The sequence below is a fragment of the Quercus robur genome, chromosome 1 (assembly GCF_932294415.1).
Source record: "Quercus robur chromosome 1, dhQueRobu3.1, whole genome shotgun sequence".
NCBI lineage: Eukaryota > Viridiplantae > Streptophyta > Magnoliopsida > Fagales > Fagaceae > Quercus > Quercus robur.
In genome coordinates this window covers 22,496,348-22,640,526 of record NC_065534.1, presented here as the reverse complement: position 1 = coordinate 22,640,526, position 144,179 = coordinate 22,496,348, and the positions used below count along the sequence as shown (strand labels likewise).

Below are 144,179 nucleotides of genomic sequence, written 5' to 3'. Positions count from 1 at the left end.
AAAGCAGAACCATAGCCCTTTAAGATATGGTGAACAGTGACAAGCTCACAGGCACTAGGTGAACAGTTGACACACTTCAAATGCCTTCCGAAAGCAAGCTAGATGCTTACAAGTTTGATGAATTGCAAAATCAACTATAGTTTTGGGGATTGGAGGAGTTACCTGCATATTACCGATGAGTAATCCAAAAAGAACCAGCCCAAGAGTCGCAACAATTATGGCAAAAACTATTTCTCCAACATAAGTGCTTGTGGAAAGATTTTGTCCCAAGGAACTGCATACATCAATTTGCTCACATCAACTAAAAAAGCACTGGGATTAAATTATAAATAGGTGAATGTTAGTAGTTGACGTGGCATATATGAATGTGTGGAGTAGGCATGAAACAGCTTGGTTGGTTGATGCGAGTGTGGTTGAAAAGGTTTCCTTCCTTTTCACCAACTAAGCTCTGGACTAAAAAACAGAGTGCTCTGTTCAATTGCCAGGAAAATGAAGACAATTAGGAGTGGAACTTTGCAACTATCTGGTGGTCTGGATGCTGCTTACATGCTTCATGATGGAATATCTTAAAAATATAATGACTTAATGAATTCTAATCCTAGAGTTGATTCTACAAGTGTGACAGATAAAATTTGCTTCAGGTGCTATGAAGAAAGGCTGGTGGTAAACTTTATATTCATATAGTATGTAAAAGTTCCCATAGTAAGAAGGAGTTGTTGAGATAAACATACCTCAAATTCTTTAGGCCCCACCAAAGACAATAGAAGTATTTGTTGACAAAAGGTGAGTTTGTAACACCAAATAACAATGCATCACCATATATACCGAACTGATAGAAACCATAATTTGGATTGCATAAATTTGATACATTGCTTGACTTGAACCAGGAGTTCCTATGAGGATCTGCAACCCTGTGGCAGTTGAAAAATCCATATTGACAATATGGCTTCTCAACATTGCAGACACTTCTCCAGCATGCTTCTTGTCGCTCAATTGATAGAAGGTACCAGCAAGCTCCTAATACCTTTTTGAAAGAAGATAAATTAACAGGTTAAATGTCACAGCTTGACTTACATGTTTGAACAAAAAACAGAGAAATTGGCCATCCACAAATATGATGTATGCACGTTTAACCTCTATTAGGCTTTAGTAGGATGTAAAAAATGAGAAAATGAATTTGCAAAAACACCTTTCTAAGTCTCTTTGTCCATCTTCTTGGCAAAAAGTCGAGCACTAAGCTAAATTTTCAGTGAAAATGCCCTTGGACTCTGGCTTAGGTGGCTAAGAGTGGGTACATTTGGAATGAATTTCAGGATAAATATCATTGAATGTTGAACATTCCACCCACTTCACTTCAAAGCCCCAATTTCTTATCCACTAATGGTTCAACATAGTATTAAAAAAAAAAAAAAAAAAAAAAAAAAAGACACTCACCTAGATAGTCAATTTCTTATAGCAAAGGCACTTCCATGATAGTCAATTTAGTAATTCTCCATCTATTACAAAGGCCTTTATAGCCGGCCAAGCAGAGATACTAATTTATAATTGACCAAACAAACGCATGAATTCAATGAAAGGAGGGGAATAAACAAACAACATAATGAAAAAGCAAAGTTCTGGAATTGTAAAGTAAACAAGAAAGAAATGATAATTCAAACTTGCAACAAGATATATGTACTCGTGAAATTTCTAATGTCTAAGGATACAATGAATATGCTTACTTGATACAAGAGAAGAGTAACAGTATGCAAGCATAAGAATGACCATTCCTATGTGTATAACTATGACATTGATAAAGAGAAAAGCCTATCTATTGTATATGCAACTGTGCTCCAAAAATCTTTATAAAATGGGCTTCTCTTTATACTTACATGGCTTGCCAGCACGTAAAGCATTAGGTTGTATGCAGCACCTGCCCATGGTGTTTCTGTCATAAGACCATTGGCCTTGACAATTTGTGTTGTGAGTGGAAATATAAGGAATAGTCTAGGGAGGTACTGAAATATTATAAAGAACCTAAGGACATTTTTGGTGTTTCTCGTTGTTGAACCCCTAAGATTGGGGATAATAATCCAAATTAACACCTGAAACAAAGAGGAAAAAAATCACATTGTTATATACAGAACCATCATTATGTCATGGAAAGGCCCTTTATAAGCATAAGTTAGTGACTTACTTGAGGAAGGGGCAGGGCAGCTATTAGGTCAATAAAAAAACCCTTGCATAGGTACCTTTTTGCAATCTTGGAAGAGTCTATGACAAGTTCTCCTCTCCCAAAAACACGAGAAGAAGGTGCAACAAAAGCTGTATGAAATCTAATGTAAATTTGAATCATGTAAAAAACATCAGCCAGTGATCTAATGAATGTAAGAACTAATTCAAGGGATACTGCTATAGCAATGCACACTTCATCCTGAGCAACCGGCAAGTAAAAGAACAAAGGATCAAGAGACAATGAAACTAAACAAGCTACTAAGAATATCTTGTTCCATCGGCGAATGATAGGTCCTCGAGGATCTAATATGTTCTTCCCCACTTTCTCATAGTCCTCAGAAAAGACTCTTGATAGTACTTTAGCTTTCAAGGATTTTGCAGTCTTCCTAGGCACCTCCTCTTCATACTTCATCGTGTCTGGGTCCAGTATCCACGTTCCATCAGCCTTGTCTTTAACACTATTTGCATGAAGCTTTGTTGATTCAGAATCATCTTGAAATCTGAAAATAAAAATATGAATTCTTTAGAAGTGAAAATCCTAGTAAAACATGATTTGTTTAGCAGTAGTACATATTGAGCATAAACCTGAAACCAACACTTGCAAAAAATAATTTAGAAGGTGATCAAAATTGAAATTCTATAGGAAATAACTATAGAAATTCAACTATTTAAGGAGGAGACAAACCTTATAGATTTTGAACTTTCATAGCCCATTGCAATTTTCCAAGAGTGTGGCATTAGTTAACTGAATTGTTCTGCAATACAAGAAGACTTGAGGTGTATAAATATTAAGGCCACGAATCAACCATTTGTAAACATCAAGCATTGAATCACTGAAATTGACCTGCCATGAGTTAGAAGCCACAAGGGGGAAAAAAGAAAAAGGCTCACGAAGGCTTGTCTCATCAGGAATCATGTGAATGAGTGAGACAGAAATAAAGCAACTTGGAGATGAAGCTATAATGGCTTTCCAGTTTCCACCGTCTTAGTCCAGTAGGGCAAGTGGAATATATGTGATCAATTTCTTTTACTATTACAAACAAGTTTGCTCCTTTAGAGATTTTTTTTCCATAAATAGATTATCAGTTGAACTTGAAAAAGAAACTAGTTAAACCATAAATTGGTTTTATAATGTTAAATGTACAGAAAATGAGCCCAGAATGTGTAATTATTTATGGTACCTTCATAATTTAAGGCCAACAGGTGCATGAATGAAACGAACTAGTTATACAACTTATACTACACAAAACTTTAGTTAAAAATTCTGCAGAGAAAAGAATAAAACCAAATTAACAATAAGTGACATTAAAAAAGAAACCAAAAAAGATATGTTTAGATGGGAAAGAATGAAACAATGATAATTAAGGGGTTCTAACTTCTAACATTGATATGATTCAAACAAGCAAGTGTGATTTCTTAAAAAGTGGTTCTGACATACAAGGGAAATTAAGAGCATTATGAGAGGTGTGAGAGATTAACTTACAAGCATTTTCCTCAGTCACACAAAAGCTAAGCCAAGACCCCAAACAGTTGTACTATGTTTCTCTTGGCTACCTATCGTGACTCTTACTTATTCTCAGCAACATATTTTAGGAGGGAAAATATAATGAGAAAGAAGCTGAAAGTGGAAAGGGCAGTGATACGAGAGTTGAGAAACACTTTTCAATATTATTATTCTTAAGTCTTAAGTAAACGTTGTACTCAAAAAAAAAAAAAAAAAGTCCTAAGTAAACGACAGAGTATATGCTCAATAAAGAAAGCAAATATTGGATCAAAAAAAAGAAGAAAAAGAAAGCAAATATAGTTATATATTAATTACATGATACTTACGGATCAGATTAGTATGTGTTAACATAAATTTAGTAGAGAAGTGAGAGACCAAAGAGCTAAAACAAAAAGAAAATTCAGCCAAAAAAAAAAAAAAAAGCTAAAAAAAGAAAAGAAAAAAGAATGGAGCTAAAGAAGGTTTTGATTTCGAGAAGAATATGATTCGTTTGCTTATTTTATTTATTTATTTATTAATTGTTACTAGCTATTTGTAAAGATTCGAGGAGGAGTTGACTACTTTAGAGTTTAGAGTTTAGATTACGCATGCCTATGGAATCTTGACACGGTTTTATCTGTTATATACGTTTTTATTTTTTTTAATTTTTTTAAATGGGTTTAAATAGAAGTTAAAATGAAAAATTTCAAAATTATTACAAGTTTTATAAAAGTTTTAATGTGACAATAAATGTAATTTGTGGATTTCTTTTTTTTGGATTTTCCATGTTTTGTGTGTGTGTATATTCACACGATCATGCATTAGATTAGGGAATGGATATTCAACTTCTGTTATACTTTTGATTATGTACATGCTTATTGCTCATCATAACATATTGAGTTAATCTGGTGTATAACAAGTTTGTTGTCATCAATTTTTCAAGATCGAGCGACGAATTGGACAAAATGGGTATCTAACACATTCCTATTTCTGTAACTTATAATATTCCTATCTCTTGAGTATGTAATGTTACTGAAAACATTTTTCGCTCTATCAGAATTGTTTTCCATTGTTTATGAAAAAAAATTTACTGTAATTTGTGTTTTTCCAGAATCTCAAATATAGAAAAAGGAAAAGTTAACAGATGCTATAATGGCATTAATTAGGACAAAATTGCCTTACGCCATTTTCACCCAAATTATATAGCCTTATGCCCCCCTTCCCAAACTAATTAGGAAAATGCACCTTTTTTGAACTCGACTTTCTCAAAATTGAGTTAAACCCTATAGTGACGTTTTTAAGGATCTATAGTGGTGTTTTGTAACTCGAGCTCCATGAAATCGAGTTACAAAATGTCACTATAGGTCCTTAAAACGTCACTATAAGTCCTTAAAAACGTCATTATAGGACTTCAGAATTTTATTTTATTTTTTTTAACTCCTTAAAAACGTCACTATAGGGTTCCAGAATTTTATTTTATTTTTTTTAACTCAATTTTGAGAAAATCGAGTGTTGAGGTCTAAAAAGATCACAGTGCCCAAGCCCAAAGAAGTGAGCCAAGCCCAAAAGAAAATAAGCCAAGCCCAAGGAAGCAGGTGCAAGGGGACCACGAAAGAGAAGAAGTGGTAGGCCCAAGAGGCTTGAAGCCTAAAAGAAGCATTAAGAAGGAAGAGAAGCCCACATCAAGAGATTGAAGAAGAAATAGCTAGGATCCTCAACGACCACCAAGAGGCGCGGATCCTCCTAGGCGCATAAGTAAAGTCAAAGAAAGATTAAGACAGTTCGAAAGAAAATGACAAAAAGAAAAATAAGAAACAGAGTAAAAGCCACAAGCGCCAAGCGACCCAGCAAGAAAAGAAGAAAGAATCAGCGACCTCTCATGGTGCAAGTGGGAAGCACCTCGGGGAACTAGAATAGAGAAATACGAAAAAGGGAATGGCAACAAATGACTTTCAAACTGGCAGAATGGGATTCCACCTGGCTGGGAAAAAAGGCAAAAAGGAAGAACTGCCAAACGGAGGGATTGAGAAAGGTGTGACCTTAGCACATCCTGAAATAGGTAACTAGCCATGGACTTTCAAAGAAGTCGAAGCTGAAAAGAAGGGAAGGATGAAAACAAGGTATAGAACTTGCTGAGTGATGGGCACTGTACATGCCCTGTTAACCAGAGGACAAAACACTCCAAAATATCACTATAAAAGGGAGGGAAAGGTTACGAAGAAGGCAGAGATTTTAGAGGTGAAAGAGCTATTGATAAAATTCTGAGAAAGGAGAGAAAGCTCAGGAAAAGTTAATAACATTACTTCCCGATATCCTATAAAAGTCACTATTGCACATACTCGGATTCAAAAAGAATCAAACTTTGTAAGTCTTGAAGGTTAGAATAGTCATTCAAGACTGTAATTTTTGAGCTTGCTTGAATCTTGTATCATGTCTTGGTGAGCGTACTGTGACCATAACAAAGAAAGTTTCAATGAAATATTTCTCACTGATTTAAGGATCCTTATAACGTTATTTTGTGCCTTTGTTATTCTGATTTTTGCATTTACTTTGCTGTTTTGATTTGTCTTTCGATACAAATATCCTTGCTTGTCAGTTTACATGTACTGTAGGAAGCATGCCCTGTGCAATACTTGATTCTTAAACAGCCTGTTAGCTGTGGTGAATCAAAACCCGGTCCATCAAACAACAAACTACTCGGCCCGGGATCCTTGGGCCCGAGTGTCACAAAAAAGGCACTTTCATATCGAGTTACAAAAGAGAAGCATTTCCCTAATTAGTTTGGGAAGGGAGGCATAAGGCTATATAATTTGGGTGAAAAGGGCATAAGACATTTTTGTCTGCATTCATTAGGAATATTTTTAGAAATTTTTTATAGGAAGATAAAAAGTCACCAACCTCACACTTTTGGTGCGATGATAGTCACTTCACAAGTATAAGTACTTGTGGGGTGTGAGAGGTAAGGATCGGGCTGGGTTCAAGTTTTCAGAGGGAACTTCACACAAATATACACTTAGATTATGTTAGAGTAAAATTTCTATATTGTAAAAAAAAAAAAAAAAAAAAAAAAAAAAAAAAGTAACTAACTTTTTTGATAGCTTTTTATATTTTTCATAAAAGTGGTATTAAAACTTTTTTAAATAATTCATTAACAAATGCTTTAAGGACACATATGAGCAAAATTCATATAAAAAAAATACAAACAAATATTTTTCCCTAAAAAAAAAAAAAAAAAAAAAAAAAAAAAAAGCAAAAAAAACAGAGTGTGTCCGATGGAGATTGGAAACCAACCCTTGCACATAGTTCACACAATTAATACCTCTTGTACCATTCATTAATTGCATTACATAACCACGTGCTTGTACTTGGCGGGGACAAGTTCACATCCAACGTACGTACCCTCTATCTTGTGGGATTGAGAATGAAGTTCATAAAGGAAAAGGGTCTCCATACCATTTTGATCATGTAGTAGTAGTCAATCTCAATCACACTATAGAATAGAAGAAGATAGATTGCGATGTAAGGAGTTGGTCTCCAACGTGACATTGTCGTCTTGTCCCATGGTTTTTTACATGACGTTGATTCATTTCTTTTATAAGCTGGAAAATGCCAAATGAAAACTAATAAGTATCACTATTTATTTATTTATTTTTTAACAAACAAGTCTCCCATCCTACACATACTGAATTATTATAGGGAGGAATTGCGTAAAAGTGGCCCCCAAGATATTGGTATGTGATTTTAAATTCATGATCTTATTAATATCATGAGAACTTAATAACTACTAAGCGAGCCAACCCCTTGGGGTTGTGTCATTGTTTTATTAGTAATGTTGTATAGTGTATACATAATATTTTTGGAACAAATTTGTAGCGATAACTTGTTATTGATGATTAAAAAAATGATATTAGTGATGAGCACTAAGTAATAAATTGTCACTTACGCTCTGTTTGTTTTTATGGAAAATATTGTGTAAAGATAGTTTTCCATATTTTCTAATATTTGGTACTATTAGAATAAATGAGTCAAATGAAAATTATATTTAGTCAACATAAAAAATATGACTTATTTTAAGAGATTGTTTTCCACTATTATTATTATTATTATTATTTTTTTTTTTTTTGTGAAAAACAACTTTATCCCACAATAAGCTAAATAAGAGAACTTATGAGATTATTTTTCAACTCATTTAAGGTTGCTATCAAACATAAAAATATAAGATAGTTTTATGGAAAATATTTTCTGGAAAATAACTGATTTTCTAGAAAACATCGTTGCCAAAACAAACAAAGCATTAGAATTTATTATAAAATTATTATGAAAATGTTGTGAGCTTATCTTAGTATACTCTTATATTTTATAATAAGAAAACAATAAAATTACTATAAGTATTACTACATAAAGCTTACATGTGGTGTTTCTCCGAAAGAAAATAAAAGCATACATGTGGTAATAAATGTTGACCACCTCGTAACTGTGTTTCTAAAAGAAAAAAAAAAGTCATAATTGGATATTTACCTCTTTATGATTAGTGACATATTAATTTGTAAGCTTAATATAGTAAAATTTAATTATAGTCCCTACTCTTTATAATAAGAGAAATGATATGTCCATACCATATTCATAACAAATCTTAAGTGACAATTTGTTTTTGATTGTTACTGAGTATGCACCAAAGTAATTTAATAATTATGATTGATTGTAAAAGTATTATAAAAATGTTATAATCATCACATTTCTTTTATAATATTCACTGGCGTTAACAAGAAAAATTGGACTTAATAAAAGCTAATCCGACAAGTCGACGAGACCTCGCCGTACTAACTTGTTTCAAAATGATAAGTTGCAGCCTTGCACCTCACCACCGAACATGGACATGTTAGATGAGATCTAACAACTTTGGGTTATATGACTCATATTCATTATATTATATTCCTTTTTTCTAAAAAATAATTAAAGCTAAATTTTACTTTATTCCTATCACACTTTTTTTTTTTTTTTTTTTTTTTTTTTTTTTTATTATAAATTTTATTGCTGAGATTATTCCTATCACACTTTATCACTATAAGCCATTTAGTTTATCTCAAATACCCCCCCCCCCCCCCCCCCCTTTTTTTTTTTTTTGTGAAGAAATAATTTATTTCAAAAGCACTAAAAGAAAGACAGTACAAAGTTAACCTCCTTCAACAGCACCTGACCCAAAAAAATGGAGGAGCCAACGAAGTTGTTAATTTTGTTCATTCCAAACTAAAAATTTTGTAGCAATAAGTCAATTGGTACAAAATCGAACCCTATTTCATCTCAACCTAAATTCTAACCAAGGGATTTTTTTTTTTTTTTTAAATTAAATTTATTTTAATATGCTTTTGTCTTTTAATATGCCATTTTATGTGTCCTTAGTATTACTCTTTGTTTGAAGACCCATCGCCACCATGAGGAAGAGCTCTAACCTCTGCCTTTCACCACTATAAAGGCAAAGAGCTTTAGTTTCAAGAGTATACCACTTAGTTTCTTGTGATTGTTTAGGTAACTTTCATTTTCTTATTTCTAATGAGATTTTGAGTGTGTTGATTAATGGTTGGGTTTATGTTTTGAGTATGATTCAACTATGAACAAAATGTCTTGTTTAGTACTTTTAGAGTGTCTAACTGCTATCAAGATTGCTGCTCGAGGCTGGAATTCACTGTGCAAAACTTTGTTGCTCGATGCCTACTTGATCAATTAAGAAGTAATAATGACAAATCAAAACTTAGGATTACAAATTTATTGATTTAGTGTTAGCTCATTAAGTGATTAGGATTTCGTGTTAACAAGTCAAATGTATCAAAGTAAACCCTAATACACGTCCAAAAAGATTTTTTGAGCTACTCTCATATAGTTCTAAAAATTTTGTGCCTTTTTCTTTCAAAAGCTTGTACTAGAGATCATTCTAAACGCAATTTAAACCAGTGGTGTTGAAATTGCTGCAAACTAGTCATCATAAGTACTAGATCTGAATCTTCAAGAGGACTCTTGAACTCGTGGACTAGAGGTTTATGTTGCTACATCTCTATAACTGAGGAAGCTCGTGGACTTAGAGCTGCATTTGGTAACATTAGTAAGTTTAACTAGGAGTAGGGTTATTTAGTTATTGTAAAACTTCTAATAAGGTAGTGAATTTGTTCACTTTGGGATTGATAAGGTCAAGTGCCTCTAGGGTTTTTACTGTGGAATTTCTATTCTATTGGTTTTTCCTGGGTTAACATATTCATTTGTATATTTAAATTTCATTGTGTTTTGATATTGGTGAGTGTTTCATTAACTAGAGACAATTCATAATTGATCGAATTAATAACTGTTTTGACAAGACCTTAAAAGCTAACTAATGTTTAAAGGATTAGTTAATATTGTCAATCAAAGAGATCTAAAATTTTCACAATTTTAATTAAAATCTTTTGAAATTTAAGGTTTGATTTGGAACTATTACAAATTATAAGGAAATGATCAAATTTAATAAAAATTTTAAATGAATGTTAGCTATGTAACATAGAGATAGTATACTAATTTAGTAGAACTTTACTCAAATTTTATTATATAGTATATAATATGATGTTTTCACTTTTAAAAAAGAAAAAGAAAAAAGAGAAAAAAGAAAAATAATATCTTTAAATTTGAAACTAAAAGAGAAATAAAAGGTAATCGAAGTAAAGTCAAAAGTGTGATATCATTAGGAACGAAGTTAATATTAGAGGTAAAAGCTCGGATTTGTGTAAATACACAAGAACTTGTTTAGATCTCCAAATTAAAATTACGAGTAGATAGCTTTTACTCTAACTTATACTAAGTGCGGAACAAGAGTAAAGAAGCGCAAACAATCGTTATTACTACCCTAAGCCATATTCATCCATTACCAACAATAAAAGAAAAGTTTAAGAGTAGGGAAGAGAGATGCAAACACAAGATAACACTGAGACGTGTTATCAAAGAGGAAATCGAATAACTCGGGAAAAAACCTCTCCATGACCCCCCCAAGTCGAAATCGATCCACTAGAGAATAAAGTTAGAGTACATGAATAACAAAAGACCCTCCAAGCCTAGTCCACCCCATGTACTTGAACCCTCCAAGCTTTTGCTACCAACTGACTTCTCGGAGCCTTGTCTTCTCTAGCTTTCCGGATCCCGTAATTTAGCCCGATTGCATCTGCTAATGAATGGCTCCTTCCAATGCTTCTGAACAGCACCAAAATCTCACTTTATAGTTAGAATGTGTGTGGTAAGTGTTTGGGCTATCAACCTCTCAAGGATGTAAAGTTGGAGAGGTAGAAGTTGAGGAAACCTTGTGTAGATGATTATGGGTATAACAATCTCTAACTCTCAAGTGTATTTTTTAGGGTTTTTGATAGGCCAAGAATATATTGACCCCTTATGGTAAATTAACCAAATCAATTAGCCAAGTTAATTAATTAAGTCAATTAACGTGCAATACGCGTGGTAGTACAAACAAATCATCAACTAAGTAAAATATAGCAGAAAATAAAGTTGACACAGTGGTTTGTTTACGAATGGGGAAAACCTCAAAGGCAAAAACCCCACCGGGTGAATTTAAGGTCACCACTCCCGAGAATCCACTATATCAAAACAAGCGGTTACAAGTAAAGGAATCCCAATACCTTATACCAACCTACAATTGAACCCTTACCCCCAATACACAATTGGACTTGTAATGTAGTGACAATCTCTTCTTTTGATGCACGACTCCAAGTATGTGACTAACCAATCGATGCATGGATCCAAGTACGTGACTAACACACCAGCTTGAGAAGGATGTTGGCTGCAAAGTTATTTAGTTCATCGACACGATGAAGATAAAGAAGCTCCTTGGTCACAAAACCTTACGGAATACAATGCAGCAGCTTCTTTAAGAGAAAGATGAACTAGGGCAAATTGTCTTCGGTCATAATATGCTTGCAACAACAAGTGCAACAACCTTTGCATCTAGTGAGACGACCCTTAAAATAATCCTTATATATGTTTAGGGTTATAAGAAAAGAAAACCTAAACACATAGCTTGGATATGCGTGAAAATCAGATTTGAAAAACTAATTTTTGTAATTCTCGATAGATACAGCTGTCGAGCTTATCTGTCGAGCTTCACATTTTAAATCTCGATAGATACATCTGTCGAGCTATCTGTCGAGTTTTAAAGAACAACACTTCTTTACTTGATTCTTGGACAGATTCGCATGGCTTCAATACTTGGACTTGAACTCTTGTTCCTTAAAGTATTAAACACATCCTAGATCTACCCAATTACAAGTAAAGTGCATTTTGTCAAAAGATTAGCCAATTTTTATATGACATATGTTCTTAATATGATCCACATATGTCCTAATAATCTCCCCCTTTGACAATCCATGACAAAACCACAACAAACAAATGAAATATGAGAGAAGTCATAAAACACTCAACTCATACTCACTTGTTGAATACAATAAAATCTACCCTAACACAAGCTCTTGAAAAATTTTGCAAGAAGAGAGTTCATGGCATGGAAGATTTAGACAAGCTGTATTTCAGAAACACTTTAAACAAAACTCATCGAGGCATCTTAGTGTGAAACAGAAACAAAAGATTGCATACAATAAGATAAGAAGCATGTGTATAAAGAGAGAAAAGAAACAACACATGGAGAGATAGATGAAAAAGTAATAACAACCTTATCAAATATATATATATATATATATATATAGATCAAATGAATACAAGGTTTGCTATCACTAGGTGGTCACAAGACCAATATACAAGAACAAGGAATCTAAAAGATAAAGAAAAGAAAAAGATACAAAAGTCCTCACTACATCCCTAAAAAAGATAACCACTCCCCCTAACAAAACTCTCCTATACTAACTCTCCCCCTAAGTACTTGACTACTCTTATACCCAAAACTACTCCCTATTTTTGTCACGAATGACAAAGGGCAAGTCACTCAAGCAATCATCTCCTCATCACTGGAAGAGCTAGCATCCTCATCCTTATCATCATCATCACCAGCGAAGTCACCATCATCGTCCTTGTCCTTAGATGCCTCTAGAGAAGGAGAGGGAGACGCTACGAAGCCACCAAGGCAAGCCTGTCGTCATTCAATACGACTGACACAGGTGTTCACCTGAGACAAATGTCACCACCATATTCAAGAACCTCGAACCTTTTGCAAAGCCCGAGCAATGGGAGTTTTGACATTCACCCCAAGATGAAGGTGTCTCATAGAAAAGAGACATGAGTTTGTCTTTAGACACAGTCTTAAGATGAGGACAATTGGGGTAATCAGGATGCGATACCCTCGGGATGTGTAGCACCTCGGAGATAAGCTCCGAAGTGACTACTATACGGATACCTTGAACAAAAGTGAGAAAGCGAGGTATGGAGTAACCAAATCCGTGCATATTGGAGTAAAACTCTTGTATGATCACAAAGGGACAGCTGACCGGGATATCACAAAGGGATTCCCAACCCTTACTATTAATGACAGTGGGTAAGTTAGTATTGGAGAAATCCGAAAGGACGACTTGGCGTTTCGAATGAATGCCACGTCTAGGAAAGTTCTTCGAAAAGTCCTAATGGGCTTTATCATCATGGAACCTGACATGAGAAGGAGTAGGATCAAAAGAAGAAGATGCCCCGAAACGAAGAGAGTTTCGGGACGGAGCAGACTTGTGCTTGGGTGCCACGCGCAGACTATCTGATAGAAAGAGAGAGAGAGAGAGAGAGAGAAACGCAGAAGAGTACCAATCAACAACAATATCAAAGAGAAAGAAAAGAACGGTACTTATGCATGAAAAACGCATGAACATATGACATGCAACAATAAAAATATCATGGGCTTAGCCCAATCCAAACCTATCAGCACACAAGACTTCAACATATAAAACACACATCCAAATGCATGAAACATTGTGAAAATGCAAATATGATGCAATGCATGAGCAAAAAGGATCATTTAAACATAACCTAACCCAAAAATTTCACAAATAACTCAACAATTTTGAAAAACCCCAAAATTTTTCAAAACCCAAAAACTTAGGTCAAAAAGTATGAAATGCATTATAAAAGAGAGAAAATAGATCATACCAGAGGTAGAAACCAAGGATTAGACTAAAAATCAAATGGGGGAAGGTGAAGAGGTTGAGGGAAAAGTGTTTGGGGAGGTGAAGAGACAGTTTCTATTGAGAGAGATCGGAGAGAAATGAAAGAAAAATCGTGTTGAAGCTATATATAAAAAAACGCAGCTCGATGGATCAAGAGCTATTGAGAATCTGTTGAGCACTAATTCTCGACAGATAAAATCTGTGGAGGTGCTATCAAGAATTTGTCGACGGCCAAGAACCTCAATGGACCGAACAGCTATCGAGAAGCTATCAAGCAGACAGAAACTTTCTCGATGGATCGAGAAGCTATCAAGACAAATTCCAGAAAGCTTCAATGGATTGAAAATGCGATAAGTTCTGTCAAGAATAACAGTCCAAGGGTCTCAATAGATAGCTATCTGTCGAGAGCTATCGAGAAGCTGTCGAGATGGGCAAAAACAGTTTTTCAAAGAATAGAAAAACACAAACATGAATGCAATTAAGCATGCTACCCAACCAAAGATTCAAAAAACATTTTAAGCTTTAAAAATCATCTCTCAACAAAAAAAAAAGTCAAGCATTTAGATCCAAAACACACACACACACTCACACACACTAAACAAGTCTAACCAATTTTATATTTTAAAAACTAGTTAAGACAGTTTAGAGAGTATACATTAACACATGTATTCCTTGTGATGGCTAAATCACATCGTACCTACACATGTATCAAAAGTAACAAAGAATTTTACGTGTTGTGTGTAAAAACATCGCAAGATTGCATGAGTGTCTACATGTTATGAATGAGAAAATCAATTTAACTCACACACAATCATAATTGCTTGATGAGGATTATCACCTTTGAGGTACATCCTAGAACTCCCATATCTCCTAGAAGACACGTTTGCAATCATATATAAAGCATTTTGATTCTTTTTACTTTTATTTTTCTTTACATATTTTTCTTACGTTAAGCATACCATGCATGGGTATATAAGAGAGAGAAAAGAAATACCAAATTATGTTAAGCTTTTGATATTGCATTTTTGCTATGCCGAAGCATATAAATATCATTTCATGATTGGCGAGCAACAAAGGTGAAATGGTTATTTATGCTTTTCTCTTAGGATTTTCTAGTCCTTCTCGTCAAAAAGAGTGATATGAGTATTAAGTACAAGAGATTACCTAATCTTACTCATCACAAACAAGAGTCACAAACCTCACTTGCTTAGTTGTGCATAAAGATGCTCATCTAAGCTAAAAAAAGATACAAAGTTTAGAAAACTTTGTTTCAATGGCCATCCAAGGTATACAAGTACCAATGTACACAAAACACACACTGTTTTTGTATTTTTCTGGTTTTTTTCAATTTTTTGTTTTATTTATTTATTATTTTTATGAAAAACAAAATATAGCAAAACTGAAAACAAACAAACAAAAACATGTTGAACAAAGCATAGCATAAAAACTAGACTGGCTCAAAAACAAGAAAGCAAAACACACAAGTAATGCCAAAAAAAAAAAAAAAAAAAAAAAAGAGGGAGAGAGAAAAAGAGACTAGATTACTTAGAGCCTTTTTCTTTCCACACCTTGGAAGAACCTTTCCGTTTAGCGAACACTTGATCCGGCGGTGAGGGGGAAGAATTGAAACCGTTCAAGTTCAAAAGGAACATGAGGGCTTTGAGAAGATCTCCAAGAGGAGCAAAAGAGGATGAAAACTGATTTTGATTCCCGGATGAGATCATACTGTTGCTCTGTTAAGTGGCTAACCACTTATAGCAATTAGGTCGAGTATGTCCAGTAGCTCCACAGTGATGACAAAGATGTTGCTTCTTCTGTTTAGACTTTTGGTTGTTGCTTTTCTTAGCCCTAGAGTTTTTAGTCTCTTCCTTATCAAGCTTAGGGGGTGCTCCTAAGATAGATTTACTCCTGTTTATGTTCTTGCTAGCTAAAACAGTTTTCACATTATTATTCTCAGATTCAACATTATTAGCAGGTGAAACAAACACAATAGTACTAGAAGAGGCAATATTAGAGGAAGAGAAATCATACCCCAAACTGATTTGATCAGAAGCAGATTTTTGAAAGTTTAGCATCTCATCAAACTTTGCACTTGAAGTCCTCTCCAACTAAGTTTTGACTTGGAACAGCTCCGCTTCAAGCTTCTTTGTTCTCTCAGCCAAGAAATTGTTCTCAAACCGCAATGCTCCAATGGTCTGATTAGCTTCATCAAACTTTGTAGAGATTTCTTCTCATTCAAGTTCCACATCACTGAGCTTCTTGGTTGCCAGCCTATACAATTTCTCATGCTTTTCAAAGACTTTGTATAATTTTACATAGGCTGTATGGATGTCATCCTGTTCATCTATCTTCTCAAACTTAGACTTCACCAAGTCCTCTTCTTCATCCAGTTCTTCAACAATCCCTTCAGTAGGATTCACAGTGGCAATGAAGGCATTTGAGATTCCATCATCATCATTATCCGAATCATCCTCAGGCTCGGTGTTACTCAAGGTAGCAACAAGGGCCTTGCTTTTCCCAATGGTCTTGAGATAAGTTGGACATTCTTGTTTCATGTGTCCAAAATCTTGACATCCGAAGCACTTTGGTCCAAAGGGAATAGTGTACTGACCTCCATCCTTAGCATCCTTCTTCCCTTTATCTTGGCTCTTGAACTGTGAAGAACTGGATTGCTTTCGGTCCTTGTCAAATCCATTAGCATTGGCATTCTTCATGAACTTTTTGAACTACCTGGTGATGTAGGATTTCATTTTAGAATTTTCATCGTTCGAAGGCTCATTTGTGTCACTGCTTTTGGCCTTCAATGCCATGCTCTTACCCTTGCTCGATTTCCCAATCCTAGTTAAACCCAATTCATAGGTCTGCAAATTGCCAACCAACTCTGTCAAAGGAATTTTGTCAATGTCCTTTGATTCCTCAATTATGGTGATCTTGGCATGGAATCTCTCAAGTAGAGATCTGAGCACCTTTCTAACAATTTTAGGTTTGGGAATGGTTTCCCTAATATTAAAGGCAGAGTTCACTATGTCCTTGAGCTTGGCATAGAACTCATTGAATGACTCATCCTTCACCATCTTAATCTCTTCAAAGCTTGTAGTAAGCCTTTGAAGTTTTGATCCTTGACAACCTTGGTTCCTTCAGAAGTTGTCTGGAAGATGGTCCATGCTTCCTTCACAGTTTCAGTAGAGGATGTCTTCTTGAACTCCTCATTCATGACCGCACTGAATAAAGCATTCAATGCCCTGCTGTTGAAGTTGGCCGCCTTGATTTTTGCATCATCCTAATCAGCAGGTGCTTTCTTTGGCTTGATCCAGCCAATCTTCATAGTTTGCCACACTTTTTCATCTAATGACTGCAAGAAAGCTCTCATGCATACTTTCCAGTATGCATAGTTAGTGCCATCAAATAAAGGAGGTATAATTAAAGATTGTCCTCTATCCATGACAATAATGGTCAATGGGTCACACAACAAAGATTAACCCTAATCAGAGTGTGCCTGTTCTGATACCACTTGATAGGCCAAGAATATATTAACCCCTTATGGTAAATTAACCAAATTAATTAGCCAAGTTAATTAATTAAGTCAATTAACATGCAATACGCGTGGTAGCACAAACAAATCACAAACTAAGTAAAATGCAGTGGAAAATGAAGTTGACATGGTGATTTGTTTACGAATGGGGAAAACCTCCAAGGCAAAAACCCTACCAGGTGAATTTAAGGTCACCCCTTCCGAGAATCCACTATTATCAAAACAAGTGGTTATAAGTAAAAGAATCCCAGTACCTTATACCAACTTACAGTTGAACCCTTACCCCAATACACAATTAGACTTGTAATGTAGTAACAATCTCTCCTTTCAATGCACGGCTCCAAGTACGTGACTAACCAATCGATGCACAGATCCAAGTATATGACTAATACACCAACTTGAGAAGGATGTTGACTGTAAAGTTCTTCAGTTCATCCACACAATGAAGATCAAGAAACTCCTTGGTCACAAAACCCTACGGTGTACAAACGCAGCAGCTTCTTCAAGAGAAAGATGAACTAGGGCAAATTGTCTCCAGTCACAATATGCTTGCAACAACAAGTGCAACAACCTTTGTATCCAATGAGACAACCCTTAAAATAATCCTTATATATGTCTAGGGTTGTGAGAAAAGAAAACCTAAACACATAGCTTGGATATGCATGAAAATCATATTTGAAAAACTGATTTCCGTAATTCTCGATAGATACAGCTGTTGAGCTTATCTGCCAAGCTTCACATTTTAAATCTCGATAGATACATCTGTCGAGCTATCTATCGAACTTTAAAGAACAGCACTTCTTTACTTGATTCTTGGACAGATTTGCATGGCTTCAATACTTGGACTTGAACTCTTATTCCTTAAAGTATTAAACACATCCTAGATCTACTCAATTACAAGTAAAGTGCGTTTTGTTAAAGGATTAGCCAATTCTAAATGACATATGTTCTTAACATGATACACTATGTCCTAACAGTTTTCTCTCTAAAAACACTCCTTAAAATTTGTGGGTAATAAGGGTATATATAGTGTGGATAAAGACATGGTAAAACAAAATCTCACTTTTTGCCAAATAGAGAGTTTCGTGAGTCCTTCGTGGGTTGGCCTTACCCGCGAGACACTTGCGAAAATCTCCAGCCTGGTATGACTCTTCATCTTCTAGTCATGTGCTCTACACATGGCTCTTTCGCGGGTAAGCTTCTCGCGAGACACTCGTATAAACCACTTGTTCATTGTTTGAAGCTTGAGTCTTCACACTCTCACACTCATCCCTTACAATTTGAAGCCCATATACATACAGGGAAAAATGATTGAAGAAATTTACAATTAAATTTGGCATGGAATTAAAGCCAACACAAAATAGTTGTAAATCATAACTTTACAATCTCCCCATCTGGCTACTCCATGACAAAACCTTGAAATAGACTCTAGACGTAAATGTGAGTTTAAGAACATAGGCAAAACTCACTCACACCTAATTCTAGAAGCTGTGAAGCACTTGCACCGTACACACCTGTATCTTGAAACACTTGCACATACAACAAACTTTCATTAAGCTCACAACAAGTAGAACACAAGGTACGTATAAGAACAAGTATGTTAGGGACATATTTATGTAATTAGATAATCCTTTGACAAAATGCATTTTACTTGTATTTGGGTAGATATAGGATGAGTTTAGTACTTCAAGAAACAAATGTTCAAGTTAAGTATTGAAGTTATGCAAGTCTAACCAAGAAACAAGTAAATGAAGTGTTGTTCATTAAAACTCGAAAGAAGTCTTGACAGAATCTTTTCTATCGAGAATTACTGTTGAAACTCAACAGAAGCTTGACTCAAGCTGTATCTATCGATAATTACGAAATCAAGTTTTCAGATCTAATTACACGCATATCTATGAGTATTTGTGTAAGGTTTCTTTTCTCACAACCTTAGACATATATAAGGATTATTTTAAGATCCATCATAAGGTGATGCAAGGTGTTGCAATTATTATACATGCATATTGTGATCGGAGGTAGAAATTGCTCTAGTTCATTATTCTCTCTGTAGATTCTTCTATGTCTTTATGCTAAGGGTTTTGTGACCGAGGAGTTTCCTGATCTTTATTGTTGATGAATTGAAGAACTTTGCAGCCAACATCTTCCTCAATAGTGAATTCTCAGGAGTGGTGACCTTAAATTTACCCAATGGGGTTTTGTCTCGGTGGTTTTCCCCATTCTTAGACAAATCACCTGTATCAAATTTAATTTTCACTGCATTTATTTATTTGGTGATTTGTTTGTGCTACCACACTATTGCATATAATTTGACTAATTAATTAACTTGGGTAATTAATTAATTTGCAAAGGGGTTAATTCATTTTAACCCAACAAGTGGTATCAGAGCGGGCAAACTTTAATTAGGTTTAATCTTTGCTATGTGATCCATTGACTCCTGTTTGTCATGGATAGATGATAGTCTCTTATTATACCTCCTTTATTTGATGGCATTAACTATGTATACTGGAAAGTACACATGAGAGCTTTCTTGCAGTCTTTAGGTGAGAAAGTGTGGCAAGCTGTGGATATTGGCTAGACTAAGCCAAAGGAAGTGTCGGCTGATTGGGATGATGCAAAGATCAAAGCGACAAACTTCAACAGTAGAGCATTGAATGCCATATTTAGTGCAATCACAAATGAGGAGTTTAAGAAGATATCCTCAACTGAAACTGCTAAGAAAGCATGGACCATTCTCTAAACAATTTATGAAAGGACTAAGGCTGTCAAGGATTCAAAGCTCCAAAGGCTTACGACTAGCTTTGAAGAGATAAAAATGGAGGAGGATGAGAGGCTTGATGAGTCTATGCCAAGCTGAAGGACATAGTTAACTCAGCATTCAATCTTGGAGAATAGATTCCTGAACCCAAGATTGTGAGAAAGGTGCTCAGATCTCTGCCTGAGAGATTTCATGCCAAGATCACTACCATTGACAAAATTCCTTTGACAAAGCTAGTTGGCAACTTGCAAACCTATGAATTGGGTTTGACTAGAGTTAGGAGAGGAACCAAAAGTAAGAGCATGGCACTGAAGGTCAAAAGTAATGAGACTGATGAGTCTTCAGATGATGAAGATTCTAAGATGAAGTCCTACATCACTAGGCAGTTCAAGAAGTTCATGAAGAATGCCAATGTGAAAGGCTTTGATAAGGACCGTAAGCAATCCAGTTCTTCACAATTCAAAAGTCAAGACAGAGGGAAGAAGGATGCTAAGGATGGCGATCAGTATACTATTCCCTTCGGACCAAAGTGCTTTGGATGTCAAGGTTTTGGACACATGAAACAAGAATGTCCAACATATCTCAAGTCGATTGGGAAAAGTAAGGCTCTTGCTGCTACCTTGAGTGATATCGAGCCTGAGACTGAGTGATATGACAAGGGAATCTTGAATGCTTTCACTGCCACAGTAGATCCTACTGAAGGGATCGTAGAAGTAGTGGATGAAGAAGAGGACTTAGTGGAATCTAAGTTTGAGAAAATGGACGAACATGATGACATCCATATAGCCTATGCTAAGTTGTATAAGGTTTCCGAGAAGCATGAGAAACTCTATAGGTTGGCCACCAAGAAGTTTAGTGATGTGGAGTTAGATCGAGAGGAGCTCTCTACCAAGGTTGTTGACGAAAATTGTTAACCAATGTTTAACAATAATTGTCAATTTATGTTTAATAAACGTTGTCAAATTATGTTTAACAAATATTGTTAAATTATGTTTAACAAACATTGTCAAATTAGTCAAATTCGTCAAACATAATTTCACTCATAGGCCTTTTGGCGTATGAGTTTTATTGATGTGAGTAATGTCCATTCAAGATAATGTATCTCTTAATTACAATCCCTTGTTTCAAGAGAAGACCTTTTGATTCTAACCATGTTGTCTTTGTACATGAGTTTATTTACTTTTATGTTTAAGGGGATATGTGTTTTTATTTATTTATGGCTGCACCTAATGATTTGTTTAGGTTGCCTACGTACCCTTGGCGGGGATCAAGCCACTTCGTAGTTCTTAATTTGAGGTTTTAGATTCAAAATCCTCGAATTGATTTTGCCCAATTTAAATGATGGATATTTAAGTCAAATACTTTGTATTTAATTAAGCATCGACTTAATTTTGCTATTGGGTGAGATAATTGGTTTTAATCTCAAGGATAAGTCAACGACCATGTTTTTATGGAAATTGAAACAAGAATTCTCTTTTTGAGAAGTTAAAGTTCCAAGCAATTTTCCCTTTCTTTCATTTGCTTCTTTGTAGGAATTTTAATGATATTTTGATTGAGGTTTCCAAATTTAATTAAGGGAAAGAAAACTCATTTGAAGCAATTTTTTTTTTAAATTTTTTTTATGAACATTAAGAATTATAAAATTTCCTTAAATCAATTTTTATGATCATTTTATTTTGAGAATAATTAATTCCAATCTTGATTAAGAGATTACGAATTCCAAAGAATTAGTCATATTGGAATTAAAATTCTCATTTTATTCAAGGGAATCAAGGACTCCATTAAAATGGTAGAGTCAAGGACTCCATAAATTTAGTAGAGTTAAGGACTCCATTGATGGGGTAGAGTCAAGGACTCCATTAATGGGATAGAGTCAAAGACTCCATTAATGGGATAGAGTTAAGGACTCCAATTAATTTGGTAGAGTCAAGGACACCATTGATAGGGTAGAGTCAAGGACTCCATTAGTTTAGTAGAATCAAGGATTCCAATTAGGAAGAACATTACACCACAACTTGAGAGAATTTTTCTTTGGTAATGTACAAATAGGAGTTAGAGTCAAGGACTCGTATTTAAAGCTTCATGTATGGAGTTAGGAACTCCCCATGAAACCCGATCCTATTTGCATTACCAAGCAAAAATTCAGATTTGAGAATGAGGGAGAGAGAGATTTTGAGAAGAAAAGGACTGATGAAATCCCATACACAAACTTATGCTGCGTATTCTTCTTCTGCTTGATGTCTCTCTATCTATTCGTGCCTCTTTTTTTTTTTTTTTTTTTTCTCTCTCTCTCTATGCCTTTGCTGTGTATGTGTACTTGCTCTCTTTTTGTGTGTCTACCTTCCCTTTTTTCCCTTGCTGAAGGTCCCTTTAATTTGTAGAGGAACTGGGAAACCGCTTTCCCTTATTTTTTCTGTTAACTGATCGAATCATGGCCAAAACTGCAAGGGAAGTGTAGTACTTTTTTCCGGGCCATTAACTTCTTTCACGTTCATGCCATCACCCACTTTTAGCTTTTAAATTTTTTAATATTTTAATTGCTCCTTCCATGGCCATCTTTTCACTCTTTATCTCCCTTTTTTTTGGACAATGGCAGACTTGCTTTTTGATAATGCTATTCCCCTTTTCTTTAGCCCTTATTTTTCTCACTTTAGTCCTTTCTTAGAGGTAATGGTAGACTAGCTTATAGGTGGTTTGTTTTACTAGTTTTTTTTTTACTCATATGATTATTATTATTTTCTTAATGTGTCAACCCTTATTTTCGGGTGAGGTACATTTGTTTTAATGTGTATTTTTTTTTTTTCAACAAAGGTTGATAAAGCAAATCAAACCATTGGAGCACTATGATTTGAGAACAAATCCTTGGCTGAAAGGACCAAGAAGTTTGAAGCGGAGCTGTTTCAAGTCAGAGCTCAATTGGAGAGGACTTCCAGTGTAAAGCTCGATGAGATGCTAAGGTTTCTGAAAGCTGCTTCTAACAAAACCGGTTTGGGGTATGATTTCTCTTCTCCTAATATTGCATCTTCTAGTACAACTATGTTTGTCTCACCTGCTGATAATGTTAATTCTGAGAACAATAAATCTAAAATTGAAATAGCTAGTGAGAACATAGATAAAGCCAAATCTATTCTAGGAGCAACCCCTAAGGTTGAAAAGAAAGAGACTAGAAACCCTAGGACTAAGAAGGTAAACAACAAAAAGTCTCAACTGAAGAAACCACATTTCTGTCATCACTGTGGAGCTTCAGGGCATACTCGTCCAAATTGCTATAAGTGGTTAGCCACTCAATAAAGCAATAGTATGGCCTAATTTGGAAACCAGAATCAATTTCCATCCTCTCTTGCTCCTCTTAGAGATCTTCTCAAGGCCCTCATGTTCCTTTCGAACTTGAACGGTTTCAATTCTTCCCCCTATCCTCAAGATCAAAGGTTCGCACAAAGGAAAAGTTTTTCCAATGTGTGGAAGAAAAAAGGCTCAAAGTGATTCAGTCACTTTTTTTCTCTCTCTCCCCTTATGGTTATACATTACTTGTTTGTTTTGTTTTCTCGTTTTGGGTCAGTCTAGTTTTATGCTTTATGTGTTTTTCTTTCATGTTTTTGTTTTTGTTTTGGTTGTGTTTAGTTTTACTTTATTTTTCTTTCATAAAAATAATAAAAAAAATACAAAAATAGTGTAGTATGTGTATATTGGTACTTGTGTACTTTGGAAGGCCATTGAAACAAAGTTTTCTAAACTTTGTATCTCTTGTAGCTTAGACGAGCATCTCAATGCACAACTAAGCAAGCGAGCATTGTGGCTCGTGTTTGTGATGAGTACGATTAAGTAATCTTTAATACTTAACACTCATATCACTCTTTTTGATGGGAAGGACTAAAGAATCCTAAGAGAAAGGCATAAATAACCATCTCACCACTAAAGCCCGCCAATCATGAATAACTTCTATATGCTTCGGCATAGCAAAATTGTGATGTTTTGGCTTACATAATTGGGTATTTCATCTCTCTCTTATTTGCCCATGCATGATATGTTCAAAAAGAAAAAACAAATATGCAAAGAAAAACAAAAGCAAAAAGAATCAAAATGCTTTTAAATATGATTGCAAGTGAGTTTCTAGGAGATGTGGGAGTTATAGGATGTACTTCAAAGGTGATAGTCTCCATTAAGTAGTTATGATTGTGTGTGAGTGTATTTGACTCTCTTTAGTCTCAAATCTTCATAATATGAGACACTTATGCACTCTTGCTATGTTTTCACACACAACACGCAAACTCTTTGCTACTTTTGATACATGTGCAGGTACAATGTGATTTAGCCATCACAAGGAATACATGTGTTAACATATGCTCACTAAACTGTCTTAACTTATTTTTGAAATATAAAATTGGTTAGACTTGTTTTGTGTGTGTGTGTGTTTGGATCTATGAATGATTTGCATATATGTTGAGAGATGTTTTAAGAGCTTAAGATTGGATCTTTGTTTGAGTAGCTTGCTTGTTACTTTCATCTCTTTGTGTTTTTCCCTTCTTGAAAAACCTTCTTTCTTTAAGCTCGACAGCTTCTCGACAGATCCTCAATAAATTTTTTTATCGAACCCTTATTTCTCTTTTCTCGATAGATCTTGACAACTTCTTCGATTCATCGAGCTAAATTTCTAAGCGCTTTATCTAGCCGATAGCTTCTTGACAGGTACTCGATCCATTGAAGTGATTTTTTGCCGTCGACAGATCCTCAACAGTACCTCGACAGATTCATTTTTGTCGAGATTTAGTGCTTGACAGATCTCAATAGATACCTCGATCCATCGAGTTGCGTTTTATATTTAAAGTTGAGGTGCGATTCAGACTTCACTTTTCTCCTTTTCTCTCGACAAATCTGATTCTCTCTTGTCCCAAACCTCTATCTCTTACTCAAATCTCCTCACCCACTCATATTTCAACCTAGATCAATCCTTAATCCTCTAGTAAGTGCTCTTAAACCCTCATTTTTCATGCATTCATGCATTTTAGACCTAGGTTTTGGGTTTTTTTTTAAAAAATTTAGGGTTTTTGAGATTTTTTGTGAAATTTTTGGGTTGGGTTGGGTTATGTTGTTTTGATATTATATGCTCATGCATTACATTCTCATTATATTATAACAATATTTCATGCATTTTAAATGTGTGATTGACTATTATTGACTGTGTGCTGGTATGTTTGGATTGGGTTTTTACCTATGATGTTTTTAAATTTTGCACGTCACATGTTCATGCATTTTTCATGCATGCGTATCTTTTCTTTTCTATTCTTTGTTTTTGGTTATGATGTGTTTTGTTCTCTCTCTCTCTCTCTCTCTCTCTCTCTCTCTCTCTCTCTCTCTCTCGGATAGATTGCGCCATGGCACCCAGAGTGCGTAAATCCACTCCGGCTCGGAATCCTTTTTAAGGTTCTTGGTCTTCTTCCTCTGATCCTGTTCCTCCTCTCCATGTTTAGTTCTGTGATGAGAAGGCCCGAAAGGACTTCTTAGAGAACTTCCAAAAATGTGGTGTTCATTCGGAGCGCAAGGTTATCCTGTCAGACTTTGCTGACACTCCTCTCCCTATTGTCATTCAGACTTGGGGCTGGGAATCTCTACTTGAGAGACCCATGTGGTGTCCCATCGTGTTTATACAGGAGTTTTACTCCAATATACACAGTATCGATACCTTTGTACCTTGTTTTGCCACGACATTCCAAGGTACACGTATTGTAGTTACCCCGGATCTTATATCCGAGATACTACACATTCTGAGGGTAGTGCATCCTGACTACCCCGGCTGTGAGTATCTTCGGACTGTGTTTGGAGACGAGCTTCTCTCGCACTTCTGTTAGACTCCTTCCACATGGGGTGGTAAGCTAAACATCCCATGCTCGGGCTTTGCAAAAGGCCCAAGGTTCCTTAACATGGTGATGACATTTACTCTTACTCCTTTATCTCACTATAACTCCATTACTGAGCCTCGTGCTCGCTTTCTTTTGTCTCTTCTAGAGGACCTCTCTATAGACTTCCCTTCTCACTTCATCACATCTATTCTAGATGTGTATTTGGATACGGCTACACGTGATAAGCTCATCTTTCCTTCGGCTATCACACGTATCCTTCGACACTTCTCCATCCCCATTCTTGACTCTCCTTTCTTCACCTCCATAGGTGCCATTAGCACCGATTCTGTTTGGCGGAGCGAGGCCCAGCTTCAATTGAAGAGGCCATGTGTGGAGACGGATGATCTTGCGGCTTCTGCTATTCCTCCCTCTTCTTCGGCTCCTTCCATCTTTGCTCATTCTTCTTCGGTAGCTTGTGTGACCCTAGAGGCCATCATGGCATAGCTTTAGCGAATGGAGGCTGACTTTGGTGGTCATCTTGACTATCTCACTGATGAGATGTGTCAAATAAATACCCGAGTCAATCGCATTGCCTGTCGACAGGCTCGTCTTGGTGGTTTCGCTCCTTCTCCATCTCCTTCTACAGAGGCTTCGACGGATGAGGATGATGATGCTGGTGATGATGATGAGTTAGTATAGGATTTTTTTTGATAGGGGGAGTGTGTATACTTTTTGAGGGATGTAGTGAGGTTTACATGTTCTTTTCTTTTCTTTCTTTACATTAGCTTCTTGTATACTGGTCGTGTGACCATTTATTTATGACATACATGTACTTTACCTTTCATATATATGATGACGTATGTTTTTCTTCACCTTCTTTTACACGTGTTGTTTCTTTTCTCTCTTTATGCACATGTTCCTTTATGTATGCAATCTTTATTCTTGTTTCACACATGATGCCTTTAGTTTTGTTTAAGTGTTTCAGAAAGACAGGTTGTGAAAATCTTCCATGCTATGAACTCTCTTCTTGCAAAGTTTTTCAAGAGTTTATGTTAGGGTTAGATTTATTTTGTAATTCAACAAGTGGTTATGAGTTTAGTGATTTAAGACTTCTCTCATGATTTATTTGTTTGTTATGGTTTTGTCATGGATTGCCAAAGGGGGAGATTGTTAGGGACATATTTATGTAATTGGCTAATCCTTTGACAAAACACACGTTACTTGTAATTGGGTAAATCTAGGATGGGTTTAGTATTTCAAGAAACAAGTGTTCAAGTTGAGTATTGAAGTCATGCAAGTCTGACCAAGAAAAAAGCAAAGGAAGTGTTGTTCATTAAAGCTCGACAGAATCTCGACATAATTCTTTCTATCGAGAATTACTATTGAAGCTCAACACAAGCTTGACATAAGCTGTATCTGTCGAGAACTACAAAATCAGGTTTTCCAGATCTGATTACACGCATATCCTTGAGTAATTGTGTAGGGTTTTTCTCACAATCCTAGACATATATAAGGATTATTTCAAGAGCTATCACAAGGTGATGCAAGGTGTTGCAATTATTATACATGCATATTGTGACCGGAGGCAGAAATTGCTCTAGTTCATTATTCTCTCTATAGAAACTTTTGCATCTTTACGCCAAGAGTTTTGTGACCGAGGAGCTTCCTAATCTTCATTTTTGATGAACTAAAGAACTTTGCAGCCAACATCTTCCTCAAGTTGGTGTGTTAGTCATGTATTGGGATTCGTGCATTGAACGGAGAGATTGCCGCTACAATACAAGTCGAATTAGGTATTGGGGTAAGGGTTCAACTTTAGGTTGATATTGGGTACTAGGATTTCTTATACTTGTAACCGCTTATGATTGATAATAATTGATTCTCGGAAGTGGTGACCCTAAATTCACCCGGTGGGGTTTTACCTCGGTGGTTTTCCCCATTCATAAACAAATCATCTGTGTCAAATTTAATTTCTGCTGCATTTAGTTATTTGGTGATTTGTTTATGCTTCCACGCTATTGCATATAATTTGACTAATTAATTAACTTGGGTAATTAATTAATTTGTAAAGGAGTCAATTCATTTTAACCCAACAAAGTAAAATGCGATCAAGATACCAAAAGAAATGTAAGCTATGAAGTATAACTTGATCAAACATGAACAGTCATTAAGAAATGACTACAATGAACATTTATCTAGTAAATGATCATCCGGACACGTAATGCAATTAAGAGCAACGCTAGAATTAAGTGCATGTCCAACAAGCATGATGCATTAAGGAAACTAAAGCTAAGAGCAATAGAAAGCAATAACTATCAAAATGGTTATAAAAACCAAGATACAAATAAGTACTAAAGAAAACTAAGTTTTAAACTAAAGTACTTAAAAGCTTTAAATGAAAGTATTGTAAATATCCAAAAACTATAAAAACTTAAAGTAAACTAAAAACCACCAAAATAAACCAATGTATTCTAAGATGTGCTAAGCTTTGCTCCCCCTCAAACTACTTCCCCTTTTTGACCGGAATGGCCAAAGAGACTAGAATGCCTTGGACTTCGACTCTGAGTTCTGCTGTTGGTTCCTTATCATGCCATCAATCTGAGACGAGAGGGCAGTGATATAATACCCCACATACTTTTATTTGAGGTTATTATTATTTTTTTCTTTTAAAGATAATTGATGGGCCATAGGTATTCTTTTTATTAGTAATTGCAACCCGCTAACCCACTAAGCCTGCATCTCTAATACAAACTACAGGGTAGAGGAAGAGATAATCAGGGTTTTCATAGGAAGGGTTTTATCAAAGAGGCTAAGAGGTATTTTTTTTCCTTGGAGTTAATTGAAGAGGCAGCTGATTGTTTCAGGTATGATTTTTCATCTATTAGAAACAAAGAATTAAAGGATTAAAATTTTATCTTAGAAACATTGGTGATATGTAGATTTGTTTCTAAGACATATCTTTTCCTAAAAGTTGGTCCTTGAATCCGAGATTGAGCCACAGAATTTCTAGAATCCGTGATTTTGGCTTAAGTCTTCTTCGGTTTTGCACATATAAATTATATATATTATAAGTCAATGATGCTGCCACTGTTCCATTGAGATTATGCTATTAAAACCATTGAGGTTATATATTAAAGTTTGGAATTGGCTTTCGTGGGAGTATGGTTTTCACTTTGTTCTCTGTGGGTCCCTAGAATAGGTATATGTATATTGCCATCAAGTCTTCTATTAGATTTGTGTATATTAGGTCCTATTAGATTTTCCACGTTTTCTTTGGAGTATTGATTTATTTTGGATTAATTATGTTTATGGATTTATATAAGTTTAGCAGGTTAGTCATGCATCTAAATTCATTTTCCATGGATTTGGGTCATGAAAGTGTTGGTATCAAAGCCAGGTTCGGTAACCCCATGTGGGCTCGGAGACACTACTCCACAAAGTGGGTCCTAACGAGGACGTTAGGGATTTAAGTGGGGGAGATTGTGATGCCCCAATTTGATTGATTGTATGATGTGTGTGGGTGTGTGATGAGTCCCACATTGGATATTTACTGGGTTGAACTGGGCTTTATTAACAACTACAAGGAGCTTCAATTGTGACTAGTCCTTTTGAGATATAGCGCAGATGTGGCTAGCGCTTTTCATTGGGTCGTTACATATGGTATTAAAGTCGGCCCGCTAATCCCATGTGGGCTCAGAGACACTACCTCACAAAGTGGGCCCTAACGAGGACGTTAGGGATTTAAGTGGGGGAGATTGTGATGCCCCAATTTGATTGATTGTGTGATGAGTCCCACATTGGGTATTTACTGGGTTGAACTGGGCTTTATTAACAACTACAAGGAGCCTTAATTGTGATTAGTCCTTTTGAGGTATAGCGCAGATGTGGCTAGTGCTTTTCCGGGTCGATCTGAATTTGTATTTCATGGGTCAAAAGAGAGCCTCGTGCCTAATATTATTTCTGCCATTCATGCTAATAAATTACTTAGAAAAGGTTGTAAAGGTTATCTTGCATATGTGGTGAATAACCAGAAGGAAGGGATTAAGATTGATGACATTCCTATTGTGAGGGACTTTGTTGATGTATTTCCTGAGGATCTCCCTGGGTTACCGTCTGATAGGGAGATAGAATTTGCCATTGACTTAGTGCCAGGAACTGCACCTATTTCTATGGCACCATATCGCATGGCACCTGCAGAGTTGAAAGAACTTAAATTGCAATTGCAAGAGCTTCTAGAAAAGGGATTTATTCGACCTAGTGTATCTCCTTGGGGTGCTCCTGTGCTTTTTGTAAAGAAAAAGGATGGGTCTATGAGATTATGCATTGACTATAGGCAGTTGAATAAGGTCACTGTGAGGAACAAATATCCTTTACCTAGAATTGATGATTTGTTTGATCAATTACAAGGTGCTAAAGTCTTTTCGAAGATTGACCTTAGATCAAGTTATCATCAACTTAAGGTTAAGCAAGAGGATATACCTAAGACTGCCTTTCGTACTCGTTACGGACACTATGAGTTTTTGGTGATGCCGTTTGGATTGACTAATGCCCCTATTGCCTTCATGGATTTAATGAACCGTGTGTTCAAGACTTATTTGGATCAGTTTGTTATTGTTTTTATTGATGATATTTTAATATATTCTAAAACTCAGGAGGAGCATGTGGAACATTTTGAGGATGGTGTTGTAGGTCTTGAGGGAGAAAAAATTATATGCCAAGTTTAAGAAGTGTGAGTTTTGGTTGGATGAAGTAATGTTTTTGGGGCATCTAATATCTAAGGATGGCATTTTTGTGGATCCTAAAAAGGTGGAAGCTGTGGTAAGTTGGCCTAGACCAACAAATGTATCTGAAGTTCGTAGTTTCTTGGGTCTTGCAGGTTACTATAGGAGGTTTGTTGAAGGTTTTTCACGTATAGCAGGTCCCTTGACTAGGTTGACCCAAAAGAATGCTAAATTCTTGTGGAAAGATGAATGTGAAAAGAGCTTCCAAGAATTGAAAGACCGGTTGGTTTCTGCTCCAGTTTTGACATTGCCAATAGGTTCAGAAGGGTTTGTAATTTACAGTGATGCTTCACAGAAAGGTCTTGGTTGTGTGCTTATGCAGCATGGAAAGGTGATAGCATATGCTTCTAGGAAACTAAAAAGGTATGAACAAAATTACCCTACCCATGACTTGGAGTTAGCAGCGGTGGTTTTTGCATTGAAGGTATGGAGGCACTACTTATATGGTGAGACGTGTGAGATTTACACTGACCATAAAAGTTTGAAATATTTGTTCTCTCAAAAAGAATTGAATATGTGGCAAAGGAGATGGATTGAGTTGTTGAAAGACTATGATTGTACAATACATTATCGCCCAGGCAAAGCAAATGTGGTGGCTGATGCCTTGAGTAGAAAATCCTTTGGGAGGATGGCAAGTATAATTTTGAGGAAAAGACTTTTTTTTTTTTTGAAGAGTTGAAGGAGATTAATGTGGAGCTCCAATTTAAGGAACCAAGGGTACTTCTTGCTCATTTTCAGGTACAGCCTACCTTAGTTGAAAAGGTGAAGATTGCTCAAGGATCTAATCCTAATTTGGTAAAGATTATGGAAGAGGTAAAGGAAGGTAATCGAGCGGAGTTTGGCATTCATGGTGATGGTGTTTTACGATTTAGAAATCGATTATGTGTTCCTAATAATACTGAATTAAAAAGGGAAATTTTGGAGGAGGCTCATAAATCTGCATACACTGTTCACCCAGGTAGCACCAAAATGTATTGAGATCTCAGAGAAGTATATTGGTGGAATAATATGAAAAGAGAGATTGCAGATTTTGTATCCTGGTGTTTAATTTGTCAGCAAGTTAAAGTTGAACATCAAAGGCTTGCTGGATTACTTCAGCCTTTCAGTATTCCGGAGTGGAAGTGGGAACATATCTCCATGGACTTTGTGACTGGATTGCCTAAGTCAGTTAAGGGTCATGATGCTATATGGGTAATAGTGGATAGATTGACCAAATCTTCCCATTTTCTACCAATCTAGACTACGTTTTCGTTGGATAGATTGGCTCAATTATATGTTATGGAAATAGTGAGATTGCATGGAGTTCCTGTCTCTATAGTCTCTAATAGAGACCCTCGTTTCATCTCTAAGTTTTGGAACAGTTTACACAAGGCTATGGGAACCAAGTTAGATTTTAATACAACTTTTCATCCTCAAACTGATGGCCAGTCAGAAAGAACTATACAGACACTTGAAGACATGCTAAGAGCCTGTGTGTTAGACTTGAAAGGTAGTTGGGAGACTCACTTGCCTTTAATTGAGTTTGCTTATAATAACAGTTACCATTCCAGCATAGAGATGGCTCCTTTTGAGGCATTGTATGGCCGAAAGTGTAGGTCACCTATTTGTTGGAATGAAGTGGGTGAAAAGAATTTGCTTGGTCCAGAACTAGTTCAATTGACTACGGAGAAGATTCAGTTGATTCGTGAAAGACTCTTAGCTGCTCAAAGTAGGCAAAAGAGTTATGCATATAATAGAAGGCGAGACTTAGAGTTTCAAGTTGGGGATCATGTATTCTTAAAGGTGTCTCCATCAAAGGGTGAGATGAGGTTTGGGAAGAAAGGCAAATTGAGTCAAAGGTATATTGGTCCTTTCAAGATCTTGGATAGAGTGGGCAATGTATCTTACAGGTTGGCATTGCCACCAGCTTTGTCACATATTCATAATGTATTCCATGTATCAGTGTTACGAAAGTACATGCCTGATCCATCACATGTTTTGGAATATGAGCCGATCAATGTTAGAGAGGACTTGTCTTATGAGGAGCAACCGGTGCAGATTCTTGATAGGAAGGATCAAGTGCTACGTTCAAGGAATATATCCTTAGTGAAGGTGTTGTGGAGAAATCATACAGTCCAAGAAGCAACATGGGAAAAAGAGGAAGACATGAAAGAAAAATACCCTTATCTATTCTAATTGAGGTACGTTAAGTTTAGAGGACTAAACTTATTTTAAGAGGGGAAGAGTGTAATACCCTGCATATTTTTATTTGAGGTTATTATTATTTTTTTTCTTTTAAAGATAATTGATGGGCCATAGGTATTCTTTTTATTAGTAACTGCAGCCCGCTAACCCACTAAGCCCGCATTCCTAATACAAACTACAGGGTAGAGGAAGAGATAATCAAGGTTTTCATAGGAAGGGTTTTATCAAAGAGGCTAAGAGGTATTTTTTTTTCCTTGGAGTTAATTGAAGAGGCAGTTGATTTGTAACGACCCAAGGAAAAGCACTAGCCACATCTACGCTATACCTCAAAAGGACTAGTCACAATTGAAGCTCCTTGTAGTTGTTAATAAAGCCCAGTTTAGCCTAGTAAATATCCGATGTGGGACTCATCACACACCCACACACATCACACAATCAATCAAATTGGGGCATCACAATCTCCCCCACTTAAATCCCTAACGTTCTCGTTAGGACCCACTTTATGGAGTAGTGTCTCCGAGCCCACATGGGGTTACCGGACCGGCTCTGATACCATATGTAACGACCTAAGGAAAAACGCTAGCCACATCTGTGCTATACCTCAAAAGGACTAGTCACAATTGAAGCTCCTTGTAGTTGTTAATAAAACCCAGATCTACCCAGTAAATACCCGATGTGGGACTCATCACACATCCACACACATCACACAATCAATCAAATTGGGGTATCACAATCTCCCCCACTTAAAACCCTAACGTCCTCGTTAGGGCCCACTTTGTGGGGTAGTGTCTTTGAGCCCACACGGGATTACCGGGTCGGTTTTGATACCATATGTAACGACTCAAGGAAAAGTGCTAGCCACATTTGCACTATACCTCAAAAGGACTAGTCACAATTGAGGCTCCTTGCAGTTGTTAATAAAGTCCAGTTCAACTCAATAAATACCCGATGTGGGACTCATCACACACCCATACACGTTGTTTAATAGTTGAAATTTCTCTTTTAATGATACAAAAATACTTTTGACAAACTTTAGAAAATATAAGTTTGAAATACAAAACTTTTGAAAACTTTTAACTTCTAAGAACCTAACGGACAAAGCTTGTGCATATTATGCATAATTACTTACCTCTCTTGCTAATATATTCGAACACAGCCGAGCACTTTTAGTCTTCCATAAGCTCTAAACAGAAAATTACTTTAATCAATAAGCAAGAAATTTCATGATCATAAACTACTTCCTAAAACACTATAATACTCCACAATTTAATTGATTGTGTGATGTGTGTAGGTGTATGATGAGTCCCACATCGGGTATTTACTGGGTAAATCTGGGCTTTATTAACAACTACAAGGAGCCTCAATTGCAACTAGTCCTTTTGAGGTATAGCGCAGATGTGGCTAGCGCTTTTCCTTGGGTCGTTACATATGGTATCAGAGTCGGTCCGGTAACCCCATGTGGGCTCGGAGAAACTACTCCACAAAGTGGGTCCTAACGAGGACGTTAGAGATTTAAGTGGGAGAGATTGTGATGCCCCAATTTGATTGATTGTGTGATGTGTGTGTGGGTGTGTGATGAGTCCTACATCGGATATTTACTAGGTTGAACTGGGCTTTATTAACAACTACAAGGAGCTTTAATTGTGATTAGTCCTTTTGAGGTATAGCGCAGATGTGGCTAGCGCTTTTCCTTGGGTCGTTACAAGTGATCTAGCCTTTTTGGTTGGTGAATTGAGATGTGGAGTGTCTCATGTGGGAAGAGGGTTGTGCACGTGCTTTCGATTAGATGATCAAGACAATCGGGTGCTCATACACGCACTTAGGAAGAGGGTTGTGTAATGTCCTCCGGAACTGAAGTGAAATGCTCAGTGTCTCCTCCTTCTTCAGCTCTTGGAATTTGAGAGACACCAACAGATGGTCCTAGGATATGAGCTTTACTTCGAGTCATGGTTTGTGCACTTATTGGATCTTCTCTTTTCAACACTTGTAGTCCACTAGGAATCTTCACCCTTGCCCTTATGATAAGAGACATGACAAGGCTTGGCAATGGTAGAGTTAGCCTCGAATTCCTTTTTGTGATGCATTTGGTGAAGAGGTGGTAGATGTGACTGTAGATGTCGATCTCCTTGTGGGTGAAGAGGTCAAATAGGAAGAAGGACCTTGGTGCTGACAAGTTCATCAAGTTCCTCATCGGGTAGAGGTTGAAGATCATGATGTAGGCCAACGTTTGCACCTTCAGGGTGAATGTAATGGTGTGCAAGGCCTTACTATTGATTTGGCCACCAAGGATTTCCACAAGGGGTTCTATTTTCTCCCTTCTCTCATCATATTGTAGGGATGTGTGTGGAGTTGTTGGACGAACCTCTAAGATTTCTTGAATCGATTCCCTTGTGATTAAGAACTCTCTCCCTCGCAGCCAACAATTGATGTGATCCCCTTCCACAAAGTCATTGGCATAGAATTCCCGAATGACATCTTCATAAACATTTCCCATTGGATTCAACAACTTTCTTCATGTCCTTTCATTGAACACTTCCAGAATGAAAGTTCCCTCTAAGGACTCCAAGTCCACAGTCCTTTCCAAGATGATTGGGGCCCTTTTGTAGTGATCATTAAAGGCCATATCAACATCATCGTTTGGAAACAAATCCAAGGAGGTGCGGGGACGCTTTGAGGACTTTTTTTGTAGCCGATTTCTTAAGAGGAGACATCTGCAAAATAGATACAAACACAAAGAAACAAAGACAAATACAAACAAGGAAACAAACTTGATTTGATACAAGTTAGTCCATAAAATAAACAAAAATTCTAAAAAGAACATAAAAATAAATAAATAACTAAAATTACAAGATCATGTTTTAGGTGCGAAACATATAACAAGACTTATCTAGCATGAGTGAAATGCAAAAACATGTCAAGTGATCAAGTGTGTGCATCAAGTGTGCATGTGAGATGCATGACGAAGCACTCATGGGGAAAATTGTGTAAAACACACAACCAATGTTGAAAACATGTTAAGAATGTAAAAGCATACTAAACCCCAAAAATTGGTACTCATCAGAGTTCGAAAAAACGATAAAATCCCATTTGGGCATTTCGTCAAACAATTAGAGTGCTTACAAACTACTAACATGTAAAACAATGCATGAGCATGTTGAAATCTTGCCTAAATACATGTTAAAATGCCACTTGGGGCCAACATAAACACAAACAAATACAATGGGACATAACCCAAACAAGAAAATTTTAAAAAAATTTGCAAGAAAGACAAGTTTTCCTAACCCTTTAAAAAATAACCCAACCCTAGAAATCCTAGAATCTAAGACTTAATCTAAGGAAATAAGAGTGAAAAAGTGTTAAAACATACCTTGGATGAGTCTTAGGAGTGATTGATCTTAAGTTTTGGGTGAGATTTTGAGTGAAAATGTGTTTTGGGTTGAGAGAGGCACGAAGGAGACAAAATGAGTGTGTTTTGAAAAACTGTCACTGTTTGGTTTTAAAAACTACAAAACCGCTCACTTTTGCGGGGAAGCTTCTTGCGAAGTAACTCGCGAAATGGCCACTGAAGCACTTTGACAGATTTCGTAGGTAACTCTTACTCATGAGCCAGTCGTGAAACTCTTTGTCTGAATTTCAAAGTTTTTTGAAATTTGCCTTTCTCATTTTCGCGAGTAGGACTTAGTCGCGACTTACTCGCTAAAATGCCTCTAAAGGAGTTTTTGAACAAAAATAAAATAGACTATTTGGAAAAAACTCTAAATACACAAAATTCATAAAAACACTTTCAAAAACATATAAAATACTCAAAAATCTTTTTAGGTTTGATCAACAAGAAATTGAGTATACACATCACATTTGATCACATACAATCACACAAATGGAATAAGCATTCATTGAATGTTAGACTTGTATGTTGTGTGTGTTAATCAAGTATGAACTAGTCCATAGTCTAGTATGAAACTCCAATGATCAATTCAATTAAGTCATACACAATTAGTACGAAGGCAAGTGACCTATCTTAGTTGTAGAAATGAACATATATGACCCCTCACCAATGTATTTACAATAGATTGAAAGTTTTTCATTTGGCTTCCATTTTTCATACTTTTGATCAAATATAACTCAAATTCTTAAGAAACGATGCCATGAACCTTTTAATGAATAAGCCTTTGGCTTTGACACCATACATTTTAATTCAAATTTGCTCCACATTTTCTTAGTCAAACTAGTTTTCGAAGCAAAGCTTTTTCAACTCTTTCTCTTTTTAGAGATTGACATGTGTAGAGCTCTTTGAAAAAAAAAGTGAGGAAATATATAGGCACAAGTATCAAGATCAAACAAGACTATTGACCAATCATTCATAACAAGCTTGAAGATCTATTTACAACAATCAAACGTAGATTTCTAGATGTCGCTCACACTTAGAAAATGTGTTTACATAACAAGCTAAGCTTATAAATACACTATGCCATTAGTACGGAAGTACTAGGACAAACTCACATGTGATATACACAACACAAGCAATCAAACATTTTGAGATTTTTCACTTTTTATGGGTTTTTGAATTTTTTCAACACACTTAAAAACAGAAAAAATAAAGTAAGATCAACAAAAACAACAAATAAAGACTTGAAAAAGAAACGTTAACATGTGAGACCTATATAACAAAGATGCACCAATAAACGAAAGTAAGTCACAAGAGAGATATGAGTCAAGGAATGATACTGACACCAATGGTCTTACGAAGAGATTCAAACCGTGGACCATCAAGGGATTTAGTAAAAGTGTTTGCCTTTTGATTGTCAGTGTTGATAAATTCCAGCCATACAATTTTCTCCTCCACCAAGTTTTGAATGAAATGATATCGAATTTTGATATGTTTTGACTTTGAATGTTGAATAGGGTTCTTAGATAGATTTATGGTACTAGTGTTGTCACAAAAAATGCACATGGTGTCTTGAGAAATTCCATAATCATGAAGAAGCTTTTTCATCCACAATAGTTGAGCATAACAACTCTCCGCTGCAATGTACTATGCTTTATCCATTGATAGAGACACTGAATTTTGCTTTTTGCTCATCCAAGACACCAAATTATTTTCGAGGTAGAAGCAACCTCTCGAGGTGCTTTTTCTATCATTAACACACCTGACCCAATTAGCATCCGAGTATTCGACTAGGCAGTCATTTGAATCTCTTGAGTACCAAATTCCACAGTCAGATGTTCCATTGACATAGCGGATGATTCTTTTGACCGCTGTCATATGGGACTCTTTGGGTGCTGCTTGAAAATGTGCACATACCCCAACACTAAAGGCTATATCCAGCCTACTTGCAGTGAGGTAAAGGAGACTCCCAATCATGCTCTTGTAAAGTGTTGAATCTACTTCCACACCGGATAGATCGGAGATCAGTTTTACCGAGGAACTCATTGGAGTGGATGCATGTTTCTTGGAGTCTAAACCGAATCTCTTTACGATATTTTCAGCATACTTCTCTTGAGATATGAATATCCCATCTTTCCATTGTTTTACCCAAAGACCTAAGAAGTAGTTTAGCTCCCCCACCATGCTAATTTCAAATTCCTTCTTCATTTCTTCCGAAAACTCTTGAGCAAGGTTGTCAATCGTTGACCCAAATACAATATCATCCACATATACTTGAGCAACAAGAAGAGATTTCTCATCTTGTTTAACAAAGAGTGTTTGATCAGCTTGACCTCTCTTAAAGCCATGATTTAAAAGATATGAGGTGAGACGATCATATCATGCTCTTGGTGCTTGTTTTAGCCCATATAACGCTTTCTTCAATCTTAGTACATGGTTTAGAAAATGCGGATCTTGGAACCCTTTCAGTTGTTCAACAAACACTTCTTTGTGTAAAAGTCCATTCAAAAAGGCACTCTTCACATCCATTTGATATAGCTTGAAATTCATAATACACACTATGGAGAGAAGAATTCGGATTGACTCAAGTCTTGCTACCAGAGCAAATGAATCATCAAAGTCTACACCTTCAACTTGAGTATATCCTTGAGCCACTAGTTTGGACTTGTTTCGAACAACTTCACCATCTTCATCGGTCTTGTTCTTGAAGATCCACTTGGTGCCGATTACATGTGTGCCTTTGGGCCTCAGAACCAACTCCCATACATCATTTCTAACAAATTGACATAACTCTTGGTGCATGGATTCTACCCAATTTTCATCTTTCAAAGCTTCTTCCACCGTCTTCATGCGGTTGTTATACACTCTACATGCTCAGCTATTTATGAAGTATCCTAGGAAAATCCCTTCATCACTCTTGGCATCAAACTTCCCAAGATTCTCCTTGTCATTGAGAATTTATTTTTGATTCCATGCTCATTGCAAATTGCTTCAAATTTGGCATTCTCAAACTCCTTCCTATGATCACTCCTGATTTTGACTATGGGAACTCCCTTTTCATTTTGGAGCTTTTTGCATAGTCTTTCCATCTTGTCGCTCGCCTTTGACTTTTCTCTAAGGAATTACACCCAAGAGTACCTTGAGAAATCATCAACCACAACCATGATGTATCTTTTCCCATCCATGCTTTCCGTTCTCGTTGGACCCATTAGATCCACATGAAGCAACTCCAATGGATGAGATGTAGCAACAACATTTACTTTAGGATGGGTTGATTTAGTTTGTTTTCCCAATTTACATGTGAAAGCTCGGAATTTGTGTTTAAAAACACAAGAGCTGTTTAGACTCCCAATTAAAATTATGGCTAGATTGCTATTACTCTAACTTATCTAAGTGCGGAAACAAGAGTAAATGAAGTGCAATCAACCGATACTACTCTAGTGCATAAACATGAACAACAAACAATAAAAGTAAAGTACAAGAGTAAGGGAAGAGAGATGCAAACACAAGATAACATGGTGATGTGTTATCGAAGAGGAAACCGAAAAATTCGGTGAAAAACCTCTCCGCCGCCCTCCAAGTGGTAAATCGATCCACTAGACAATAAGTTGGGATACACAAATAGCAAGAGACTCTCTAAGTCTAATCTACCCAATGTACCTAAGCCCTCCAAGCTCCTACTCTAACAAGGCTTCTTGGAACCGTGTCTTATCTAGATTTTCGAATCCCACAATACACTCGATTGCATCTGCCAGGCCTCACCGGCTTCTTTTGGCAAATCCCCAAAGCTTCCCAAACTCCAAAACACTCTCTACACTCTGAAAAGGTGTGGGTTGTGTTTGGGTACAAATCTCTTCTCAAGGTATGACAATGGGAGAGGGAAGGAGAAGAGGTTAGAATGATTTATCACTAAGGTTGAGTAACTCTCTCTTTAAAAGATGGGTGTGTGTGTTGTAAAAAACCTATCTAGGGTTTTTCTCTCTGAATGACCTCCTTTACATTTATGGGTAATGAGGGTATATATAGTATGGGTGAAGGGTAAGAAAGTCACACTCAAAAATCCTCCAGGCAGAGAGTCTCGCGGGTATCTCGCGGGAAGGCCTTACCTGCGAAATACTTGCGAAATTGACAGCCTAGCACGACTCTTCAACTTCCAGTCATGTGCTTCTCACATGCCCTTTTCGCGGGAACCCTTCTCGCGAACTTCTCATGAGCTAGTCGCAAAATGCACTGATCTTCAATTAAGCTTGAGTCTTCACTAACTTAATACTAATCTCAATACAATAAAATCCCACAAAATACAAGGAATAAAATTAAAGCAATTACAACAATTTTTGTCATAGAATAAAGCCAACATAAAACATAGTTATAAATCACAACTTTAACCGTATGGCCAGTTGTCCTGTTTTGTCCTGTAGTGCTCCAGCTAGCATGACTGTTCATCTTCCAGCATGCTTGGCACGTGTGCAGCTTCTGGCGACTTGCAGCCGCGAGTCCACCCGCGAGTCCCAGCCGCGACACTCTGTTTTCTTGCACACTCTTGAGCAATCTTCACTCTAACTCACTCACTACCCTTACAACAATCCCACCTAAATACAGGGTTACTAAATGCTGAATTACAAGCAAATTTGGCACGGAATAAAGCCAATTAGATGGTTGAATAAATTCAACCTTACAATCTCCCCCTTTGGCTATTCCGTGACAAAACCCTAAAACAGACTCTAGACTTAACATGTGAGTTGGGAACAGTTGAACAAAACTCACTCACACCTAACTCTAGAAGCTGTGAAGCACTTGAATCATATGAACATAAACTCCTGAAACACAACAATACACCATGATCATTGTAAGCAGAAAATTATAAATGCATATGAAACAGGCAATATGAGATCAAGCAAAGATGGAGTTAATAAACAAACCATGGCTTGATCAACCAAGTGAACACCACAAGGTAGTGATCACAGTGCTCATTCACACTTGGAAAGAACACAAAGACATACAAGTTAACAAGCACAAGGCAAGACACTTGTATGTTCAACACTCAACCAATGCATAGCACACAAGGCATATGCATCTAGGAACAATCCTACAAGGGCACAAGAGCGACAGTACATAAACCAAAATGCAGAACATTTAGATTAAAGTACTGATTTCAACATAGCATAAAGGCTGCACTTAAGCAAGGTACATACCATAAAGCCTACAAACTATGCATAAAACAATAACCCTAAAAGCTTACATAAGCATATGGGTACAAACCAACAAAATACCTGAATAACAGTTTTACAAAACACAATATATCAACTTAAAGAGAAGAAAGAAACAAAAAAAATAAAGACACTCCCCCTTAGATAGTGACACTCCCCCTTAGGGTAATATCCTCCCCCTCTGATTATGCCTATCACTCCCCCTTTTTGTCATGGAATAGGCTAGTCATCCTCTTCTAGCTTCCTCTGAATTTGATCCAATTGAGTTTGAAGAGAAGTAAACTTCATATCCCAGCGGTTGCTTTGATGGTGTAGAGAAGCAGTGAGTCCAGACATCTTGGTATTCAACTCGTAGACAGAGGAGACAATGCGATCAAGTTTCTCATCGAGGGAGAGAGTGCTGAACTGAGGGTCATTGTGAGATGCAGAAGATTCTGGTTTGGCTCTCTTCTGACTATGTCCAACACTTGCATTGTATGTATGCATGTTGATTGGACTTGGTTTGGGAATAGGAGACTCATCAGCCGTTGGATAAATTCCCTTGAGCTTCAAGATCCGTGAAATGAGACTGCAGAAAGGAATGCATATCCAAGACTCACTTCGAAGAACCGTTTTGCGCAGAACATGAAAGATATGAGCACAAATGTCTATTTCTTCATCAAAGATTAGATCATGAAGAAACAAAGCACGTCTGAGATTCATATACCCAGTACTTGATAAAGGGTACAAATTGTGAAACATCACAATTGTAAGCACTCGCAGTTTCGGAGAAAGGGAGGAAACACTGATGGATTTGCCATTTGGTGAGAACTCCAAGTCTTGACCAAGACTTTGTTTGAGAAGCTCCTCATTAGGACATAGATCATCATAGACCGGTGAATGACGAAAAATGGGTCTGTTGATGTGAAGAATTTCCGCTAGGTATGTAGGAGAGACAGAAAAGCTCCTTTGCCGAACCCAGCACTTAAGTTCATCTCCTTCCACAATTGCGTTAGCATAAAATTCTTTAACCAACTCTTCATACATGATATCCGGATCAGAGAGAAGGTAATTCCAATCCTTGTGAGCAAAACATATCGGAATGTCAGTGTTATGAAGTGAGGGCAGATCCACAGCTCTCTCTAGTAATGGTGTGGCATGAAGAAAAAATTCTCATATGACTGATAGGCTGAATATGATCTGAACTTATTGGGATCGAATCGCTGTGATGAAGAGCGAGTCACTTTCAGGAGAGGTGTGTCTTCATCAACATCAATTACGGGTTCCTTCCCTTTGGAAGAACCTCCTTTCACAGCAGCCTTTTTGAATGGAGACATGACCAGTCTGTATTATAAACAAGGGAAATGACAGAACACAATCCAACAGACTATATCAGCAGTGGGTTAGTGAAAATTTAGGAACAATGAAGAAACCCTAACAGCTGGATGAGTATGGTCAGAAAGTAGCAATGAGGGACATCAAAGGCCCAAATTAGAACTACACAGTATAGAGAGATCAAATATAACCACATAATCAGCTGAAAAAGGACCAAAATCAACATCACATCAACAAGATACCACACAGGATCAAAGTGAAACATGATAACAACAGCAGATCAGACAAAAATAGCTAACCCTAGCTAAGCACAGGATAAAGAACACAACCGCCAACATGAATAAGCTCAAACACAGAAACATAAGCACTCAAGCGAAGCTAGAACAAAGAATAATAGTTGAGCTAAAAACCCATCACAAAATCACAAACAAATGTGAAATAGCCAGAGGGAAAACCAAAAGAACAAGTAAAATAGAGTGTAGGATAGAAAACCATACCTGTTAGGCGACGATTTTGAGCTGAAAAGAGACAAGTAAGGGAGATCGAAAATGGAGGCACGGTGATACAGGGTAAGAGCACAAGAGAAAGACAATGAACAGTCACAAAAAGATCGAGGGAAAAATGAAAAGTTAAAAAACTGCCCCTGTTTATCCAAAACACGCGATTTTCGCGACTGGAACGAGTCGCCAAAAAGTCGCCAGAGTAAGCCGCCAAAACACTAAAGAACAAAAAGTTGAAAAATTTTCTAAGTGTTTTTCACGACTGGAAGGTCTACCCGCGAGTGAGTCGCGAGCTGAGCCGCGAAAATCTCTGAGTGAATCTCGCGACTGGACCTTCCACTCGCGAACAAGTCGCCAAAACTGACCAGCGAAGATGCGACTGAGGCTCGCGACTTGACATACCCGCGACTGAGCCGCCAAAACAGGGCAAAAACTGCATTTTTGAAATTTTCAGATTTTTCAACAAAATACTTTCCAAAAACACCTAAAACACTCAAAAATCTTTTTGTGCTTGAATTAACAAAGATTGAGCATGTGAAAACACATTTTATCAAGTACAATCACACAAATGAATATGGCATTTATTGAACATAAACTTGTGTGTTGTGTGTGGATATCAACAATGAGATAGTCCTTTGTCTAATGTGAAGCTTCAATGATCAATTCAACCAAGGCATACACAATTAGCACTAGATCATGTGACCAATCTCAAATATAGAAATGTGAATATATGACCTCCCACACATCTTGATAACATAACTTGGAGCTTTTCATTTGACTCCACTATCAATCATAACATTTGATCTTTTTGATCTATTGAGGCAATCATCTCTCATTGTGAGAGGGATAGATAACATTTTTCTTTGAAGAACAGGCCTTTGGCCTTTTTGAATGAAATTTCACTTTTAATATAAGGCCGCTTACCCTTTTTCCTAGTCAAATACTAGAATGTGCGACAGGCTTTTGCAGCTCAATATCTCTTTTCATTTGGAGATTTACATTTGGTGAGCTCTTTTTAGCAAAACATAAATAAAAAGTGGGAAGATATATAGACACAAGTCTATGCATGTCTCAAGATCAACATAACCATTCACTAATCATTCATGACAAGGTTGAAGATCTATTTACAACAATCACATAGATTTCAAGATTTTTCCCACAGTGATATGAGTGCATGAAAACAAGCAATGCTCGAAAATGCACAAAGCCATTAGCACAAAGGTACAAGACAAAACAAGTTTTGAGACAAAACTCAACAAAGTCAATCAAGCTTTTTGATTTTCAAATTTTTTATGTGATTTTTGGATTTTTGACACAAGAATCAAAAATGATTGAATAAACACAAAAATAACCAGCAGTATACACAAAAGAACAAACAAACAAGAAACATGTTGCAAAAAAATGTGTGCCCCAACACAGACAGATTTATCAAATTATAAAAAAATGAAGCACACAACACACAAGAGAGTCAAGGAATTGTACCGACACCAATGGTCTTACGGAGTGATTCAAACCGTGGACCATCGAGAGGCTTGGTGAAGATATCCGCCTTTTGATTGTCGGTGTGTATGAACTCAAGACATACAACTCTTTCCTCTACCAAATCCCGAATGAAATGGTAACGTATCTCTATGTGTTTGGATTTTGAATGCTGAACAGGATTTTTGGAAAGATTGATGGCACTGGTGTTGTCACAGAAGACACACATCGTTTCTTGAGGAATTCCATAGTCATGAAGTAATTTCTTCATCCAAAGAAGCTGAGTGCAGCAACTTCTAGCAGCGATGTATTCTGCTTCTGCAGTAGATAGAGACACTGAATTCTGCTTCTTGCTCATCCACGAAACAAGATTGTTACCAAGATAAAAACAGCCGTCTGAAGTGCTTTTCCGATCGTCTACACTGCCAGCCCAGTCAACATCCGAATACCCAGCAAGACACGCATTTGAGTCTTTTGAATACCACAGACCATAGTTTGCAGTACCATTCACATATCGAATGATTCGCTTAGCAGCAGTCAGATGAGATTCCTTCGGATTAGCTTGGTACCTGGCACAAACGCCCACACTGAAAGCAATGTCCGGTCTACTTGCTGTAAGGTAGAGCAAACTTCCTATGATGCTCCTATACAATGTAGGACTTACTTCAACTCCTGATGAATCCACATTTAGTTTAGTGGAAGAGCTCATGGGAGTGGAGGCATGTTTTTTGGAGTCTAGGCCAAACTTCTTGACAATATTTCTGGCATACTTCTCTTGAGATACAAATATACCCTCCTTCTGTTGTTTGACTTGAAGACCCAAAAAGAATGTGAGCTCCCCCACCATGCTCATCTCAAACTCCTTCTTCATCTCCTCAGAAAATTCAGTAGCACGATCTTCGATAGTTGCTCCAAACACTATGTCATCAACATAGACTTGTGCCACAAGGAGATAATCTTCATCATTTTTGACAAATAGAGTTCGATCGGCGTACCCTCTCTTGAAACCTCTATCTAGAAGATAATGTGTAAGACGATCGTACCAGGCTCTAGGCGCTTGTTTTAAACCATATAGTGCTTTCTTCAATCTTAATACATGATCTGGAAAATGAGGATCCTCAAATCCTTTTGGTTGCTCAACATAAACCTCTTCATTTAGATATCCATTCATAAAAGCACACTTAACATCCATTTGATAAAGTTTGAACTTCAAAGTGCACGTAATGGACATGAGGATTCGAATGGATTCGAGTCTTGCCACCGGAGCAAATGATTCATCAAAATCCACCCCTTCTACTTGTGTGTATCCTTGAGCCACCAACCGAGACTTGTTTCGAATTATCTCTCCATCTTCATCAGTTTTGTTTTTAAAAATCCACTTTGTGCCTATAACATGAACGTTCTCAGGCCGTGGAGCAAGTTCCCACACGTCATTCCTCACAAACTGATTCAGCTCTTCATGCATTGACTCAACCCAATTCTCATCTTGAAGAGCCTCTTCAACCCTTTTTGGTTCAAACTGTGCAAGATAACAGTGATATGTTACATGATTGGCTAGCAGAATATTTCCTTTCTTGAGGCGAAGACCGTCATCAAGTGATCCTATGATATTACTTTCCGGATGATTCTTGATAATTCTTGAGGATGGCCTTTTTGAAGTGGAAACTTCATCACTACGAGAGATAGGAGGATGAACTTCTGGAGGAGTAAGAGGGCTTGAAGTTCTAGACATCGATCTCGTTTCCCTTCTTGGGTTGATGGGAGTCGATTCTACTTCTGGTATAGGTTCTTCACCTTCTATATCTAAAGCTTCTACCTCAACATCAGGCTCTTCGGTGCTCGGCCCTTCTACATCATCAACCATTTCCACCTTAGGTAAGGCATCATCAATCTTGACATTTATGGATTCCATCACAGTCTTTGTTCTCTTGTTAAACACTTTATATGCTCGACTTGTAGTAGAGTAGCCAAGAAAAATACCCTCATCACTTCTTGCATCAAACTTCCCAAGATTCTCTCGATCATTTAAGATATAACATTTACTTCCAAATACCCGGAAATACTTCACTTTAGGCTTCTTCTCATTCCATATCTCATATGCAGTCTTCTTTGTACCAACTCGAAAGAAAATCCTATTGCCAATGTGACACGAGGTGTTGACAGCTTCTCCCCAAAATTTTTGAGGTATTTGCTTGTTAAGCAACATGACTCTTGCCATCTCCTGAATCACACGATTTTTTCTCTCTACCACTCCATTTTGTTGTGGAGTTTTGGGAGCTGAAAACTCTCTTTTAATACCATTCTTCTCACAGAAGGACTCGAATCTTGCATTTTCAAATTCTCTCGCATGATCACTTCTAACTTTTGCTATTGGAATCCCCTTTTCATTTTGTAATTTCTTGCACAGAATCTCCAGCCTCTCACAAGCTTCTGATTTTTCTCTAAGGAATTCAACCCAAGTGTATCTTGAGTAGTCGTCCACAATGACCATAATATATCTTTTTCCCCCTAGGCTTTCAGTTCTGGTGGGCCCCATCAGATCAACATGAAGTAACTCCAAACAACGAGAGGTGGCTATCACATTTACCTTGTGATGACTTGCCTTAGTTTGCTTCCCCATTTGACATGCACCACAAATGGTCTTCTTTACTTTTCCAAACTTAGGAAGTCCCTCGACTGCTTCAAGTTTGGAGACTTTTGCTACTTGTTTGAAGTTGGCATGCCCAAATCTGTGATGCCACAGCTCCAACATATCCACCCGAGCACTTCTACACGATATTGGTGCAGTGGGAACTATTCCATAACAATTATCCGTAGTCCGATTTCCTTCCAAAACCTGAATCCCCTATTTATTGATGATCAAACATCCTTTCTTGGAGAATTGTACCAGGAAGTCGTCATCACAAATTTGAGTGATGCTCAGCAAATTTGCCTTCAGCCCTTTTATGAACAGCACATCTTTCAACAGAGGCAAACCGGGTATCTCAATGGTTCCTTTGCCTAGGACTTGAGCATGGCTTCCATCCCCAAAGGTCACATAGTCACCCACCTTTTCTTTGAGTGACTTAAACAGTGACTTATCCCCTGTCATATGGCGAGAACACCCACTATCAAGATACCACAAACATGCATTAAACACCTTTAATGAGGTATGCACAAATAGGTTCACATGTGACAGACAATCTTGACCTTTAAACACAAACTCATCATCAGGTTTCATGCTACTTTTAGATTGATTTTTCATTTTCAGATTCTCAATCATCTCACACAACATTCTATTCTTTCTTTTATATTTCTTAATCAATGATTTTGATTCAGATATGCTACTGTGTAAGACAAGATTCTGATTCTCAAGATATTTCAGCATGTGAACAAAAACTCTAGCATGTTTCTTAGTTATTAATAACTCTACAAGATCATCAGTAAGACACCTTTCAGACATATGCATAGAGACATTTTCGCAAACACTTGAGCTACAATTCAGCATGGTATAAACGAAAACAACAACCACAACTCAGGGGTCTAGGATCACACTGAGGTGATAAAACCAACAGCAGTGTACCCGCTCTGATACCAATTGAAAGTTCAAAAACGTGTACAAAAACACTTTTGAACGTTTAGACCCCCAAAAACCAACTTAACCAACACAAGCAATATGTCAAACAACAAGTGTGCGGAAACTTAACATATGCTATAATATGAAATTGGTTAAACAACTATCTAAGCCATAACAAAATAAACCACAGCAGATAATGTAAAGGCAGAGATAGAGAGGAAGGAAGATGCAAACACAAAGATAACACCCGATGTGTTATCGAAGAGGAAACCGAAGACCTCGGCGAAAAACCTCTCCGCCGCCCTCCAAGCGGTAATCAATCCACTAGAAAATACAGTTGGGATACAAGGACAGCAATAGACCCTCCAAGCCTAATCTACCCAGTGCACCTAAGCCCTCCAAGCTTCTTGCTCCAACGAGGTTGCGCCGAACCTTTTTCTTTTCTAGCTTTCCGGATTCCGCTACTAGACCGTAGCATCAACCAATGTAGATTGGCTCCTTCCTAACTGCTTCCCAGAACTCCAAACGACTGTCTCACAGAGATGATAATGGTGAGAACCAGGTTTGGTATAATGCCTCTCAAGGATTTAACAATGGAGAGGAAGAGAGTGAGGGAATTTGATGAGACTCTAAGGTAGGGATTGTGTGTGAAACAATCTTGTTTTTCTTTAGGGTTTCTCTCTCAAAATTCTCTCTGGAAGCTCTCTTTCAATCGTGGGTTAAAAGGGTATTTATACTGGAGTGAAGAGGAATGTGAAACGTCAGGTTTTTCCAAAACAGGGGTGGCTCGCGGCTTGACCTCACGGCTTGACCAAGTCGCGAGTTCCAGTCGCGAGTTAACCGTATGGCCAGTTGTCCTGTTTTGTCCTGTAGTGCTCCAGCTAGCATGACTGTTCATCTTCCAGCATGCTTGGCACGTGTGCAGCTTCTGGCGACTTGCAGCCGCGAGTCCACCCGCGAGTCCCAACCGCGACACTCTGTTTTCTTGCACACTCTTGAGCAATCTTCACTCTAACTCACTCACTACCCTTACAACAATCCCACCTAAATACAGGGTTACTAAATGCTGAATTACAAGCAAATTTGGCACGGAATAAAGCCAATTAGATGGTTGAATAAATTCAACCTTACAAGTCATTATCACAAATACATGAATTACACTTCATGTTGGCCTTTGCCATAGCTATATCCATAGCAAGACAAGGGGCCTAGGATCACACTAGGATAATGAAATCTTGTAAGTGTACCACTGTACCCGCTCTGATACCAATCGAAAGTTCGGATTTGTGTAAATACACAAGAGCTTGTTTAGACCCCCAAATTAAAATTATGGCTAGATAGCTTTTACTCTAATTTATACTAATTGCGGAACAAGAGTAAAGAAGGGCAAACAACCGTTATCACTACCCTAAGCCATATTCATCCATTATCTACAATAAAAGAAAAGCTTAAGAGTAGGGAGCCTTGTCTTCTCTATCTTTCTGGATCCTACAATTCAGCCCGATTGCATCTGCCAATGAATAGCTCCTTTCAATGCTTCCCAACAGCACCAAAATCTCACTTTACACTCAGAATGGGTGTGATAAGTGTTTGGGCTATCAACCTCTCAAGGATGTAGAGTTGGAGAGGTAGGAGTTGAGGAAAACCATAAGGAAATGTGTAGATGATTGTGGATATAACAATCTCTAAATCTCAAGTGTATTTTCTAGGGTTTTCTCTCTGAAAAGCTCTCCTTATAATTTGTGGATAATGAGGGTATATATAGTGTGGGTAAAGACTTGGTAAAGCAAAATCTCACTTTTTTCCAAACAGAGAGTTTCGCGAGTCCTTTGCGGGTTGGCTTTACCCTCGAGACACTCATGAAAATATCCAGCCTGGCATGACTCTTCATCTTCCAGTCATGTGCTCTACACGTGGCTCTTTCGCAGGTAAGCTTCTCATGAGACACTCGTGAAAACCACTTGTTCATCCTTTGAAACTTGAGTCTTCACACTTTCTCACACTCATCCCTTACAATTTGAAACCCACATACATACAGGGAAAAATGATTGAAGAAATTTATAATCAAATTTGGCATGGAATTAAATCTAACACAAAATGGTTGTAAATCACAACTTTACAAGAGGGAAGAAAGATATTATATGTTTGTTTATTATTATTTTTTTACATACTAAGTTTTTTAATACACACACAAGGAGAGGGGGGAAAAGTTTTAAAGAAACTTATAATGGTGTATATCAAAAAAAAATAAACAAACATATTATATGTCTATTTAGAAACAACTTATTTAGCTCTCTATTAAAAATATTTGGCTGAAAGTATGTTAAAGTATATTTATACTTTAATAAAGTGAGAAAAATTAAAATTTTTAAAAAATGTGCATAAAAACAAAAAGTTAAAAATTAGCGAATAAACTTAAGCAAAACAGACACAACGTGAAAAGAGGTAGAAATTGATGGGCATAATCAAGCCAGCTCTATTATCTTCAATACGATTACCATAGCAATTGGACAACCCTTGTGATAGCATTAATAATAATTCAAAGGTCCCAATTAATTAGGAACAAGTGAACAACAGATCGGATTGGTTTGGTCTTCGCCCATCTAGTATGCCTCACAGATCGTATTCAAAAGTCTCTTGCTGGTTTAATAATAGAATATGTATATAAAAGAAAAAAAGTAATAATAACTAGGATATGTATAAAAAAAAATTAATTTTTAGGTTAAAATGTAAAACCAAACCTTCGAGTTTTACTAAAATTCATTAAAATTCTCTAATTTTGTTTTTGTTCATTTAAATTATCTAAGTTTCAAGTTTATTCAATTAAGGTCTCCCCATCAACTTCTGTTAAACTTTTTTTTTTTAATGGAAAATATTTTCTAAAATTAATTGATTTTTTTTTTAATTTATAAAATTTGAAGAAAAAAAAAATCAGACAGTATACCAAAACATTTAACAAAAGTTGATGACAAAACCTTAATTGAATAAATTTGAAACTTAGAAAATCAAAATGAACGAAAATAAAATTAGAGGACTAAAATGAATTTCATAGAGAGTGAGTTTTTCAAGACAGGTGAACAAAATCCATCTCTGCCTCCTCGCCTCTTTAAGTAGCAAAAAAATTCACCTAAGATGAAACAAGGCAAGGTAGGTGAGATGGGATGTTTTTGTCGTGTGTATGATTCATGCAAAAGGATATAAAAGAGAAGAGTTTTCTATTTGATCTTGAGGGGGTAGTTGCACAATTTCAGAAGAGGTATATGGTGTAAATAGGTATATATAACACCCCTCTTATATAGAGTAGTCATGCACTTACGAGATCCAACCCATATAAGAGGGGCGTTACATGCGGTGATTTCAAGATATCATTTTTCCACCATTGTAAATTGCTAAAATTAAAAATGCAAGCAATATCAAGGAATTGAAGAACCATATCTTTCAAACTAGCCTTATTACACGCACGTTGTGCGTGGGATTAGGGTTTTTTTTTTTTTTTTTGGTCTAGTGTCATAATTTTCCTTTAATTTTTTTTTTTTGGATAAGTTTGGTTTGAAGACATGAATTATATATTTTTACCAAGTTGTCCTTAAGTTTTTTCCCTATTAAATCTAAGGTTTAGGAATACTTTTGAACTACATAAAAGTTCAATCCAAAGAAGGAAATCATCTTATAGATATAGTAGATTATAACAATGATCAATCATATTTGAACCATTTTCCGTAAAATTTAAAACCTGTTTAAAATATGCATTCATAGAAGATTGATATACTAGCAATAGGGATGAAGGGCCCAGATATAGATATTGGGCCGTGGGTTGCGGCTGAGGGAGTCAAATAGCCCGAGGACAGATAAGTACTAGTGAAGGTAGATAGATTAATGGGCCACGGAAGAGGTCTAATCACGATGAGTAGGAGACGTTGTCAGAGGAGCAATCCCTACTCAGCTAACAGAGTGGAGGCCTAAAGTACGACCACCCATCAAGAACTGGGCAGTAGGCAATCATGCTTGGAAGGATAAGCATCAGAAAGAGATGAGACAAAAGAGAATTGAGAAATATTTGAGAAGAAAGCTGCTACCACCGCATTGAATGCTCTGCATCTAATCCCCTAGACACATTAATGTGGAAGTGATACCTAAACAGTAACTCTTAGCTTTACAGCTACTCCCAAAAACTTTAGAAAGGTGCTAATGGGACAAGTATCAAGAAGATTAGCAATTTGACCTACACGAGGAATGTTGAGATGAAATAAACAAAGGAAATATAAAAGGGAGGAACTCCCTTACAGAGGGGATAATCAGAAAAACTAGAGAAAAATCACTGTGTAACCAAGAATTGTAATTTTTTTATAAGTCTGTGAGAAATCTATATGAACATACCTTCCTTGGACTTTACCGAGGAGAACTTTTCTTGTTCAAATTGTTTGTTTTGTTCATTTCAATAATAACTAGCCCATTGTGATCAGTATCTGACTAATTCATTGAACGTTCAGTCTTAAGCCCACTCTCTAACAGATTCATTGTTTTTTGGCTCATTGGGCCATTGCCCATGCATAATAGTATGAAACTATTGGTAATATTGGCTACTGTGTCAAAGTGAAAACATTGTGAACTTTATGTGGGACTAGATAATCAAATAGGGTCCAAGTCCGAAATGAACATGGATTCCAAATTTTTAGGAACTAGACCAGCCCAGTGCACTAGGTACTAAAGGTTTGGAATTCTAACCATAACAAGTCTTATTCTAATGCTGGGCTTATATAATAGAGTGAGCTTTAGACCCAGATCAGTTCGACTCAACAAGCAAAGACCAAGTTGTGAAAAGCCTGCCACTTGAAAGTTGAACCCCAATCCCATTCTGGCCAGTGGAGAAGGTTTTAGCTCTAGGAGTCCAGGCCATGTCAATTGGCATTGGTCTCCCCTAAGGCCCAAACCCAGCAAAGCTTGCCGTAATTTGGAACACGCATCGGGTAAATTGAAACTCGTCCTTAGCTCTTAAACAGTATCGTAGAGGATCTCTAGACAACTATGGAAGAACTCTTTAAAATGCACACCACAATTTAAAACGAGTACAAACATCTAACTTGTGAAGAGCTTTATAAGCCATGATTCATGAATTGTGCATAGATCGCGTAGGGTTAATTTTGAGATATTTTTAATCCAATCAACCTTTATTTAGGTTGAGAATCTCCAACCCAACCCAACTCAAGACAATTTTAAAAATCAACCCAACTTCACTCACAAGGATTGGGTTACACTAAGTAACCTCTAGTTTAGGCTCATTAATAGCGTGTATAATCAAACTAGGTTGAACCTAACATGAAAGCCCCTGCACAGTATTCGCTTTCTTGTTTGTTGACAGGAGAAGTCCGACTTTTGGCGCGCTTGTTTGATGAGCTAAGCCTAAGCGTCTTATAAGGCCAGCTCACATAGTGTGATGGGTGGTGCGTACAAGGTCCGGGAATGAATTCACCGTCGTATGGCTGACTGGCGATTATTAGTGATTCTAGCATCATGCAAGCGACACTACAAAAAACGCGGGCTATAGTAGCGTTTTTTTTAGCCGTGTTTACAAAAAACACAGCTATAGCTGATCTATAGCCGCATTTTCTAAAAACGCGGCTATAACTAACCTATAGCTGTGTTTTTAAAACACGGCTATAGGTCTAGTCTAATAATTTTGAATTTGAGGGTGACCTATAGCCTCGTTTTGAAAAAAACGTCACTATAGCTAACTTAAAACGCAGCTAAAGATTTACTATAGCCGTGTTTTTTAAAACACGGCAATAGGTCCAACCGAATAATTTTTTAAGGCGGACTTATAGCCGCGTTTTTCAAAAACGCGACTATAGGTAACCTGTAGCTGCGTTTTTCGTGTTTTAAAATGCAGCTATAGGTCCAGCTGTATATATTACTTTAAAGGTGACCTATAGCAGCGTTTTCAATGCACAAAAACACAGCTACGGGTTACCTATAGCTGCGTTTTTCAAAAACGCGGCTATAGGTCCTATCGTAAAAAATTTTTAAGGGTGACCTATAGCCGCGTTTTTAGTAAACGCGGCTATAGATAACCTGTAGTTGTGTTTTTGCGTATTAAAAACGCGACTATAGGTAACACTCAAAAAAAAAAAAAAAATATCCTGAAGCTTCCCGCGTATGCCCCCTTTCCTACCTACATCCCCACTTTCCTACCTACCCCCACATACTCATCTTTTCTTTCTTTTTCCTTTCTTACTTTTTTCTTTCTTCATTCTTCAAGTTCTTTGTTCTTTTTTTTTTTTTTTTCTTTTTCTTTCTTCCTTCTTCACATCTGGGTAACTCTTTCTTTCTTTTTTTTTTTTTCTTTTTTTTTTTTTTTCCTTAAGTTTGTGTTCTTTTGTGTATCTGAGCTTGTGCTTTTGTTTTCCTGAATGGAATTAGTGTTAGATTTGGGTTGGTTTTGTTGAATGAGAGGAGATTCATGGGTCTGTGTTGTTATATTTTGGAGCACGTTGTGTTTGATTTTGAATTTTTTGGGTGTGGTTGTATTGTGAGTATGTTGTGTTTGATTTTTAATTTTCTGGGTTTGTGTTTGATTTTGAATTTTTTGGGTTTGTTTTTTATTTTTAATTTTCTAGGTGTGTTTGTATTGTGAGTATGTTGTGTTTGATTTAGAATTTTTTGGGTGTGTTTGTACTGTGAGTATGTTGTATTTGATTTTGAATTTTCTGGGTTTATGTTTGATTTTGAATTTTTTGGATTTGTGTTTAATTTTGAATTTTCTGGGGGAAAAAAAAAACCCAGAATTTTTTGTTTTTTTGAAAAACCTATGGCCGCATTTTCAGACACAGCTTAATGCTGGTCTATAGTCGCATTTTTCAAAAACGCGACTATAAGTCTCAGCCTATAGCTGTGGTTACAAAAACGCAGCTATAGGCCTATTGCTGCGCTGTTTAGGCCGCGTTTACAAACGCGGACTTAGGAAACGCGGCTCTACCCTATAGCCGCGTTTTTGGGGTCTATAGCCGTGTTTTTTAAACGCGGCTATAGACCCGTTTTTTTGTAGTGCGGGTTGCAACCTACAATCTGAATTGAGGACGGGTTTTTGGGGCTAGCTCACCCTCACGGGATCGCGACCCTTTGTCTTGGCCATTGTAGCACGTGTTGCCCAGGGCATAAGGGGCATGATGACTTGACGTCATACTCACCTTTCTCTTACTTATCACCGACAGTCTGCTCAGGGTCCTCGATTGTTGAGTCTTCGAGGATTTCTTCCCCAAGCAGCGATACGGTTTTCATTTAAATATTTTAAATTCATTTTTTATGAAAAATTGCAATTTACATAATAGGTCTTAATATTCTAATTTTATCACAAAAAATCTTAAAGTAATAAAATAAATCAAATTAACAAATTTAAACTACGTTTCAAAATGATTTAAGGGATAACGGTCAAATATATGGTAAATGATAGTAACTCCATGTGCCCACTCCCCATGGTAATAGCAGGCTCCAACTATTGTACCAGTCGAGACATATACATTGTTGGAAATATATAGTGCCCGTTTGGATTCAAATTATTGTGGCGTCTGCGTTTTTGTTCTGCAGTTTTCTCTTTTTTTTTTTGTTCAGCCCGCATTTGTTGACTTTTCCACGGTGAACAGTGCATCCGTGCACTGTTCACAGACCCACAAATTCCACTTTTTAACAACTTTTTCATTAAAAATGGGTCTCATGACACTATTCACACATTTAAAAATTATTTTGCTATAGTGTTTTCAGTTTCAGTTTTCAGTTTCAACAAAAATAAGCTCAATCCAAACGGACCCATAATATATAATTAGTGATTAGGATATCTAAGATTTAAGTCAGGGTATACAAAAATGTCCTTTATGTTAAATTAAACTGGCATAATTTTTTTTTCCAAGCCATGGGTTCATTTGAACCTCTTAGAGTACATGTAGCGCCGCCCCTGCCACCCTTAAAGTCCTTCGAAAGCACCATAGAACACAATCTACATGTACAGTTTGTGTAAAATTATTTATCCAAAACAAGTAAAAAGAGGATATACACAAACAACTCTTCACTTAAAGATCAGTTCCATATATAGTTTGGGTTCTATACAGAATCAGGTTCAATCAAAATCTACCTCTACGGGCTTTTGCAGCGGGTTGATAGTGCTGGAAACTGATTCTGCAGATTCAAGGACAAACCTTCTACTTCTAGTCTTCTCAACAAATGCTTCTGCATACTTTGACCAGAAGGTTTCCTTTAGAGACCGTCCACTCTCACTGATTCCATTTTTAGCCATTTCCTTTAGCTTTTTATGCCTACGCCATGCAGCTTGTATAAAACATGCAGCCCATGTTCGCCATTGGTGTGAGTAGTGCCTAAACGTGTGTCTAAGTTGTTTACTATGTAGCCTTCGGAATTGTGACGCAACAAATTTTAAGTCCTCTGCTACTAGAGCAAACCCCTCCACTTCAGTTGTAGCCTTCACTGTGCGTGTGGAAGTTGGGAGTATGACATTTGGGCATGGATCCAAAGCCCATGTCAGTAGCTCCTCACCACAGAAGTCACCTGAGCCAAGTCTTGATGAGTTGAAGAACCCAAAACGCCCACCATCAGTGGTGTAAGAGTCAAGGTGACCTCGTACTATGAACATCATTTGATTGACAGGGTCACCCTCTCGCACAATGAACATGTTGTTGGTGCATAGTGCAGGTCTAAGCCTCTCACATATTGCGTCTAGCAGTGTTTCATCCATTTGATCGAACAATGGGACCTATTCATCGATTAAATCATCGATATAGTACATCAGTTCTGAATCACATCATATATTATAACAAAAATTACATTTCGTCATTAATAACTGATACTAGTTCTCAACGAGAACTTTTAAGATTGTATTTCAATAATCTGACAATGAACCATTTAAAATTTTAAAGAACTTGACAGTATACCTTTAGATTTATAATATTTAATCCGAACTATAAATGTGTTAATGTTATGAATTTACGAGGACATGTAGATTGAGAAACTTACTCGTCGAACTAGAGAAAGGCAAAGATGGCGCTTGATCTCTCTCCGGAGATCCACAGGGAGGCCATCGAGAAGTGTTTCTTCATTGACACCTTTAGTAGCGAACCACTTCGATTGATCATATTGTCGAACAGACTGCTTTAGTTCTGAAGGTAGTTGCCTATGATGCATCCATTGTTCTGTATCAGTTCTCCTAATCCTCCGCTCTTCTAATCGCAGTGTTGCTGATTGAAGGTATCTCTACTTGTTCAAATGGGTGATAATTATTACTATGAAAATCTAAAGAAATTTATTGTAGCAATTGTACATCTATTTGCAAAATCAGGCATATTTCTCTGAGTATTTACATGCGGTTCTGATAATGGTTTATATATAGACATTGTAATGAGGACTTACTTGCATATTTCCAATGAGCAGTGCAAGCAGAAACAGCCCAAGTGTGCCAACGAAGATGATGGTGAAAACAACTTCTCCCATATAAGTGCTTGTAACAAGATTTTGTCCTGTAGAACTGCACAAATCAATGAAAGATAAGAACTACAGTAAATTTGTTCGACTTCCTGTGAATATAGGATAGTGTCTAGTGAATTGACATGACATGATGTTCTTACGTTTTGTTATTAGGTGCTCAATTTAGTTGCTATGAAAATCGAAGGAAATTGTAAGTTTTGAATTTTAAAATGAAGTTTACAAGATAATGGTAATTGAGATCTCAAAATTTTGATATTATAATTTTTATTCTTATTTTTTCTATATAAAAATGAAAGGGCTTATAGGTGTGATAACTGCTTCCCACTTAATTAAACCCGACTTAGGCATGGCATGGGACCATCCGTACAATAATGAGATTTGCCATTATTCAAACTCATAATTCCTAAGCTAGCAAGTGTAATGGGTCCTAAGGGTTTCTTATCACTAAGTTATTTCTGTGAGTGATTTTGATATCTTAATATTGAAGTAACTGAATTAAGTAATTAGGATAACTAGGACAATCTTATACCTTACGTTCCTTAAACCCCACCATAAACAGTAAAAGTACTTGTTGAAGAATGGTGAAGCTATAACATTTGAGTTCAATGCATCTCCAAATATGCCGTATTGGTAAAAGTTAGAAGTTGGAGTGCATAGATTGGTAACATTTGTCGAGCTGAACCAATTGGACCTAGCATCGTCATTAACGGTATGGCAATCAAAGTATTCATTTCGACAAGCCGACTCAAGGTTGCACGCACTTCTCCAACATGCTTCTTGTCGCTCAATACCTAGAAGGTACCACCAAGATCCTGAAAGCTTCATAAGAAGAATAGAAATAATGGGTTTGGAATTAATTTATTCAGCTCACAAAGAATAAAAGTAGGTAAAATTAATCCTTTTTTTTAATAGATGTAGGCGTAATTAATCCATTGAAAGTAAATCAGTAAAACGTAGTATCAATCACCAGTTATATATGGCGGGTAAGCTTTAGTTCTATTGCAGTAGCAGTATTAGAATGTGTGTATTAAGGCCAAAGCTTTGATCTTCTTTTTAAATTTATTTCAAATTTCTTTCTTTGCTTGTTTTGTTTTTTGAATTTCCAGTAATTTTTTGAGCTGAACATAAAAACATACCAACAAAGGGAAAGTTATTGGGTACTCCAAACCCATAACTCATGTAACAAGGGAAAGCATTGCTCCCAGAATACCCAATAAATTTTCCCCGTAAAGAGTTTTGGCCTTGTTTTTGAAAATGACAGAAGTTAGGTATACTTTCTTATGAATTTCACTTTAGATTCCATAATTAAATTTAATACAAAGTTGCAATGAATTTTAAAAAAATAGCATTATTTGCATTGCATTGTTTGACGAACATGTATGAATTTAATAATTTTAATTAAAAATTTTATGCTATAATATTTAAGAAAATGTTACTAAATCTTGTCTAGTTGACAGAAAGACAAAGATAAAAGGTAGCTAGAAAAAAAATCACAATGCATGAATAGAACCGCATGTTTCATTTAAAAAAAAAAAGGGGAGGAGGGGGGGGGGGGGGGGGGGGGGGGTTGGGTACACTATAAGAGAAAGATGACCAAGTGAATATGAAAGTTGTAAACTAATTAACCTAAGCACAATTGAGTAATGTAAGTGACAAAAAAAATTTATAATTATTTTCACAACTTAATATAGCAAGTTGTGATTGAGGAAACATTGTTTCCACATAGATCCACTACTAACATCACTTTTATTATGTACCACAAACAATAAACCATCAATTGTTAATTACTTTCCTTTTTTTTCAATGATGCGGTCAAGGTTTGATGTATAATAGGAGGATTTGTGAGATTTAGGACTTCTATTGTTGGGAAAAGAAAAAAAAGAAAAAGTAAAAAAGGAAAAAGAAAATATTTGTATGTAGGGAAATTGCCCCAAAATCCTATTATGACTTGGAAATCTAGTTGAGTTTCCTTATTGAAGAAGGAAAATTAATTTGGATGGTGTGTAAGAAAAGTCTATTCTTTGACGAAGATGGAAAGGCTTGTTAAATAAGTAATTAGTATTACTTGATAAAAAAGTAATATATTCTTTTTCCATTTAGGAATAGAAATTTAAGTTTTATAAATAGAAAGTGTTGTAAAGGTTTTGATGGCCTTGGACTAGAGGCTCGTCCCTATGCAACAAGAGAAACAATCATAAAATTGAGCATGAAACCGATAGAGAAAAAAGAGGAACTTTCACTTGAGAGGTAATGCAAGAAGAGAGACAAGGTTTGAGTTTTCTCTACAAAACTTTTGGAAAGCAAACAAATCAATGAGAATTCGTGAGGCTTGGATTAATGAAGTGAAGTGACAAAAAGAAGAAACAAAATAGTGCGTGCGTGTGAGAGCAAAGAAAAGTATGACGTTTTTTCTTCAATCACGAGACATTCACAAGGGAAGATAAGTTTGAGGTTTTCTCTGCGAAGAGAAACGATGCTACAACCATGGAGAGTAGTTTTTGTGTTTGGAGTGAATCTCAAGTTAGTCATAAACTTGAGAATATGATGTAATTGATATTATATAGAGGATTTATTTGGACTTTGTCCCATGAAAGAAGGGTTTTCCATGTAAGTATCTCTGTTCTTATATGTAATTGATATATTGGCTTGATAAATTTAGTAATAATATTTTTTGATGACCAATTCAAATTCTTAACTAATTTTCTTTAACACAAGATTAGATTGTGACTTAGAATTGTATTGGGCAGTGTCATCCGTATATCAATTTTTGTTTAGTCAAAGATATTATAATTGCTTAGAAAAGAAATTCAAATGTTAAAAAAGCTAACAAAAGAAAATTGTTTGATATGAATTATGTTAAAATTATGATCAAATAATTAAATTAATAATTTTATAACATTTTAAATTTTTGGGACATTTAATAATTTATCAAAATGGTAAAATGAAACATGCTTAAACTACATAGAGGTTTTGTGTAATTTTTCCTCTCTCTTATTTTTTAATGAAAATTAGAAAGAGATAGAGTTACTAATTTTTGAGCTGTAAATGTACAATAGGAAGCACAAATGAGAAATGAGTTTTGTTTCTACTCACATTGCTAGCCATTAGGTAAAGCATGAGGTTATAACCAGCTCCTGTCCATGCTGTGTCTGCCACAATGCCACTTTCATCAATAATTTTCGATGAGAGAGGATAGGTGAGAATCACTCTTGGGATATATTGGACTATCAAGATAAACCACATGGCATTTTTTCTCACAGTTACTACAGTACCCTCAACATTGGGTATAACTACCCAAAGTAACACCTGAAATAATGTACATTAAAAATAAATAATTAACAACAAAGAAGTCAAAAGTCAAAACTCCATTGATGCCATAGAAACTGGAAATTAAGGCTAGCTAGCTAGCTATGATACACAAGGTTTTAGTGGCATAAAATACCTGAGTAAGTGGCAGGGAAGCCATGAGGTCGATAATGAAACCTTTTCTAAGGTACCTCATTGCAATCTTTGAAGGATCAATCACAAGCTCTCCTCTTCCAACAACACGAGAAGAGGGTGCTACATAAGCTGTATGAAACCGAACAATGATCTGAATCAAATACAACACATCAGTCACTGATCTTAGGATGGTGAGGACAACTTGGGCTGTCATTCCATTAGCGACGCAACCTTGGCCATCGATTACAGGCAACAATAAAAACAATGGATCCAAGAATAAAGCAAATAGGCATGAGAGTGAGAAAATCTTGTTCCAGGTTTTGATGGTTTTTCCTTCAGGATCCATTATCCTTTTCTTCTCCTTCTCATAGTCCTCAGAAAATACTCCTCGCAGGATTTCATCTTTAAAACTTCTTTTCTTAGTAAAAGCAGTGGCTTTCTTGGAGTTTGATTTAGGTGTCATATTCCCATCAATAGAGAAGTTCTCTTTTATATGATTTTCACTGGCTTTAGGGAGATCAGTTACTTCATGATCATCTAGAACTTGAACTCTGAATAACAAGTATGAAATAAATAATCTGATTAAAAAACTGGGACTAAAGTATTCATTACTAACATTGATTTACAAATCAAATTGCATGTAAGAAATTAAGTAGAGGACAGACCTTTTGAGTCTTGAATTACTGTGACCCATTTGTTCAATTGATGAACTCGATCGATCTCTTAATTTATCAGAAAAGCATATAAGTAATTGTGAAGAGAATGCCGTCTCCTTGATTCGATTGCAATGATGTAGACGAAAGATCAAAGATCGATAATGACTTCTTAATTCTAATTTCAACCCTTTGTAAGTGTCTTTTACATAAAGATGTCAACTAGACCGTGAAAGTTTTCAGACAACGCCAATTTATAAAGGCCAAAGGTAAAACATGTAACCAATGTCGTGCACACACGTGTATACACATGTTACATGTGCATGCGCATGAAAATGTCAACTCCAATCCAAAAGGTCCAAAACCATGTTTTTCAGACCAGCCAAAACTTTAAGTTTGGGGATTTATTATCGGTTAAATGAGACGGTTTCAACCCCTTACATAGTTACTATTTAACTGTTTGAGAATTTTGTAAAGAACTATTTTATTAGTAAGAACAAAATAATTTTTGTTTAGAATTTTTTAAAGGACAGAGTTGGTTATTTTGGATAAAATTAATTAATTAAGCTTAATTTTTTTAGTTTTACTATTTGTTATTTTTGTTGTTAAGTTATTTTTTTAGGCTTGTATATTTTGTTTTAGATTTTAGATTTATAAATTTTTTCATAGTCACTAAAATAAGGAAAATGCAAGAGTTTCAAACTTTCTTTTTAATTATAAATTATTGATGAAATAAGTGGTTACTTGTAAATAAAAGAATGATGTAAGTAGTAGGTTCATTTGCGAATTAATAAAAATTTGCTACTAGAACAATTTGTAAAAGAGTTTGTGAGTATAATATTATTTTAAAAAAAATCAATGATATTGTTTATAAAAAAAACAAAATGTAATTATATAGAACAAAGTTGCTAAAATTGATATACATACATATAATAATTTTTTTTTTTTTTTAAACTTGGGGGACCATTACCCGTCCAATGATGCCTCCGTCCATGTTTCAGACCACGTCACCTTTTATTTTTTAAGACCAAATACGTTTGATTATTACTGCACACACGTAAATATATGTTTTTCGTTTTAATTTTATTTTAAAGTAAATGAACATTACTAAGAAGAAACTAGAAAGAGATCCAAAACAAAAGAGTAGCTCGTACGTATATGTGAATAACGTCACAGCTGGTTTGATACAATATTATTAATTTTTTTTTTTGAGAATCATAAAATATTATTATCTAGTATAATAATTACAAGATGATATATATATATATATATATATATATATATATGTATGTATTGATCTGACTTTAACCTAATCTATATATATATATAAAACCGAAGCCTTTGCTGGCACCACAATTTTCCACGTCAGCACAATATTTAAAAAATAAAAAATAAATAAAAATTATAACTCCTCAAAACCCTAGCAACCTTACCCCTCTCTCAAGTTAAGAAATATAAAGCCACGGTTTCTGCAAACTCTCTCTCTTTCTCCAGACGTAGGAAGCCCTAAAGCATTCAAGATCTACAAAACCCTAGCAACCTTACCCCTCTCTCAAGTTAAGAAATATAAAGTCACGGTTTCTGCAAACTCTCTCTCCAGACGTAGGAAGCCCTAAAGCATTCAAGATCTACAACGCACGGTATAAATTTTAATTTATAAAGTTCAGCTTTTGTAAGGTTAGTTTTGTTTATATATTAATTAATACATAGCACTTTGTTCACCATTGAATACTCATATAATCAATTTCCAATTCAGTGTTCAAGAATTAAACCAAAATTCTAACTGCGCTATCATAAAATATTATTATTAGTATGAATTTTATGGAGTTGCGGTGTTTAAGAATTAAACCAAAATTCTTTTAAATTATCTATAATATTTTGTCCTCTGAAAATTTTATCTCTTTGATTTTAGTATATTGTGTTTCTTAAGCTATAGAGAGATTTTCTTTGGTTTCTGCAAACTCTCTCTCTCTCTCCAGATGTAGGAAGCCCTAAACGCACGGTATAGCATTCAAGATCTACAACTCACGGTATAGATTTTAGCTTATAAAGTTCAGCTTTTGTAAGGTTAGTTTGTTTATATATTTAGTCCTTACGTTTAGGTTTAGGTTTAGGTTTTAAGAGATTTATATATTACTACTATGTGGCTGAATTTCCCGTGACATCAGTTTTATGTTTTTAACCAAATACATCAAGAAAGCAAGAGAAGGCGCATAAATATTTAGTCCTTACGTTTAGGTTTAGGTTTAGATTTTAAGAGATTTATATATTACTACTATGTGGCTGAATTTCCCATGACATCAGTTTTATGTTTTTTTTTTTTTTTTTTTTAATTTGTTTTATGTAAGGTTAGTTTGTTTACATCAGTTCTTTATCTCAAAGATAAGACTTTTATTTCTACCGCAATAACTATTTAGGTATGTATCCCTTGCAAGCACACATGAACTTAAATTGTCTTTTAATATATGCATGCTTTATTATTTTCTAATAGTTTTCCCGTGCATCGCACGGGTTAGCGACTAGTTTAATATATTTAGATACCCACTGTTTGCGTATTCTTCTATAATATTTCTATTATATAAACTAGATCCAAATTAATTTAAAACTGTAAAATAGTCAAAGACCTACAAATCCATAACTGCAACTATTACACACACACACACACACATATATATATATATATATATAATGTTAATGTGTGTGTTGAAAGCTTTTCAGGCACTAACTTATCCTTTTAGATGCGTGTAATTTTAATTATAAAAAATTCTTTGGATATAACCACAAAATGCTAGTTAAAAGTTTTGACCAAAATCTTATAGATTTTATTAGATATTTACATAATTTTCTTTCGTTCATCAATGAGAGAGAGAGAGAGAGAGAGAGAGAGCTGAAAACATTACTCCACCATGCATGCTTCTCAATCTCACATTTTGTTTTCTAATTTATTTGTTTCGGATTTTTACATATCTTATCTTTTTATTTTTCATTTCAGTGTCAATTTAGTTCATATATTTCTAAATTGAAAACTTTTTCCTTTGGACATTAACTTTTGAAGAGAAAGAATATTGAGGTGATAGATCAGAGTTCATAGATGACGGGTCCATTTGGATGGGCTTAACAGATCAGGATAAGTGGACCGAAAGTGGATGGATCCGGTATGAATAGACTGGGGTGGATGGACCAAAGGGCCACGTGGCGCTAACTTGGTCATTATGTAGTCTCCAAGGAATCTTAAATGGAAACGACTTGCGTCTCACGATTAAGCCTAGCCTATAGAATCCCAACATGAATAGAATTCTAATACGAAGAAGATTCTGGAAAATATGCCCATTAATGAGGATCTTCCCTATAAGGAAAAGACTTGTTTTGCAAGAATAGGAGTTTGATTCTACACTACTATAAAAACCTAAAGACCCTTAGAAAATAGGTACGCATAATTTACCCACTCTGGCACTCTAGAGTTGTGAGAAATTCTAACTTGAGCTTCGGAGGGTATTTGGCTGACACCACATCGGTGCTCTCTGTTAGGTCTTCCCTGATTATTGTGCAGGTATTGTTTCGAATGTGCGAGGACTGTGTGGCTCATTGGTGATTTTTCGGCATCATCAGTTGACGCCGTCTGTGGGAAAGACTGCAACTTGTAAGCCATACAAACGCTTCCCAGACAAAGAGTTGCATGGTACTTACTCGCTCGATGGCAACCACCAACAACGTTCAGGGATACGAGCCACAACCTACTGCCCTAGAGAGACAGATCCAAACCCTTATAGCAGTAGTGGAACACATCACCAAACAAAACCAAACTCTAGAGGAACAGTTGCGACAGAAGAACGCAGCGATGGGAACCTAAAAGGAAGATCAAGAAGGTACCAATGCTGACCGGAGGAAACAGGAGGGGCCGGAGGGTAGTAACACCCTGAGTAGACCCGATAGACAAGACATGAGTTGTCCATCCATTACTGATGCGGCCCTGCCCTACATCGTCGAGGAAGATGGTGAAAGAACGGATGGAATGCATGATGAACGCGTTTAAGGGAAGAGTTTCAAGTGATCTCGACAATCTGGTCCACCGAATAGATTCACCATTCACCATGTCCGTCAACTCTTTCCCCCTTCCTCCAAAGTTTCGTATGCCGCAAGTGGAAAATTACGACGAAAACAAGGACCTGCTGGATCACTTGGAGTCTTTCAAAACTGATGCACCTTCAAGGGATACCAGACGAGATCATGTGTAGGGCCTTCCCCACCACACTGAGGGCCCCCACAAGGATATGGTTCAGCAGGCTGATGCCCAACTCCATTAATTCATTCAAAGAGTTAAGCGCCCAATTTGCATCGCACTTCATCGGGGGATACAGGTATAAGAAATCTACTGCATGCCTGATGAATATTAAGCAGCAAAAGAGATAAAAGAGAGAGGCAGGAGGAAGCCCGATAGGATAGGGGTAGGAAGATGGCTAGAACAGGAGATAAAAGAGATGATCGACGATCTAGGCCCCCGATGGGGAGGTTTACAAACTTCACCCCCCTAAATACCTCGATTGATCAGGTCTTAATGCAGATTAAAGATGAAGGAGCATTAACTTTCCTTGGCAAATTGAAGGGTGATCCCAGTAAGAGGCCCAGGGATAAATATTGTTGTTTCCACCGAGACCATGACCATGATACGTCTAATTACTATGACTTGAAGCAACAGATAGAAGCCCTCATTCGGCAAGGAAAACTGCAAAAATTCGTTGGCAAGGAAGGAACAGAGCAAAACCAAGGTGCACCAGCCTGAAGAGAAAACGAGCGACCTAGGCCACCCATGGGAGATATAAGGATAATCATAGGGGGCAGTGCTTCCAGTTCCTCTGAGAAGGCACGTAAGACGTATCTACAAATGGTTCAGAATATTCAACTTACAGGGTACGCCCCGAAGATGGCGCGGGTTGACAATCCCGTCATTGGGTTCACAGAGGAAGATGCCCGACATCTCCACCACCCACACGATAATGCACTCGTAGTCAGTATACGGGTAGGTGACTATAATACCTAGAAGGTGCTGGTAGACAATAGAAGCTTCGCTGATATTTTGTACTATTTGGCCTTTTAACAAATGAGAATAGAGAAGGAACGATTGATCCCAACCAACGCCCAGCTCAAAGGTTTTGGAGGAACACGAGTGTACCCACTATGTGCGGTTACCCTACCGGTGACAGTCGGAGATTACCCTCAGCAAATCACGAGGGATGTAACCTTCCTAGTCGTTGATTGCTCGTCCACATACAATGCCATACTGGGCATCCTACTTTGAATTCATGGAAGGCTGTAACATTAACCTATCATCTGATGATTAAGTTCCCCACTGAGAATGGGGTAGGAGAAGTAAGAGGCAATTAGGTAGCAGCGCGTGAATGCTACATTGCGATGTTAGAAATGGATGACCACCAGTAAACCATATGCATAGAAGAACAACGAATGGCAGAGCTTGTGGAAGAACTAGAGGAAGTAACCCTTGACGACTCTAGACCTGAGTGGATGACTAGGGTGGGTACGTTGGCTAGTCAGTTGGTTCGTCACGAGCTCACGACGTTTCTATGAAAGAATCAGGACGTTCGCCTGGAGTCACGAGGACATGCCAGGGATTGACACTTCAGTCATAGTTCATAGATTGAATGTGATGCCCTCATCCTCTCCTGTTCGACAGAAAAAGCAAGTGTTCGCTTAAGAGCAAGACAAAGCGATAGCGAAAGAGGTTCGGAAGTTGTTAGAAGCAGATTTCATTTGAGAAGTATACTACCCAAACTGGTTGGCAAATGTGGTTATAGTAAAAAAGGCCAATGGAAAGTGGAGGATGTGCATAGACTTCATGGACCTTAATAAAGCCTACCCCATGAAAAGATACCTTGGTAGACTCGACCGCGAGACACCAACTACTGAGCTTCATGGACGCGTGCTCTGGATACAACCAGATCAGAATGGATAAGGCTGACCAAGAAAAGACTTCCTTTGCTACAAGCCAAGGACTCTTCTGCTACAAAGTGATGCCATTCGAGCTCAAGAACGCCGGGGCAGCGTACCAAAGATTAATGAACAAGATGTTTGCACAACAGATCGGGAGGAATGTTGAAGTTTATGCAGATAACATGCTAGTGAAAAGCTTACAAGAAGATGAACACTTAAGCGACCTCTAAGAGACCTCCGACACCCTTTGGACGTACAACATGAAGTTAAATCTAAGCAAATGTATATTCAGGGTTACAACGAGAAAATTCTTGGGATTCATGATATCCCATAGGGGTATCGAAGTCAACCCAGAGAAAGTACGAGTTATACTAGATTTAGCCCCACCGAAGACGGTCAAGGAGGTACAAAGCTTGAACGGCAAGATAGCGGCATTAAACAGGTTCGTCTCAAGGGTAACAGATAAATGCCTACCTTTCTTCCACGTATTGAAGAGATCGTTTGAATGGACAGACGAATGCCAGCATGCGTTCGAGAATTTTAAGTTGTATCTCTCGACTCCTCCCTTACTCAGTCCATCCAAACCAGGGGAAAAGCTCTATCTGTATTTAGCAGTCTCAGAAGCCATGGTCAGCGCAGCTTTGATAAGAGAGGAGGACAGGTTGCAGAAACCCGTTTACTTTACAAGCCAAGGGTTTTGAGGAGCAGAAGAAAGGTATCCTCAAATGAAGAAGTTGGCATTCGCATTGGTGACCCCAGCACGGAAACTCAAGTTGTATTTCCAAGCCCATACTATTGTTGTCTTGACAGATAAGCCTTTGAGAAGAGCCATGAGTAGCCCTGAAGCTGCAGGACAGATGGCATTGTGGGCAATCGAGCTGAGCGAATTCAATATACGATACCGTCCGCGTACTGCTATAAAAGGACAAGTGGCAGTTGACTTTATTGCCGAATTCACACTCATGGAAGGCGAGGGGGCAAAAATAGTTCCACAATGGAGCGTCCATACAGACGGATCCTCAAATAGGCAAGTTGGAGGCGCCGGTGTGGTACTTCGCACCCCGGAAAGAGATAAGATCGAGTGTATGATTTGCCTGGACTTTCCTACGACCGACAATGAAGTAGAATTCAAAGCTTTGGTGGCAGGGTTGGACCTCGCAAGAGCAGTAGGAGCTAAAAACATGGTCGTATACTACGACTCCCAAGTCGTTACCAATCAAGTTAATGGTGACTATGAATGCAAGAATGGAAGAATGAAGAAGTACCTTGAGGAGGTGAAGGGTCGAATCAACGGTCTCCAAATCAAATTCATCCAAATTTCGAGGGAGGAGAACGAATGCACCGACCGCCTAACAAAGGCCGCCTCAGCAGAATACATGCTCGCCCCCGATCAGGTACTATCTTTCGTTCAAACTTCTTCACTCATAGATGAAGTAACGAGTGTGCAGGAGATAGGTAACGAAAACAACTGGACCGCGCCATTAGTCTCCTACCTAAGGGATGGCATGCTACCAGACGGGAAGGACGCCACTAGAAAATTGAAGGTCCGAGCATCGCGCTTTGTTCTAATAAAATAAGTCCTATACAAAAGAGGTTTCTCCTACCCGTACCTAAGGTGTTTAGGACCTGAGGAGGCAAACTACGTCATGAGAGAGGCCTACGAGGGGATCTGCAGGAACCACTCGGGGGCACAATCGTTGGTAAACAAGCTGATTCAGGCGGGATACTACTAGCCTACTACGCAAAAGGACGCGCAGACTTATGTCAAAGCTTGTGACAAATGCCAGAGATTCATTAACGTCATCAAACAACCGTCGGAGGAACTCACCCCTATAACGGCCCTATGGCCGTTCGCTCAATGGGGATTAGATATCATGGGCCCTTTCTCGATAACAGTCAGGTAGCTAAAATTCCTAGTGATTAGCATCAACTACTTCACGAAATGGGTGGAAGCAGAAGCCCTAGCCACTATCACAGAGAAGAACGTCTAAAGTTTTGTCTGGAAGAACATCATTTGTAGGTATGGGATACCTAGGGTGCTTGTCTCTTACAATGAAAAGTAGTTCGACAACAACGCATTCAGGGATTTCTGCTCGGAGCTAGGGATTAAGAACCACTACTCGTTACCTACTCATCCACAAGCCAATGGACAGGTTGAAATCACGAACCGATCCTTGCTCAAAATCATCAAGACTCGACTCGAGGGGGCAAAGGGCATATGGTCGGAGGAACTACCAAATGTTTTATGGGCATACCGAACAATAATAAGGACACCTATAGGGGAGACACCATTTTAACTAGCATACGGGAGCGAGGCAATCATCCCAACATAGGTAGGGCTCGCAAGCTACCGGGTATAACGAAAATAAGAACGATGAAGCCTTTCGCTTGCAACTAGACCTGGTGGACGAAGTGTGGCAACAGCAGAGCAAAGGTTGGCACGATACCAGAACCTTATGGCAAAGAACTGCAACTCCAAAGTCAGGCACAAAGATTTCCAGGTCGGAGACCTAGTCTTAAGGAAGGTAATGGGCGCAGCCAAAGATCCTACCCAAGGAAAGCTCGGCCCCCACTGGGAGGGCCCCTACAGAGTCACATCATGTCAAAGGAAAGGAACCTACCATCTAGAGACGTTAGACGGGCAACAATTGCAACATCCATGGAATGCTGAGCACCTACGAAAGTACTACCAATAAAGATGACGTCGTAGAAAGTAACATCCGACAGATTCTCAGTTTATTCAAATTATTCTAAGTTTTTAGGTTAATTATTACAACATTCTCCAGTTTCCTAGTTTTATTATCCAGACAGTTTATTTTTGCTACAGTACTTTAAGTATTATTTTTTAAGCTTCTTTTTCCTTTAAAAAACTACTTTTGGTTTAATAATATGAGGAACATTTAGATATGACTGATGTATTTTCTACAAAACTTACCAAGAAGGATGAAAATTTTATGAAGTCCATAAAGTGGATAGTTCATCCAAGAAGGATGGAAACCTTGTTAAGTCCATAAAGTGGACGGTTCATCCAAGAAGGATGGAAATTTTATGAAGTCCATAAAGTGGACGGTTCATCCAAGAAGGATGGATATTTTATTAAGTCCAGAAAGTGGACGGTTCATCCAAAAAGGATGGAAACCTTACAAAGTCCATAAAATGGATGGACCACCTATAAGGATAAAAATTTCACAAAGCCCATAAAGTGGATGGCGTCATTAAGACGGAAATTTCATTTTCTTTTACAAAACAAGAATGGATGGGTCTATCTAAAAGTAAATGAACTCATGACTTGTCCACAATATGAACGGCCTTAAAAGCCTAAAGCAGACGGGTCCGGCGAAATAGAGCCGTCATCCACAAAAGGAGTACAAAGGCTTAGATAAACATCGGCAACATAGACGGATCAAACAAAACGGACTCATTGCAAAAAATTACGAAACAAGCAAGCAAGCAAAATAATAGGCAAATAAAAATAAATGAAAGCCCTTAAAGGGAAATGTATACATATGAAGGATAGAATAATTAACATTGTTCTACAAAGATCTTTACAAAAAAAAAAAAAAAAGCTACTGTTGAACAGAAGAATTCTGCTTGTTCTCCTCTTGCACGTTAGGGTGACAAGTATTGTTCTCAACATGAGCTGTCTCTCCATCGCCAAGAACATCATCGGCAAATAACTCATCTGTACTCTTAGATAGTATGGGCTGAACGGAAGTCGGGGTTGGAGCATTAATGTTAATACTGGATAAGTCCAGGTCCGAATAAGAAGCCTTGACTTGATGGAGGAAATCGTTGAAGCTTTCAACAAAAGAATCTCCCAGCTCTGCCAAAAGAGCATCAGAATCACAATACTCACGTATCGCTTCCTCTTTTTCCTGACGGTGCCGGTCATTGGCCTCAGTAATTTCCTTCTCCTTATCTGCCAGGGCTTTCTTCAACAGCTCCGTCTGCTTTTCCAGTTCACCCCTAGCTTCCTCTGACAAAGCAAGTTTTTTCTCCTAGACCACCTTCCAAGACTTCAATTCATTAAGCTCGTCCTCCATCAGAGTTGCCTTTGCCTGTAGATGGTCCAAAGTTGTCTTATGGTTGAGGCAATGGCCTATCAGCCCTTTCATCATTAACATGGCCTGAAAACGGAAAAAGTTAGTGGCTAGATATGTTGATGGGAAGAAAAGCAGACAGTTGCGAAGTTACCTGAGTAATGTAGAAGAGACCCGTCTCCCCCATGGCCTCTGTTGCGTGGTTGCTCAAGTCCTCATAATCGTCAATCGTTATGATGGACGAAAGCTGCTCCAATGCATACTTCGAGTCCTCACGGAGAAGGACGGGTGGTTTTTCAGCAGAATGGACAGAACCTATCATAAGTCCTTTTCCCTTGCCATGAATGGGTTTTGTAACCGTCTTCTTTCCCTTAGCTTTTAACCCCAAGATGAGTTCAGGAACAACTTTGGGCTTCTTTGGGGACTGACGGTCAGTCTTCTCTAGTTGTTTCCTCTTGGAGGATGGGTTGGCTGAACCTAACCCCTTCGAGGTCTGCCCCCCCTGTTGTTTTTGCATAGCAGCTTGCTACTTGATATAAACCCTTCTCTTAGCAGCATCCATTTCTGCAAAATAAAGGACAAACGTTGAAGACTGAATAAGCATAACAAAAAGCTGAAAGTGACGAACTTACGTGCTCGGACTTGGGCTTCGTATCAAAGGGTGGCTTTGGTCGACTCTGGTCCGTCACAATACCAATGCAATGTGTTTAGGTTGACCAATTTGGCCCACGTCCTCTCTTCAAGCTTGGTTTTGTTAAAAATCTTCTCCAAAAAGCTGAATTGCTCAAGTGAGACTGGAGGATGGTCCCAAACTGCATAGAAAGACGGATAGTTATGCATTGAAGAATAGTTAAAACATAAACAAATGTTTGTTGACGGATGCATACCCGATGGTGGCATTATGCCCCATGTTTTGTCAATGGGCATAAATTCAGTATCACCAGGGTGACACATCAATTCGTCACCCTCAAAAAAGAAATAATGACTCTTCCAATCCCTGTTGGAGTCAGGATTCTCACAAATAAACATTAGTAATGGGCCCCTGGGCATGAATTGTACATGCCTTTGGACTGAGTAACCTCGTCAGGACGGTAACAATGAAAAAACTCTTCCACTGTCAACCTCCGTGCTCCATTCGACATAGCACCATATAGGACCTCCATACTTAGGAAGATCTTCCAAGCATTTGGTGAGATCTAGTTGACAGACAATCCAAGATATTGGAAGAGACGACAGTGGAGGGTGTTTAAGGGAAATCTGAGCCCTGCCTTCAGCATTTGCTCATAAACCCCTAAGTCTTCAAGACCCTCGTAGTAACACTTCTTAGATTTGTAGGGTAGATGCATGGGTATGTTGTCGGGTATTTGATACTTATCCCTAAGTGTTTTGAAGTGTGTTTCTTTGATTTTGGAAATAAAGTCATTGATAGTCCATAAGGGAAGAATGATGAACTCTCTAAGCCCATCAGGTCCTATGACAGATTGGATCGGAGGATCAACATCCATCAAACCGTCACTAGAGTCACCATTTGATTTCTCCATCTCTAAATCCTCATCCATTGAAGAGGAAGTTGATGGACTCCTCTCACTGGGATTGTCATGGTCTTTGTGACCTGACGGGTACACTTCATCGTAGCCCGCTCCATCGCGGACAAATGACTAGTTACATGACGCACTAGACATGACCTACACATGACGATAAATCCTAGGACTGATAGTACTATAATGGTTGACGGACGTGTAAGTGTCTCAGAAAAGTGTAAATGCATAAAAACTTGAAGTAAAAGGAAGAAGATGCTTACCAGAACGAATTCAAATGATGAAGAAGTAATGGTGATGGATGCAACAGCTGAACGGTACAAGCGTCTGACAAGGATGATAGGTGCGCTCTGATCTTGTATTTCAGTAGAAAGTAAAGTAATGAGCAGAAGAAGTCTCAATTCATATAGGGAGAACGGCGTAAAAGACGAAGGTGCGCTTTAATCCAAGTGAGCAACCATTCAGCAAACGCCACGCGTCCATCATTAATCATCCTAGGCCAGCCTGTCCAGGCTAGGGGGCATTTGTCAAAAGTTCTAATTAAACCATCACCCCGCATGTCCGTCCACTCAGAGAGCACGGACTCACGGGGTGAGGGGGCAACTGAAGAGGAAGAATATTGAGGTGACGGATCAGAGTTCATAGATGACGGGTCCATTTGGATAGGCTTAACAAATCAGGATGAGTGGGCCGGAAGTGGACAGATCCGGTATGAATGAATCGGGGTGGACGGACCAAAGGGCCATGTGGCGCTAACTTGGTCATTATGTGGTCTCCAAGGAATCTTAAATGGGAATGACTTGTGTCTCACGATTAACCCTAGCCCATAAAATCCCAACATGAATAGAATTCTAATACGAAGAAGATTCTAGAAAATACGCCCACTAATAAGAATCTTCCCTATAAGAAAAAGACTTGTTGTGCAAGAATAAGAGTTTGATTCTCCACTACTATAAAAACTCAAAGACCCTTAGAAAATAGGTACGCATAATTTACTTGCTCTGACACTCTAGAGTTGTGAGAAATTCTAACTTGACTTTCGGAGGGTATTTGGCCGACATCACACCGGTGCTCTCTATTAGGTCTTCTCTAATTATTGTGCAGGTATTGTTTCAAGCGTGCAAGGACTGTGGCTCATTGGTGATTTTTTAGCATCATCACCTTTGAACGTCAATTTAGTCTTTACATCTTATCAAGCAATTTAGTCTACGTGAAGTAAGTCTTGTAGGCCACTTACTCTAAGTCTTTGTGTATAGATATATATATATATATATATATATATATATATATGTATGGTAAATGATGGTATTATATCACTTTAAAAAGTTTAGACAATGAGACAAGATCACCTACATATACTTTTATAAACCTCATCAAAACTTAATAAACATTTTTAACAAAAGTTTTATTTTTTTACAAATATAATGTCAAGGTTAATTATTCAAATTAAAAATGTAAGAATTCATCTTATATTCAAATAAAATATGCCTTCTTTTGCGATTCCATGTCACGCTTGCTTTTAGTACGCCAAAGAAACAAATCTTTATCAAATCTATATCTATTCAATTGGGAAAAAAATTTCAGTAAAATCTCATATACTGATAAGTTTTTAATCCAACATAGAACGAAAAGGACAATAGAAGGGATGTGTAGAAGAAGTTATCATAAATGAACCAATAACCATTAACCAACCTTAAGGATATATAAAATTAATTGTTGACCTAACACAACAGTAGAAAGTCTTGAGTTGTTCGTTGTATTATTATTTTTTTAGCATTTGCATGCACTCTCATCAGGTGTGCTAAATGTGTTAAATGTGCTAAATACTATAATATTTGGCATTTGGCACATCAAACTCCAAAATATGAGCTTCATCAGGTATTCTATATGTGCCGTTTTTTTTGAAACATGCTACAGTACGCTCTCAAATTTGAGAGCGTACTGTTCACCTTTACTATAATTTATATTACTTTTTTATTCTTGCTGGGCCCACTGTCTCTGTCTCCTCATCTCCTTCACCGAAATGTATCAACTCTCTCTCTCTCACTTCATTTCTTTGCTCTCTCTCTCTCTCTCTCTCTCTCTCTCTCTCTCTCTCTCTCTCTCCTCCATGTCACTGCCTCCATCTCTGACTAAACTCAGGCCGAAGTATCAAGCCACACCACGCCACGTCACACGAACCCGATCTACACTCTCAGATCGCCGTCCACCAACACAGCCACACAAACCCGACCCACCACATCCACAACAACCCATGGCCTAATCACCACGCCACGCCCCCGAGCTTGTCGTGCCATCCACCACGTCATCAGAACCTCCCACCATCGGATTTCTCTTAATCAGCCTGCAGTGGTGGGTTTTGCTTTTGGGTTTGTTTGATTTGGGATGTGGGTTTGTTTGATTTGGTTGTGTTTTTTGCCGTGCCGATCTCTCTAGTTGTGTTTTTTTTTTTTTTTTTAATTGAGGTGGCATTAGTGGATGTGAGTTTGTGCCAATGGTGGTTGTCGGTGTTGTTGTTGCAGTGGTGGTTGTGCTGTTGTTGTTGAGGATGAGGATGATAGGGAGTAATTAATATATTATTTTAATGTGTAGTAAATATTATTTTAATGTATAGAATTGAAATATAGAACATCTGATAAATGGTATGTTGTAAAATGATGTGTTAAAATGATAAAGTAGGTTTTTGATGTGTTAAAATGGCATTTTTTATGAGAGAGCTGATGGGAATGCTCAACTACTTATGCAAAAAAAGAAACAATCATTTTGGTTTACTAAAAAGGCTCTTTATTTACTTTATATAACCACTTTTATAACACTCCTTGCATCTCGTTCTTCATTTTAAAACCCCTTTCCCTTTCCCTTGTGTGTATATATTTGTTTCTAAAAAATATATATATATATATTTTTTCTTTTTTCTTTTTTTCTCAACAAACCCAATCAACTCATCACAAACCCATTCATCCCACTAACCAAAACCCAATACCGCAATCACCACTGCAAAACCAAATCATTATGATCTCAAACCAACACCACCACTCAAGACCCATGCTAGCTGCAACCCAAGCATCACCACCACCCACAAACTCACCAACCACCGCAACTTAAACCCAACACGAGAACATGTTTGAGATGTCATTAAAAGTTGTGTTTCCTCTTCGATAGCACATCTAATATTATATTGTTATCTTGTATTATTGTGCTTTTAATTTTATGTGAGTTGCTCATTTTATATGTTTTACATGTATATCCATGTTAATTTTAATATCCATACACTCTATAATGGGTTAACCAGTTGAACTTTATGTGAATTGTTAGATTAGTTTAAAAGTGATTAAGTTGTAATTTTGAAATTTAGGATCTAAATCATTACCTTGGTTCGATTAGGCAATTTCTCAATTAAAAGGTCAATTGAGTCCTTACATCCTATCTAGCAATTTAGTTAACGTGAAGAAAATCTTATAGGCAACTAAGCCTTTTTCTTTTCATATACATATATTCAAATGAGTTTAATAAATGAAGGTATTATATCGTTTTAAAGAATGTAGAGGATGAGACACATTTGTACTTACACTTTTATAAACTCCATTAAAATTTAATAACAACTTTTAACAAATAATTTTACTTCTTAACAAACATAATGTCTAAAAGGTTAGTTGCTCAAATAAAAAATGTAAGAATTCAATTTATATTCAATTAAAAGATGCCTTCTTTTGGTATTTCAAACTTGAGGTCATGTTTACTTTTGGCAGTTGAAAGATCAAGAGACCTATATTTGCAAAACTGAAACAACTTTTTCATAAAATATCATCTATTAATAAGTTTCTAGTACTACATTAAAAAAAAAATATATGAAAAATGAAAAAAGGACAATATAAGTGATCTGTGGAAGAAGTCCAATATATGACTTGATCCACGATTAGAAACTACTGGATACAAAAGAAGACACCAACCGGCCCTAAGGATCCACAAATATAATTGCGGACCTAATCACCTAACCCAACAATAGAAACACTTAAATTATTTGTTTTATAATTTATTTGTTAGAATCAAAAGTTTATTTTTTGTTCCAAAACTTTAAAAAGCTTTTTTTCATCCTAAAACTCTATAAATCTTTGTTAATAGTTCAGAGACAAAAATAAGTATAAAAAGAGATCATTTTTAAAGTTTAAAGACAAAGTAAAATATTTTCAATAATTTAGAGACGAAATACGAACTTTTCAATACTTTAAGGGCCAAATATGAACTTTTTAAAGTTTAAAGATGAAAATTAATCTTTTAGTATATTTCAGGACCAAAATAACATTTTACCCTATATTTGCAAATCTCCTACTATTTAAAAGGATTGAATATTAATGATTTTGTTAGAAAAAATGAACATAACTCTAATATTTACCGTATGCAAATAAAATAATGTATTGATACAAAACAGAAGTAAGAGAAAGAGAGAGAATCTAGAAAGTATGTGGTTTGATTCGATGAACTAAGTTCATTATCAAAAGTCCTTGATTCTTACATGACTTATCATCAGAGTTATAATACAAGTAAAATTAGGTTTAAGCTTGAAAACAATTAAGTCATGATATCATGAACAGATCTAATGACGTAAAAGAAAAGAAACATGGTCACCATGATAGCTGCGCCGCAACCTAATGAATCAATTATATATTTCTGAAGTTTGTCAGAGAGGTCACTGACTTTGCCTAAATTAAAATATAGGCATATAGTCTCATTATTAATATTAAGGGGAAAAAATAATAATAATAAAAACAAAGAAGGTGTGCTTGCCTATGTGATCTTCATAAAGTCCATTGTTTTTCATATATATGCTAACGTTGGGAGCAGGTAAGAGGATAAATAATAGCTGGTCAACTGTGAGACTACGACACGGGTAAGGATGACCATGGTTAGGGTATGGATCGGTTATACCCATATCCTATCCAAAATATTTGCCCACGGATACCCAGATAGCAATACCCATTAGCATCCATACCTGATATCTACCTGGATTTATTATCCATGGATATCCATACCCAACCTAATACCTATAAAGACTATGATCAGAACTTCAGCCCGCTAGGAATAGTGGATGATAGCCCAACAAGCCCAAAACAATATATTTGTAATAGAATGATTTTTACAAGAAAAAGTCCTAGCAAATTAAGTTTAGGCCACAGTTAACAGGATTTGTACCAAATAGACCGAATATGCAAAATGATAGAAATAACGCTCTTCGGTTAAGTCCAAGGATGAGATGTTCTTAAATTTAATCTAGCTTATCTGACTACAGAATGTTCTTCTTTTTTTTCTTCCTTCTCAGATTACATGCCCCATTTTTATGGTGGCCATTCCCTTATATAGTCCCTCACATTTACATCTTAGTCCTCCACTTGTTGATTTCTTAAGAAATTGCTTGGATGCTTGTCTCATTTGGACCTCCTGGAAGCTTTGTGAGGAGATATTAGCTGGGATGACACTGTTCAAGTGTTATTTCTCCATAAATGCGGCTAGTTCATTTGGTGTAGTGTATTTAATGTGGTGGTAATAGCCTTCTTCTTAGATAGTTCTCCTTCTACTATTGGCCCAAATCTACTACTTTCCCTGAAGCTTATATTCCCAAAGTGATCAACACCCTATAGATCTTTTGAGGTAGCTCAACTCCTCAGGGGCCACGGTTGCTCCGTCACCTTCTTCCTTTCTCCTGGCCTACTTTCCTAGTCCCATACAAACCTTTCAATCATCCTCAGATGTTCTCTTGTCCTCAGGCATGGCCCATAACCCAACGAATGTGCTTGGTTTACCTGTCCTCACAATAGCCCCTCAAAACTCCATCTCTTTCTTCATTTGATGAAAGCAGGGTTTTGATTTTTGCTCCAAAGCTTCACACATTTAACTAATGTTCCCACGTGATAACGTCTTTTCATCTGCTTTGAGTATGTTCTTGACGCTTCAGCATTCGTGACACCACATCTATTGCTTCACACAACGCTTTGTCCCCCACGTTCTACGACACGATGGAGATCCTACGACAAGGATCTTCCATGGGATTTCGAGCAGGAACTTTCCCACTCTCCTTATCTCCCTATATAAAGGGTATGGAGAGCCCATTTCTTCCATTTTCCAAATTTCCAGTTTCTCAAAGAAGCAGTCCGAGGTGATCTTTTTATACTTCCCTATAAGTACCATTTAGCTCATACATAGACTTTAGGATACCCTCCTTCCTCGGCCTATAATTCTTAGATTTATTCTTTAATCCTTATTGTTAGGACATATGTGATTCACTTGTTAGGAACATATGTCACTACTTTATGTAATTGGCTAATCCTTTGACAAAATGCACTTTACTTGTAATTGGGTAGATCTAGGATGTGTTTAATACTTCAAGAAACCTTGTTTCAAGATCAAGTGTTAAAGCCATGCAAGTTTGTCCAAGATTCAAGTGCAGAAAGTGCTATTCATTAAAGCTCGGCAGCTAGCCATCTATCGAGCCTTGAAGAGCTGTTGAAGCCTGTAGCTCGATAGTAGCTTGACAGATAGATTTGTCGAGGTTTATGAAAAACAGAATTTCAGTTTTGTTTTGACTCCAATCCGTGATTGTATGTTTTGGGCTTTCTTTTCTCACAACCCTAGACATATAAAAGGATTATTTTAAGGGCCGTCAAAGGTGGAACAAGTTGCATAGGTGTTGAGCAAAATTTGTTCAAGCAAATTATGACTAGAGACAGAATTTGCCCTAGTTCATCTTTTTTGTGAAGAAGCTGCTGTGTTTGTGCACTATAGGGTTTTGTAACCAAGGAGCTTTTCGATCTTCATCATTTGGATGAACTGAAGAACTTTGCAGTCAACAACCTTCTCTAGTTGGTGATTGAGGTCGTGTACTGGGATCCGTGCAATTGGTTAGTCACATACTAGGAGCCGTGCATTCAAAAGGAGAGATTGTCATTATAGAACAAGTCCAATTGGGTATTGGGATAAGGGTTCAACTGTAGGTTGGTATAAGGTACTGAGATTCCTTTACTTGTAACTGCTTGTTGTGATAATAGTGGATTCTCGGGAGTGGTGACCTTAAAATCATCCGATGGGGTTTTTGCTATGTTGGTTTTTCCCATTCGTAAACAAATCATCATGTCAACTTATTTTCCGTTGCATACTTAGTTTATTGGTTATTTGTTTGTGCTACCACGCATTTGCATGTTAATTTGATTAATTAATAAACTTGGATAATTAATTAATTAATTCATCACAAGGGGTCAATTCGTTTTTGGCCTATCACCTATGATTGCCTTTATAGAGGGGGGAATCCAAATTCCTATAGAGAGGGTAACTAGAGTGTAAGGTTGAATTTATTCAACCATCTAATTGGCTTTATTCCGTGCCAAATTTGCTTGTAATTCAGCATTTAGTAACCCTGTATTTAGGTGGGATTGTTGTAAGGGTAGTGAGTGAGATAGAGTGAAGATTGCTCAAGAGTGTGCAAGAAAACAGAGTGTCGCGGCTGGGACTCGCGGGTGGACTCGCGGCTACAAGCCGCCAGAAGCTGCACACGTGCCAAGCATGCTGGAAGATGAACAATCATGCTAGCTGGAGCACTACAGGACAAAACAGGACAACTGGCCATACGGTTAACTCGCGACTGGATCTCGCGACTTGGTCAAGCCGCGAGCCACCCCTGTTTTGGAAAAACCTGACGTTTCACATTCCTCTCCACTCTAGTATAAATACCCTTTTAACCCACGATTGAAAGAGAGCCTCCAGAGAGAATTTTGAGAGAGAAACCCTAGAGAAAAACAAGATTGATTCATCCACAATCTTCACCTAAGAGACTCTTCAAATTCCTCTACTCTCTTCCTCTTCATTGATACATCCTTGAGAGGTTCTTGGCCAAATCCTTTTCTCACCATACCCATATCTGTGAGAAGGTTTATTTGGTGCTTTGGGAAGCAGTTAGGAAGGAACCAATCTACATTGGTTGATGCTATGGTCAAGTAGCGGAATCCGAGAAGCTAGAAAAGAAAAAGGTTCGGCGCAACCTCGTTGGAGCAAGAAGCTTGGAGGGCTTAGGTGCACTGGGTAGATTAGGCTTGGAGGGTCTATTGCTGTCCTTGTATCCCAACTGTATTTTCTAGTGGATTGATTACCGCTTGGAGGGCGGCAGAGAGGTTTTTCGCCGAGGTCTTCGGTTTCCTCTTCGATAACACATCGGGTGTTATCTTTGTGTTTGCATCTTCCTTCCTCTCTATCTCTGCCTTTACATTATCTGCTGTGGTTTTATTTTGTTATGGCTTAGATAGTATTTAACCTATTTCACATTATAGCATATGTTAAGTTTCCGCACACTTGTTGTTTGACATATTGCTTGTGTTGGTTAAGTTAATTTTTGGGGGTCTAAACGTTCAAAAGTGTTTTGTACACATTTTTGAACTTTCATAGAGATTTTTTTAATTGCTCATAGACTATGCCCGACCTAGTGCTCCCCAAATTTATTTAGGATACTAGGTAGTGTTAATGACTTTAACCAAAAAATGGGGGTGAATCTCACTCACCACGATGTTAATTAGGTATACAACTGCCTATACCTTAAAGACACCGGGTATTACCTCAAAACTAGGGTTTCCTTAGTCAAACTCATTTCATGTCTCCCCGAATCCAACAAAGGCCTGGACCAAGATTTCTTGATTGTGTCAGGTGAATGGCACGATGGCTTACATTGTCCAACGCAAGACAGGCAACCAGGTGGGGTGTTCTAGGCTTAAGTAACCCATTCCTTCCTCCTTAGATAGTGAAAATTTTATTTTTGTAGCCAATTTACTTTCTAATTACTATATGCCTTCATTTCCTTCTCTTCTAATCATGCTTTTATCTTTTGTTTTTACAAACAATAACTTTACAGCCCCCAACTTCAGCCTAGTTAACAAAGCAAATCTTAACAGAATCCCTCAATTCGAGATCTTCCTTCACAAGGACGGCCAACTGCATGCCGCCCACGTAATTCTCGGGTACAAGCCCATCTCTTCCAGCTTTCAGTTTCTTAAGAACGTCATTAAAGTGAAAGATCCTCGGTTGCACTTAATCGACGTTGTAGTACCTAAGTTCATCACTAGCCCTCCTCCTGAAGGGACTCATTAAGTTAAGTTGCCTGACTAGTGTGCAATTGCAGAAGAGGTGATTCCTTTCGACCCAGCACAAGAAGAAGAGATAGTTAGATTTTTTGAGGTGGTAGATTTAGAAAAAGATTTTGAAGCATTTGATTAGCCAAACCTTGCTAAATCTTCAATTACTACTCCAAGACCTCTACCTTCTACCCAAGTCAGCGCTGACCAAGAGATAACCGACGTACCAGAAGCCATGGTGCTACAATGCAAGAATACTAGCTTACTCGAGCTCTTGGAATCACATGCTGGAGGATTCCCGCTCAAGGAAGCAATCCAACCTCGTCGTCCAAATCCCCTTCCTACTCGCACTTCCCATGTCGAGCCCCTAGAAAAGAAATGGAAGATAGAGAAAAAAGGTAAAGAGATGTCTGAAGAGGTCAAAGTCCATCTTTCCAAGGACCTCAAGCCCCAAAAAAGGGAAAAATTACTAAAGGATCACAGAGAAGGAATACGGCTGAGGCCTCGGGCACAAAGATTGTGTTTGATCGCCATACTAGGGTTCAGTTTGGAATCCGACTCATCTATTAGGGATTTTCAGCAGGGGAAGGTAGGCTATGTGGCCATTTCCCTGGAACAACCCTACTTCTTCCACAGGATATGGCCGACCTAAGGACCTTAAAGAAGTATGAGGTTTTTCCAACCCTAAAAAGGGATATAGCCATGGTGAGAGCTTCTACCTACTACTTACTTTGTTCTTTACTTACTTAAAAAAAGGTTTTTTTTTTTTTTAATATATTGAGAATTTAACTTATTTTGCCTTTCCTCATGTTATTACTTCTTTTCAGGCAATCCAAACAGCTAACATAGCCGAAGAGTGGGTAGATCATGCCTACTCTAAGCTAAAAGATGAGGAAGCATGTCGGGTGTCAGCTGTCAAAAACCTGGTCATTGCCGAGAAGAAAATTAAAGACCTTGGCACAAAGTTGACTGAGGCAGACAGGGAAAGGAAGAGTGCCGAGGCTGCTTTGGCTGGTGCCAAGAAACAGGCTGAGGACCAACGTTAGCATCTTAGCAAGGCTGAGGAGCAGTTGGCTATCACTCGGAAGATAATTAAATCTCAAAAAAAAGAGTTGGAAAAGAAGGTAAAGGATATTTCCTAGGCCGAGCAGGCTGGGTATGATGTTGGGGTGAAAGAGATAGAAGACGCTTTGAAGGCCCAAGTCACAGAGGTTTGCTGAGGTTACAACCTTCAAGTATGGACCGAGGCCTTAAACTTGGCTAAGGTGGATGCTTCCTCAAAGCTGAGAAAAATTGAGAATATTTTCTATCCTCCAACTCTACGAAAAGCAACCCAACCAAACTCTAAGGAGACCATTGCCCCTAAAGCTCTTCTCGCCGCCCAACCTATTGATACCATTGCTGCCACTTCTGAGCCAACCAAAGAAACCGAGGCTAAGCATTCCAATCCACCACCAGCAGCTACTGAGGCTGAGAGCTCCAATCCACCATTAGCAACCACCAACAATCCTCCTCCCTCAACTAACCCTTAGGATATCATTTTTCCTTTCACTTCACTTTTTTTTTTTTTTTTTTTTTTTTTAAGGATTTCCTATGTTATGTATTCTTTTTATTTTAATGAAAAGTTTAAGTTTATCTTGTGCATTATTGAAAAAGACTCTAAACTATCTAGATAGAGCATAACTCAATGTATTATGAATCAGTCTCAAGCCATACCCAATTAGTAAAAATATAGGATTCTCAAGATTGAAAATACTCACGGCTTTTTACCAACATATCTACATAGCCAAAGACATCAACTTTAACAATATTCGATCTTGCTTTAACAAAGCTAAAACGACTTACCTTAAATCCACAGACCGAGATGATAATATGATTGTACCAAACTTTTTTTTTTAACTCCTCGATAAACTAAAAATGCTAATTTACCTAAGGCATGTGGTCTGAAGAGCCAATCATGGCCAAGGTTTTGTTTAATATTTAATCGAGTAAGAAGTATTAATTTATTCAAGGCATGTGGTATGAGGAACCAGGCATAACCAAGGTTCTGTTTAACACCTAACCAAATAAGAAGTATTTAATTTACCCAAGGCATGTGGTCTGAAGAGCCAGGCATAACCAAGGTTCTGTTTAACACTTAACCAAATAAGAAGTATTAATTTACCCATGGCATGTGGTCTGACGAGCCAGGCATAACCAATGTTCTGTTTAATACTTAACCAAGTAAAAAGTATTAATTTACCCCAAGATATGTGGTCCGAGGAGCCAGACATGATTGAGGTCCTGTTTAATAGTTAACTAAACCAAAAAAAAAAAAAAAAAAAAAAAAAACACTTTGATGATAGTAATTAAACCAAAAGATGGCAATGCTGCTTTTTTATTATTAATAATATCTTTGGAGATTATTTATATTCCATGGACGTGGTACCAAATTTTCATCCAAGTCTTCTACAAAATAAGCTCTTATACCAACTACTGAAGTGATGCGATATGGTCCTTCCTAATTAGGTCATAGCTTTCCCCATGAAGGATTCCTCGCAGTACCCACCACTTTTCTCAATACTAAGTCTCTAGGGACCAATGGTCTGACCCTCACTCCTATGTCATACCTTTGCTTAAGTTTTTGTTGATTATGTGCTAGCTAGACCATGGCAACTTCCCTCCTTTCATCAATTAAATCCAAACTCTCTCAGAGTGACTGGTCATTTTTATTTAAATTAAATAGGATTGTCCTTAGCGTCAAAAATCCTGCTTCCAAAGGAATGACAACCTCAGACCCATAAGTCATGAAGAATGGAGCTTCCCCAGTGGATTAATGAGGTGTAGTGCGATACGTCCAAAGGACATGCAGGAGTTCATCCACCCACCTACCCTTAGCCTCCAACCTCTTCTTCAACCCATTTACTATGACTTTATTAATAGCTTCAACTTACCCATTCCCCTGGGGATAGGCTAGGGTTGAGTATCTATTCTTGATGCCTAGCTCGCAACAATATCTCCTGAAAGCCTTACTATCAAATTGAAGTTCGTTGTTCAAGATGAGTGTATGAGGGATTCCAAACCTAGTGATGATATTCTTCCACATGAACTTCTTTGCATCAATATCCTTAATGTTAGCCAGTGGTTCAGCCTCTACCCACTTTGTGAAGTAATCTGTCCCAACAAGTAGCCATCTTCGGTTTCCTATTGCTCTCGGTAATGGACCCACGATGTCCAAACCCCACTACGTAAATGGTCATGGACTAGAGAGAGGATTTTACATGCCTCCAGGTTGATGGATTCTTGGGGAGAACCTCTAGCACTGATCACACTTCTTGGCATAGTCTTGAGCTTCTTTCTGCATACTTAGCCACCAATAACCTTAAGTGAGAGCCCTATGCGATAAAGACCTTCCTCCCATATGATTACCATAGATTCCTTCATGCAATTCTTCTAGTAATGGTTCCATTTCTTTAGGGTGTACATAAAGTAAATATGGTCCCAAAAAAGAGCGCTTACATAGTTTTTGGTCCTCAGATAGCCAAAAACGAGGAGCTTTTCTTCGAATTTTCTCAACTTCCCGTTTATCATCGGGCAACTCTCCATCTTTTAAAAATGAGACCAAAGGCTCCATCCAACTCGATCCAACCCTTAACTGGTGCACTCCGACCACAATCTGTCTCTGATCAGTAGGCACTAATAAATCCTCGACAAGGATGACCCGAGGAAGATCTTGCTCTGAGGATGTGGGAAGAGTTGCTAAAGAGTCAGCATGGGTATTCTTAATCCTTAGGACTTGTTGTATAGAGAAAGATTCCAAACTAGACTGCAATCGCCAAACCTTATTAAGATACCCCTGCATCCTTTGATTTCTGGCCTCCAATTCACCATTAATTTGTCCGACGACCAATCTTGAATCTAAAAAAATCTCCACTGCTATGCCTCCCAATTTTTTTACCATAACTATCCCTATTAACAAGGCTTTATATCCAGCCTCATTGTTTGTGGCTGAAAAGTCCAACCTTAAGGATTTTTCAATAGTTGTTAGGACATATGTGATTCACTTGTTAGGAAAATATGTCACTATTTCATGTAATTGGCTAATCCTTTGACAAAACGCAGTTTACTTGTAATTGGGTAGATCTAGGATGTATTTAATCTTTCAAGAAACAAGGTTTTAAGTTTAAGTGTTAAAGCCATATAAGTCTATCCAAGAATCAAGTCAGAAAGTGATGTTCATTAAAGCTCGACGGCTAGCATCTATCGAGATTTAAAGAGAGTTGTTTCAGCCTGAGGCTCGACAGCTACTCGACAAATAGGGTATCTGTTGAGGTTTATGAAGTTCAAATTTTTAGTTTTGATTTTCATCCAATCCGTAAATGTATGTTTGAGCTTTCTTTTCTCACAACCCTAAACATATATAAGGATTATTTTAAGGGCTGTAAAAGGTGAGACAAGTTGCACAAGAGCACAATTGCATAAGTGTGAAGAAAAGTGTAACCGGAAACCTAGTTTGCCCTAGTTCTTCTTTCTCTTGAAGAAACTGCTGTGTTTGTACACCATAGGTTTTGTGATCAAGTAAGTTCATGATCTTCATCGTGTGATGAACAGAAGAACTTTGCAGCCAACATCCTTCTCAAGTTGGTGATCAAGTCGCGTATCGAGATCCGCACAATTGGTTAGTCACGTACTAGGAGCCATGCATTGAAAAGGAGAGATTGTCACTATAGAACAAGTCCAATTGGTTATCGGGGTAAGGGTTCAATTGTACGTTGGTAGAAGGTACTGAGATTTCTTTACTTGTAATCGCTTGTTTTGATAATAGTGGATTCTCAAGAGTGGTGACCTTAAAATCACCCGATGGGGTTTTTGCCATGTATGTTTTCCCCATTCATAAAAAAATCACTATGTCAATTTAATTTCTGCTGCATACTTAGTTTAATTGGTGATTTGTTTGTGTTGCCATGTATATTGCATGTTAATTTGATTAATTAATAAACTTGGCTAATTAATTAATTAATTCATCACAAGGGGTCAATACATTTTTGGCCTATCAAGTGGTATCAGAGCAGACACACTCTGATTAAGGTTAATCTTTGCTGTGTGATCCATTAACCCCTCTTTGTCATAGATAAAGGACAGTCTCTTATTATACCTCCTTTATTTGATGACACTAACTATGCATACTGGAAAGTACGCATGATAGCTTTCTTGCAGTCTTTAGATGAGAAAGTCTGGTGAGTTATGGAGATAGGCTGGACCAAGCCTACGGAAGCGCCGGCTAACTAGGATGATATTAAGATCAAGGTGGCAAACTTTAACAGTAGGGCATTGAATGCTCTATTTAGTGCAATCACAAATGAGGAATTCAAGAAGATATCCTCCACTGAAACTGCAAAGGAAGCATGGATCATCCTTTAGAAAACCTATGAGGGAACCAAGGTGGTCAAGGATTCAAAACTTTAGAGGCTCACTACAAGCTTTGAAGAGATCAAGATGGAGGAGGATGAGTCGTTTAACGAGTTCTATGCCAAGCTAAAGGACATAGTAAACTCGGCCTTTAATCTTAGGGAAACCATTCCTGAACCCAAGATTGTGAGAAAGGTGCTCAGATCTCTACTCGAGAGATTTCATGCCAAGATCACCACAATTGAGGAATCAAAGGATATTGACAAAATTCCTTTAATAGAGTTGGTTGGAAATTTGCAGACCTAAGAGTTGGGTTTGATAAGGATCAAGAAATCGAGCAAGAGCATGCATTGAAGGCTAAGAGCAGTGATACTGTTAAGTCTTCTGATGATGAAAATTCTAAGATGAAGTCCTACATCACTAGGCAATTCAAGAAGTTCATAAAGAATGCAAATGTAAAAGGCTTTGACAAGGACCGTAGACAGTCGAGTTCTTCTCAGTCTAAGAGCCAAGAAAAAAAGAAGAAGGATGCTAGCGATGGCAGTCAGTACACTGTTCCCTCAGGACCTAAATGCTTTGGGTGTCAAGGCTTTGGTCATATGAAATAAGAGTGCCCTACGTATCTCAAGACCATTGGGAAGAGTAAGGTACTTACTGCTACATTGAGTGACACTAAGCCTGAGGATGATGGAATCCTAAATGCCTTCACTACCACTGTAAATCCTACTAAGGGGATTGTTGAAGATGTGGATGAAGAAGAGGAATTGGTGGAGTCTAAGTTTGAGAAGATGGATGAATAAGATGACATCCACACAGCCTATGCAAAGCTATACAAAGTCTCTGAAAAACATGAGAAGCTGTATAAGTTGACCACCAAGAAACTTAGTGATGTGGAGCTTGAGCGAGAAGAAATCTCAACAAAGTTTGATGAAGCTGATCAGACTATTGGAGCACTGAGATTTGAGAAATATTTTTTGGTTGAGAAGACCAAAAAGCTTAAGGTAGAACTGTTCCAAGTCAAAGCTCAATTGGAAAGGACTTCAAATGCTAAGTTTGATGAGATACTCAATCTTTAGAAATCTGCTTCCAATTGAACCGGTTTAGGATATGATTGGTCTTCTCCTAGTATTGCTTCTGCTAGTACTACTGTTTTTGTTCCTCCTGCTAATAATATTGAAACTGAGAATGATAATGTTAAAGATGAATTACCTAGTGAGAACATAGACAAGGGTAAATCTATTTTAGGAGCACCCCCTGAGCTTGATAAGAAAGAGATTAAAAACCCTAAGGCTAAGAAGGGAAACTCTCAAAAGCCAAAACAAAAAAAGCAGCATTTCTGTCATCACTGTGGAGCAGCTGGACATTCTCCACCTAATTGCTACAAGTGGTTAGCCACTCAAAAGAGCAATAGCATGATCGTGTCGGGAGATCAGAATCAGCTTCCATCCTTTTTTGCTCCTCTTAGAGATCTTCTCAAAGCCCTCATGTTTCTTTCGAACTTGAATGGTTTTAACTCTTACCCCTCACTGCTAGATCAAGGGTTTTCTAGACAGAAAGGTTCTTCCAAGGTGTGGAAGAAAAAATGCTCCAAGTGATTTTGTCACTTTTTCTCTTTCTCCCCTTCGTTGATTTTTTTTTTTTTTTTTTTTGCATTACTTGTGTATTTTGCTTTCTATTTTTGAGTCAGTCTAGTTTTATGCATTGCTTTGTTTTGTTTAACATGCTTTTGTTTGGTTATTTTTTTCAGTTTTGCTTTATTTTTTTTTCATAAAAATTAAAAAATCAGAAAAATACAAAAACAGTGTATGTATGTGTACATTGGTGCTTGTGTATCTTGGATGGCCATTGAAATAAAGTTTTCTAAACTTTGTATCTCTTGTAGCTTAGATGAGCATCTCTATGCACAACTAAGCAAGTGAACTTTGTGGCTCGTGTTTGTGATGAGTATGATTAAGTAATCTCTTGTACTTAACACTCGTATCACTCTTTTTGATGGGAAAGACTAGAAAATCCTAAGAGAAAGGCATAAATAACCATCTCACCACTGTTGCCCGCTAATCATGAAATGACATTTGTATGCTTCGGCATAATAAAAGTGGAATGTCAAATGCTTAACATAATTGGGTATTTCTTTTCTCTTTCTTATATACCCATGCATGGTTTGCTTAAAAGAAGAAAAATATAAAAAAGAAAAATATAAGTAAAAAGATCAAAATGTTTTATATATGATTGCAAATGTGTATTCTAGGAGATGTGGGAGTTATAGGATGTACCTCGAAGGTGATAGTCCCCATCAAACAGTTATGATTGTGTGTGAGTTAAAGTGATTTTCTCATATCTCAAATCGTCATAACATGTAGACGCTTATGCAATCTTGTGATGTTTTTCACACACAACACGCAATATTCTTTACTACTCTTGATACATGTGTAGGTACAATGTGATTGGCCATCACAAGGAATACATGTGTTAATGTATGCTCACTAAACTGTTTTGACTTATTTTTGAAATATAAAATTGGTTAGACTTGTTTAGTATGTGTGTGTTTTGGGATCTAAATGCTTATCAATTTTATTGATGAGAGATGATTTTGAAAGTTTAAAATGTTGATTGGATATTTGGTTGAGTAGCATGTTTGATTGCATTCATATTTGTGTTTTTCTATTCTTTGAAAAACTGTTTTTAAGCAACCTCGACAGCTTCTCGACACCTCTTGACACCTAGCTTATCTATCGAGCTTTTCAGCTTCTTTTAATCACAATCTCGATAGCTTCTCAATAGCTCTTCAATCCATCGAGAAAGTTTCTGTCTCCTCGATAGTTGCTCGATAGCACTTCGATCCATCGAGCTTCTTTTTGGTTGTGGACACCTCTAGACACCTATTCGATAGCTGCATCTGTCGACCCTTTTTAAATCTCGACACTTCTATTTGTCAAGAATTACTACGCTTCTATATATTCATTCAACATGATTTCAAATCTCATTTTCCTCGATCTCTCTCGACTACTTTGTGTCTTTTCACCTCCCAAACCTCTTTCTCTCACTCCAAACTTCATCCTTAAGGATTTTTCAGCCTCGATCAAGTTTTTCTTCACTTAGTAAGGGTCCTAATCCTTCTTTTTCATGCATTTGACCTAACTTTTTGGGAGTCTTTGAAAATTTTGGGGTTTTTCAAAATTGATGAAGTTATTGTGAAATTTTTGGGATGGGTTTTGTATTTTTGATCTTAAAACATCGTGCATTGCATCTCATTTGCATTATAACAATGTTTCATGCATTCTTAGATGTGTGTTTACTTTGTTGCAAACATGTGTGCTGGTAGGTTTGGATTGGGCTGAACCCATGATGTTTTTACTATTGCATATCACATGCTGATGCATTTTCATCGATACATACTTTACATTCTCTATATTCTTACATATTGAACTATTTTGGGACTTTTCTAATTGTCTCTTTCTCCTTCCTTCGGTTAGTTACGTCATGGCACCTAAACGAAAATCTACTTCGTCTCGGAACCCTCTTCGTTTCGGGGCATCCACCTTTTCTGACCCTACTCCCTCACACGCCTGGTTCCATGATGAGAAGGCCAAATCGGACTTCTTTGAGAACTTTTCTCGACGAGGTGTTCATTTGGAATGCCAAGTCATTTTGTCGAAATTCTCCAACACTGACCTACCCATTGTCATCTATAGTATGGGTTAAAAGTCACTGTGTGACATCCCGGTCACTTTTCCATCTATGCTAATCCAAGAGTTCTACTCCAACATGCATGGATTTGATTATTCAGTACCTCCCTTTGTTACTTGAGTTCAAGGTACGTGAATTATGGTCACACCGGATATTGTATCCAATGTGCTCCGTGTCTCGAGGGTAGAGCATCCTGACTACCTCGATTGTGATCGTCTGAGGACTGTGTCCAAAGACGAGCTCATATCTTCTTTTTGTGAGCATCCATCTGATTGGGGTGATCGTCAGTTCACCTCTTGTACGGCCTTTGCTAAAGGCCCTAGGTTTCTTAACATGGTCATGACTTTTGTTTTGCATCCTCTTTCTCACTATAACTCTATTACCGAGCCCTGTGCTCGACTTTTGCTTTCTCTTTTAGAGCATCTCACTATAGATTTTACCTCTCATTTCATTATTTCTATCATAGATGTACATAGGGATACGGCTACCTGTGATAAACTCATCTTCCCTTTAGCTATCATAAGGATTTTACGTCATTTTTCTGTTCCCTTTCCCATATCCAACCACTTCCATGTTATGTATGCCATTAACGCCGCTACCGTTAAACGAAGCGAGGCACAGCTACGTTCGAGGCGGTCCAGATCAGTAGCTCCTTCCACTCCTTCAGCTCCATCCACCTTTGCTTCCTTTTCTTCGGCAGGAGGTGTGACTCTTGATGCAATCATGGCGCAACTTTAGCGCATGGATGCTCGCCTTAATATACTCACTACTGAGATGCATTAGGTGAACACCCGTGTCGGCCGTATTGCTAAATGGTAGAGTCGCTTTGGTGGCTTTGTGGAGTCTTCCTCTCTTCCTTCCGTGGCATCCGAGGACAATGATGACTCCGACGACGACGATGATGATGAGGATGGAGATACTAGCTCTTCGAGTGCTGACGAGATGTCTATTTGATACTCTTACCCTTTGTCACTCATGACAAAAAGTGGGAGTAGTTTTGGTTGTGTGAGTAGTCATACACATAGGAGGAGAGTTAATATAGGAGATTTTTGTTAGGGGGAGTGTGTATACTGAGGGATGTAGTGAGGATTTGATGTATCGTTTTCTTTTCTCTCCATTTCAAATACATTATATCTTGTATATTGATCTTGTGACCATTTTGACATACATTATACTTATATTTGCTTTATATATTACTGATGTATGTTCTTTCACCTATCTCTCCATGTGTTGTTTCTTTTCTATCTTTATACACATGTTTCTTATATAATGTATGCAATCTATTATTTCTATTTCACACTAAGATGCCTTGATGAGTTTTGTTTAAAGTGTTTCAGAAATACAGATTGTCAAAGTCTACTTATCATTAACTCTCTTCTTGCAAAGTTTTTCGAAAGTTTATGTTAAGATAGATTTTATTGTATACAACAAGTGAATATGAGTTGAGTGATTTATGACTTTTCTCATATCTCATTTTTTTGTTGTGGTTTTGTCACGGATTGTCAAAGGAGGAGATTGTTAGGACATATGTGATTCAATGTAGGAACATATGTCAACATTTTATCTAATTGGCTAATCTTTTGACAAAACACACTTTACTTGTAATTGGATAGATCTAGGATGTGTTTAATGCTTCAAGAAACAATGTTTTAAGTTCAAGTGTTAAACCCATATAAGTCTGTCTGAGAATCAAGTCAAAAAGTTCTATTCATTAAAGCTCGACAGCTAGCATCTATCAAGATTTAAAGAGAGCTGTTTCAGCCCGAGTCTCGACAGCTGCACTACAGATAGGATATCTGTCGAAGTTTATGAAGTTCTGATTTTCAATTCTGATTTTCATCCAATCCATGCATATATGTGAATGTTCAAATAGTGTATAAAACACCTTGAACGTTTAGACCCCCAATTTACAAATTACCAATTCAAGCTTAATATCAAACAATATATGTGCGGAAAATGAACATAAACTTATAACAGAATTGATAAATAATCTGAACCAAATAAAATCACATCCACAGCAGAAATTAAATGGCAAAGATTAAGGGAAGAAAGATGCAAACACAAGGACAACATAACAATGTGTTATCAAAGAGGAAACCGAAGCCTTCGGCGTAAAACCTTTCCGCCGCCGTCCAAGTGGTAAATAATCCATTAAAGAATGAAGTTGGGATACATGAACAACAAAAGACCCTCCAAGCCTAATCTACCCAGTGTACCTAAGCCCTCCAAGCTTCTTACTCCAACGAGGTTACGCCGAACCTTTTTCTTTAGCTTACCAGATTCTACTATAACCCATAGCATCAACAAATAGAATTGGTCGCTTCCTAACTGCTTCCTAAGCACCAAATAGTCTTCTCACAAATATGGGTATGGTGAAAAAAGGTTTTGGCTAATGTACCTCTTAAGGATGTAATAATGAAGAAGGTGAGAGTTGAGGAATTTGAAGAGTCACTATGTAAAGATTGTGGATAAGTCAATCTTGTTTTTCTCTAGGGTTTCTCTCTCAAAATTCTCTCTTGAAGCTCTCAATATTTCATGGGTATAAAGGGTATTTATACTAGAGTGAGAAAGGAATGCGAAGAGTCAGTTTTTCCATAACAGAATGGACTAGCGACTTGGTCTCGCAACTTGACTGAATCGCGAGTCCAAGCCACGAGCTAATTGAATGGCCAGTCTATACTTTTTGTCCTATAGTGCTACAGTTGGCATGACAGTTCAGCTTCTCTGCATGCTTCAATCATGTGCATCATCTGGCAGTTTGCAAGTCGTGAGCCACCCGCAAGTTCCTACTTCACTACACAGTCTTGAGCATTTCTTCACACTTTCTCACACACTACCTTTACATGAATCCCACCTAAACACAAGGTTACTAATTGCTAATTTACAAGAAAATTTGGCACAGAATAAAGCCAATAAGATGGTTGATTAAATTCAACCTTACAGTATGTTTAGGCTTTCTTTTCTCACAACCCTAAACATATATAAGAATTATTTTGAAGGTCATAAAAGGTGAGACAAGTTGCACAAGTGTGAAAAAAAGTGTAACTGGAAACCTAGTTTGCCCTAGTTCTTCTTTCTCTTGAAGAAGTTGCTGTGTCTGTACACCATAGGGTTTTGTGACCAAGCAACTTCATGATCTTCATCATGTGATGAACAGAAGAACTTTGCAGCCAACATCCTTCTCAAGTTGGTGATCAAGTCGCGTATTGGGATCTGAGCAATTGGTTATTCACGTATTGGGAGCCGTGCATTAAAAAGGAGAGATTGTCACTATAGAACAAGTCCAATTGGGTAATGGGGTAAGGGTTCAACTGTAGGTTGGTAGAAGGTAGTGAGATTCTTTTACTTGTAATCGCTTATTTGGATAATAGTGGATTCTCAAGAGTAGTGACCTTAAAATCACCCGGTGGGGTTTTCGTCGTGTAGATTTTCCCCATTCGTAAACAAATCACCGTGTCAATTTAATTACCGCTGCATACTTAGTTTAATTGGTGATTTGTTTGTGCTACCATGTATATTGCCTGTTAATTTGATTAATTAATAAATTTGACTAATTAATCAATTAATTCATCACAATGGGTCAATACATTTTTGGCCTATCATAATATGTGTTGACTTCACAGATCTCAACAAAGCATGCCTAAATGATAGCTTCCCCTTACCTAGAATCGACCAATTAGAGGATTCAATTGCCAGAAACAAGCTTTTAAGCTTCATGGTTGCCTTCTCTAGCTACAATCAAATCATGATGGATGAGAAAGATCAAGAGAAGACCGCATTTATCACTAGCCAAGGGTTGTATTGTTACAAGGTGATGTCTTTCGGACTAAAGAATGCTGGAGCCACGTACCAGAGATTGGTGAATCGCATGTTCTCTCATTAGATAGGAAAAAATATGGCAGTGTATGTAGATGATATGTTGGTGAAGAGCAATGACGAAGTGGACCACCTAGACGATCTAAAGGAAACCTTTAACACACCCTTCAAAGTATGTTTTTGCTATCTCATCAGGGAAATTCTTGGGATTCATGATATCTCAACGGGGCATAAATGCTAATCCAGACAAGATAAAGGCAATAATGGAGATAAAGTCCCCTAAAACAGTAAAGGAAATACAGAGCTTAATAGGAAAAGTTGTGGCATTAAACAGATTCGTCTCTCGAGCGACAGACAAGTGCCAACAGGAGAAAAGCTGCAACTCTATTTGGCAGTATCCATCATAGCAGTAAGCTCAGCACTGATCAGAGAAGAGGAAGACATGCAAAAGACAATATACTACACTAGCCAAGCATTTCAAGGAGCTGAAGCAAATTACCTAAGACCAACCGATAAGAAAGACAATGAAAAAGATAGATGCAGCAGGGCGCCTCGTCCAATAGGCTAAAGCTTGGCCTATTTGACATAGAATATCAGCCTCGAGTAGCAATCAAAGCCCAGGTACTTATTGATTTTATTGTAGGATTAACTTATCCTCAAGAAGAAGAAGAGCCCCAAAAGAAGACATGGACGGTCTAGACAGATAGGTCCACCACCAAGACAGCTGGAGGAGTAGGTGTGGTCCTCATATCACCTGAAGGAGAAATCCTAAAGTACGCGATTAGATTATAGTCCCTAGCAACCAAAAATGAAGTCGAGTATGAAGCACTTCTAACAGGATTGAGTCTTGCAAGAGTCCTTGAAGCCAAGACCCTCATCATCCAAGCCTATTCTCAACTTGTAGTGGCCAAGTAAAAGGAGATTATGAAGGAAATGAGGAAAGAATGCAAAAGTATCTTGAGATTGTCAAAGAACTCCTATAGTATTTTGACAGTATCGAGTTCTAGCAGATCCCTTGTGTGCAAAGAATGCTGAAGCTAACTTCTTGGCGCGACTAGCCTCATCAGACAAGCATGGCATATCCCTTGAATTATGCATGGAAACCATGGGACAACCTAGCACCAAGGGAGAATGGGTGATGAAGATACAAGAACAAGGCGAATGGATGACTACCATCATCCGTTATTTGAAAGAAGGAGGACTCCCAAAAGACAAGAACGAAGCACGAAAGGTACAAATCAAAGTTGCTTACTTTATCCTTATTGACGATGCCTTCTACGGATGAGGACACTCCCTCCCCTATCTCTGTTGTGTTAACAAGGAAGAAGCCAACTACGTACTTCAAGAGATACACGAAAAGATTTGTGGTAACCATGCAGGAGTAAGGTCTTTGGCCAGAAAAGCACTTAAAGCAGGATATTATTGGCCAACGCTACAGAATGATGCATATAACCTCATCAAAGCATATGACTAGTGCTAACGCTTCATGAATGTCCAAATGAGACTAAGTGAGCCAATGATGCCGATAACTACTCCATGGCCTTTCGCTCAATGGGGAATCGACATAATGGGACTGCTCCTCATTGGAAGGAAGTAGTATAAGTTCCTCATCGTCACAATTGATTACTTCACAAAGTGGATTGAAGTCGAACCAACAATGACGATCACAGAAGCCAAGATTGCCAACTTTGTATGGAAGAACGTAGTTTGTAGGTTTGGCATTCCAAATGTAATCATATCAGACAATGGGAAGCAATTTGACAACTCCATGTTTCAAATATTTTGCCAAGATTTAAGCATCAAAATCCACTATTCTTCTCCAAGACACCCTCAAGCTAATGGTCAAATAGAAGTCTGCTCAAAATTATCAAAACTTGGCTTGAGGGGGCAAAGGGGGCACGGCTAGAAGAGCTACCTAATGTTCTATGGGCATACAGGACAACCACAAGAGTGCCAACAGGAGAAACACCATTCAAACTGACATTTAGAACTAAAGCCGTCATACCAGTGGAAATAGAACTGACGAACATTCAAGTCAAAGCATACGAAGAGCAAAGGAACCACCAAGAATTCAACAAATAATTTAGATCTGATCAACGAGGTGAGAGACGAAGCTTTGAAACGGATGGAAAAGTACAAGGGAGTAATGGCCAGATACTACAAAAAGAAGGTGAAGGTGAGAAGATTCAACGTAGGTGATCTTGTGCTTAGGAAAGTCTCGCAAGCAACAAAAGACTCGTCCCAAGGGAAGTTAGGCCTAGCATAGGAAGGACCCTACCAAGTCACTTGTCACTCCAAAGAGGGATCATACTACCTAAAGAACTACCTCGTCCATGGATATAGAACACTTAAAGAGATACTACTAGTAAGAACAGTCCCTAAGTATTCCAAAATAGTTACAGTATTTACTTTTATTTTTCTTCTTTTTATTGTTATCTGCTTTACATAAACGAAGGAATTTTTTTCTTCTCTATCAATAAAACATACGCAGAAGTACTATTCAGGAATTATACTTAGTAGATTCTACAATTACAAACCATTGGCCAAATCATCATTAATACAAGACGTCGAAAAATATTAATACGTATTAACAAACACCACTCATGCATGAAATAAAGTTATTAATACATAACAAGACCTTCATTCATACATGACTTAAAATAATTTTATTAATACATAACAAGACCGTCATTCATACTTGACTTAAAATAATGTTATTAATACATAACAAAATCGTCATTCATACATGACCTAAAATAATGTTATTAATGCATAACAATATTGTCACTTACACATGACTTTGAATAATGTTATTAATACATAACAAGATTGTCATTCACCTATGGCCAAAAATAATGTTATCAATACATAACAAAAGCGTCACTCATACATGACCTACAACAATGTTTTTAAAACGTCATTCATACATGACTCATAAGAATGTTGTCAAAACATAATAGCATCATCACTTATACGTGACCTAAAAGAGAAGATAAAAATATATGACCTCTTCATAAATTCATAAATTATGTGCTCAAAATAGACGAGCTAAAGACGTTGTTCAAAAGATTGTTCAAAAAAAAAAAAAAAAAACGAATGCGAAAAGAAGAGGGATATAATGTCTTCCATCTCAAGATGATGCTTCGCTAGATACTTATGAAAGAGCTCAAAACCATCCTCATAGTTGTCGCAAAGCTTATCCAAAAACTCATTAAAAACCTTAAATTTCTCCACCGCTTCAAAACCTGTCTTATTGACCTTCATGAGGGCCTCATCAATTTGTTTATCCTTCAATTTTGAAGATGCCTTCTCAATGTCGATATTCTCCTCCAAAGTCTTTAGACGATCCTTGCCCTTCTTGACCTCATTAGTAAGAGCGAAGACTTAGATCGTCAGCGACTCGTTCTCGATAGAAAGAGAAGTAATCCTAGATTGAGCCTCAATTAACTTCTTATTATAGTCCAATTACTTTCCAAAGATGTGCAAGCACTCTCCTAACACCTGTAGTGAAAAATAGGTGACAAATCAAAAAAAGAAAAAGAAAAGAAAAAGAAAATGTGTGCATAAGAAAAACACATACCTGCATGAGCTTATAAACGTGTGATGACATCAGCTCAGAAGAATTTTTTCCCATCAAAGGCTTAAGATCCTCCACGGAGATCACATCATGAGCCTTTTGTGTAGCAGTCCTTGCGTCTTTCCCAAAGGAAGTAATTGAGACCTTACTTGTGGCTTTGGTCTTAGAGCCCCCCCCCCCCCCCCCTTCCTAGGTGAGACGATTAGCTCCAAGGAAGAAGTAGGTGAGGCAAGGCGGCGATCTTGAAACTTAGCCACAGGGAAAGTCACCATAACATTGTCCTTGGATGGTTTGCTCTCTCTCTCTAGCATTTCCTCAATAGAAGGCCACTAGACAGACCAATCCTGGCCTTGATCTCCTAAACCTCAGTGATTTTTACTTTGTTGAATCTGGTCATCATTCCTACTTGAAAAAATGGAAGAGAGAGAGAGAGAGAGAGAGAGAGAGAGAGATATATATATATATATATATATATAATAAAAAATAAAAATTTTAAAAAAGAGAAGAAGAAGAAAAAGAAAATATCATTTGCATACTCACTTTTTCTGATGGTCTCAATATCCTTTCAAACCTTGTTGGAAGGTTCTAGACCAAGAAAATGAAAAGATAAAGATTGTGGGGAGATGTGCTTGTCAAAATACTTAATGTTCTCCAAATACTCCCTAAACTTCTCTAGACGAGCGTGATATCGTCTTTTCAGCTTAGGATGAAATTTACCTACAAAAAGACATAGTGGATTCAGAAAACAACACGAGCATAGAAACACACAAGCATGAGAATGAACAAAGGATGCACCAGACATAGGGGTCCCCATATTATGAAGCAGCTTGAGAGCTTCACTTAGATCCTCACCAAGAATAGTCTCCTAACCTTCACTAGAAACGAAGAAAAAGTTCGTCTTCCAATTTCGAAGAGAAGATGAGGATTCCAGAATCAGCTTTGAACTTTTATCCCAAGGTTTGAAATCCTAATAACCAAGATCCCTAGAGCATCTCAGGTGATACAGATGCAAAAAATTCATCCATCCTAATAGTGTCTTCATCATTAACTGACATCCACACCACCATGTAGCAAATAACTATCCTCCACAAGTTGGGGACTAGTTAGGTGGGAGCAAGCGACAAATGGCTGAACAGCTCCCTAAGAAAGGGATGGATGGGAAAACGAAGATCACTGATGAAATTAGCCTTATAGAAGCACACCTCATCATCATAAGAACAGCAAGCCCTATCATCGCCACTAGGAATCCTAACCCTGACTGATGAAGGGAATTAAAACCTACTCTTAATCCTACCCTTATATTTCCCCCTCAAAACACAGCGGACGTCCCATGCCTTATAGAAAGTTGAGAGAGAAGTGGCCTTAAGAGCCCTATGGTCCTCGGATGAAGACAAACCTGTTTCAAGTTCACTAGACCTAACCTTATCCTCCCTAGACATCATCAAAGGTCGAGCAATCCCCGTAGAATGATGAACCAAAGGAAGGAGGAAATGCAAGGCAAACCTGAAAGAACAATCCTTACCCACAAAAAGCCCGACCTTGGGTCCTTGTTTACCTAAAACCTCAAGCAAACCACACAAACAAGCAAAGAGAAAAGTGTTTGAGAGACAATCCACAGAATAGTCTACCCTTAAAAAATGAAAACAGAGAGAGGAACGTGAAAGACTTACCAGAAGATGAAGAGGAAACGAGGGAGGCTCACTGAAAAAGGAGGCTCCAAAGCAGTTGAAACATCGTAAAGAAGGAAAAAACGAAGCAAAAAATGGAAAAAGAGAAAAGGGGGGGGGGAAGGCGAAATAAACGGAAGAACACGCACGGGAAGGCAGACATTCACTAACACGAAGGAGACATCCTGACCGTACACATAGCGTACAGTGAATAAGACGTTGATTCACAATAAATGTGACGAACACGAAACACGAAGCGACAGACGAATATGTTTTTGCCTCATCTTAAAGTTGAGGACATGAATAGGGGGTAGTTGATAAGATGAAAATAACACGGGATCGTCCTTCCCAGTCTATGATGATCCAAACGAACGTTATGCATTTATTGCATGCATTGATAACAAAAGTAACGTACAAAGCAATGGTAACAAGTGAGATGTGTGTTTCAGTGCTCCCATTCATGACACACTAGCCGTTGTCCATAAATGCTAGAACTCATTATCCATAAAGACGGGAAGACAACTATAAAAGAGAAGAACAACATAACCAAAAGGTACACACAAAAATACTCACCCAAAAACTGCTCAAAGTCATTTTTCTCTCTAAACAACTTTCTCTCATTTCTGACTTAAGCATCAAAGTGTTTTTGGCAAACACCACACTGGTGTATTACACTTCTTTCTTAGCTTTCTTGTAGGTTTGGACCGAAGACACAACCCACCACGAGATCTTCCATCCAGTGAGACGAGGTCCTCAACTTGGTGATTTTTCGCATCATCGTCTTCAATATGACTATCATAGCAATTGGACAACCCTCATGATAGCATTAATCATAATCCCGAAAGGTCCTAATTAATTAGGAACAAGTGAACAACAAACCGGATTGGTTTGGTCTTGGCCCATCTAGCACGCCTCACAAATCACATTCAAAAGTCTCTTGCTGGTTTTATTTATACTATATATAAGAGCATTCCCCTCTTTCAATTGGACTTTTATGTGATTAAAAAATACTCTCATTAATGAAGGATAATTTCATTTAGAAATAGGGTCATAAATGTCAAATAACAAATTTCATTTTGATTTCAAAAAAAAAATTTTCCTAAAATTTAGGATTTTTTTTTTCCCTTCACATTCAAAAGAGAAATTACAATTACTGCTTATTTCTAAAGTTTATCATTTTTATTTGTTTGAAAAAAAAATATATATATATATATATATATATCTCTAAATTATAATAGATGCAAATTATTAATCTTAAAAAAATAGAAAAGTATCTAAGCACGCGCTTAGAGGCCAGTAATAGAATATGTATATAAATTCGGACAATTAACCACAACATTTAACATAAATTGATGATGAAACTTTAATTGAATAGATTTGAAATTTAGAGAATTGAAGTGAATGAAAATAAAATTAGAACACTAAAATGAATTTCAAAGAGGGTGAACTTTTCAATAAAAATTGAGGTGAATAAAATCTGTCCCCGCCTCCTCACCTCTTTAAGGAGTGAAACAATTCACCTAGGATGAAACATGACAAGGCAGGTGAGTTGGGACGTTTCTGTCATGTGTATGATCCATGCAAAAGGATATAAAAAGGAGCATTGTCTATTTGATCTTATGGGAGCAGTTGCACAATTTCAAAAAGGGTATATGCCTATATAGTGTATGATAGGCCAAGAATGTATTGACCCCTTAGGTAAATTAACCAATTAATTAGCCAAATTAATTAATTAGATTTAATTACATGCAATAAGCGTGGTAGCACAAATAAATCACCAACTAAGTTAAATGCGGCGGAAAATAAATTTGACATGGGTGATTTGTTTACAAAAGGGGAAAAGCACCAAGGCAAAACCCCACCGGGTGAATTTAAGGTCATCACTCCCGAGAATCCACTATTATCAAAACAAGAGGTTACAAGTAAAATGAATCTCAGTACCTAATACCAACCTACAGTTGAACCCTTACCTCAATACATAATTGGACTTGCAATGTAGTGACAATCTCTCCTTTCAATGCACGACTCCAAGTATGTAACTAACCAATTGGTACATGGATCACAGTATGTGACTAACACACCAACTTAAGAAAGATGTTGGTTACAAAGTTCTTCAGTTCATCTAGATGATGAAGATTAAGAAGCTCCTTAGTTACAAAACCCTTGACACAAAGACGCAGCAGCTTCTACAAAAAAGATGAACTAGGGCAAATTGTCTCCGGTCATAATTTGAGTGAATAATCACTTTGCATCAAGTTGCATCACCTTAGACAGCCCTTAAAATAATCTTTATATATATATATCTAGGATTGTGAGAAAAGAAACCCTACACAAATAGCTTGGATATGTGTGAAAAACAGATCTGGAAATCTGAATTTCGTAATTCTCAACAGATACAGCTTTTGTTGAGAGCTGTCAAGAATTAAACATTAAACCTTGATAGATTTATCTATCAAACTTTAATGTTCAACACTTCTTCACTTGATTCTTGGACAGATTTGCATGGCTTCAATCCTAGATTTGAACTCTTGTTCATTGAAGTTACAAGTAAAATGCGTTTTGTCAAAGGATTAACCAATTCTACATGACATATGTTCTAAAAAGTTCCACATATGTCCTAATAATGTAAATGGGTATATGTAACACCTCTCTTATATAGGGTGGTCATGCGCTTATGAGATCCACCCTATATTAGAAAGGTGTTACATGTGGTGATTACAAGATATCCTTTTTTCCACCGTTGTAAAACAACTAAAATTAAAAATGCATGCAATATCGAGAAATTGACTAACCATATCTTTCAAATTATAACAAGGATCTTACATATTTGAACCATTTTCCGTAAAACTTAAAACTCATTTAAAATACGCATTCATAGAAGATTGATATACTAGCATTCCTTTTTATTTTTATTTTTTCATTTACTTTTTCTTGAGGTTATATAGACACTAATACAGAGGTCTATATGTTTAAATGTATAGTAGTATGAAACCATTACCACACGAGGTGTGGCTTGATGGTAGGAGTCTTCGTTTTGCATCCAGAGATGAGCGGTTCGAGCGATAACCTCAACAAGACCCATATGGTACACATGATATTATCCATTACCGTCACGTGGCGTGGGGTTGATAAGCCCATATTGGAGACCCCCATTTTTATTCAGCAAAAAAAAAAAAAAAAAGTATGCAACCATTGGTATATTGGCTACTGTGTCAGAGTGAAAACATTGTAAACTTTATGTGGGACTAGATAATCAAATAGGGTCCAAGTCCGAAATGAACGTGGATTCCAAATTTGTAGGAACTAGACCAGCCCAGTGCGCTAGGTTTGTAATTCTACTCAACAAGCAGAGACCAAGCTGTGAAAAGCCTGCCAACTTGAAAGTTGAACCCCAAACCCATTCTGGCCAGAGGAGAAGGTTTTAGCTCCAGAGTCCAGGCCATGTCATTGGGCCTTGGTCTCCCCTAAGGCCTAACCCAGCAGAACTAGCCATAATTTGGAACACTCACCGGACAAATTGAAACTTTTCATTGGCCCTTAAAAAGTATAGTCTTTTAGACAACTACGGAAGAACAGTTTAAAATGCACACCACAATTTAAAACGAGAACATCTAACTTGTGAAGAGCTCTGTAAGCCATGATTCATGAATTGTGCATAGATCAGGTTGGGTTAATTATGAGATATTTTTAATTCAATCAACCTTGATTTGGGTTGAGAATCTCCAACCCAACCCAACTCAGGACAATTTTAAAAATCAACCCAACTTCAATCACTAGGATTGGGTTACATTGAGTTGAGTTTTTTTTTTTTTTTTTGAAAGACATTGAATTGAGTTGGATCGGCAGGTTGGGCCATTTTGTTAGGTCTTCCAAAAAAAAAAAATGGTTTTCATTTAAATATTTTAAATCCATTATTTAACAAACGACTGCAATTTACATAATAGGTCTTAATATTCTAATTTTATCACAAAAAATCTTAAAGTAATAAAATAAATCAAATTAACAAATTTAAACTATGTTTCAAAATGATTTAGGGGGATAACGGTCAAATATATGGTAAAGGATGGTAATTCCACGTACCCACTCCCCATGGTAATAATAGGTTCTAACTATTGTACAAGTCAAGACATATACATTGTTGGAAATATATAATATATAATTAGTGATTAGAGTATATAAGATTTAAGCTAGAGTATACAAAAATGTCTTTTATGATAAATTAGACTGGTATAATTTTTTACCAAGTCATGGGTTCATTTGAACCTCCTAGAGTACATGTAGCGCCGCCCTTGCCACCCTTAACATCCTTCGAAAGCACCATAGAACACAATTTACACGTCCAGTTTGTGTAAAATTATTTATACAAAACAAGTAAAAAGAGGATGTGCACAAACAACTCTTCATTTGAAGATCAGTTCCATATATAGTTTGGGTTCTATACAGAATCAGATTCAATCAAAATCTACCTCTACGGGCTTTTGCAGCAAGTTGATAGTGCTGGAAACTGATTCTGCTGATTCAAGGACAAACCTTCTACTTCTAGTCTTCTCAACTAATGCTTCTGCATACTTTGACCAGAAGGTTTCCTTTAGAGGCCGTCCACTCTCACTGATTCCATTTTTAGCCATTTCCTTTAGCTTTTTATGCCTACGCCATGCTACTTGTATAAAACATGCAGCCCATGTTCGCCATTGGTGTGAGTAGTGCCTAAGCGTGTGTCTAAGTTGTTTACTATGTAGCCTTCGGAATTGTGATGCAACAAATTTCAAGTCCTCTGCTACTAGAGCAAACGCCTCCACTTCAGTTATAGCCTTCACTGTGCGTGTGGAAGTTGGGAGTATGACATTTGGGCGAGGATCCAAAGCCCATGTCAGTAGCTCCTCACCACAGAAGTCACCTGAGCCAAGTCTTGATGAGTTGAAGAACCCAAAACGCCCACCATCAGTGGTGTAAGAGTCAAGGTGACCTCGAATTATGAACATCATTTGATTGACAGGGTCACCCTCGCGCACAATGAACATGTTGTTGGTGCATAATGCAGGTCTAAGCCTCTCACATATTGCATCTAGCAGTGTTTCATCCATTTGATCGAACAATGGGACCTATTCAATTAAATTATCAATGTAGCACATCAGTTCTGATACTGGTTCTCAAAGAGAGAAATGGAAAGTGTTTATTATACTATTAAGATTGTATTTCAGTAATTTGACAACGAATCATATAGGGCCCATTTAGTAATGTTGTTTTAAGTGGTGTTAAAATATGCGTGGGTGAAAAAATGTTGGAAATACTTTTTGTGTTGTTTAAATAACAAAAAATATGTTAATGTTATGAATTTACGAGGACATGGAGATTGAGAAAACTTACTCGTCGGACTAGAGAGAGGCAAAGATGGCGCTTGATCTCTCTCCGGAGATCCATAGGGAGGCCATCAAGAAGTGTTTCTTCATCGACACCTTTAGTAGCCAACCACTTCGATTGATCATATTGTCGAACAGACTGCTTTAGTTCTGAAGGTAGCTGCCTATGATGCATCCATTGTTCTGTATCAGTTCTCCTGATCCTCAATTCTTCTAATCGCAGTGTTGCTGATTGAAGGTATCTCTGCTCGTCCAAATGAGTGAAAATTATTACTATTACAATCTAAAGAAGATTATTGTAGCAATTGTACATCTATTTGCAAAATCAGGCATATTTCTCTGAGTATTTACATGCAGTTCTGATAATGGTTTATATATAGACATTGTCATGAGGACTTACTTGCATATTTCCAATGAGCAGTGCAAACAGAAACAGCCCAAGGGTGGCAACGAAGATGGTGAAAACAACTTCTCCCATATAAGTGCTTGTACTCAGATTTTGTCCTGTAGAACTGCACAAATCGATGAAAGATAAGAAATATAGTAAATTTGTTCGACTTCCTATGAATATAGGATAGTGTCCAGTGAATTGACATGACATGATGTTCTTACGTTTAGTCATTAGGTGCTCAATTTAGTTGCTGTGAAAATCGAAGGAAATTGTAAGTTGAATTTTAAAATGAAGTTTGCAAGATAATGGTAATTGAGATCTCAAAATTTTGATATTATAATTTTTATTCTTATTTTTTTTATATAAAAATAAAAAAGTTTGTAGGAGTGATCATTGCTCTCCACTTAATTAAATCCGACTCAAGTATGGCATGAAACCATCCATACAATAATGAAATTTGCCACTATTCGAACCCATAATTCTTAAGTTAGCAAATATAATGGGTCATAAGGGTTTCTTATCACTAAGTTATTTCTGTGAGTGGTTTTGATATCTTAATCTTGGAGTAATTGAATAAGTAATTAGGATAACTAGGACAATCTTATACCTTAGGTTCCTTAAGCCCCACCATAAACAGTAAAAGTACTTGTTGAAGAATGGAGAACCTATAACATTTGAGTTCACTGCATCCCCAAATATCCCGTACTGGTAAAAGCTTGGACCGCCTGTTACATTTGGAATGCATAGAGTTGTGACATTTGTCGAGCTGAACCAATTGGTCCTAGCATCGTCATTAACGGTATGGCAATCAAAGTATTCATTTCGACAAGCCGACTCAAGGTTGCACGCACTTCTCCAACATGCTTCTTGTCGCTCAATTCCTAGAAGGTACCACCAAGATCCTGAAAGCTTCATAAGAAGAATAGAAATAATGGGTTTGGAATTAATTTATTCAGCTCACAAAGAATAAAAGTAGGAAAAATTAATCATTTTTTTAATAGATGTAGGCGTAATTAATCCATTGAAAGTAAATCAGTAAACGTAGTATCAATCACCAGTTATATATGGTGGGTAAGCTTTAGTTCTATTGCAGTAGCGGTAATGAATGTGCATTAAGGCCATAACTTTGATCTTCTTTTTTTAATTTATTACAAATTTCTTTCTTTGCTTATTTTGTTTTTAAATTTCCAGTAACTTTTTGAGTTGAACATAAAAACATACCAACAAAGGGGAAGTTATTGCTTATTGGGTACTCCAAACACACAACTCATGTGACAAGAGAGAGCATTGCTCCTGAAATACCCAATAAATTTTCCCAGTAAAAAGGTTTGGTCATGTTCTTGAAAATGGCAAAAGTTAGATATACTTTCTTATGTATTTCACTTTAGATTCCATAATTAAATTTAAATACAAGTTGCAATGAATTTAATTGTTTTTTAAAAAAATAACATTATTTGTATTGCATTAGTTAACGCAACATGTATGAATTTAATAATTTTAATTAAAAATTTTATGGTATAATATTTAAGAAATTGAAACTAAATCTTGTTTAGTTGACAAAAAGACAAAGATAAAAAGGTAGCTAGAAGGAAAATCACAAATCATGAATAATCTAGAACCGCATGTTTCATTTCAACGCCAAAAAAAAAAAAAATATATATATATATATATATATATAGGGAGGGGGGTGTGGGTACTGATTGTTCGTTTAGATCCCATAAACAGATTGTTTAACCTAATATATTAACCAAGTAATTACTTAAATTAATTATTCAGATCTAAGTTAAACACAAATAAATCATATCATGGATGCAAAAAAGTAAATAACCTCATGATATGATAACCCAAAAAAGCTAATGAAATGAACCGTTTCAAGGTAAAAACTTAGGGAGAATTTGACCTAATTATCCTCAAGATAAACTAAATCCACTATAAGAGAATTGAAGTTTTTACAATCAAATTTCACCTTAAATCTATTGCTACCTCCAGTAGTAACTTACTGACACGACCACATACAAGCTCTGAATCCATGGATCCCTTCTCTTCCCAGATTTAAAGCAACACAAGCCGCCTTGCTTGTAACTTTGAGATCCCACTCAAAGATTTTAGATCGCCATCAGTAATGATCTTGATGCATCAATCATGTTCTACCAACACTTGATTGTAGTTCTTGCTTCAGTAGATTCTTATGTAATTAAAAAGTACAAAAACCACTCAGATCTCACAAAGAGTAACACACAAGTCTTTTCAAAAGTCTTCAAAACGTGGCTAGGGTTTCCCTTTTATATGTGGAGAAGTTTAGATGAAACCCTAAACATTTTCATGAGCTTGGGCCTGTTTAAAAATTCTGCAGAAAAACTGGACCTGCAATTTTCGATCGGTCAAGCCTAATTCTCGATTGGTCGAGCAAGGCAGAACCATACTTCCTTTTTCTGCAGTCAGTTGGACTTGAACCTTGAAACAAACACTTTTAAGTATTTCCTAACACCTAGACCAGACATGTTTTGTTCTCGGTTTGCCAACATATTAAAAATATGATTCTAAACATTTTAACTTAAATCTTTAGAATCTAACATGTACACTATAAGAGAAAGATGACCAAGTGAACATGAAAGTTGTAAACTAACGTAAGCACACTTGAGTAATGTAAGTGACACAAAAAAAAAAATTATAATTATTTTCACAACTTAATATAGCAAGTTGTGATTGAAGAAATATTGTTTCCACATAGATCCATCACTTTTATTATGTATCAGCAACAACAAACCATTAATTGTTAATTACTTTCCTTCTTTTTCAATGAAGAGGTCAAGGTTTGATGTATAATAGGAGGATTTGAGGATTTAGGACTTCTATTGTTGGGGAAAAAAAGGAAAAGAAAAAGAAAATATTTGTATGTTGGGAAATTGCCCAAAAATCCTTTTATGATTTGGAAAGCTAGTTGAGTTTCCTTATTGAAGAAGGAAAATTAATTTGGATGGTGTGTAAGAAAAGTCTATTCTTTGATATGGAAGGAAAGGCTTGTTAAATAAGTAATTAGTATTACTTGATAAAAAGGTAATATATTCTTTGTCCATTTAGGAATAGAAATTGAAGTTTTATAAATAGAAAGTGTTGCAAAGGTTTTGACGGCCATGGCCTTGAGGCTCTTCCCTATGCAACAAGGGAAATAATAATAAAATTAAGCACAAAACCAACAGAGAAAAAAGAGGAACTTTCACTTGAGTGGTAATGCAAGAAGAGAGATAAGGTTTAAGTTTTCTTTACAAAACTTTTGGAATGCAAATAAAGCAAGGAGAATTCGTGGGGCTTGGATTAATGAAGTGAAGTGACAAAAAGAAAAAACAAAATAGTGCGTATGTGTGAGAGGAAAGAAAAATGAGAGGTTTTTTCTTCAATCACGAGACATTCACAAGGGAATATAAGTTTAAGGTTTTCTCCACGAAGAGAAACAGTGCTACAACTATGGAGAGTAGTTTTTGTGTTTGGTGTGAATCTCAAGTTAGTCATAAACTTGAGAAATTATGTAATTAATATAGAAGATTTATTTGGAGTTTGTCTCATGGAGGAAGAGTTTTCCATGTAAATATTTGTGTTCTTATATGTGATTGATATCTTGGCTTGATAAATTCTGTAATAATATTTTTTGATGACTAATTCAAATTCTTAACTGATTTTCTTTAACACAAGACTAGATTGTGACTCAACATTGGATTAGGCAGTGTCATCAGTATATCAGTTTTTGTTTAGTCAAAGAGACTATAATTGCTTAGAAAAGAAATTCAAATGTTCAAAAATTTAACAAAAGAAAAATGTTTAATATGAATTATGCTAAAATTATGATCAAATAATTAAATTAATAATTTTATAACATTTAAAATTTTTGGATTAATTAATAATTTAGCAAAAAGGTAAAATAAAACATGCTTAAACTACATAGAGGTTCTGTGTAATTTTTCCTCTCTCTTATTTTTTAATGAAAATTAGAAAGAAATAGAACTACTAATTTTTGAGCTGTAAATGTACAGTAGGAATCTCAAATGAGAAATGAGTTTTGTTTCTACTCACATGGCTAGCCATTAGGTAAAGCATGAGGTTATAACCAGCTCCTGTCCATGCTGTGTCTGCCACAATGCCACTTTCATCAATAATTTTCGATGAGAGAGGATAGGTGAGAATCACTCTTGGGATATATTGGACAATCATGATAAACCACATGGCATTTTTTCTCACAGTCACTACAGTACCCTCAACATTGGGTATAACTACCCAAAGTAACACCTGAAATAATGTACATTAAAAATAAATAATTAACAACAAAGAAGTCAAAACTCAAAACTCCATTGATGCCATGGAAACTGGAAACTAAGGCTGGCTAGCTAGCTATGATACACAAGGTTTTAGTGGCATAAATACCTGAGTGAGTGGCAGGGAAGCCATGAGGTCGATAATGAAACCTTTTCTAAGGTACCTCATTGCAATCTTTGAAGGATCAATCACAAGCTCACCTCTTCCAACAACACGAGAAGAGGGTGCTACATAAGCTGTATGAAACCGAACAATGATCTGAATCAAATAAAACACGTCAGTCACTGATCTTAGGATGGTGAGGACAACTTGGGCAGTCATTCCATTAGCTACGCAACCTTGGCCATCGATTACAGGCAACAATAAAAACAATGGATCGAAGAATAAAGCAAATAGGCATGAGAGTGAGAAAATCTTGTTCCAGTTGCTAATGGTTTTTCCTCGAGGATCCAGTATCCTTTTCTTCTCCTTCTCATAGTCCTCAGAAAATACTCTTCTCAGGACTTTGTCTTTAAAACTTGTTCTCTTCTCAGAAAAAGCAGTGGCTATCTTGGGGAAGTTCTCAATCACATGATTTTCACTGGCTTTAGGGAGGTCAGCTACTTCAAGATCTTCTAGAACTTGAACTCTGAATAACAAGTATGAAGTAAATAATCTGATTAAAAAACTGGGACTGAAGTATTCATTACTAACATTGATATACAAATCAAAATTGCATGCAAGAAATTAAGTAGAGTACAGACCTATTGAGTCTTGAATTACTGTGACCCATTTGTTCAATTGATGAACTCGATCGATCTCTTAGTTTATCAGAAAAAACATGTAAGTAATTGTGAAGAGAATGCTGTCTCCTTGATTCGATTGCAGTGATCCAGAAGAAAGATCAAAGATCAATAATGACTTCTTAATTCTAATTTCAACCCTTTAATTTGTAAGTGTCTTTTACATAAAGATGACAATTCGACCATGAAAGTTTTCAGACTACGCCAATATATAAAGGCCAAAGGTAAAACATGTAACCAATGTCGTGCTCACACGTACTGTATACACATGTTACATGTGCATACGCATGAAAATGTCAACTCCAATCCAAAAGGTCCAAAACCATGTTTTTCGTATCTAGTACGGTGCCAGAAGTTTGAGTTAGGAGACGGATTTACTAATGCGGGGCAGCTTTAATCTCTGACACAGCTAATACTTAACTGTTGAAAAAAAAAAAAAGATTATGGGTAGGAGTAAAATTATTTTTGTTTAAAATTTTTTTTAAAAGGTAATGTCGTTTATTTTGGATAAAATTGATTAATTGAGTTAATTTTTCTAATTTTATTATTGGTAATTTTTATTGTTGAGTTATTTTATTGAGCTTGTATATTTTGTTTTAGAATTTAAATTTATAAATTTTTTACGGTCACTAAAATGAGAAAAATACTTAAAGTTTTAAACTTTTTTATGTTATAAATTATAATGTGATAAGTAATTACCGGTAAGTAAAAAAAAAAAAAAAATATATATATATATATATATATATATATGTATATAAATAATGGGCCTATATGCGAACTAATAAAAATTTGTTACCAAAACAGTTTGTATAAAAAATTGTGAGTATATTACTTTTAAAAGAATCAATAATATTACTTAAGGAAAATAAAATATAATTTTATAGAATAAAATTACTAAAATTGATACACATACGTATAATATTAAAAAAAAAAAAAAAAAAAAAAAAATTGGGAGACCATTCCCCATTTCCCCCTGTCCAATGATGCCTCCGTCCATGTTTCAGACAACGTCACCAGTTTTTTTTTTTTTTTTTTTAAGACCAAATACTGTGATTATTACCGTACACACGTAAATATATGTTTTTCTTTTTAATTTTATTTTATAGTAAATGAATATTACTTAGAAGAAACTAGAAAGAGATCCTAAACAAAAGAATAGCTCGTACGTATATGTAAATAATATCTTTTTTTTTTTTTGAGAAGAAACTTTAATTCATTAAGAGAAGAAAACAGAGTACAACAGAGAGCTGGAGCTAAGGAACAACAGAAGATCATCCTAGGCCATTATGAACTAAATGAGCTAGGAAGGGCGGAACAATACCCCTCCAGAGATTAGAAGCTTGGTTCCACTTAGCATATTGGGCTAGCTCGTGAGCAGCTCTGTTGCAATCTCTTCTCACATGAACGAAAGAGCAGCAGGAGAAGACTGACTTTGCAGAATGAATGCTCTGCACCAAGTGACCCGAAACACCACCAAAACAAGCTTGAGAAACAGCAGAAATGACAGAGGAAGCATCTGACTCAAAATCACCCTTGCGATGTTCAACTCCTGAGCTAAGAGAACTCCATGCTCCAAGGCAAAAAACTCTGTTAATTCAGCTGGGTAGTGCACCGGGAGAGCTTTACAGAGAGCAGCTAAGACTCTTCCCATTTCATCTCTAATGAGGACTCCAATACCAGAGATTCCACTGCCATCAATGGAGGAAGCACCATCAACATTTACCTTGAAGTAGCTTGGGGGAGGAGCTGTCCAGCTGCTTTGGGGGAATTGTCGAGGAGGTATGGCCAACAAAAAAGCCTCCCTGTAATCCTCAGCCATGCTCTTGGCCAGTTCAAGAGTTTGAAGGGGCCGCAGCCCATTCTCCCCATGAAGAAATTTGTTTCTGTTAAGCCATATTGACCAGGCAATGGCAAAGAATAATTCAAAGTTCAGGCCTGAAGAGAAGGAGCATAGGTGGAAAACTAGATCGTTGAAATTCTTTGTCTTGAGAAGCAGATCCATTGGGCAGTCTTTCCAAAGAGACCAAACAGAGAGAGCAAAATCACAAGAGATTAATGCATGAACAAGGTCTTCAAACTCCTCATCACAGACTGGGCAGGTGCAGGAGGTTTGAAAGCCTCTTGCAGCCACCTTTGTGAGCACAGGAAGGCCGTTTACACAGGCGCGCCAAGAAAAATTTTTGATTTTTGCAGGAAGCTTTAGGGACCAGATTTTCCTCCAAATCCGAGCACTTGGATCACCCAGAGAGCATTCCCCATCAACTCTCGTGTCAAGGATTTTGGCTGCAATAAAATAAGCGCTTTTTACTGTGAAGACCCCTGTTTTATTCCCTAACCAGATGAGCTTATCTTCAGGCAGATTATAACAAAGGGGAATTTTTAAAATCATATCAGCCTCAAAGGGGAGAAAGAGAGCTCGGACAGTCCCCGGTTTCCACCACCTAGTCACCGGATCGATGAGGGAAGAGACCATTGGATAGTCTTCAAAAAAGCAGGGAGGGGAGATGACTTTGTAAGATGTGGGGTTTGGGATCCATTTGTCATCCCAGATGTGAACAAGTCGACCATTTCCCACACTCCACCTTGTACCACATCTTAGAACCTCCAAACTATTGAAAATGCTCCGCCACGTATAGGAGGGGCTGCTACCAAGATTGGCATGGAGAATATCACAAAAAGGAAAGTATTTTGCCTTGAGGATACGAGCTACAAGGGAACCCGGATTTGTAAGAATTCTCCAGGCTTGTTTTGCGAGCAAAGCAAGATTAAAGGCCTGCAAATTTCTAAAGCCCATTCCCCCTTGAGATTTGGGTTTGCACATCGTTCTCCACCCAACCCAGGCCATTTTTGTTTCTTGTTGTTTCTGCCCCCACCAAAAACCTCTCATCAACCTTTCAAGATCTTCACAAAGGCTTTTTGGGAGCTGGAAGCAGCTCATTGTATAGGTAGGAATGGCTTGGGCTACTGCTTTGATAAGCACTTCCTTGCCACCAGCTGAAAGCAACTTACCCTTCCAGCCCATAAGTTTCTTGCCAACCTTCTCTTTAATTTCCGCAAACACAAGCTTCTTGGATCGGCCAATGAGGGAGGGAAGGCCAAGATACTTAGTATGATTTGAGTCATGCATTGACCCTAGAGTGTTAAAGATCTCATCCTTAAGCTCCTGTGAGGTATTTGGGCTGAAAAAGATAGAGGATTTATCAGTGTTGATCTTCTGCCCCGAGGCTGACTCGTACATGCTAAGAATTTCTTTTAGCTTGCTGCATTCATTGCCGTTTGCCTTACAGAAGAGAAGGCTGTCATCCGCGAAGAAAAGATGAGTGATTTTTGGTGCCCCCCTACAGATGGAGATGCCATGGAGCTGGTTGTTACGGGCAGCATCATGAATTAGGGCAGAGAAACCTTCTGCGCATAGGAGGAACAAATACGGAGAAAGTGGGTCGCCTTGTCGAAGCCCTCTAGTGGGGATAATGTTCCCATATACTGAGCCATTAATAATTACTGAATAAGACACCGAGGAAATGCAATTCATAACAAGATTTATCCAATTCTCATCAAAGCCCATTTTCCTCATGACTTTTTCAACAAAAAACCATTCAACCCTATCAAAAGCTTTACTCATGTCTAACTTTGCAGCCATAAAACTATCATTCCCTCCATGCTTATGTTTCAAGTAGTGCATAATTTCATACGCCACCAAAACATTATCAGTGATAAGTCGGTTGGCAGTGAAGGCACTTTGATTTTCTGAGATGATATACGGAAGGATAGCTTTGAGGCGGTTAGCAAGAGTTTTTGAGACAAGCTTGTACACTACATTACATAGACTTATTGGCCGAAATTCAGTCATTTTTTGGGGGTTATTGGTTTTTGGCACAAGAGCAATATTGGTTCTATTAATATCAGATAGAGATAGACCAGAATTAAGAACATTTAGAACCATATTAGAAACATTAGTCCCAATAATATTCCAGTACTTTTGAAAAAAGAAAGCTGACATACCATCAGGGCCGGGCGATTTCGAGGGATGCAGCTGCTTGAGGGCACAGACCACTTCTTCGCGCGTGAAAGCTCTAGTAAGCTCTGAATTCATCTCAGCAGTTACAATGGTTGGGATGGGGGCGATTACAGTCTCTATCTGACTCGGCTGAGAAGTGGAGAAAATGTTCTCAAAATAGGAGATGGCAGCCTGTGCTATACTGTCTTGGTCTCCACACCAATTTCCATCATTGTCCCATATTCCCCATATTGTATTCTGCTTCCTTCTTTCAGAGGCTCTAGCATGAAAAAATTTAGTGTTTTTGTCTCCCTCTCTGAGCCAGTGAGATTTTGAACGTTGACTCCAGTACATTTCTTCACTATCTAGGAGATCATTAATTTCCTTCCTGGTTTGGTTAATTTCTTCACCCAAAGACCCATCATCATCATGCTGTATTAAGGAACTGAGCTTCTTCCTTTTTTCCTGAATTTCCTTTGGTATTTGCCCAAATGTCACCGAACTCCAAGCTTTAAGACTAGCTGCACAAGCAGAAAGAGCATGCGCAATTCCGTTCGGCGAGTTCAAATCATTACCAGTACCCCAAGCTTCTTCAATAATTTCTTTGCATTCCTCAGACTTAGCCCACATAGTCTCAAAATGGAACCTACGAGCACGCGGCAGTTTGGGAGTTGTTGGGTTGGATATAAACAGAGCACAATGATCAGAGGTTGAGTCAACTAAATGCTGGACTCTGGCCTCTCCAAATTTATCAATCCAATCACAGGTAGCAAAAACTCTGTCCAGCCTAAGGTACATTCTCCCGTCACCCTCCTGCATGTTACACCACGTAAAATCCGGTCCAACATAGCCTAAATCTTTAAATCCACAGAAGTTAACCACATTTCTAAATTTTTCCATCTGTCCTTGTGGTCGCAGCTGCCCCCCTGACTTTTCTTCCATAGATAAAATTTCATTGAAGTCACCATAGCAAATCCAAGGGAGTTGATATTGGCCTTTCAAATGAGCAAGTAAGTCCCATGAGAACTGTCTTAAATGAGCTTGGGGGTGGCCATAAAACCCAGTAATTCTCCATTGAAAATTTGAGTTTGCTTCAGAGACAATTGCATCTATATGACGATTGCTGTAACTTTTAATTTCTAAATCTATTTCCCTTGTCCAGAGAAGAGCCAGACCGCCACTCTGACCTTGACTCGGAACAAAAAGCCCATTTGCAAATCCTATACGATCCCGAATTCTTTCCATACGTCTTGATTTCAGTTTAGTTTCCGATAAGAAAACTATTTTGGGAGCCCATTGTCGCACTAGATCGTGCAACGCTCGAACTGACCGAGGGTTCCCAAGCCCCCGGCAGTTCCATCCTAACGAATTCATGGCTCCCGGCGGCGCTGCAGAGCAGCCGCCGCCGATATATCTTCATTACAGGGGCTTCCGGTAAGACTACTGCATTTCTTTTTTCTTACTGCCTGTTCTTCACTTTCGGGGAAACTTTGAGAGCTAAGACGTTTGGAGCCTAAAATTGGAGGTTTGGTTTCAGAGTCCATACCTTGGTTTAGGCCTTGTTCACGAGCCAGCTTCTTGATCCGGCCTCTTGCACCTTGGGCTTTAGTAATTCCTTGGCTCACCGGTTGCTCTTCATTAGTTGTTTGGACATGGGCCAATTTAATGGGCTTGTGAGGACTTGTTACTTCAGGTGGGTCACTGGCCTCTTTTGTGCTTTGGCCCACGTTTGACAACATGTCTCCATACAGTCCTAGAGAGCCAGAGACTTCCATATTAGTTGGTGCAGACCCCTCATCACGTGAGACTTCTGGTTTCCTCAAGACTTGTGCACCAGCTATTGAGCTGTCTAATCCCAACCCACTTTCTGCTACCTGACGTGTTGGACTGCCCAAACCGTCACTTCCCCAAACTTGATCGGATTTGCTTTCAAATTTTGAATTTTGTAAACTACCACTGCTGGAGCTACCCCCACCGTGAGATGCCGGAGTGGAATGTGAATCGTTCTCAGAAAGTTGGCTTTTCCTACCGCTGTGAGCATCAATATCAGTGCTGTTTCTACCTTTGGAGGAGATTTTTGGGCCGTTGTTTCCATGTTTATAAGTACCAAACGCCCTTAACCATTCTCCATATTGATGTGGGGCATTCGGTTTATCTAAGCAAGTATGACAATGCTTTGCATCATGACCCATCAGACCACAAATGTAACAAAATGTTGGGAGCCGTTCATATTTGTAGTGAACCCAGTATTTGTCCCCTTCAATACCTACTACATTACCTCCCCTGCGCAGCGGCTTGTTGATGGGGAGATCAACTCTTATGCGCAAATATTTTGCTTGATCATTCAGATGAGCTCGCTTATCCGTCTCCAAAAAGCGTCCCATGCTATTTCCAATATCTCTCCCAACCATCTCAGACATGAGCTCAAATGGTAAGCCCCATAGTTGCACCCAAAAAGGAGAGTGGGAGAAAACTATATTTTCAGATGTAAGACCCTTTTTCCACCTGCAAAGAAGCAGCAGGTTATTTTCAAAATTCCATGGCCCACTATTTTCGACCCATTCCAACTGATAACGGGAGCCAAACTTAAACTGAAAAGTGCCGTTCCCCACTTCGATTATTCTTAGCTCCGAACCCATCTTCCATGCTGCCCTTAGAGTGCTTTTCAAAGCTCTATGATTCTGTTGCCTATCCGATAGTAGCTTCCCAAACAAGCTTAGTGAGCATTCCTCTAGGAGGTTTTCTCTGTTGTGAGCTGAGATCGATATTTCTGTTTCTTCTTCCTTAGTAAGGCAGAGGTTTTGGAGGCTATTTACAACCTCCTGTTCCATGGCTAGCAAGTGTGTAGCTAAGGGGGTTAAGACGCCCCTCAAGGGGGAGAAAATACTCTTCCAGAAGGGAGAGGAGAAAAGGCTCTTACCAGAGAAGAGAGAGAAAACTCCTACAAGGGAGAGGAAATGAAGGTTTTATATGTAAATAATATCACAGCTGGTTTGATAAAATATTATTATCTAGTATAATAATTACAAGATGATATATATACATATATATATATATATATTGATGTGACTTTAACCTAATTTAATATATTTATATACCCACTTTTTGCGTATTCTTCTATAATGTTTCTATCATATAAACTAGATCCAAATTAAGTTAAAACTGTAAACTAGTCAAAGACCTAGAAATTCAAAACTGCAACTAATATATATATATATATATATATATATGTGACAAAACTTAATTACAGTATTTTGCTGTTTTTTAGATTCTCCTCTTAAGATTCAATCATGTAGTTACTTAATTAAAAATGCATTTTCATCCTATGAGAAAAAATTTACATGACTGAATCTTAAGAGAAAAACCTAAAGAACAATATCTAAGTACTTTACCTAAGTCTTGCTCATATATATATATATATATATATTAGAAACATATGTATATATATATATATATATATAAAATGTTATTGTGTGTGTTGAAAGATTTTCAAGCAATGACTTATCCTTTTAGATGCGTGTAATATTAATTAAAAAAAAATCCTAAAATATAACCTCAAAATGCTAGTTAAAAGTTTTGAGCCCAAAATCTTATAGATTTTATGAGGCCTTGAGAACTAGTATACTTATCTCTTGGAATTAATTAGAACATTGGATATTTAGACTCAATCGACACTGAGGAAAAATAAATATACAGATTAATAAAATCATTAGTTGGACTGATAGCTGTTGGGAATAAAAGCTTCAATTATTGGAAAGTGTTCTTATAATAATTACTATTTTATTTGAGAGAGTTCTTATAATCAAGGTTTTCAGACCCGGACCGTTCATTGAACCGTAAAAGGGAGAGGTTCAAGGGTTTTGAGGTTGGACCGAGGTCGAACCGGGGTCGAACCGTGATGACGTCATAATTAATTTAATAATTATTTTAAATATATATAAAAACATTAAATTAATAAAAAAAAATAGAAAAATTAACTAAAATAGCCTAATTCATTTAGAAAAGCTTATTTCTAAAAAATACATAAAACTTACAAAAATACAATACACAATTACACATTGTTACACACTAGACAAAAAAAACTCCTTCCCATCAAAAATGCATGAAAGAAACAAGTCACTAGACAAAAAAACTTTTCAAATGTAACATCCTTTCCACAAGTTAATTGAACCATAATACAAAAACTGATCCCTAAAACATCCTAATCCCACATTCACTTTTCCTTTTCAACTTTCCACAGAACCTACTCATTATGCAACAGACCCAAAAAAAAAAAAAAAAAAAAAAACTAAATAATTAACTTGTATTGCTGGGAAAGCATAGGGTTTCTGAGAATAATGTCTTCTTATCTGGGAAAGCACAGGGTTTCTGCAAGTCATTGGTACTTGTATTACTGTTTTTGCTTCTTCTCACTTTGACTAGCTATTAGCTTACTTTTGTTTCACACTGTTTTTGCTTCTTCTCACTTTGACTAGCTATTAGCTTACTTTTGTTTCACATTTTGATTAGTCATTTCTTCTTCATTGTGCTTGTCAAGTATGTGAGACATTAGGGCCAATTGTTTTCAGGACACCATCATAAGAAAAAGCTAGTTAAGATATTTATAAGGCGTCTGCCTGTTCTATCACTGAACTCATTTTGAAACAGGTCCATGGTCCACCTGTTCTATTCTTGAGGGTCATTTTTCTTCTTCTCTTTTTATTTTTTTATTAATATGTGGTCTGATAGCTGTAGTTAAGTAAATTTGAAATCTAGCATATTCAGATGCTATGTTAATTATGGGATTTCAATTATGTTGAGATTGCTTTTAGTAATGGGGCAAATGATTTGAGAATAATGTAAATATTATTGAAACCAACAGCAATAAAAAATACAAAAAAAAAAAAAAAAAACATGCAGCAAGAAGTTGCAGACACAACAAAGTAATTTTGGCAGACAGAAACACCAATTGACCCAAATCAATTTTCACAATTACAATAATATCACAACCCTTGTCTTCACATACACCAACACTTCAGATCTATATCATCATCCACAATCAATTTTCAATTGACCCAAATCAATTTACACACCAACACTTCAAATCTATATCATCATCCACAATCAACTTGCAAATATTAACAAAGAAAAAACAGATTAAAGTACCAACGACGGCAACGGCGACGAGGCACAGAGTGAGCTGCGACAGGGACGAGGGAGAGAGGCAGAGATGAGCATGAGAGAGTGAGCTGCGATCCGGGTTGAGCTGCGACGGCAACGAGGGAGAGAGGTAGAGACGAGAGAGTGATTGAGACTTTGAGAGAGTGAGGAAGAGATCTGGGCTGAGCTGCAACAGTGCGACGGTGACGAGGGAGAGAGTGATTGAGAGAGTGAGGATTGAGGAAGAAATCTGGGCTGAGCTGCGACAGTGCGACGGTGACGAGGGAAAGGCAGAGACGAGAGAGTGATTGAGACTTGAGAGAGTGAGGATTGAGAGAGGGTTTCAGAGTGAGGCTAAGAGTGATTTTTGAGAGAGGGTTTAAAAAAAAAAAAAAAAAAAAAAAAAAAAGGCTGAAATTAGGGAACCGTCCGAACCGTGTGAACCGGTCACGGTTCACAGACCCGGACGGTCGGACCGCGGTTCGGACGGTTCCATGCTTTTTTCGCATGGAACGGTTCCTTACCTTAAATGGACCGTGAATATGAACGGTTCCCGGGTTTTCCGGTCGGACCGTACGGTCCGGTCCGGGTTTAATAACCTTGCTTATAATGATTAAAAAAAAGATATATTAGCAAAAATAAAATAAAAATTAAACAAAAGGATATATCTTTATCAAAAAGAAAAAAACAAAAGGTATATCACGTCAAGGACGAAAGTCCAAATGTTCAACAGAAAATACATTTTAGAAGGGAACTTTACGATCATAGCCTTTTGATACGGAAAGAATATTACAAGGCCCACGACATGTCAAACCGAAACTCTTGATTTGAAGTTTTGAACTACAACATCACCATCCAAGACAATTTTTTACCTAAATTCCTGGTCATTTTCTAGACCACTTTTTGTACATTTCCTGATTTCTAAATCTTTTGTATTATTAATTCGGTGACCTCTATAATTATATCACTTTCAAACTAGTTTATTTCGTAGTTGATTAGTATTAATCAAATTCAGTTTACTTACTTGCTCTTATCAAACATGTATTAGATGTTTACATAATTTTTCTTTCCGTGAGAGAGAGAGAGAGAGAGAGAGAGAGAGAGAGAGAGCTGAAAACATTGTTATCATGAAAGTAAATTACTCCACCAAGCATGCTTCTCAATCTCACATTTTTTTTTAATCTAATTTATTTGTTTCGGATTTTTACATATCTCATCCATTTATTTTTCATTTTAGTGTCAATTTAATTCATATATTTCCAAATTGCAAACTTTTTCCATTGGACATTACCTTTAAATGTCAATTTAGTCTTTACATCTTATCAAGCAATTTAGTCTACGTGAAGTCTGGTAGGCCACTTACTCTAAGTCATTGGTAAATGACGGTATGATATCATTTTAAAAAGTTTAGATGACGAGACAAGAGCATGTACATATACTTTTATAAACCTCATCAAAACTTAATAAACATTTTTAACAAAAGTTTTTATTTTTTACAAATATAACGTCAAGGTTAATTATTCAAATTAAAAATGTAAGAATTCATTTTATATTAAAATAAAATATGCCTTCTTTTGCGATTCCATGTCATGCTTGCTTTTGGTACGCCAAAGAAACAAATCTTTATCAAATCTATATTTATTCAATTATTGGAAAAAAAATTTCAGTAAAATCTCATATACTGATAAGTTTTTAATCCAACATAGAACGAAAAGGACAATACAAGGGATGTGTAGAAGAAGTTATCATATACGACTTGATCCATAATCGGAAACTAAGGGGTATAAATTAACCAACCTTAAGGATATATAAAATTAATTGTTGACCTAACACAACAGTAGAAAGACATGAGTTGTTCGTTGTATTATTATTTTTTTAGCATTTGCATATCTCTAATTACTTAGAGCATTGCCATCCGCTTATGCACCCCAAAAAAAAAAAAAAATCAAAGAAGAAATAATCATTTTGGCTTTCTAAAAAGCCACTTTATTTAGTTTATATAACCACTATTATAACACTCCTTGCATCTCGTTCTTCATTTTAGATATCATGTTAAAACAATCTCTCTTTTTTTCTCAACAAAACCATTCATCCCACTAACCAAAACCCAATACCGCACAATCACCGCTGCAAAACCAAATAATTATGATCTCAAACCAACACCATCACTCAAGACCCATGCTCCCTGCAACCCAAGCATCACCACCACCCACAAACTCACCAACCACCGCAACTTAAACCCAGCACGAGAGCATGTTTGAGATGTTATTAAAATCGTGTTTCCTCTTTGATAACACATCTAATGTTATATTGTTATCTTGTAGTATTGTGCTTTTAATTTTATGTGAGTTGCTCATTTTATACGTTTTACATGTATATCCATGTTAATTTTGATATCCATGCACTATATAATGGGTTAACTAGTTAAACTTTATATGAATTGTTAGATTAGTTTAAAAGTAATTAAGTTGTAATTTTGAAATTTAGGATCTAAATCATTACCTTGGTTGGATTAGGTAATTTCTCAATTAAAAGGTCAATTGAGTCCTTACATCCTATCTAGCAATTTAGTTAACGTGAAGAAAATCTTAGAGGCAACTAAGCCTTTTTCTTTTCATATACACATATTCAAACGAGTTTAATAAATGAAGGCATTATATTGTTTTAAAGAATGTAGAGGATGAGACACATTTGTACTTACACTTTTATAAACTCCATTAAAATTTAATAAAAACTTTAACAAATAATTTTACTTCTTAACAAACATAATGTCTATAAGGTTAGTTGTTCAAATTAAAAATGTAAGAATTCAATTTATATTCAATTAAAAAATGCCTTCTTTTGGTATTTCAAACTTGATGTCATTTTTACTTTTGGCAGTTGAAAGATCAAGAGACCTATATTTGCAAAACTGAAAACAACTTTTTCATAAAATATCATCTATTAATAAGTTTCTAGTACCATATAGAAGGAAAAAAAAGGACAATATGAGTGATGTGTAGAAGAAGTCCCATATATGACTTGATCCACAATTAGAAACTACTGGATATAAAAGAAGACACCAACCGGCCCTAAGGATCCACATATATAATTGTGGACCTAATCACCTAACCCAACAATAGAAACAGTTAAATTATTTGTTTTATTATTTATTTGTTGGAATCAAAAAATTTTTTTTTCCTAAACTTTAAAAAACTCTTTTTCATCCTAAAATTTTATAAATTTTTTTTAATAGTTTAGAGATAAAAATAAGGATAAAAAGATTATTTTTAAAGTTAATTTAAAGACATAAAGTAAAACATTTTCAATAATTAAGAGATGAAATACAAACTTTTTGATAATTTAAGGACGAAAAATGAGTTTTTTAAAGTTTAAGGTTGAAAAATAAACTTTTTAGTATATTTTAGGGATTAAAATAACATTTTACCCTATATTTACAAATCTTCTACTACTTTGAAGGATTGAATATCACTGATTTTGTTAGAAAAGACGAAACATAACTCTAATATATACCATATGCAAATAAAATAATGTATAGATGCAAGACAGAGAAGTAAGAGAGAGAGAGAGAGAATGTAGAAAGTATGTGGTTCGATTCGATGAAATAAGTTCGTTATCAAAAGGCCTTGATTCTTACATGACTTATATCTATAAACTTGGTGTTTTACATGGCTTATATCTATAAAACTTGGTGTTTTACATGACTTATCAGAGTTATAATACAAGTAAAATTAGGCTTAAGCTTGAAAACAATAAAGTCATGATATCTTGAACAGATCTTATGACCTAAAAGAAATGAAACAAGGTCACCATGCATAGCTGTGCCGCAACCTCATGAACCAATTATATATTTCTGAAGTTTGACAGAGAGGTCACTGACTTTGCCTACATTAAAAAATATAGGCATATAGTCTCATTATTAATATTAGGGGAAAAAATAAACAAATAATAAAAACGAAGAAGGTGTGCTTGCCTATGTGATCTTCATAAAGTCCATTGTTTCATACGCTAACGTTGGGAGCAGGTACGAGGATAAATAATATCTGGTCAACTCTGAGACTACGTCACGGGTGAGATGAAGTTTTAATTAATCAGTTTAAGCAGAGACTAATCAAAATTTTGAAAATAATATTTTGGTGGAAAAAGATTTAATTAATGCAAGTGCTGTCTCAAATATCAAGAATTTAAATCGAGTATGAGGTCACACGTAACCGTGATTTTGTCACTATGTGTGCTAAACAAATCGTGACAAAATCGAATTAGATCCGGTCGAATTGGGTTATAAACATGGGTTAAAAAAAATAATAATAAAAAAAAAACCAAATGGGTTTTAAATCTTATAACTCTTATTTGATATTTTTTGTGTTGGGAGTAAGGGTAAAGGGAAAATGATCAACTCAGTATGACTCATATTTTTATTCATGTGAAAAAAAATAATGGTAAATAAAAATATGATTTAATTGTCATACTAATCTTAATTCAATTATGTTAGGAATTAAACTATTATGTCTGTTTTAATTGTCATACTAATCTTAATTCAGTTCAATTAAGATTTTTTTTTTGGTTATTACTGTGTGAATTGCCATAATAGTCTAATTCCTAACCTAGTTACACATATTTAGAAAGCCAAAAAAAAAAAAAAAAAAAAAAGGAGTTAGCATGTATGATTTGTAGGTCGGCCTAAACCAATACCTATTGTTTCCACGTGTTAAGTATGAGTTGACCCATTTTTGTTCATGGATCCAAAAATCTCAACTCATACCCATATCTTTTTTCTTTTGTTTTGGGTGGGTTAGCAAGTCCTAGTCCAATTTTGCCACATCTAACTAGTGTAACATTTCATGCCATTTAAGTCCAAAAGTCCACCTAATGAGAAGGGATGTCCAAGAGTCAACAACAACACAACCACTCTGTGTTGGACCATTTTTAATGAGTTGAGAAAGTGCTAGTAATATCTATGCTTTACCTTAAAAGAATTAGTAAAATTACAATTGTAACTTCTTGTAATTCACTTATATAGTCAAGTTCTACTTAATAAACACCCAATGTGAGACTCCACCTACATAACACACAATATTCTAATATTATTTTTTATAGTAACAATGGGGGAATAGGGTATTTAAATCTTGGATGTCTTGAAAATATTAGAAAACATCAACCAATTAAGTTACAAGACTCTTGGCATAAACTTATTTTAATGTAATCTACAGAATCCAGAGTATAATAATAGCTAACATAGGGTTTTTTTTTTCATTTTTTAATTTTCATACATTTGGTCACTTTGGATACATAGATTTTTTTTTTTTTTTTTTTTTTTTTTTTGAGAGTTCCAACCTAGATGGAACTATAATAATTAGGGGAAGATCATTCTCCCCTAATTGTATATAAATTTTGTATATTAATATTTAATAGTTAGGACAAAAAGGGAACTTATACCTGACAAAATTAAAAACCGGTCCCTCACAAGTCAAAATTGAAAGTTGGCCAAATAACCCAAAAATTAAAAAGACCACCTAGCCCATATTTGTGGCCAGTAGACCTCTCCCAAATAAATAGCAAAAATATATTTTTACAATTAAATCATGTTGTATATATAGGCATATACAAGTTTAGGTTCCAATATATAAGAGTGATCTTACTTTGATAGTAAAAGGATCAAGGAACTTTATTTATATATATATATATATATATATATATATATATATATATATATATGTATGTATGTATATATAGGGCTAGGTTCAAGTTACACCTGGTATGACTCTAAATAATGTTACACCATTTAATATTTCTTAATTGGATGTGAATTTTGACAAATCTACCATTAGATTACATTATTTTTATATATTCTCCATGCTTGCAAAATTTCAAGATGATCAAAGATTAATAATCATGTCATCAATTAATTGTTTAAATTCAAGTTTTTATAGTTTAAAATAGGGGATATTTGCAGACTAGCACAATGAAGGGATAAAATATAGTAAGTTAGCACGGGTATGAAAGGTATTTGCAAACTAGCATCTCGAGTTTTAAAAACTCACTTCCTACTTGCTGATTTGGACACGTTTTTGCCACATAGATCTCGAGTCTTTTACACTCGATTTCAAAATACACAAAACAAAGAACTACAAACCCAGAAAAAAAAAAAAAAAAAAAAAAAAAAAAAAAAAAGGAAACCTAGCAGAAAGAAAGAAAGAAGAAGAAGATTCACAGCGAAGAAGAAGATCCACAGCAAAGAAGAAGACCCACGGCACACACGAACCTAGTCTCCATCAAGCACATCTCGATCGTCGATCTACGGTGCAATTCACAATCTCCATGGGTGCAGTTCACGATTTGCAGACTACGGTGCAGTTCATGATCTCTATTGGTGAAGTTCACGATTTGTAGACTACGGTGTAGTTCACGATCTCTTCTTCTTCTTCTTCTTTTCTTCTTCTTCGTGGATCTCTTCGTCTTCTTGGAGGGCTAGTACCCAATGGAACTCGAGTCTTAGAGACTTGAGTTCCATGTGAAATTTTTATCCACATCACTAAGTTAGAAGTTTGGAACTTGAGTTTTTAAAACTCGATTTGCTATTGAACTCGAATTTTAAAATCTCGAGATGCTAGTTTTCCACTTTCTTTCACACCTTGTCAAATAACAAAATTCTTCTAATAATAAAGTTAAATGGAAAAAAAAAAATTCATTTAAAATAATATATAAAAGATGAGTTAATGGATCGAATGACAAATTACATCTAATTGATATAAAAATTGATATAAAAATTGGCATGCATGTTAAGAATATATAGGACATGTAATTCAACGGTTGGATTTACAAAATATGAATTCAATAACAAATTATTGAGTGATGTAACATTTCTTAGAGTTACACTAACTGTAACTTGAACCCAACCGGCCTCTATATATATGTAGGTTTAGAAGGTAAAAAAATGAGGGTAATTAATTAGTTTCTAATAAGAATATTTGTAATAATTATAGGTTTTTTTAACTGTTGGATCTACTTAAATTCAATAGTTTAAAAAATATGTAACTCTTATAAAGTTACATCTAATGTAACTCTAAGAAACGTTACACTACTTAATAACTTATTATTGAATTCATATTTTGCAAATCCAACCGTTGAATTACATGTCCTATATATTCTTAATATGCATGCCAATTTTCATATCAATCAAATGTAATTTGTCATTCGATCCATAAACTCATCTTTTATACATTATTTTAAACTATAAAAACTTGAATTTAAACAATTAATTGATGACATGGCTATTAATTTTTTATCATCTTGAAATTTTGCAAGCATGGAGAATATATGAAAATAATGTAATCTAATGGTGGATTTGTCAAAATTCACATCCAATTAAGAAATATTAAATGGTGTAACATTGCTTAGAATTATACCAGGTGTATCTTGAACCTAACCATATATGAGATAGATTCAAGTTACACTTTTTTTAAACCATTGAATTTAAGTAGATCCAACGGTTAAAAAAAAAACTATAATTATTACAAATATTCTTATTAGAATCTAATTAATTACCCTCATTTATTACCTTCTAAACCTATCTCTATACCCAAAAAAAGTTTGACTTCTAACTCTCTCTCTCTCTCTCTCTCATTTACGTTTCTCTCTCTACTTTTCTTTCTCCATTTTGACATCTCCAATTTTGGCAAGAATTGAGTAGTCTTCCCCACATCAATCTGAATTTCTTGTTTCCTGGATTCAACCATTTCAATTTCAGGTACTCTTGCAACATTACTAGGCACAGGAGGTTCAGTTGGAGAATCATTGTCCTTATTTATGCCACCCATGTTCTCTGTAAACATCAAAACTAAATACATTACCGATTGATTGAAAATGCCACCATAGAAAGATAAATTTTCTTGAAATCCTTTTTTAAAAAAAATTTCTTCTTTTTTTCTCTATAAGAATTTTGGATTTATTAAAACCGTATACAGGGGACCTTTGAAACAAAATATATGATGACCAACTATTGCAGTTAAAGAAATTCAGTAGTACCAGCTAATTTGACTGTATTTTTTTTGTAACTAATTTTCTTTTTTCCTTCAATCTTGATTTGGATTTTACAGTATCAACTGTGTTGTTGAACATTTTCCTGCTCTTCTTAGTGAGAGCACCATTTTCAAATTCAAATTCTTTTGGTGAGTCATGAAGATATTGAACTTTTCTTTGGGTCCTCTTGGATGGCCTAGACAAAAATTTCCACTGCGGACTCCTTCCTTCCAAGCAGATTTGTCCAGAAAATAGAAGGTGATTCATTGTCCACAAATTGCATTTTCCTCTCACCAAGTAATGAAAGATTTCTGGCATACACTCCACCCTCCTGCACTTTAAAATTAATTGAGTAGTTACTTGGGTCACTGTTGTCACCACTGTTAGGCAATTGGGTTGACAACTCACAGAGTACATCATCTAAAAGTTACTGTTTAGATGACATGTTTGAACCTGAGTCGAGGAATTACAAACATGGAAGTCATCAAGCTTATTGAATACATAGGGAGCACCCCAATTTAGTAGTGAATGACAAGTATGCGAGCTTATTAAGTGTATATTGCTATCAAGAGCCATACCCCGTGGAGGTGGTGAAGGAGAAAGAGAAAGAGAAACGTAGAGAGAGAAACAGAGAGAGAGAGAAATGTAAATGAGAGAGAGAGAGAGAGTCAGAAGTCAAACTTTTTTAAATTATGCTAGGAACACAACTTTTAGCACAACTTTGTGTCACAACTTGTCACGTGACGAGTTGTGATTGGTAAGGGTATGTCAGTGGGCCATGTGGGGATACACCCTTACCAATCACAACTCGCCATGTGGTGAGTTGTGGCACAAAGTTGTGTCAAAAATTATGTCCCTAGCATAATTCAACTTTTTTTGAGTTTAGAGATAAGTTTAGAAGATAATAAATAAATGTAATTAATTAGATTCTAATCAGAATATTTGTAATAATTATAGTCTTTTTTTAGCGTTAGATCTACTTAAATCTAATTATTTAAAAAATGTATATCTCTTTAGAGTTACACCATGTGTAACTCTCTCTCTCTATATATATATAATGGATCACTTGAGTGAGCTTCAGTCGCCCCAAGCACCAGTAAATATAGAAAATTTATTCTAAAATTAATTTTCATTGAACCAAACACAGTCTTAGATTTAATGAATTCTCTAATAAAAAGCTTATCACATACAATTTTATTTTTAAGATCACCATCAGAATTGTCTTGAGTTAGATTTTCATAGGCATGAGCATTATGCACTTAAAACTATCCATGGCAAATAGGAGTTAAGAATCATACAAGGAGATTAATCCTACCAAAGTGAACATATGCTCTAATACCAACTGGAAAAAACACGTTTAGACCCCTACAACAAATTGCTTCCAAGTTTTAACGGATTAACGAAATTATTCATCCGGATAGTTAGTTAATATTCAAGCATAATACAGAATATGAATAAAAACATGAAAAACAATAAAGAACAAATACATATGCTGATATGCACACAGAGACGATATTTTAATTATCACGGAGTGAAAACCAATAGGTAAAAACAGTCTAAGACAAAGCTCAACTCAACAAGTTCACCACGAAGCTTGTTGCGATATAAATGATACTCACACGACTTCCCATTCATGTAGTCATAGTAAGCACCCAACATTCTCGCTCATACTAGCAATTGTTAACTCCTAAACTTGTGCCTTCAAAGTTGCTCGTTGCGGCAAGTTGATCCATCAACCACAAAACCGTTCTCTTTGTCACTTAAAGGCTTCTTAAGGATTTGATATAGTCTTTGTGGTTTCAAACAGCAACTCCAATACAGAGTTAGTGACCTTTGTTTGGAAGTAAAGAAGGAAACTCAATTGGAGAGGTAGGAAGAACTAGAAGGCTTTCAAAAGGTTTTCCAAGGTTAGTGTTGCTATCTTTCTTCTTAATGAATTAGAGTTGAAGTTTCATTTAAATACAAGTAGGATCTGAGGTATTCTTGTCTACAAATCAGCCATGAAATTCAAGTTGGTGGATTTCCTTAAATGATTTGCTAGACTGAGTATCACGAAAGATTGCCTAAACCTTTTGTCCAAAATCCATGGTTCAATCTACTAATCAAGCAATTTCGCTTGTCAAATCTTCATTTCAGCACAGTGAGTAATATTCTTTAGTCTTCACCCTCAATTTCACACATATAATTACAATTGAACATATTTGAATAATTACAAATATTTGTCATGGAATTAGCCAATGCAAAATCCTAATAGCAATAATGCGATCAATACTGTTAATATTCTTAATTGATTGGTAATTTGGTATACAATTACTACATATGCTTTTTATGTACTTGTTTTCACTGCTGTTCTGGTTTGAATAAATTCATCTACACAACATAAAGAGGGAAAAAAAAGTGAGACAAGGTACACAAATAGCTTACTAGTTACTAGTGTGAAGCCCATATCCAGAGTTTGTGTTGTACACTTCAATCAAAATTTGGCTCTGCAGGCTTTTGTAGCAAGTTGACATCACTGGAACTTGATTCAGCGGAGTTGTTGACAACCTTCATACTTCTACTGCTCTCCAGTAGTGTTTCTGCATACCTCATCCAAAAGTAATCCCTTGGGGCTCGTCCTCGCTCCCTAGCTCCAATTTCAGCCATTTCCTTCAACTTTTTATGCCTACGCCACGTTGCCTGTATAAAACATGCTGCCCATGTTCGCCACTGGTGAGAGTAGACCCTAAAAATGTGTTTAAGTTGTTTTCCATGCAGCCTTCGGAATTGTGATACCACAAATTTTAAGTCCACTGCTCCTAGAGCAAACGCCTCAACTTCAGTTATAGCTTTCACCATGTGTGTGGATGATGGAAAGATGACATTTGGACGTGGGTCCAAGGCCCATGTCAGTAGCTCCTCACCGCAGAAGTCGCCTGAGCCAATCCTGTATGAGTTGGAGGACCCAGAGCGGCCACCATCTGTGGTGTAAGACCAAAGGTGGCCTCGAATTATAAAAAGCATCTGCTTGACAGGGTCACCTTCACGCACAAGGAACATGTTTTTGGTGCATAATGCAGGCTTAAGCCTCTCACATATTGCATCCAACATTGTTTCGTCCATTTGATTAAACAGCGGAACCTATTTAATTACATCATAAAGCTTGTACATTAGTTCTTAATTATATCATATGTTACAAAATTAGTTACAATCATAATCGATAATTTTTACATAATTCAAGTGTCATAAAGTACCATCCATGTTAAGGATACAAATGTATAAGAACAACTTACTCCTCGAACTAAAGAGAGGCAGAGATGGCGCTTGATCTTTATCCGGAGATCCGTAGGGAGGCTATTGAGAATTTTTTCTTCATCAACCCCTCTAGTAGCCAACCACTTGTATTGATCATATTGTCGAATACGCTGCTTTAGTTCTGGAGGCATCTGTCTATATTTCATCCATTGTTCTGTATCAGTTCTCATGATCCTCCACTCTTCCAATCGCAATGTTGCTGATTGAAGGAATCTCTGCATGTTCAAAATGGGTGATCATTATTAGGTAAATGAAATCTAAGGTTTCTTGAATTTCATAAAAGCAATCACGGACATTGTAATTGCATTTTTCATGGTCTCACCCTTCCTAAGGTAAGTGTTTTACAAAGAAACTGAACCTAGAAGCTATTGTACATCTTTTTTCTCAAATTAACTCTGCACCTTATAATTTGGGGTATCCTCTACATGGATGATCATTTTTGGCGTCTGTTAAAATAATAGGTTTAGAGAGATTATCCAGGGGACTTACTTGCATATTTCCAATGAGCAGTGCTAATAGAAACAGCCCAAGGGTGGCAACAACGAGGGCAAAAACATCTTCTCCCATGGAAGTACTTGTAAACATATTATTTCCTATAGAACTGCACATCATTTCTTGGTAAGTGAACAGCACAAGTTGATGAAAGAAGAGCACAAGAGTACCAGTAATCAAGGATATTGTTCTATAGAAGAATTTCTTGTTGAATGGAAATGAAATTGATATATTTCTTTGGAAAATAAGATGGGATCTCTTTCACACCTTTCACTTATAAGCTCCTACATTAATTTATTGGTTGCTATCAATTTTGCTGCTGACAAACTGAAAAACATGCAATTTAAATTTCACAAACAGCATTTGAACAATAATGATAAGGGGCCAAATATATATCTAATATCTAATCATTGTTCTGAGCAACTGAATTAAGGGTTTGTGAGGCTAATCTTATACCTTAGCTGCCTTAAACCCCACCAGAGACAGTAGAAGTACTTGGTGAAGAATTGGGCGGCTACAACATCTGTGGTCACTGCATCTCCAAATATACCGTACTGATAATAGCTAGGACTTGCATTTGTATTGCATAGATTTGTGACATTTGTCGAGTTGAACCAATTGGCCCTAGAAACGTCATTAACACTACGGCAATCAAAGTATACATTTTGACAACTCGGTGACTCAAGGCTGCACACACTTCTCCAACATGCTTCTTGTCGCTCAATTGCTAGAATGTACCACCAAGCTCCTGAAACCTTCATCAAAAGAGAAAAAGAATTGGATTGGGTTTAATTAATTCAACTTAATACGGTCAAATAATTTTCTTTTCTTACAATAAGTAGAGAATGAGAAACTTGAACTAATGTTCTTCCTATTAGGAGGATGGAATGTCATTGAACTATAAGGCTCTTGGCCTAAGTAGTCACATCTTTACTATGAAGAATTGTGTGTTACAATGAATTCGATGAATAGTATATACAGTGGAAAATTATTAGAACCTGATAGACTACAATAATGTGGAACTCTACGCCTATAAATGCAAGTAATTAAGTATAAATACATTATATAAGCTCATAATAAATCTATACCCTTTCTTCTTTTTTATGTATGTCTTCGTTTCATATATTATCCTTTGTGTTTGGACTGTGTTTATGAATTTTACTGCTCTTGAATGTGTTGCAAGCGGTGCTCTCTTCCTCCCATTCTTTTTCTTCTTTGATGTTCGTTAAAGAAAGGAAGTTAAGAGATCTGACGTACGACAGTAGTTCAGTGTGTGCAGCTTGACTACATCTGCATAGCCTTATGTCTAGTTAGTTAAAAGAATTAGCTTGTGTCAAGACTCAAGAAGTAATTAGTTATTTACACGTGTCAAATGTGATTGTGACTTTGTGTTAGAACCTCATTCACTCTCCTATATGTGTATGCATTTGTCCAAAACAAAAGGATAATTATCCCACATCTTTTAAGTATATGTAGTGTGTGTTTGGATACCGCTTATTTTGCTGAAAACTGAAAACTTATTGCTGAAAATAATAAAATAATAATAATTTATGGATTACTGTTCACTGCTGAAAATACTGTAAATTTGCCTTAATATACTATTCATGGGATGCAAGAGGCGCTAGTAAAAAAAAAGACAAAAACACAGAAACACAGACATGATCCAAACATACACGTAGTATAACTTTTCTACATTTCCTTAAAAATTAGCATGACTTTTGAGAAATCCATTCCCTTCCCTTTCCCCTATGCTTGAGTGTGTCATTGTATCTAAATTTTAAATTTTTTTAAAAAAAAAATCCTTGGATAAATAAGAGAAAAGTAAACTAGAGAATACATTAAAACATTGAAAGACAATTGTTTTATGTTCATTTGTTTGTTTGAGATGACTCTTTTTTTATTGAAAATTAAAAAGAGATAGATCTACTATTTTTCATGCTTTAATGCACAATATCTACCTAACAAATCCCGAATCCCAAAAAGAAGCTCAATTGAAAAATGACTTTTCTTTCTACTCACATTGCTTGCCACTAGGTAAAGCACAAGGTTATAAAGAGCTCCTGTCCATACTGTTTCTGACAAAAGACCAGTTGTATTAACAATTTGCGACGAGAGAGGATAGATGTGAAGCACCCTAGGGAGATACTGGATTAGCATGATGAACCACATGGCTTTTTTTCTTATTGTCACGACAGTACCCTCAACATTGGGTATGACTACCCAAGCTAACACCTGAAATTGATGTACATTAAAAATAAAATAAAAAACAACAAAGAAGTCGAATCAAACTCCACTATGTGCCATGGAAACTAGAAAGGCTATGATACCCAAGAATTTAATTAGTGGCATATATACCTGAGGAAGTGGCAGGGAAACCAAGAGGTCCATCCAAAAACCTCTTCGAAGGTACCTCATTGCAATCTTTGAAGGGTCTATGACTAGCTCTCCTCTTCCAAATATACGTGAAGAAGGTGCTACATAAGCTGTATGAAACCGAACAATGATCTGAATCACATAAAACACATCAAGCACAGACCTTACGATGGTGAGGACAACTTGGAGACTCGTTGCATTAGTTAAGCAGACTTCGTCTCTCATTATAGGTGACAATAAAAACATTGGATCCACGAATAAAGAAATTAGACAAGCGATTGAGAAAATCTTGTTCCAGTTGCTAATGGTTTTTCCACTAGGATCCAGTATCCTTTTCTTCTCCTTCTCATAGTCCTCAGAAAATACCCTACGCAGGACTTTATCTTTAAAACTCCTTGTCTTCTCAGAAAAATCATTGGCCTTCTTGGGTTTTGATTTAGGTGTAGTCTTACACTTAGTCCCATCAATATAGTAGTAGTTCTCTATCACATCATTTACACTGTCAGCTACTTCAGAATCATCTAGAACTTGAGTTCTGGATAACAAAGTATATGAAAATAATCTAATTAAAAACTGGGACTAAACTAGACTCATTACTAACATTGATATACAAATCAAATTGCATGTAAGAAATTAGTAGAGGACAGACCTTTTGAGTCTTGAATTTCTGTGACCCATTTGTTCAATTGATGAACTCGATCGATCTCTCAATTTACTATCAGAATGAAAAGCATATAAGTTGTTTTGTGAGAGAATTAATGCCGTATCCTTGATTCGATTTGATTGCAATGAGTTTGAAGCCAGAAAGAAAGATCAAAGACCGATAATGACTTGTTTTTAACTCTTTGTAAGTGGTTCTAAAGAAAGATGCCAACTCGACCATGAAGCTTTTCAGACTACGCCACTTTATAAAGCTCAAAGGTAAATACATGTAACCCAATACTTTTCACACACGTGTGTACATGTGCGTACTCAGGAAGTTGTCAACTCTAAGATCATGCTTTTCAGACTACGTCACCTTTTATCTTTTTTTTTTTTTTTTAAGGACAAATACATATGATTATTATCATACGCACGTAAGTATATATATATATATATATATATATATATTTTAAATGAATATAACTGAGAAGAAAGAGATACAGAACTTCAATCAGGTCACAACTGAACTAGGAATGAAAGAGATGGAATCGATCCATTCCTTCTAGACTAGACTACAACAAAAGAGTTGCTAGTATTTGTAATGTCACAGTTGGTTTTATTAAAATATTATTGTCCAGTATAATATTATATTAATTGATTTTTTATAATATTGTTGTGACTTCAACCTTGTTTACTGATTGTTTAAAACGTAACCTAGAACCAAATTAAATTTAAAATTGTCTCTTAGTCACAGCAATTAATTACTCACACACCGCTAGACAAATATATATATATATATATATATATATATATAATTTATTTATAATATTGTTGTGACTTCAACCTTGTTTACTGATTGTTTAAAACGTAACCTAGAACCAAATTAAATTTAAAATTGTCTCTTAGTCACAGCAATTAATTACTCACACAACGCTAGACAAATATAAATATATATATATATATATAATTTATTTATAATATTGTTGTGACTTCAACCTTGTTTACTGATTGTTTAAAACGTAACCTAGAACCAAATTAAATTTAAAATTAATTTTTGGAAGACAAAACGTAATAGAAGAGTGAAAGTTTACGATCATAGCTTTTGATCCGGAAAGAATTTCAAGGCCCAGGACATGTAAAAACGAAACTCCTGATTTAAACTACAATATAATCCGAAACAATATTTTTACCTAAAATTCCTTGTCACTCTCTACTCTAGACCACTTTCTGTATATTTCATTATTTCTAAAATCTTTTGTACTATTAGGGTTAGGGGTTCTACCTAGGGGTGAGCAGTGACCGAACTTCACCGACAAAACCAAGCCTCACTGACTAAACCGCACCAATGGGCGCTGACCGAAGGAGCTGATGCCAGCAAATGGAACCAGGTGACCCTTCTGACCCTAGTGTGGTGACATAGTCATAGTTGATTTTCGAAACCGACCCACAAACCGTACCAATCGATTCATATATGGAGACAGAAATAAGGGAAAAAGAGAAAAACTATGCTGCAATCACATCTTTTTTTTTTTCCTGAGCCTCTAGTCGTCTACTTAAATCTGCCCCAATTTTGTGCAAATCTACCTCTTGCCCTTGCTGTTTGCATAGCTCTGAAAATAAAAAGAAGATAAAAAGAGAAGAGACTTACAAACTTGGGCAGCAAGCAAAATGAAGATAAAGACAGGTAGAGAATGAATGGTTTGAGACTTGAATGTTGAATCTTGATAAATGAAAAAATAAATTACAAAGTAATAATGGGAGAACACGTGGGAGGGTTAGAGATTAGTACGTGGGTATTGCTTCCCAACTATATTTCCATTTTCTAGACTACAATGCAATAGCCTATAGGTGCTTGATATGTTGCAGGCTTGGTGACTAATAATCATACTGTTTTGTACTTTAATAAATATTAAAGTAATCAATCAAAAAATATATATTGCTAAATTAAAATGAATATCATTCTATAGTTTTAAGTAAAAAGAAAAAGGTTTTCTCATAAAAAAGTAAAAAGAAAATAATAAGTAATATTGTGATTGAGTAATGATGAACAATTTTTTTTATCTCAAACCGATGAAACTGACTGCAAAAACCACACCATTGTAGGTCGGAAAATTGATCTTTGGCAATGTACATTGGTTTCAATTATAGGAAAACCGATCTCTATTGATTCGGTAATAAATTTGAAAAAAAACCTCATCGACCGAACCATGCACACCCCTAATTTTACCTAAAAATTCATAGTCAAATTCAGTTTACTTATTTTCTCTCATCAAACGTGACAAATCTCTGGCCTTATGAATTCAAAATGAATTAGAGTTCTGTGTTTACTTAACTTTTCTTTTTTATCATCAATATGAGAGAGAAAGAGAGAGAGAGAGAGAGAGAGAGAGATTATTGTCATGGAAGTAATTACTCCACCATACTTGTGAATCTCACCTTTTTTTTTTCTAATTTATTTATTTCAGATTTTTACATATCTAATCCTTTTATTCTTCATTTGAGTGTCAATTTTTTTTTCCAAGTCATGGAAGTAATTACTCCACCATACTTGTCAATCTCACCTTTTTTTTTTCTAATTTATTTATTTCAGATTTTTACATATCTAATCCTTTTATTCTTCATTTGAGTGTCAATTTTTTTTTTTTTTTTGGAAAAAAAAAATTGATACTCAAATGAAGAATAAAAGAATGATGGTCAATTTAGCTCATATATATTTCCAAATTGAAAAAATTTTGCCCGTTGGACATTACCTTAGAAAGTCAATTTATAGTCCTTACATCTTATCTAGCAATTTAGTCAACGTGAAGTAAATCTTGTAGTCCACTAAGCCTATTTTTTTTCAACAAAAAAAAAAAAATATATATATATATATATATATATGAGTTTGATAAATGAAGGTATAATATCGTTTTAAAAAATGTAAACGATGAGACAAAATTGTATTTATACTTTTATTAACTATATTAAAATTTAATAAACAATTTTAACAAAAGATTTTACTTTTAAGGAATATAATGCCTGTAAGGTTAATTATACAAATTCAAAATGTAAAAATTCAAAGAATGATGTGTGTGAGTTTGAAACCTTGCACTACACAGTCAAGAGTTAGGCTATTTTAAATTTGTACCGTATTTTAAGTCTTTTAAAAATCCCCTTTCCTTTGTGTGTGTGAGTTTAACTATTCAAAAAAAAAAAAAAAATTTCTTTTGGTATTCCATACTTGATGTCATGCTTGCTTTTTTGGAAATTGAAAGATCAAGATAACTATATTTTTCAAATGAAAAATGAGTTTTATCATAAAATCTCATCTACTAATAAGTTTCTAGTTCAATATAGTAGTCCTATATAAGGTTGTTCACAGGTCGAGTCGGGTGGAGAATATCTCAACTCGCTGCCGACTGAAGAGGTTGATCGGATCGAGCGGATTTGGCCTTCAATGCAGGTGGCAGTCAATTTGGAAAATGACGAGGATTCAATAATTGAACGGCAAAATATGGCACAAATCAAGTCAGATTTTGGGGGATGAGATCTTACTTGATTTAGTAGAAATCTCACTTGAAAATTTTCACCAAAAAAATCCTTATATTGGTCAGTCAGTTTGGGTTTTGGGGGAGAAAACCCACCACTGACCGTCGGATTAGTCAAGTCGAATAGCAGCTGGCTCAAATCCAGTCGAATTTATCAGGTGGGTTTGACAACTCTAGTCCAACAATGAACAAATTAAAAGGATAATATAATTGATGCGTAGAAGAAGTTATCATATATGTTTTGATCCATAATTGGGAACTACTAGATATAAAAGAATACGCCAACAGACCCTAAGGATCCATAAAATTAATTGCGTACATAACTAAACAATAGAAACACTTAAGTTGTTCCTATCAAAAAGAAGAAAACACTTAAGTTGTTTGTTTTATATATTTGCAAATCTTCTACTGTTTAGGAGGTTTGACTATATATCATTGATTTTGTTAGTAAAGATGAATCATAACTCTAATACCATATGAAAATAAGATATGCTACGTCTATAATATTTTTACAATAAATTCTAGATGAAAAGTTGTTATTAGTTCTAATTTGAATTCACAACTTAAATTACTTTTTTACCAATTCGTAACAATCAATAACAACTTACCACTTTGAATTTGTTGTGAAAATATTGTTGACATAACATTTCTTAACGAAAATAAAAAAATAAAATAAAATAATGTATAGAAGCAAAACAAAAGTAAGAGAAAGGAAGAAAATGTTAAAAGGACGTGGTTCAATTTTATGAATTACGCTCATTGCCAAAAGATCCTGTTGGTTACATGACTTATATCTATAAGCTTGATGTATTACAATGAATCCATAGCAATGGTATTTACAAGAGGCTATGTTCTATAGAAAGTAGAATTATAAAACTTACAATACAAGTAAAATTAGGCTTAAGCTTGACAGCAGCAATTGAGTCTTGATATTTTTAATAGATCTAATCACCTAAAATAAATAAATAAATAAATAAAAGGCTTCGGATGGTAGCTGTGACGCAAACCCGTGAACCTATTATTTTCAGAGTTGTTTGAGTTACACAATTTTTTTTACCACATCTTTATCACAACTTTAATATAATAAATTGTATGTGGCAAACTATAAGTAAATGCTTATTACTTTCAAGAAGATTCACTATTTTTTTCTCTACTGTTCATAATTTCCAAATAATTATGATCCTAGATTTTTCACTTATTTAAGTTTGACAGAAAAATCACAACCACGGCCTTTGTTATAATATAGGCATGTCTCATTGGTCATTAATAATAGGGGAAAATTAAAGAATATTCTATGAGTATTAGATTAAGAAATATTTCTAAAATTTTTTATTTTTAAATGTTTTATATTTTTCATAAAAATAATATTAAAATTTTCCTAAAACTAAAATTGTTAAGTAATAATTATCGTAACAGCAACTATTAATTAAATATTAGGAAAAGAAAAAGAAAAGAGAGTTGTGCCTGCCTACGTGGTTATGTGATATTGAAAATTCCATTATTGTTCGTCCCCTTGATCTCATTCTCATATGTCATGCAATTAATGGCTGGAGCAGGTACGAGGTCTGTCCGATAATTAGTGTGTGGTCAACTGAGAGGCCAGGGGTGACAACTGACAAGTAACGTCACGGGTGAGATAAGTTTTAATCAATCTATTTCAGCATCAAGTTTGGAAATAAAATGATTCTCAAAAAAAAAAAAAAAAAAAAAAAAGTTTGGAAATAAAATAATAATAATTCCTTTCCGTAGAAATAGATTAAATAAAAAAATATTTTAAGACAAGCCCTGTCCCAAATATCATGAAAGTTACAATATTTATATCCAAAAAAAAAAAAAAAAAAAAATCGAGTAACACGTCACACGTAACCGTAATTTTTGTCATTATGTGTTAATGTTAGACTTCTTTAACCAATGGAATAGATCCAGTCGAATTGGGTTTTTTTTTTTTTAAATATATATAAAAAAAAATTTTAAAAAAATAAAAACAAAGTTTAGTTACAAATAGGGATGGGAATGGGGCAAGACGGGGCTGAATGATGAGGATTTCGTCTTCACCTCGCATGATTTTATCTGATCTCATCCTTGTCTCACCCCGTATAACAGGGAAAACTTTCTAACTCCATCTCCGTCCCTTGGGTCCCATGAAGCCTCGTCTCACCCTGTGAAACTCTATTTTTTGTTAATTTCCCTTACAACTAGTACAATTTTTTTAATGAAACATATTTCATTAATAAAAATATACTTGAAATTACAACTAAATTTATCTCATAAAATCAGATTAATTTTTAGAAAAAAAATTTTGAATAATATATCCAAGCATTTAACAAGATAATCACAAAAAAATAAAAATAAAAAATAAAAAATCTCATAGTATAACACATAACAAAATAAAGGCAGAGAACCACATTTGATAGAATAAAATAAGCTAATATTGATATGTTTGTTTAAATTGTAGAGTTTTAGGATATGAAAAATTTACAATTATAACCCTTAGCAACGCGGGGCGAGGTGGGGACGAGAAGAGGCGGGGCAGGGTGGGTTTAAAAATTCTAAACCCATCCCCGCCCCACCACCTTTATGGGGCGAGAAAAACTCATGTGGGGCGAAGCGGGGAGGGGCGGGTTAAGCAGGGCTGGGCAAAATTGCCATCTCTAGCTACATATCCACAAGTATAAGTGCTTGTGGGGTGTGGGGGGCAAGGGCCGGAATTCAAGTCTCTAGGAGGGAGCTTCACACACATATACAATTAGATTAGGTTAGAGTAGAATTTTTATCTTGTATCAAAAAAAAAAAAAATTTGGTTGTAGCCTTATACTACAATCTTACTCAATAAAATAAAAATTACTACATATTTTAAAAATATAACCGTTGAATTACATGTTCTTTACTCTCTTAATACCCATGTCAAATTTTATGTCAATCGGATATTATTTACTATAAGATCTATAAGCTTATATTTTATGCATAATTTTAAACTACAAAAACTTGTAATTTAAACAATTTATTGATGACATAGCTATTGATCTTTAATATTTTAGAAATTTTGCAAGTATGGAGTTTATAAGAAGAAGATGTAATCTAATGGTAGATTTGTCAAAATTCACCTTCAATAAAAAGATATTGAGTAAGGTAGTAACCTTAGGTTACAATTAATTTTGTGACTAAAATTTATTCTTAAAAAAATGGGCTTCAAAATCTTCAATACAAATCTTCATTCCCACCGCTTAACACCAAAAAATAAAAATAAAAAAGTGCAAAAAAATAAAACCTTCAATCCCACTTTTTATATTTAATTTTATACTTCATTAATTACAACTTTTATATATATTACTTTTCTTTAAAATACCACAATTTTTTAATTTAAAAAAAAATCAATTATATATATGACAAGTTATAATTTGTAGAATATAAACATAACACAAAAAGTAGTATAAAAAACTTATATTCATAATACTTATAACACTTATTTTGATTTTGTTTGAGTGAGACAGGAGTAAGGATATGATCAAATCTAATATGACTCTTTTTTTTCACATAAAAAAATAAATTTAATCATATTGTCTTTATTTTTTTACATAAAAATAAGTGAAGAAATAAACCAAATTAAAAATAGTCAAAAATAAACTTTCAAAAATACAAATATTCTTCAGCTTATATAGTCCAAGGTTCATTACCCTTGTCATCACCACAAAAGAATAATTATTATTAAAAAAAATTAAAAAAAAAAAACTAGGTGCACATTTCACACGTAAAATATGAAATAAAGTTAAATTGCCTACGAAGAAAATTAAATATAAAAAATTTTTGATTATATATAATTTACACATTATTTTATTCAATATTTTAGTAGTAGAACAAGCAATAAAAATTTTAATTTTATTTTATTATACAATCAAAATTGGTGAATAAAGAATTAAAATTTGATAACTATGACTATTCTATAAATGATTAATATTTATTATGATTTTTTGAGTGAAGTCTATAGTGTGTCTTTGTGTTAAAACTCCATTCTCTCTCTTTTGTGTGTGTGTATATGTGTGTACGCTTCTCAACCAAAAAAAAAAAAAAGATTAATATTACTTTCAAATCTATATAACTGACTTTGAGTATAAATTTAAAGATTCCACATCTTCTGGCAAAAGTCAAGATTGATACCGGGTAAGAATCTTGTTAAGTTTTAGACTCGAAGAAATCAAAGTTTGTTTAACCTAATATATTAACTAAGTTGTAACTAAGGTTTATTAATCAAATCAAGGTTAAACACACATCAATCATATCATAAATAGTAGAAAAGTAAAGAACATAACGATATGATAACCTAGGAAAATCAATGAAACAATCCAATTTCAAGATTTAAAACCTAGGGAGAATTTAACCTAAACAATCCACTAATAAAATGAAAGTTTTTACAATAAATTTAACCCTAAGTGTATGTTTGGATAGTGTTGAAAAGCACTTTTCAATTGCATCCCATGTTTTCCAGTGATTCCAATGCACTGTTCACAGGATTTGCAAGTACTTTTTTTAGCAAAAACAACTTCAAAACTAGGTCCCACGGCACTATTCACACATTTAATAATTATTTTGCTACAATATTTTCAGTTTTCAGTTTCAGCAATAAACAATATCCAAACACACCCTAAATCTAATGCTACCTCTTGTAGTACTTACTCACGTGACCACACATAACTCTGAATCCACAGACTCTTCTATTATGAATCTATTGCACACAAACACTCTAGTTTGTGACTTTGAGAACTCCACTCAAAGATTTAAATCTCTAGCACCTTTGATGACTAGTGATGGAAGAAACTTCTACAACACCGAATCTTAAGTTTTTTCAAAAAATATTGCCAATAGAAGATTTGAGAGAGTTTTGGATACAAAAACCCTAAATTTACAATAGGAGGCACAAGAAGTACTCTTCTCTCTTTGAAAAACGTGCCTTAAGGTTTCCTCTAAATACTATGTAAATTAGATCTAAAACCCTAATCACTTAATGGGCTGAGGAGCAAGTTTCGAATTTCTTGAATTTACAGTTTCCTTGTTCTTGTATTCTGACTTATAGCACCTTGAACATTGTCTAATCATACTTATAGACTTAGTAATCTATATTTAGACAAGTTTATACTCACAGTTTGCCAATTATTCTAAA

General features: G+C 36.3%; 3 protein-coding genes across 7 annotated transcripts in view; all 3 read right to left on the bottom strand.

Annotated features, from left to right (window-relative positions):
• LOC126725772 (protein CNGC15b-like) overlaps positions 1-3,853 on the bottom strand; it is a 5,216-nt gene extending 1,363 nt beyond the window's left edge. Inside the window, exons 1-7 of one of the 3 annotated variants that reach the window (XM_050430705.1) lie at positions 3,698-3,844; positions 3,059-3,478; positions 2,900-2,969; positions 2,177-2,714; positions 1,872-2,084; positions 732-1,024; positions 163-274 (exon numbers count right to left, since the gene is read on the bottom strand). In XM_050430705.1, the coding sequence (XP_050286662.1) occupies positions 163-274; positions 732-1,024; positions 1,872-2,084; positions 2,177-2,714; positions 2,900-2,952 (1,209 nt within the window). In that variant the 5' untranslated portion in view covers positions 2,953-2,969; positions 3,059-3,478; positions 3,698-3,844. Of the gene's footprint in view, positions 1-162; positions 275-731; positions 1,025-1,871; positions 2,085-2,176; positions 2,715-2,899; positions 2,986-3,058; positions 3,479-3,697 lie in introns of all 3 variants that reach the window. The other 2 variants (XM_050430690.1, XM_050430698.1) reach the window with 2 other exon arrangements.
• Positions 3,854-56,203: 52,350 nt separating this feature from the next.
• Positions 56,204-111,828, bottom strand: LOC126725758 (protein CNGC15b-like). 3 transcript variants are annotated; one of them, XM_050430682.1, is made up of 8 exons: positions 111,503-111,828; positions 110,868-111,387; positions 110,520-110,732; positions 107,059-107,360; positions 106,461-106,572; positions 106,068-106,304; positions 105,150-105,802; positions 56,204-56,459 (listed from the first exon to the last, which is right to left on the bottom strand). In XM_050430682.1, the coding sequence occupies exons 1-7, from the start codon at positions 111,529-111,531 to the stop codon at positions 105,152-105,154; spliced, it is 2,064 nt and encodes a 687-aa protein (XP_050286639.1). In that variant the 5' UTR covers positions 111,532-111,828; the 3' UTR covers positions 56,204-56,459; positions 105,150-105,151. The 3 variants fall into 3 exon arrangements, with proteins under 3 accessions (XP_050286639.1, XP_050286633.1, XP_050286626.1); XM_050430676.1 differs by having other exon boundaries at positions 56,204-56,591; positions 105,282-105,802; positions 111,503-111,827; XM_050430669.1 differs by lacking the exons at positions 105,150-105,802; positions 106,068-106,304; positions 106,461-106,572; ... (2 more) ...; positions 110,868-111,387; positions 111,503-111,828 and adding exons at positions 57,373-57,609; positions 57,766-57,880; positions 58,370-58,659; ... (1 more) ...; positions 61,283-61,832; positions 61,947-62,154 and having other exon boundaries at positions 56,204-57,112.
• A 19,075-nt stretch (positions 111,829-130,903) lies between these two features.
• LOC126725750 (protein CNGC15b-like) lies at positions 130,904-135,737 on the bottom strand. The gene is made up of 7 exons (XM_050430640.1): positions 135,505-135,737; positions 134,838-135,390; positions 134,502-134,714; positions 132,939-133,237; positions 132,480-132,591; positions 131,969-132,205; positions 130,904-131,816 (listed from the first exon to the last, which is right to left on the bottom strand). Exons 1-7 carry the CDS (start codon positions 135,531-135,533, stop codon positions 131,166-131,168), a joined length of 2,094 nt encoding a protein of 697 aa, XP_050286597.1. The 5' UTR covers positions 135,534-135,737; the 3' UTR covers positions 130,904-131,165.
• Between the last annotated feature and the right edge of the window lie 8,442 nt (positions 135,738-144,179).

Excerpts from the sequence above, each read along its gene's own strand:
- LOC126725758 (XM_050430669.1), bottom strand. The coding sequence starts at position 61,975 with ATGGGTCACAGTAATTCAAGACTCAAAAG. Across the intron at positions 57,610-57,765 it reads TGCTCATTGGAAATATGCAA|AGATACCTTCAATCAGCAAC; the intron begins GTAAGTCCTCAT and ends TTGAACAAGTAG. Across the intron at positions 57,113-57,372 it reads GCCTTTCTCTAGTTCGACGA|GTCCCATTGTTCGATCAAAT; the intron begins GTAAGTTTCTCA and ends ATCGATGAATAG.
- LOC126725750 (XM_050430640.1), bottom strand. The coding sequence starts at position 135,533 with ATGGGTCACAGAAATTCAAGACTCAAAAG. Across the intron at positions 133,238-134,501 it reads TTTACCTAGTGGCAAGCAAT|GTTTCAGGAGCTTGGTGGTA; the intron begins GTGAGTAGAAAG and ends CTTTTGATGAAG. Across the intron at positions 131,817-131,968 it reads GCCTCTCTTTAGTTCGAGGA|GTTCCGCTGTTTAATCAAAT; the intron begins GTAAGTTGTTCT and ends GTAATTAAATAG.